This window comes from Cibotium barometz, chromosome 2 (genome assembly GCF_041138505.1).
Source record: "Cibotium barometz isolate CiBa-2024 chromosome 2, ASM4113850v1, whole genome shotgun sequence".
Classification (NCBI taxonomy): Eukaryota; Viridiplantae; Streptophyta; class Polypodiopsida; order Cyatheales; family Cibotiaceae; genus Cibotium; species Cibotium barometz.
This window is the reverse complement of record NC_141047.1, coordinates 12,095,682-12,239,860: the sequence shown is the minus strand read 5'-3', so window position 1 is coordinate 12,239,860 and position 144,179 is coordinate 12,095,682. Positions and strand designations below refer to the sequence as shown.

The window sequence follows — 144,179 nt, the reverse complement described above, 5'->3', positions numbered from 1 at the left end:
TCAACTGTACATAATCTTGAAGTCTGCACCAAGATTCAGCACACTCTTGAAATGTTGCCATATATATAGGCAGTGATGTGTGTGAACACACTTAGGACCACCGGGGCACTTTTTTCCTCTTTAGGAGGTTTTTTCCCCCGGCTTGTATATACGCCCATCATTCTAGGGCTAACTTATCTTTTGTACATTGACATAATCTAATACATTGTGTGTTGTGTGCATTCTTGCTTCATCTTCTCCAAGCTTTGTGTGCTTTCCTGCAACCCTAATTCCAACAATTGGTATCAGAGCAGGCATCGGCTCCCAGGGCTACGCCGCCAGTACCCTCCGACTCACGTTCTTCGATTGAGGTGAGCTTTCACGAGCGCTTGCAAGTCCCTATACTCTGCAACTAAGCGCATAGAGCTTAGCGTTCTCAGAATTTGCATCTAAGGTCGTTTCGGGCTCCGTTTTTGCATTTCAAGTTCTGCACAGGTGTTTTCGTCATTTTCTGCAGAAATTTCGACAGTGCAGTTTTCTGCAAAACAAGCATACGTATTCTATTGTGGACCGTGCTACATAGCACGAGTTGCTTTCTGTTCAATCTTTGCTTCATTACAGGTAGCTTTTGCATCAGTTTTAGTCAGTGACCATGGCTGATAACAACAATGATGTATTTCGCATGTTATCTGCTGATGACAAATTGGATGGAGACAGCAACTACCCACTTTGGGCATACATGATGCAACATGTTTTGGTTGCAAAAGGAGTGTGGAACATTGTGTAGGGTATGGATGTACGTCCAGGTTCTGTGGATGTAGGATCTGTTGAGGATGTTGCAGGTTCTAGCAGCTCTACTGTTGCTGCTGTTTTACCCACTGCTGAACAAGCTCGTTGGGATGGTAAAGATGCGCAGGCTCATGCCTTGATTGCACTTTCTGTCAAACATAACATCACCCCACATATTCGTTCAGCTAAAACAGCAAAACAGGCTTGGGATATTCTAGCTGGTTTGTATGCAGGTCGTAACGAGGCAAAAATCTCTTACCTACGTAAAGAGCTAGAATTGAAGATTATGCAGGAAGATGATGACATGAATGTTTTTCTTGCTGAGATTAAAGATCTCAAAGAACAGTTGATTTTTGCAGGTGAGATTATTCCTGATCATTCTCTTGTGCAGACTGTTCTTGATGCTTTACCTGAGACATATCAGACTTTTGCTTCCACGTGGAGACTTCTGAGTGAGGACAGACCTGATGCTGTCAAGTATGATACTTTAGTCAACAAGCTCTTGCAAGAAGCGCAGTCCAGGCAAAACAGGGCTAGGCAACGTGTAGTTGATCAGGCATTTATTGCTGCCCAGCAGAAAAGAAGTGGTAAGGCAGCCCCTTCCACTGTTTCTTCTCCTATTAATAGGTCTGCAACTTCTTCTCCTTCCACAGGTAGCAACAATAAGTCTGAGAAGGCTCTTGATAAAGGCAAGAAAAAGATCAGGTGTGTAACTATTGTAAGGCAAATGATCATGTCATTAAGAATTGCCCTAAGCTAAAGGCTAAAGAGGCAAAGAAGAAAGAGTCAAATGCAGCCACAATAGAGGCGGATGCTTCTACAAATGCAGATTCTGCAAATGTTGTGCAGGATACAGAATGGGCGTTTAGCGTGTATTGCCAGTATGACCCATCTGTACATGATGCATGTTTGGCAGTTTCTGTTGACTCTCATGTATGGTATTTTGACAGTGGTGCTACAAAGCACATTACCTCGCATCGGGATATGTTCACTTCTCTTGAGGCTGTCCCTAATGGGAATACTGTCACACGTGCCAATAATGCTTCTTACCCAGTGAAGGGCATTGGTAAAATTATGCTTACTACTGCAAATGGCAGTGCTTTCACACTTTCAGATGCTTTGTATGTGCCAGGGATAAAGAAGAATCTATTGTTTGTCTCTGCACTTGCTAGACTTGGACTTGTGGTCAAATTTGTGGATGACAGATGTACTGTTCATGATTTGACTTCTGGTGATACAATTATTGTATCTGGCACCTTGTTTCGTGGGCTGTATAGGCTCAATTCTTATGACAAGTGTGTGGAAGATTCAGCAAATGCAGTTTCTGATGAAAAGGCAGTTTCAGATGCAAAACTATGGCATGCTCGTTTTGGTCATCTGAACTTTGCTAGTTTGCTGCGTTTGCATAAATTTGATATGGTTGCTTCATTGCCCCCTCTTGAGGCACCATTGAAACATGTTTGTGAAGGCTGTATTTTGGGCAAAATGCAGCGTTCTACGTTTCCAAAGGATGGTTCTGTGCGGGCCACTCGCAAATTGCAACTTGTACATAGTGATGTATGTGGGCCTATGCAAACTCCGTCATTTGATAAACACTTGTACTTCGTGACTTTCATTGATGATTACTCAAGGCATGCATGGGTATATCCACTGAAGGCAAAGTCCGAAGTGTTTTTGTGCTTCAAATAGTTTATGCTTATGGTTGAAAATGTATCCAATTGTACTGTGGGCACCCTCCATTCTAATCGAGGGGGGGAGTACATGTCTAAAGAGTTTGATGCATTTCTGGCTAGTCGTGGGATAAAACACCAATGTACAGTGCCGTATACCCCTCAGCAAAATGGTGTTGCTGCTGAGAGGAAGAACAGGTCACTTATGGAGATGGCACGATGTATGGTTATTAAGAGCCAAGCTTTGCCACATACGTTTTGGCTTGAGGCTGTCATGTGTGCTGCATATGTACTCAATAGGTGTCCCACTAAGGCCTTGCAGTCTATTACTCCATACGAAGCTTGGCATGGCAGGAAGCCTTCTATTGGTCACTTGAGTGTCTTTGGTTGCTTGGCCTATGCTTTAGTGCCTGTGTAACAACGCAGAAAATTAGATGATAAGGCTGTCAAATGCATTTTTTGTTGGTTACAGTGCTGAGAGCAAGGGTTACAGACTGTATCATCCACAGTCAAAGCGTATCTTGATTAGTCGAGATGTTGTTTTTGTGGAAGATGCTGTGCAACCTTTGTTATCATGTACCAAAGAGACAGGTGTGAGCTCACGGGATGTATTTGATACATTGTTGCCTCTATTTACAGGTGGAAATTCAAATGTAAGTCCTAATGAGACAAATATTCAGCCTATGCAGATTTCAAACGACATCATAGATCAGCCTATTTCTGATGCAGATTTACAGGATGTAATTTATGAAGATAGGGCTGAAAATGAGCAGGCTAGAGGTATGCTTAAATGGCTAGTGCAAACCTTGCGTGATAGTAAAATTGATGCACCTATGTCTAGTCGTACTCGTTCAGGTTTTTAGCATGCCTCTTATGCATCAGATTGTTATGCTTTGGCTGTGTCTAGTATGTGTGAAGAGGAAGAACCTCTTTCATTTGATGAGGCACAAAAATCAAAAAATTGGTTGGCTGCAATGCAAAGTGAATATGATGCTATAATGAAGAATGGTACATGGTCTTTGTGTGATTTGCCTATTGGTAAAAAGGCCATTGGATGTAAGTGGGTTTTTAAGTTGAAACGAAAGCTAGATGGCAGTGTTGATCGCTATAAGGCTAGACTTGTTTTGCAAAGGGTTATGCTCAAGAAAAGGGCATTGATTTTGATGAGACCTTTGCTCCCACTTGTCGTATGACTACCATTCATAGCATTTGTGCATTGGCAGCTCATTATGGTTGGAATGTACATCAGTTGGACATAAAGACTGCGTTCTTGAATGGAGATTTGCATGAGGAGGTGTATGTATCGCAGCCTCGTGGTTTTGTTCAAAGAGGGCAGGAAAACAAAGTGTGCAGGTTGAAAAAGGCTTTATATGGTTTAAAGCAAGTTCCACGAGCTTGGTATGAAAAGATACATGCATATTTGACTGCACATGGTTTTCAGAATAGTCCAACAGAACGCACTTTGTATGCTAAACGTGTGGATGATGTACATCTAATCATTGCTCTCTATGTCGATGACATGCTGTTTTGCACACTTTCTTGAAACTGCACCAAATTTTTGCACAACAATCTGAAATCTACACAACAATACAGAAACTTTGCACAACAACCTTGATTTTCTGCACCACAATCTTCTTCTTGTTGCAATCTTTCTCCAAGAACTCAAAGTTTTGGCATTGTAAGATTCCTCCCTTGAGCTTTTGAGGAGTAAAGGTATAAGAACCTCCCCTTCTGCTCTTGAAATTATTCCTCTCTCTGAAATAGAAGAAAGATCTTGTTTTACCCTGTTTCGGCCTAGAGAGAGAAAATATCTAGAGAGAGAATCCAAAATTGAGATATTTTTAGATATAAAATTTTTTTTAGTATCTAAAATGGATTCCCCTAAAACAGAAGTTCAAAATGAACTTTCTAATGTGCATTTGGAATTAATTGAAAATGTGTATAAGAGACCTTAGCCTAAGGGTCTATATTTTCAAAAAAAATTGGATTATGGTCCAATTAAGGTTCCAATCGACCAATTGGATTAATCCAAGTGTTGGGATGAGATAAATCCAAAGAATAAAAGAAAATACCCAAAAATGAGTAGATGCTCACATAAGATGAAGAGTTGACTAAGTACAAGGTTTATTAGTTAAAAGTTATGAGATATTACTAAAATAATTTGAGATATTTTGGAATAATGATGCATTTTTGACACCTTGGTAAGGAAAGGGAGACTCTTGAGGTACGAGCCTCTTTCACATGTGTGAAAGGATTCTTAATTCAAAAAAATTGTGATATTTTATCTCTCCTCTGTCCTGGATCAAACCGAATCAAAAAGGGAGCCAAACTGGTCCAAATCTTGTCCAAATTGAGTCAAACTGAACCTGGAAAATTCTAGAACCCAGTTGGACTTGGTTAGTGGCCTCCCTCACCTATAAATAGACTCTCATTCCTTTGTATTTTTATATTGGAGCTATACTATACCAGTATTATATTAAAATAATCATATTTTCTATTATCCTTTAAATTTTCCTCTCTCTTGGGAGCTTGGAGCTCTCTCTCTCTCTACAATAACTCATGGAGTTCCTCTTCTCCTCTTGGTGGACCAATTGATTGGTCGGGGGCTTCACTACAATTACAGAATCAAGCCAAACTTGGAGGTAAAATAATTATTTTTGGTTTTTTTTTCAATTTATCTCAATGGCTTTCTTCTTCTCAATCCCTCTCAAGCTTGAGAAGCTTTCTAAATAATTGTTTTAATTCAAATCAAGCTTTCCCTTAAAGTCTTAATGCTTAATTAAGAGAAAGTTAATCTTTATGCTTATTTGTAATGCTTTCTTTAAGTAAATCTCTCTCTCTCTCTCTAAATGAATAGCCATCTTTATGGCTAAACCCCTTGAAAAAGGATGCTTCTCAATGATATTCTCTTAATTCAAAGCTAAACTCTAGGCTTGATAAGCTAGAGATTAAGAAAATGGTATTTTTTAATGATTTTGTGCTAACAAAATAATGGCTATTCTTTTAGTAGATTATTTATAAGTAGTTAAAAACTACTTTGATTGATTCTAAATGAGAAATAGATTATCCTATCAATTTTAGAAAAGAGAAAGAATGGAATTAGCTTAATCTAGTGAAATAATCATAATTAAGTTTATGATTATGGTTAAAATTATGATTTAAATTCATAGTTTGATTCTAAGCATAAAAGAGGAACTACTATCATATTTTCATTACAAGCTTTTATTCTTTAGAAAAAAATTGAGAATTATCGGTAATAGCAACAGCGAAGCTATGGTAATTTTTTTTAAAATAATACATATCTTATTTGTATGCATAATACTAAAAGAGGACTTCCTACCATATTCTAGGATTGGACATTCTATGCAAAAAGAATGATTTTTATCATATTCATGAGAAATATATTTTTTGTAATTATATGCATAATTAATTGATTATGAGAAAAGAGTAAATTTTGGTAAATTTATTTTTATACAAAAAGAGGAATTTCCATGATATTTGAGATCCAAGTAATTAAATGGTAAAAGAGAAATTTTTGGCAAATTTATTTTTATGCAAAAAGAGAAATTTCCATGATACTTGAGATCCAAGTTATTAAATGGTAAAAGAGAAATTTTGGCATAATTTAAATAATGAGTATTTATCAAAAGTAAAATTTTGAGTATTATTGGGAAATATGGGTAGAATTGATTTTTGTAAATCCCATGAATCTTTTATTCAAAAAGAATAATATTGAATATATCCTACTTAAGAAATTTGAGAAAGAATATGAAAGTATCCATCAAGAAAACTTGGATAATTCTTATTCAGAAAAAGAGAATCTAGAATCCCTGGAAGGATCGAGGATCCAATGAGTAAACTAAAGTTTAGAATTAGTTCTCATTAATAAAGCTTAAGGAAAAAAAATACAATATGTAAATGAATGTGATGGGATGTAAATGGATGCGATGTGATTAGATAAGATGTGAATGTGATAAGAGATGTGAATGTGATGTGATAAATGAATGGAATGCTTGATTATATTTTCGGGTACTATGAACTAGGAACTATTGAAAAGATCCCTGAGTGAAGAGGTGGTGAGCGTTCTGGTTACCAATGATGCCATAAGTACACCGATGAATGAATGATTGGAAATTAGAATTCAAGCTAGATATTTTGGAGGATTATGATCAGTGATACTATGATTTCATTAAAAGATTATTTTAAAGACAACTGAATCTGTGAAACATGCAATTTCATATTGGGTGTGGAAGTGGTATGACTATCTTGAAGTTTGCTTGAAACGCCGGCTATTAGTAGGGAGCCTAGGAAGAGAAAGATATCATCGAGTGGGAATGTATAGACTACCCATTTGGGTAGAAACATAAAAGTAAGCATGACCTATGGATAAGTATTGTCACATACTCATGTGTTCTCATGAATTCACTTGACATTCTAATGGATAATCGTATGGTTGTTGTTTCTTGTATGTGGTTGAAGCTTTTGAGAACATCTAACAAGACTTGGAGTAGATAAGGGATGCATGGGCCCATAGCCCTTGAGGGAAGAGGATGTGCAAGACCAAACTAACGAGGTCTTGTAGCCTCCACAAGAGAAAAGCTCTTAGTAGTAGTGAAGCAGAACACAAACCATGTGGAATCATCTAGGGGGTTGTGTGATGTCGAGTAGGAGAGGGTTGGATTTCCAACTTGTTGAGACTTCAAACAAAGATTCAATATAAAGAACATGACAGAGTGGTACTGCACTTCCCTGCCAAGCTATGTATGTGTAAATGTGATGCTAATAGGATGACTCAAGCCTTTGTGACTCTATTTTATAGATATGAGTCTTTTCACATATGTAGAGGTCATAATGGGAGATGTTTTGGATATCATTGACTAGCCTATGTCATGTTATGCATCTTATGTGTACCATGTCTTGAAATAATTCGTTTGATGAAGGCCCCAATGTAGGGGAGACTCTCGATGAGTGGATAGACTCCATGGAGGATTATTTTGCCACCAACGGCTACATATAATGAGAATAGCAAATCAATCATGGCTCGCCTAAAACTTTATAGTCCGATCGATAATTAGTGGAAGTCCACATGTTAAACCCAGCTTATTAAAGGAAAGTAATCTTACTTGGAATCAAATCAAGGCTATTCTTAAAGAGAAATACTACCATGTCAACTTCGAGTTAAAGAAGATGGATGCTTTTCTCAAATGTCAAAGAAGAGGTAGACCTTTGGATGTTTACCATTTGGAGTTTATGAAGCTTTCTAAGTATGCACCTCCCTTTACTAAGGCGGCGACTAAGGCAGTTTATTGCTAGCTTGGGATATCCACTTAATTCTGAAATTGAAGCTTTTTAACCGACCATCTCTGTTGTTGTGCGCTAGGCTAAGGCCCAAGAAGAAGCCATGCAAAGACAAGGTAGGCTTGTTGGGGAAAGTCAAGCCTCAAAGTCAATCTTACTCTTTGAATAGAAAGCATCCTCTTCCTCCTCCTAGAAGTAAGCAATCTGATGATGGCCACTAGATCAACATAATACAAAGCACTAAATTATAGAAAGAAGTGGAGAGTAAACAATATTACTACTTACAAAATTCATTACAAACCAATGGAATCTACCCACCAGTGTGCTCTAGGTAAGGAGCTTTGATGGAAATCTAGACAGACTTTGGACGGAGGATGTCTTGCTTACAAGAGTACTTAAACACAATGGACTTGATGATAAAGAAAGGCTACCAAACTAGTTTATATAATACCCAGGGTTGTCATGGACGTAGGAGGTTGGCCATGTTGACTAACCCACAACTTGGTCCAAAATGACCAACCAACAACATCATCTAACTAGGACTATATCAGACTACAACATCATCTAACTAGGACTATATCAAACTACAACATCATCTCATAAGGCCTTAGCACAACTCCCATGGCCATCTGAGACCGTCTAGACCCTCAAACAAGCCACACAACCTGAGAATAGTTTGTTGTGTAGCACTCACTAATGCAGTCACTTAGCCCCCATATAAGCATGCATTGTACTTGCCAAAGTGCCAAGTCTACATAAGCCATCTCCTAACCATCTGGCCACACTTGGCCACCATCAAGTGTCTAAACAAGGGAACCATCGGGTTCCTTGGTGCTCACCACCACAATGACTACTCTCATAAGGGGGGTTTTACAAAATAGTGCACATCTGTCACAAAAAAAAACATAGGGATGGAGCATTGAGCAAAATCTTTTCCAACCCCCCCCCCTCATCAATGTCCACTTGCGCTACTCTTCATTCCACATTGAGTCAATGAAGATGGTGCTCTAACAAATCGCTCTCGATAATGTTTGTGAAAATGTTTGCATAATTCTCTATTGATGGGTACAATAGACAAGCTTCACCTCTCCATCCATAATAAGCTCATGCACATAATGATACTTTATCTCAATGTGCTTCATGCAAGCATGAAACATTGGGTTCTTGGTGATCTCCATGCAATTCTGATTGTCACATAGCAACATTGTCACTCCCTTTTAAGCAACACCCAGACTACTTCACATAAAGCAAAGCATGTTGCTTTCTTGTACTCACACAGCCTCTATACCAGAAAGTGCCATTATAGGCTACTTCTTGCTGATCTAGGATGCAATTCCAGACCAAATAAGAAAACAATAACTAGAAATAGATTTCTTATTACTATCACAACGTCCTACCCAATCCAAGACACAAAATCACTTGGAATTTCTGGATTTGTAAGTGATGACATACCCAATGGTACATTTAATGTATTTTAACACCCGCACCCTTGCCTTCCAATGGTTCTTGAGGCCAATTTGAGAACTTGCTAAGGACACCAACTACAAAGCTAATGTCAGGCTGTGTATTGCACAAAAAGATCAAACTCCCTACCAACTTCTTGTACTCTTCATATTCACAAGGGGAGAAACATCACCTTCATATCAACCTCCATGGGTGTAACCACCATTGACTTGCACTCAGCCATGTCAAATGCCTTTAGAATTCCTCCTGCTTGCATACTTTTGCTGAGAAATGAAAATTCCATTAGACTCTTGCCAATCCTTAATCCCCAAACAGAAATGCATAAGACTAATGTCTCTATTATATCAAACTATGAACTTAATGTCTCTTGTGTCTAACTATCTGATCTTCTCTTCATGGTTCCTCATCTTGATGAGGTCATTTACATAAAGGACAATGATCATGTACATGCTCCCTGATCAGAGATACTATAAAAATTTGCATAGGATGGGCTTTTACCCCTCCAATTTTGGATCTACTAATGCTTTCCTCCAAGATGCTCGTGAACTATCATTATCTCAGGTCACATTGATAATGTGAGGGGAGACCTCTTTTGCTCCTCTATTCTCTTGGATCTATGAACACCTACTATTAGCTCTTTTATTATTGCCAGCACGGGATTTTTTTTACGAGCTTTCCTTGTTGCAAGCTTCCAAGAATATCTTGCAAGCTTTTGAATTTATAGTTTTTTTTCAAGACATTGTCACTAGGTCATGGTGGAGTTTATAATCGATTATTCTCTCTCCTCCCTTCTCTCTCTCTCTCTCTCTCTCTCTCTCTCTCTCTCTCTCTCTCTCTAAATCACATACCATAGTGCATATTGGATTGCAATAAATTGCAATAAAGATTTGTAATTTATTGCAATAAAGTGCATATTGGATTGCAATAAATTGCAATAAAGATTTGCATAGTGGGAGCTTCCATGTCTTTAATTATTCAAATTCCACACAACACAAAGCCTTGGCCAACCAAACGTGCTTAAAATGACGCCTAGGGCCCCTAAAAAGATATTGGCCCACAATATCTCATCCCCACCCAAGTCTATGTTGAGACTAGCTTGTGTCATCGCATAGACACAGACACACATACACCTGAGCCTACGCTAAGACTAGCTTGTGGCATCACACATAGACTCACATACACACATGTCACCATTATATATATATACACTTTTTCTACTAGCATAATTTCATGCTTTTGACATAAAAAATGGGTAGTATATTTCAAAAAGTTTCGTGATCTCAAATATTAAAGAAATGAGGTTTGAAAAGACCTTATATCTTTTTTCAAAAGAAAAGCTCAAACAATACACATACATATAAAAGTCATCATTATGTTACCAACTTTTTGTCAAGTACATAAATTCAAGTACATAAATTCAAAATTTTAACATCGTAAACGGACTCAGAAGGCCCAAATATGGTAAAAATAACTATAAACTTGGGTACCTTTCCATGAGTTCTATGAATTTCAAATATTGAAAAAACAAATCTGGGAAGCCCTCAAAAGCCAACGCATGCTTTTGAGGATTTCTTAGATTTTTTTTTCAATATTTGAAATTCATAAAACTCACCGAAAGGTACCCAAGTTCACAATTGTTTTTACCATATTTGGACCTTCTAAGTCCATTTATGATATCAAAAGTCTGAAATTGTGCACTTGAAAAAATGATTTTGTAAAAAACGTATGGGCTTCCTTTTTTTCAATACTAGAAATTCATAAAACTCCTCAAAAGATACCCAAGTTTACAATAATTTTTACCATATTTGGGCCTTTTGAGCCTATTTATGATAAAAGTCTGAAACTATATACTGGAAAAATAATTAGTAATATAATGATGACCTGCTACCAAGCGGATTCTTTTGAGTAGAGATGTTGTATTTGTGGAAGATGCAATTTAGCCCTTGCTTTCATGTAGAAAACAGCAAAATGTATGTTCACAAGACATATTCAACATCTCCTTCCATTGTCCAATTTAGGACACATTAAGATAGAGCATTTGGGTAATCCAAGGAATGCTGAAAATCAGCCCACACAGGTTACAAATAAGCATGTTTTTCAGCCCACAGATCAGCCTATTGATGAGGCAAATGTGGATGATGCAGTTGATGAGGAAAGAAGGGAAATTGTGGAGTCTAAGAGTATGTCAAAATGGTTGGTGCAAACACTACGTGACAACAAATTGGCCACTCCTTTGCGTAGCAAAACACGTGCAAGCTCTCATCATGCATCTCTTGTTGACACAAGTTATGCTCTTATTTTTCCAGTTTATGTGATGAAGAGGAACCCGTCTCCTTTGATGAAGTAAAGGAATCTGAAAATTGGATGAGTGGTAAAAAATGATTCGATACTCAAAAATGATACATGGGATTTGGTAGACTTGCCTCTTGGCAAGAAGGCCATTGGTACGAAATGGGTTTACAAGCTCAAATGTAAAGTGGCAGTGTTGAGCGATACAAAGCTAGGCTTGTTTGCAAAGGGTTATGCACAAGAGAAAGGCATTGACTATGGTGAAACCTTTGCACCCACATATCATATAACTACCATGTGGACTATCATTGCATAAAGGTTGGAATGTACGCCAATTAGATATCAAAATTGCTTTCTTGAATGGAGATTTGCATGAGGAGTTCTATGTATCTTAGTCTCATGGTTTTGTTTAGAAAAATTAAGAATCAAAAGTATGCAGATTCTCTTAAACATGCTCCGAGAGCATGGTATAAAAGGATACATGCATACTTGGTATAAAAGGATACATGCATACTTGGTTGCATAGGGTTTTTGCAACAACCCAACTAGAAGTACTCTCTACATTAAGGAGTCTAATGATGTTTTATTATTTATCATGTTATACGTTGATGACATGCTGCTCACAGGCCCTAATGATGATCATATTTTAGCTTTTATAGCTGATCTAGAGAAGTCTTTTAATATGTCAGATCTTGGATCATTGCACTATTACTTGGGCATTGAGTTTTGGCAACGTAATGATGGCAGTGTTATGCTACAGAGAAAATACATAGATGCATTGTTGAAGAGGTTCAATCTTGAAGACTGTAAACTTATGGCTACACCTATGGAGCTAGGTTTATGACTAAGTCTTGAAGATGCAAGTGACTCTTTTAATACTGGCTTGTATCAAGAAGCTATTAAATGCCTTATCTTTTTGTGTAACACAAGGCTTGACATTCAATATATGGTCTCAATATTGAGCATATTTATGCATAGCCCAGGAACAAAGCATTGGCAGTCTGTCAAACGGGTGTTCCGTTACCTAAAGGACACTATGCACTTTGGTTTATTTTATCCCAAGGGAGGTAAATCACAGTTGTATGCATTTACAGACTTAGACTAGGCTAGATGTTATGACACACAAGTATTCACAAGTGGTTTTTGCTTTTGCTTGGTGATTCATGTATATCATGGCTCAGCAACAAGAAGCAACCCACTGTGGCCACTTCTAGCTGTGAAGTTGAGTACATGGCAGCTTTTACACAGCGACAGTTGAGTGTGTTTGGCTCAAGTGCCTTATTGTGGATTTGGGTATTGATGAGTCCTTAGCCACTACCATCTTCACTGACAATCACAGCGCTATGGCAGTTACGAGTAAATCCAATTTTTCATGCTCGCACAAAGCACATTGAGGTGCACTATCATTATGTCAGGAAGAGATGCTCTGCAACAACAGGGAAAATTAGCTTGCCTTATGTGCCAACACATGACAACTTGGCAGATTTCTTCACGAAGGCGCTTCCACGAGAGAAGTTTGAAGCTTTTCATAAAGCTTTAAACTTACTTCCCTTTGGGGACTAATCTGGCTCCCTATATCACAGTCCAAAGAGCCTGGCACGTCTATGTACTTCTAGTGCCAACTCATCCCTTATTCACATCATCACTCCCAAGGGGATTTGTAGCTATATTTAGTAGTGGTATATGTGAACACACTAAGACCAGTCGGGACACTTTTTTCCTCTTTAGGAGGTTTTTTCTCCCTATGCTAGTATTCACCCATCTTGGGATATACTTATCTTCTTTGTACATTACACATTCATTATCTATCTATCATCTCATTGTGTGCTCTCTTGAGCTCCTCCAGTGTGTGTGTGCACGCGCATGCACGTGCGTGCATTCCGCAACCCTGTTTCCAACAGGGACATTGTTTACATGGAGTCCATGGAAGCTTGCATGAGCAAGACTTGAATTGACATTGAGTAAAAGATGATAAAAGTGATTATGTGTTATCTACAACTTGGCCTTATAATTGTCTTATGTAATTTAGCCACCATTTCACACTTATTAATGTCCTTGGCTTTCACATTGGGCCATGCCCAAGACCCATGGTCCATATAGTCCCACAGCACTACCAAACAAGGAGAAATATACATGGGGAGGATGTACTTCAAAGAGAAGTCATCAAAGGAAGAAAGCTAGAAAAAATAGAAAAAGACCTCAAACTGTCGGGTATCAATAGCCTCCAGCTATCAACAATCATGTAATGGCTGGCGAGGATTGGTGCAAAAGAAAGCATAATCATCTAGAGAAGGTTGTTGAAACATAATATGGTTACTAGCCTTCCAAATAATCAGTCTGTCCAGTATCTCATCTAGATTATGAAAGTGTCAAAGCCAACCATGCAAGATGGCGAAACTCTAAAAATCCAGAAGAGTTTTCCTCCTTTGAAGGATGGAAAACATCCTTGCAAATTACGAGTCAATTCTTACAAGAAAGTCATGGACTCCATGCAATGCCAAAGAAGATGCGGGACAAACTCTGCATATCATCCACATCTACAATATCTATCACTAGAGATATGTTGTTCTACCAAAAAAGTGGAAACTAGAAGTATTCCCACAAGGCATCTCCATAAGAATAGACATGGTTTAAGAGGTAGCTTACAAATTGAGATAATTTAGTCGAAGCCGTCGTTTCCACCATTTAGTATTCTTATGCATTTCCCATAAAGTATTAGCATGAGGTTGGATCCACCGAGGAAGGAAGCAACAATTTGTACACATTGCTTGGCTGAAAGTGCATCCAATCAAAAACCAACAAGTTGCCAATCATGAAGTCTGTCCTAATCATCCAAGGGTGGGATGGGTTTAAAAGGCCACAACAACATAGTAATAGTTTTCCACACTCTCATGTGATGCAGACCCAAGTTATGTTTCAGACAGGCTTGTGGGAAACTCAACACAAATCCCTCATCTATTACTACATTTGCCACAGTGTTAACCCCGATGGAGGCCAAAAAGCAGGCCTTTCATAGTTCCTATACTGCAAGTGGTTGAGGAAACACCAAAGACCAATGAATACTTTCCAATCGAAGAGAATTCCCAGTATAGTTCCTATACTGCAAGTGGTTGAGGAAACACCAAAGACCAATGAATACTTTCCAATCGAAGAGAATTCCCAGTAAGTGCATCTCTGCCATGCCACTGAATAGAAGACAAGGCTAATTTCTAATCACGAAGAAGGGAAAATGCATAAGGGCATCCAAGACTCAGGGAGTTCACCTAAAAATATGTAAGTGTAGCATGTGAGTTCATTAGGAGGTGTATATTAATTCAAAAAAGTTACAAAATTACATTTACAAGAGGAGTTTTTTAAACCAATTTTGGAGAAAAAAACCATAAGTTTATGAAGAAAAAAGGGTCATTTTATTCATAAAAGTATGTAAGTATAAGGGGTTTTAAAATAAAAAGTGAACCCCTCGAGATCCTATAATTTTTCTTTCAAATTTAGTAAGCACTGCTCCCAGTGAGAAATGTACCAATTGCCATAAGCTCTAGTCTTGACAGAAACACACATATCCTCAAGCATTATAGGTGAGAATCATGGTGGCCTTTTTTGCCAAGTCTTAGAGATGATAATGTCCACCATGCATTTAGGTGTGGAAACCAAAGATCATCTCTGAAGACGCCAGCAGGTATGGCATTCATTAGCAAGGGCCTCCTATCATTCTCTTCCTCCGCATTGACGCGCCATGTGGATGCTTCGACGGGGCACTAGGTATGCTGTTGAGAAAATTGCGCAGGTCATACGCCAGTGCTGTTGTGGCAACTGTAGGTTCAGAGGAGAGGGGATGCAACGAAGCTTTTCTGGGCACCATCCGCCGAGCGCTGACGCAGCAAGTCTGGGACTCTCACACAGAGGCTGAGGTTCGGCGATCCACCAGGCTTCTGGCCTCCTCCACGACCTCTGCAGAGCTCCTTACGGAGAAGCTTCTGGACCTCGATTGTGGCCAGAAACATATACCTAGGGTCCTCGCCTGGTTCGTGCAGCAGCATCACACGCAGAAAAGCTCGGCCCTGCTCCACTTTCTCACAGCCCTGAGCCGTCGCGGGAAGTTCTTGCAGTGCTGGGAACTTCTGGACGGCATCAGGGCTGCACAGAGCTGCCCGATCTCTTCCGAGGCTTTTGCAATCTTGGTGAAGAGCTATGGCGCAGCTGGCATGCCCCGCGAGGCCACGGAGGTCTTGCAGAAGATGCGGAGCTTCGGGTGTAAGCCTAATTATTTCGTGTACAACTCCATCATCGGAGTTCTGGCCAAGCACCAGGAACTTAACACAGCGCTCGCTGTGTACGACCAGATGCTGCGGGATGGCTGTTGCCCTAATCTGCAGACAGTCAACATTGTCATCAATGGCCTTTGCAAGACAAAGAAACTGCCTGATGCCTGGAACATACTGAACTCCAGATTACAGAATGGTGAGTCCCTTGATCTCATCTCTTTTAACACCCTCATAGGTGGCTATTGCAAGGCTGGCGAAGTAGAAGAGGCTCACAAGATTTTCTGCACCATGAAGGACAAAGGCTATAAACCGGATGTATTCACATACAACTTATTGATCCATGGTTATTGCAAAATATTTGACATTGAAACTGCCGAAGATCTCTCCAATGAAATGCGTGAAATGGGGCTCATCCCTGACACTACGACCTTCAATACACTGATGTTTGGCCTCTGCAGACGCAAGAGAGTGAAGGAAGCTCTCCAACTTATGCCTTCCATGAAAGTATTTGGTTGTTCTCCTGATATATATACCTACAATATACTCATTGATGGGCTTTCCAGATCACGTGACTTGCATCAAGCTGTTCTTCTCCTAGATAAATCGATCGAATCCGGGTGCACTCCTGATGTTTTCACATACAACATTCTTATCAATGGTTTTTGTAAGGAAGGGGATTTCGACGGTGCATATAGAATGTTTAGGAGGATGATCAAAAGTGGATGTGTGCCAGATCCTTTCACCTACTGTACACTGATCCATCCTCTTTGTTTATCGGGCAAAATGCAAGCAGCACTAAAGCTGTTTTATGAGATGATCCACAGAGGCTTGTCAGTTGATCATGTCTTATACAGTGCACTCATGGATGGCCTTTGCAGATCCGGGAAGGTTGCCGAAGCTTTGCAGATTCATCAGTGGATAGGTAAACTCCGCAATCCAGATGTGGAGACTTACAATGGACTCATGGCCAGCTTGTGCAAAGAACGAAAGCTAAGAAAGGCAGGAGTTCTTCTTGCAGAGATGGAGGCGGCAGGATGCGTTCCCAACAACTCGACTTACAATATTCTCATTTGTGGTCTGTGTCAAGCTGGCCACATTCCCAAAGCATACAAACTGTGGAAAATTATGAAGTCAAGAAATTTGGTTCTAGATGCGCCAACACATAATTTACTTGTTCGTGGTCTTTGTAGAAAGGATGAGGTGGATAAAGGTTTGAAACTTTTCCGGGAGATGGAAAAGCTAGATTATCGGCCAGATGGTGCTACTTTTGGTGTCCTTATTAACAGCCTTTGCCAGATTGGTAAAATGGGGGAGGCGGTAGAGCTATTTGGTGCCATGTCAGCAAAGGGCTATAAGCCTTCTGTTAGCTTGTACAATAATACCCTCGAAGGTCTTCATGATGCTGGCATCTTGGATGCTTCTAAGTATAATGACATATTGAAGGATATGGCTTCTAAAGGTTGTATTCCAGACTTGAATACCTACAATATCCTCATTGCTGGGCTTTGTCAAGCAGGTAGAATCAATGATGCTTACGAGCTTCTGGATCTAATGAAACGTAATGGCTGTGTTCCTGACAACATGACATTTACAACCTTGCTTTGTGGCCTGTGTGTCATCAACAGGGCAGACAAGGCTTATCAGATCTATAAGAAAATGCTATTAAAGAGAAGTCCACCTGGTGTTCATGTTTGTAAGTTCTTGACAGAGTGTCTTCAAAGACAAGGCAAAATGGCAGAAGCTAAAATGGTCTTAAGGTTCATAGCATCTTTAGAAGACACGATGAAATAACCCTTCTCATCAGGAGCAGATTTTTTTCCCCCTCCTGTGAAATGCCAAGGAGCTGAGAGTGGTAAAAGGAGCTGAGGTGTGCGAAGCTTTGCCTAGGGACGTCATCCAAATGTATTCTATCTCAAGATTAAAGTGTGCTACTTGGAGACCCAAATCCACCATGTTTGGACCATGCTGTTGGCTGTTTTGCAGCAAATGTATGGTTGTATTTTTGTTGCCTGCTGTGTTATCCAGACTCAATTGCAACATGTTTAGCAAGATAACACATTTTCATCGCCATTTCAGCATGCATCATTTTTCAGTATCTTTGATCAATTGATAAGGTTGTGCATGAACTCGTGATGGGAGGAAATTGAGAGAGTCTGTCAAGTCCTGGTGCCTGTGGTCCTTCATTTGAGAATATATATTGCAGAGCACGAGAATGAAGACCTACTCTCCAACTTCGTCTTGCCTCTTTTTAATTGACTTGGAAAAAAAGTGTCTCCAAGTTGCCCGGCACGAATTTCTAGACCGTGAAAGGCCCCCTTCCCGCAGCTCCCCACCCCTTTTGGCCCTGCGTGCACTCCTCCTCCCCTGCCCGCCTTTGTCTGTGCCATGTTTCAAGACCAAGAATAGCTCTTGCATTCCAAGAAAGGCAAGAAAGTGATTGGCAATGTCGCAAAGGTTCACCCTTCAAGAAGTGGATTCGTGTGCACGTGAGGTGGTGGGCTATATCAAAGATCACCACCAACACAACCAAGTGAATACATGACCAATCAAAGGGACTACTATGTAAACAAAAAACATGAGGGAAGTGTCCAAGGTCGGAAATAATGACAGTTCAAATGATGCTGTGTGGTCTCCTCAACAGCCAACATCTTGTTTAGAGCTTGCTCCTGATTTGGTTCTATTCATGTTCTTATCTATTGCCCCTTTAGGAAGCGGCTCTGGGATCAGCCCTTTACATGTCTGTCACATGACAATTTACTACTAATATTGATACTCCTGTATTTTTGGTAAATGGAATTGTAACTAGTTACAAAATGCTTGTCATGCTTGTTGGCCAAGTTTACCGCTAATATTGCTATTCCTATATTCTTGCTAAACTAGGGTGTTTGAGAGCTAAGATAGACATGGGAGACTCCGCATCCATAAGAATGGGCAGGAAAATCTCCCACTAGTTTCAATATTCTAGCATCTCATTGAGAATTCAGGGTGGGCATGCATTTTTGCCAAAGCTGTAAACACCCTGAGTTGTCACTCTTTAGTCTCTATAGATTTGTTTCTATCATGTGTCCATAGTGCAAATGCTAGGGATAACACATCTCTTCTTTGATTGTGCTTATGATGATTTAAACGTTTACCCTACATCCCTCAAGGCATTTGGGGTTTAACAGAGTCCATTTGTACATGAACTCCCAAAATACTTGCCTGCACATGGACAACTCCCAGTAGTTAATGCCGTAGTAGAAAGGCATGGTAGCAGAGCCCATTATTTGTACACACCCAAAAAAACTCCGAAAAACTCCCAATAGTAAATGCCATAGGAGAAGAGCATGGTATCACACCACCTAGTCATCGCTCCCTGAGACTAGACCAACATTGTATTTGCCTACACCCTTCATGGTTCCTAGAACCACTTAAAGGGAACCATAATTATGGGCAACCCAGTGGATGCTCGTCTCTAAATGTCAGCCCAATTTTAAATAAGCCAAGTGATAATAATTTATTCGGATCTGGGTCAAATTTGGAATGGTAGAGTCGAGGGAGGAGTCCATGCACCTTAAAGGGTGAGTCCTAATTCTAGGGTGGCTCGTTACACATGGGAGAGGGGTGTGTGTGTCCGAAGATAATGGCTCATAACGGTGCTCCGTGAGAGAACGGTGAGGATCGTCGGGCTAGCACTGGCGGCGGCGGTAGTCAAGGAAGGAGTCCATGCACCTTACAGGGTGAGTCCGAATTCTGCGGTGGCTCGCTGCATGTGGGAGAGGGGTGTGTGTGTGTCTGAAGATAATGGCTCATAACGGTTCTCCACGAGAGAACGGTGAGGATCGTCAAGCTAGTGCTATTGGCGGCGGCAGTGGCTATTTATTGTTATGAGGTGTTAACCACATATTGGTTTAACACATTCCTACGACAACTATGTCCGCACACTTATGAAATGGGCGCCATCACTATATTGTAAATCTCATCATTTGATGAGGGAAATGCCCTAAAGACACTCACAAGTATTGAGCTTCAAAGGACAGACAAGAGGATCCTGGTCAGTTGGCCAAACCATAGAGAAAAGCCTTGTAACTATGTTTTGGGCGCTCACTTCCGAGCGGCCTGGTGGAAAAAGCCTTAGAACTATAAAAGCCAATTTCTCTTGTTTGTAACTCATTCTCCTATTTGTGCAATAGAATTGGAGTGTTCTCTCTTGCAACTCTAATCTAGCATGTGTGGTGTGCTTAGGGTTAGGGTTTGGGAGTGATTAGTGCTAATCACTTGTTCTCTCTTGCTTCCCTCTTACTTCTCTCTTGGTTCTCTCTTGCTTCTTCTATCCCTCTTCCTTGAGTGATTAGGCTACCAACACGATCGTCGTCTTCCGCCACAGAGATCCCACACGATCTTCGTGAGAGAGGTTGCACCACCCATTGGATTAGAGCAACTGCCTCGGTGTGGCGAGTGCGGGAGGACGGTGATGACGAGCGGCTATGGTGGAGCTCTTGAGCCTAGCTCGGGCTCGATAGATTGGCAACTTTCCATGACACGTTAGGGTGAGCTTAACATGAGGAGTAAATCCATGAAATATATATTCCCATGTTTTCTATTATTTATGGATTGGAGTTAATCCATGGAATATATATTTCCACGTTTTTTACTTTTATGAATTCTCTTGGATAGGTTCAGATTGGGACGCATTTCTAAATCCAGACGACCCCGTAGGCTTACTTTACGCGTATGGGAGTGAATCCATACATGCGTGGGAGTATTAGTTTCATCATCTTATTGATATGAAGTTTCATATGGTTGCTTATTTTTAATCAATTAATTTATTAATTGATTGGCTTCGTTGATGCAAGTGCAGATCATTGGACCGGATAATGGAGGCAAGCTGGTGTTGGTCACGAATATCTTGAGATGATCGATTTTGAATGTCGATGAATAATATTTTGATTTTGTGACAATAAGTGCCATTAATTTATCTTGGGCGCTATTCATATTTATTAGCAATGTGTATATATTATTTGTGACATGTGAAAGCTCCCTTGTCCATATTTGATTTTCCAAGATATGTACACTCTTATATGGTTCAAGGTTCACATCTTTTTTTGAAGAAGTCTAGCTTACATGCTCAAGAAAGCTATTTTTAAAAGCAAGCTACTTTTGAAGCAAGTTATTCTTGAAGAAGTCGACATATTTGTAAAACACACTATTTTGAGCCCCAAAAACTATGCCAAGAAATATATTTAAGTACACTAAGAAGAAGTGTATGCTCCCTCTGGTAAATTGAACCCAATATTGTGTCTTGAGTATTTCTTTGTTCTATTGTTCTCAATATTTTATTTATTGCAATCACTATTTTGGGTTCATGTCAACCGCCCATAACAGTGATTGCAATTAATTGAACAATTAATTGAAAGCAGTGAAGAGCTAGTGGACAAAGAAGTGAAAGAGCTTAGCCAAAGGTAAAGTTTCAAATACAAGGCACAGAAAGACTATGGTTTACAAGAAAGGCATGTTTTTGTCCATTCGGTAACAAAAACCCACAAGGTGAAAAAAGTTCTTACAAGATGAAAAACCACTTGTCTAATTTGAAAACCACCTGCAAAAGCCACCCAAAATCTCAAAGGGGTTTTTATGTTGTCAATCCCTCTTCCAGATGGGTCACCACAAGTACATTTCTCCCAACCTAAGGCTTCAAAACCACTCTCATCATATTCTCTGGCTTCAATTCATCTTCTCCCCTCAACCAACGGTGCATGGCGGTGAAATTTATCTAAAGTTACTTCTTTATTTTCACCTACGGATGAAGTTTCGTTTATAAAGCTTTAAAGGCTTTATGACTGAAGCTTTTGAAAAAGCTATTAAAAGCTTTAATATTTCAAAGCTTATGAAACCTTTCATTTATAGCTTTTAAAACTCTTCAAATCCTCCTCTTTTTTGTAATCTCTGCTCTCAGTCCTCAAACAAAATCATGCAAAATTTTCCAGAATTCCTAAAATTATCTTTACTCTCCCATAGCTTATTTATTTACCGAAAATAACCTTTTTGAGCTTGAAATTTTTCCAAAAGTTCTTAGAAAATTACAGAAAAATTCTGGAAATTTTTCAAGAGTTTTTCCAGAGAAAAAGTCGAAAAATCTGTTATTGAATGTTTCAATCTCCATACAAAAGCGCTGGATGTGAGCACCAGGGCTTATATACTTTGTCGATTCATCAATCATTCTTCTATGAAGGATTTTTCCTCAAAGGAGCTCTTTATAAAAAGATCTATTATTATGATGCTCCTGAATGTTGCAACTATAGATACATTCGAACCAAACACTGCTGTTGCTGCTGCAATATTGCTCAACATAATATAAAAGAAATTTCTACTCAACTAGGTCTCACTTGGAAGCAACAGAAAATGGTGAATTGCCATTACAAAGTTTAGGTCTAATCTCCCAAATTCTTATTTGATTAAGTGGTTGGCAAAATTAACTTTCACCTATTCTACATTAATGAAAGGAAGAGTGCCATCATTTTCTATTACCAAGATTCAACCCTTAACCATACTAGGTCTTACCCATTAGGCAATCAAGGGTGTCTACACAAATCACCTTGAATGAATTTCCAAAAGTCTTCTTAATTCAATACATCACACACTCTGTCATGACAAACAAGCTTGAGGAATATATGTTCCCTTCATTGGTAATGATAAATCAAAACAGAGTTAGCACCTCACCCATTCAATCAAATATGCTACGTGAGTCTTGAGCCACACATTAGATTTCTGAATTCCACACGTGAATGACCAGGTTCTATGCAGCACATTTCCTTTGAGCTTCAACTTAGTTTCCTAAGTTAGTTGCTCCTTGGACTAGAGCAACCTAGATTTTGTGATCTTTGGAATTATCCCAAAACCAAATTAAATGCACCAATGGCTACAAAATTCCACAACCAAATAGTTGCAAGTGATTGCATTCTATAGGAATGTACACTTTAGTCGCTGTTCAATGCATCTATGCTAATCAGTAGCATAGCACCCACAAATAAAAACACAAAACAAGAGAGAGGGCTTGGAATGGCCTGCCTTTCTTCTCCTTCTAGGAAATCTTTGTTTGTGGTGAGTGCGCCGAGTAGTATTCTTGTTGCTTGGTGTGTAGAAGTAAATGTTGCAAAGCCCATTGAACCCTCATGTGCATGGGATGGGTGAGAGTGAGCGAGCTTGAGTTGATTGGAGAGATATGGAAGTAATGCCTACGGACTCAGAAACACATGGGACCATATGGATACAAAAGACATGAGGATGGCATGGTCAATAAGGTGCACATTGGACGGTCAGAGGGTATATATATATGTATGGGTTGATAATTACTCAATGCCATGCATGCCAGGGTTTCAAAATTTAGTGAAAGCTCTTCATCTTCTTCCCCGTGTTTAACGTTTGGGAGGTTTAAGGCTGGATCTAGCGTTAGTGTTTTGGGTCCTTACAATGTCAAAGATTTGTTATGTGATCAACCAAGATGAGCAATTGGTGCGTGAACTCACTAGTCCATACATCATGCCAACTCACGTATGACAAGGGTTGGATCAAGCCATAGGATCTCAAGAGAAATGGCAAGCCATAGATTCTTAATGGCAGAGAGCACAGCTAATGGTGCCTCGTATGGAAGCGACCGACGACAACCCATGTGAGCACAAGTCAAGGAGCACCGGACCCTGAATTAGAGCATTGAGTCAACATGCATCACATGATGGCACCTTTATGGCAGCTCCTTTCCAGGCCCACCACACTCGCATGTCTCCATTGTTCTGAACGCCAATCAACGCCAAGCCGCAGCTTCACCCAAGCCCTATGAGAGGCTATTGGACAGCACCACATACCAGACGCGCAAACTCCACGCTTCAACCCATTTTTTCTTAGGAGTATGGCCAACATCACTCACAAGAGCCCAACAGTCAATCCTGTGCTTGTACCCCTCCACCCCACATAACTAAGGCAATCCAGAGTGCCAAACATGCGCATGCATATACATTGCATACATGCGCATGGATAACCATGAGGAAAATCATTGAAGACTCATCACCCAGCTCCAGACCAATTAAGACAGATGATGCAACAGAGTAAGTTTCTGAAAAGTTTTCTCATATTGCGTTTTCCTACTAAGGTTAAATTAGTGAGTATTAAACACTTCTACTATTGTACTTCCATGCTCTGAAAATTGTTCATAGATTAAAAACATACCAGGTCTGATACGTCAAGCATGAGGGTTGTATTGATCCAACTACAAATCAGTATTACTAACCTCAGAAACACTCACTTCTTCAACGTTGTGCACAAAACAACAAAGCCTGAAGTTCTTACTATGAAGCACTCCTTGGAAAAAGTATCCCTTGCCCATGCAAGAAGAGCACACAAGGTTTTCTTGTTAGGTTGGTAGGAATAAACTGTTGCACAGTCTGGCTTCCCTTACGAGGGCAATACGACACAACTACAAGTAGTTCAGACCCACCTGGGCAGCCTAGACAGGCCAGCCAGCACCCAGGACAGCCCAGGAATGCAAATGACCATCACAGAAGCAGTCGACCAGCATCAGGGACAGTCAACCAGCACTCAGGAACTGTTGGGCAGCATCTGGGGCAGTCGGGCACTGGTCAGGTAACATAAATGACTGCGAACGCCATCTGTCACCAGTCGTGGGCAGGCCAACAGCGTGTCATTGGGAATAAATTGTTGAATTGCCTGATTTCACTACCAAGAAAAGAGTCATTACCAAAGCTAGTCACCAAACATAGCTCCCTGTACTGTAGCTGCAATTGGCTATTTCCCCAGCTGCACCATTGTCATTTTTCAAACTGCTAACTGAAGAACTGTGGTTTATTCAAAAGATCTTTTTACCATACCCTAGAAGAATTTGAAAACGAGCTTCAGAATCAGAATTCTGTAATGTCCTTGGTTTAAAAAAAACTAGAAACCACTTCAACTAGAACTCATTCATACAAGACACTGTCAAAGATATTCGTTTGGACTTCGAAGACAGCAGGGCAAAAAAACATCATTTTACATGTATGGGATTTTGCTGTCTTGAAGCCAGTGGTAATGTTGAAGAACAAAGTGTTGGCTGCCATAAACAAGTGGTCATTCTGAAGAGCAATGTGTTGGCTGCCATCAAGTTCACTTTCGATAATAGCATCTATTCCATAGCGAAAGTGCCTGCCACAAAATTTCAGTCTAGCGAAAATTGGAAAGTGAAGCCAGCAAGAAGGCTGCAACTCTTTCTTCCTTAAAACTGTTTGCCATGTGGAGGGCCTGGCCCATTTGACTACGCCACTTAGAATCGCTTTGCTCTCCAATCCATGAGTGCGTTCTCTTCCTCACTGTCATCATCACTGCCAGAATCCTCATCCATGGTGAGGTTGACATTCATGAAAGGTTTTCTAGCTGCCACTTTTGCTATTACTTCTGTAATCTCTGTTGCTTCTGATTTTTCCTGCTCCTTTTTACGTAGTTTCTCTACGCGATCTAAAAGTTCCCTGTGGCAAATCAACTATTCAATTCAAAACAACATTAAAGAGCTATCAAATAAATCATACTTGGCAAAAGTTCACAAGAAACGACAGACCTTTGTTGTAAAGTTTCTAGCTCCTCCCTGTCTTCAGCTGCATCAAACTGTAAAATGAAACAAATATAAAAAATCCAGCCTTGCACCAAAACTGCAGAACCAAACAACCACAAGTTGTTATACCTCCTCCTCTTCCAATCTCAAATCTACTTCTTGTATGTCATCACGAATCGACTTTTGAAACTCCTTCCACTCATCCCTGTTAAAGAACATGCAATAGCATTGCACAGCATGTAATCTTCTCATTCGCCTGGATTCTGAAATTGTACAACAAGATCCTAAACAAGTCTCTATGGGCAAACATCTTAGAAACACAACAATAAAGACAAAAGGCTCACTGAATATCGTATTTTGGAGGCTCTAGTCCTCGAGCTCTATAGTCGGCATCAACATTATCAAAAAAACCCTCAGGCAGTGAGCTGTGGGAATCCTTCCCAGCCACTGCACTGTCTTGTGCCGGTTGCAAAACCGGACCCTCAGCCTTGCTCATGATCTTCACAGGTTCAGAGGCTTTGACTGACTGTGCATGAGTTACAGCAAGCTTTTCTGTACTTCTATCAGCCACTTTCTTTTCTGCTGATGCAGGAGGCAGCTGATCATGTTTTACAATACCATCTGCAGCACAAAACCTTGCAAAGGTCAGCACGCCCCATTTTTAATGCAAAACCAAAAAAGCCAAGCCACAAAGCAGGCATGAAAGAAATGTAGCCATACTGATTTAATAAAACCAATGGCCTTATTTTTTTTTCTTGGTAAAAAGATCCTTCCATTAGTTAAGAAACAAACAGCCATAGGCTAAATGTACATGCTCAGAACCCTCCATAGGAACTAGGAAGGGCGGTTCCCTCCATGGCTGGCCGCTCTGCAAGGGATTTAACCTCATATGAGGGGGGACACCCGTGCACACACACACACACACACACACACACAGAGAGAGAGAGAGAGAGAGAGAGTAATATTAAACGTCTTCAAAAGACCCAGTGGGTCTATGAGACCAAAAGTGATACAAAAATGTCCATGTAATCTCATCATTGTACAAAAGAAAACAGAAAACTAGCGCTATGAGCTGGGAATGTCAAATCCGAGCCATATGATACAAAGGGGGACCATCATCATCATACAACCTATGGAGCTAGCACCCCGGTAGGGGGAGGGGGCCATCAAGGATATGGAGCATGGGGTTAGCCTGTCGAAGGCTCTGCAGATCTGCCAAGTGTGGGAAGGTGGCTCTGTGCCTCTCCGAGATCTCCAAAAGCTGGGGCTGATGTCTGTGTTTCTGGCGAGGTCCAGGGAGTCTGGGACATCCGGCTTGCTGTAGTGCCGTGGTCCGGTCTGGAGTCACACCAACGTGGGGTTTGGCGGGGGGTCGGGCACTCCAGAATGTGTGACTCAAAGAGGCTGTGGGTATGTCATCCATGGTGGCTGGTGGGGTGTCCTCTCGTGGTTGGAAGAGCTGAGTGATGGTCGCCCGGGGCCGGGGTGGATGTCTCCCATGGGATCTCGACTCCCTAATCAATGCGTCTCTGTTGCGATGAAGCTTTAGTGGGAAGAGGCCCAGGCACCATTGATTTGGGTAATCCATGATCCTGGATAAGGGTCCAAACCCCTCTTTGAAAAGAAAGTGGAACCTCCCTCGAATCTCATAATACACGGTGCACCTGCATATGAAGTGCTCCTCTAACTCGACCTCCTACTTGCACATAGTGCATATCCTCTCCTCACGAGGTATCTGCATGCCTCTCCCTGTCTCTATCCTTAGGCGGTGCAATGACACCCGCAACTAGCCCACTCCAATCGCATGGCATGTCAGATGTATATGTCAAGATATCTCGCCCTTAGTATGAAACCATCCTCTATAAGCATCATGAAAGTATCCATGTAGTATTGCCGTTTGTGTGAGAATGGCTCATGTATCGTGATCTAGGTATCCTTTATGTATATCTAATCACCTGGTTCCTATCATCCTAAGAGAGCCTGATGAATGGGGGGTCCGGGTCATATTGGATTGGGGTGAGGCAATCCATCTTGAGTCCCTGCCTCATGTCACGTGCACACCTAGAAGGTGTACACGTGACATGGCATATCATAGCATTCATAAGCATGTAGCAGATAGCATTCATGAGCATCAAGTATTATTCGGGGCATTTACAGTGTAACACGCGGAAGCTCTGGGAGTCTTCTTTCAGCCCTAAACACCACTTAGAACATGCTGATGCAAAAACGCAAACAGAAGGGAGAGTAGAGAGAGAGAGAGAGAGAGAGAGCTGGAAATTCAGTATATTCATATGGTACAAAAAGGTACCCTACATCTACAGCCATAGGCTGCCTTCTTCAAAAGGTGTAGTACACCAAAACAGTCCTAGTTCTTGACACACTCCATAAGGGAGAGAATGATCTACTCAATGAGCACCTACGCCTATTTATAGGCCCTCGGGCATAAGGAGAACTGGCCGACCAGCAGTCGGCCAGCTGACTGGACAAAATCTCATACAACTTGATGCGCCTTCAGCCGCCTCTCATCTGGTTCAGTCGACAGACCTTGCAGCAGCCGACAGTACCCTCCTTGCAGCCGACAAGATCCAAGTCCTTCTCCAAGTCCACACTAGCCAAAATAGCACTTTATGCTCCATCTTCTCATTCTTATCATCTTTTTTGGCTGCCCCTTCTGGACTAGCGTCAAGATATGTCCATGGCAATTCTTGCACATAACATCCCCCTCTGCTAAACTTGATGACGGGATTCCAACCTGTTTTTGGATGACTGTCATCATCCCATTCTTTTCCTGAAGCCCCTCTGTCATCCATCCATCTCTGGCAACCTTTTTCTCTGAAAACATGGCGCGGTCTCCAAAACCACTCTGACTCTGAATAAGATCTATGCATCTGTTCTTTCCAGTCCCCAATCCATTCTTGCCCTTACTCTGAACACTATCTTGGTCTTCATTCCTGAGAATATGAGTCTGGCACTCTCAAATCACCCCTTGGAGGATAATCCTCCCTTGGGACTGTTGCCCGAGAACCTATCTGGCTCACAGGACTGCCCTCCCCTCTGGCTTTGTGAAACACCACCAACAAACCTCCTGGGAGCTCTTCCCGATCTTCTGCTCCTTGCGTTGGGCTTCGTATCCATGCACTTTTCCTGTACCTTAGACCTGTACACCATCATATGGGACTGAAACAGTGTTTAGCTTTGCTAAGCCTGATGCTCTGATACCAATGTAACACGCGGAAGCTCTGGGAGTCTTCTTTCAACCCTAAACACCACTTAGAACATTGCTGATGCAAAAACGCAAACTGAAGGGAGAGTAGAGAGAGAGAGAGAGAGAGAGAGAGAGAGAGAGAGAGAGAGCTGGAAATTCAGTATATTCATATGGTACAAAAAGGTACCCTACATCTACAGCCATAGGCTGCCTTCTTGAAAAGGTGTAGTACACCAAAACAGTCCTAGTTCTTGACCCCCTCCATAAGGCAGAGAATGATCTACTTAATGAGCACCTACACCTATTTATAGGCCCTTGGGCATAAGGAGAACTGGCCGACCAGCAGTCGACTGGACAAAATCTCATACAACTTGATGCGCCTTCAGCCGCCTCTCATCTGGTTCAGTCGACAGACCTTGTAGCAGCCAACAGTACCCTCCTTGCAGCCGACAGGATCCAAGTCCACACTAGCCAAAACAGCACTTTATGCTCCAACTTCTCGTTCTTATCATCTTTTTCTGGCTGCCCCTTCTAGACTAGCGTCAGGATATGTCCATGGCAATTCTTGCACATGATATCCCCCTCTGCTAAACTTGATGACGGGATTCCAACCTGTTCTTCGATGACTGTCATCATCCCATTCTTTTCCCGATGTCCCTCTGTCATCCATCCATCTCTGGCAACCCTTTTCTCTGAAAAACCGGCCCGGTCTCCAAAACCACTTTGACTCTGAATAAGATCTATGCATCTGTTCCTTCCTTGGGACCGTTGCCCAAGAACCTATCTGGCTCACAGGACTGCCATCCCCTCTGGCTTTGTAGAACACCACCAACAAACCTCCTAGGAGCTCTTCCCGATCTTGTGTTCCTTGACTTGGGCTTCGTATCCGTGCACTTTTCCTGTACCTTGGACCTGTACACCATCATATGGGACTGAAACAGTGTTTAGCTTTGCTGAGCCTGATGCTTTTATACCAATGTAACACGCGGAAGCTCTCGGAGTTTTCTTTCAGCCCTAAACACCACTTAGAACATGCTGATGCAAAAACGCAAACAGAAGAGAGAGAGAGAGAGAGAGAGAGAGAGAGAGAGCTGGAAATTCAGTATATTCATATGGTACAAAAAGGTACCCTACATCTACAGCTATAGGCTGCCTTCTTGAAAAGGTGTAGTACACCAAAACAGTCCTAATTCTTGACCCACTCCATAAGGGAGAGAATGATCTACTCAATGAGCACCTACGCCTATTTATAGGCCCTTGGGCATAAGGAGAACTGGCCGACCAGTCAAGATTTGGCAATGGCAAAAACAGCCCATAAGAGAGACAAGGGAGCTGCGCTGCTGAAGTGACGACGTGCTGAAGGGAAATCTATGAAATGGCGAATACTGTGAGCTGCGCTGCTGAAGTGACGTGAACCTGCGCTGCTGCCCCCGCCTGCCCTCTGTTGCCTCTGCCTGTTTCTTTGCTGCTCCCGCCTGCCTCTACTGCCTTCGCCTGCCCTTCTGCTGCCTTCGCCTACCCAGCTTCTGCCCTTCGCTAGCCTTTCAGTCCCCGCCTGCTAAAACCGGCCTCTGATAGGAAACCAGAGTGCGGTAGGTGCAATCACCCGTCCACTTGTAGTCTAGATGAGAAACAAAACACAGATTGGGGCTAGAGTGCCCAAATCTGAAAACACAGCGACACCTGTTGGCCCCAAAGCTTGGCGCCTCTTGCGGTATTTCTTTATTCAATTAAAATAATATGTATGGCTGAGTACAACACAAAGACCAGCCAAGAGTTTACACCTGTAAGTCCAATCTGACGGCCCACAAATCCTTCTCAGCACAGAGGATCTATGCACACAGATCTGTGTCCTCAAGCAACACACTGTGCCTCCCTCTGATCAGCCAAGATCACAAAGCAGGCCAGCCATGGGCATACATCTGGCATAACTCAAGAGCATGATACATCTTCTCAGCTCAAACATACATGTGCTGTTCAATCTCTGTCTTAATCCCTTGTCATTCTGCCATACCCCTCCTCTCACAAGGAGCCAGATAACACATACCTGCAGCAGACATCAAGCAATAGAAAGAGAGATGGATGAACAGAAACAGAGCTTACCAAGTTCAGCTTGTGAAACAACACTGGAGGAAGCAACAGCACCAATCTGTGCCTGCAGGCACTTGAATCCACAACCCTGCTTCACACGTGTGCTTGCACTTGCCTGTATCTTCCTCCTGATGCTCACTCCTATGCTGTCCTTGAAAATACAGATCTGAAAATCAGCACAGTACCCGTCTGTACCGCCTCGGGATACGTGCCAGGCGTTGTACTTGCTCAAACAGTTGGCTGTCTTGATTCTGGTCGCCTGAATCTGAGAAAACAGGCCTGTCCAGCACCTGTCCAGCACCTGTTAACACCTCTGCAGCAACTGTACCTTCTGTACCTTGCTGCCCGTACACTGTACGGCAGCTGTACAAGGTGTACTTGCTGAAAAACAGTCTGTACAGCCTGTACAGGGCTTCTGCGCAGCCAAACCAGCAACAGTTCTGTGCGCCGCCAGCAACAGAGGAGAAAGAGAGAGACAGAGTGTGCCCAGTTATGGCCGTACAGTGCTGTACGGCTGGTTCCACTCAGAAAAACAGCAACCAGACTGGTCTTCAGCAGCCACCTCCTCCTTCTTGAGCTTTTCCACGCTAGTTCTCAAGCGCATGAAGGAAACTCCCCTTTTACTACACGATTCCCCAAAAAGGGAAGAGAGAGAGAGAAGAGAGAGAGAGAAGAGAGAGAAAAACTCCTCCCCAATTTAATCCCTAGGGCCCCAACTTAAATAAGTTCCTAGGGCCACTAAGGCCTAGGGGCAAACTTCAATAAACATTAAAACTTAATGTTTTTAGTTTCCCCCTTCACACCTAGGGATGTCCACACATCTTAAACACTGTCCGGGCACCCCCCATGTGAATCATAAAATATTCTGACCCTGCAACCACCATGCCCACACTTGTCCTGCTCCATTTTCACAGGGCCATGACATACCCCCCTCTTGAAAGATGGCAAGCGTCCTCGATTGCATTCTGGTGATGCATCAAAATATCCAAAGTGAAATATACAATATGGCAAGATCAGCGTCCCAATCTCTCTGAGCCATACACATGTATCATCATTCACTGCAAACCAATGGCATAGTAATAGTCCAAGTTGTATACCACTGTGAACCATACATATCCACAAAAATCTCCATGTGACTAGTACACATATATCATAGAAGTCCCATAAACAGATGTACTGTCAGCCTCAGTACCTTCGGATGAGATAAAATCTGCACCAAGCAACCTCTAGATGTCATCGGAGCCTGTCTGTATCAAGGGAGTGGAGGTGCTACCCCCCTCTTGAGCATCAGGTAATGCTCCAGACCCATGCTCTGCTGAACCTGAATGAGCCACAATAAGAGTCGGCTCTAACTCAAAGGCATCAAGATAAAGCTGCAAAACCTGAGGTGAATCTGTTAAGTCACCTTCCTCCATCCACTTCGCATCCATCGGTGAATAGTTCTTGAACTTCACAAGATAGCGACGGGAAACTTTACCTCGTACCTTCCTTTCTTTATGTGCCAGTATCTGCTCTGGAATCAGAACCTCATCAAGTTCCTCAACTTCCGGCTGAGCCTCATCTGATACATCCTCAGGCACATCCCCACGGAAAGGTCGAAGAAGACTCACGTGAAAAGCATTGTGAATCCTCCAGTGATCTGGTAACTTCAAACGATAGGTTACCTCACCAATCTTTTCCAAAACCTGAAAAGGCCCATAATATCGCATACTCAACTTAGGGAATAAGCGCTCTTTACCCTTCATCTTCTTGAGTCTAGCCTTTTCAAAGCTCAAAAGAACCCAATCACCCAATGCAAACTGTAAATCACGTCTGTGACGGTCTGCGGCTTTCTTTTGCTTCTGCTGAGTTTTCTGGAGGGCCAACTTAACTCTCCGATAAGCTTCATCCAAGCTCTCCACATACTGATCAGCCTCAAAGATCTTATCCTTTGTATGCAAAATGGGTGGTACCTTTTTCCCTCCTTCTACAATCTCAAAAGGCGCCTTGCCTGTCGAGCTATGTACAGTGTTGTTATATGCAAACTCCACCAAAGGAAGATACTTTTCCCATTGTTGCTTGTGCTCTGACACATAACACTTGAGAAGATCCAACACTGTAGAGTTAGCCTCTTCTGACTGACCATCTGTCTGTGGATGAAATGATGATGAAAACTTGAGAGTTGTACCCATGTTGTCAAACAACCCTCTCCAAAACAAACTCGTCATCCGTGGATCACGGTCACTAATGATAGACGTAGGCAAGCCATGATACTTGAAGATGTTCGCCATGAACAACTTCACCATATGATCCACTTTAATTGTCTTCCGCACGGGAATGAAATGTGCCTGCTTACTGAACCTGCATATGATAGTCCAGATGCCATCATTTCCCGTTTGTGTCCGTGGAAGATCAAATACAAAATCCATGGCAATGCTCTCCCAAGGTCTATCCGGAATAGGTAAAGGCTGTAATAACCCTGGTGTCTTCTGACGGTCAAACTTTACCTTCTGACATACGATGCATTGCCTCACAAAGGCATCAACATCTCTTCTCAAGGTTGGCCAATAAAAGAAAGTCTCCACTGCTTTGACCGTGGCGTCAATACCTCTATGACCTGCATACGGTGGAGCATGACTTTCAATCATAACCTTGAGTCGCAATGGCCTGGTAACACACAGTCTGCCATGCATCAATAAAAACCCATCTCTGAGAGTGTAATGCTCATGCCGCTGACCCTCAAACATCTGATCATACAACTTTTCAAAATCCTCATCATGGGCATACTGCTCTTTCATTTCATCAAGCTCATGATGATAAGCAAGTGAAACTGCAGAGACCTGTGGCTTGCGTGACAAAGCATCTGCCACTACATTCTTTTTGCCTTCCACATGCACAATCTGGAAGTGAAACATTGACAAAAAGTTTGCCCAACGCATATGCTTCTCTGAAAGCTTAGTCTGCGTGAGGAAATAACGCAAGGTCTGATGATCTGTCTGCACAGTGAAATCAGCCCCAAGCAAGTAGTGTTTCCATGTAGAAAGAGCGTGAATTACAGCCAACATCTCTTTCTCATACACCTGCATCTTGCAAAACTCTACTCTCATAGGCTATAACATGTCCCTCTTGCATGAGAACTGCACCAATGCTACTTCCACATGCATCACACTGGACAACAAAAGCCTTTCGGAGGTCCGGTAACACCAATACTGGGTCCGAAGTAAGCTTTTCTTTGAGCTTTTTGAATGCTGTAATTTCCCGATCAGCCCATCTAAACGGAGTTGCTTTCTTCGTCAAAGCATGAAGAGGTGAAGCAATTTCAGCAAAGTGCCGTATGTAACGCCTGTAATAGGAACACAATCCTAGAAAGCTGCGTACATCATGCACGGTCCTCAAAGTTGGCCAATTAGGTATTGCTTCCACCTTTGCTGGATCCATACGGACTCCATGACCAGACACAATATGCCCCAAGAAATGTATCTCCTGCAAGAAAAACTCACTCTTCTTGCCATTAACCACCAATCTATGGTTTCTGAGTTCTGCAAACACAATGGCCAAATGCCTTCTATGCTCTTCCTCATTTTGTGAATGCACAATCATATCATCAAAGAATGTGCCCACAAACTCTCTATGAGGCCTGAAAATCCTGTCCATCATTCTGTTAAATGTGGCAGGCGCATTCGTCAAACCAAAGGGCATAACCAAGAACTCATACAACCCAAATGTGGTTCGGAATGCTGTCTTATGTACATCCTCGGGTCTAATGCGTATCTGATGATACCCGCTTTTCAAGTCAATACGACTAAAAACTGTGGAGCCCTGTAAGCGGTCCAATATGTCATCGATCCGCGGTATGGGGAATCGATTCTTGATGGTATTCTTATTCAGCGCCCTGTAATCAATACACATGCGCCAAGAACCATCCTTCTTCTGCACTAAGAGCACAGGTGAGCAAAAGGGTGATGAGCTAGGCTGAATCAACCCCTTATTCAATAGCTCCTGCACCTGACTCATAATCTCTTCCTGTTGGGCTGCACTAACATGATAGCATGATCTTCTGGCCTCTCAGGAGGTAATTCTCCTGGCAATGACTCGGAAAAACAGTCTTGAAACCCACTTAAGAAATCAGCCCTGTCCTTATCTAACATTGACAAATTAGACTTAGACTCATCATCCTGTGCATCCTTTACATAAATCAAGTACGCGGAAAGATGCTTTTTCATTACTGATGAAATCGCCGAAGCGGATACAATAGGAACAGATTCCCCTTTGAGTTTTACATCCAATACATGCTCTTTCCCTCTATGAGTCAGAGTAATTTTCCTATTGAAAGTATCCACCACCGCATGTACCCTGTGGCACCATGGCATCCCCAACAAAACATCACAGCCATCCAAAGGCATGATGAAGAACTCCTCACTGTCCACATAACCCTGCAAATGAAGCCGAAGCTTCCCAATGATAGGAGTAACGGGTTCTCCATACCCTGGACAAGCCATATTAGCCTCATGTAACGGCCCCATCTCCTCTGCGCGAATCCCCAATCGGCCAGCCAAATCTGGTGAAATGAAGTTGGCTCTAGCACCTGTGTCAAAGAAGATCAAAGCATTCTGATCTCTCACTTTGCCCCATGCCCTGCACAACTCTGTAGCTTCACCACTTAGCTGCTCCCCCACAAGATCAGGAACTAAGCCTGTAGAAGGCTTTGGTTTCTTTGGCTTGGGCTCTCCTTTATTGTCAGGGTCCTTCTTGGACGTTCTCTTGGGACAATTGAATGACATATGCCCCTCTTCAGTACAGTAAAAACACTTTTGAGCATCTCTCAAAGCCTGTCTTTCCTCAGAAGTCCTTTTGGGCATTGGCAACTTCTTATACTTTGTCTCTGTAGACCCTTTAGCATCACGAGAAGCATGCCCAAATTTGTCAGCTTTCTTGCCCAATTTCTTACTGCCTTTAAACCCAGATGAACCACCTGTGAGTAACGCATTAGCTGTCATAGCATTTTCAATCATCTGTGACATGTTCGTTACTCTTGTCTTTATACAGTAATCTCGTACCTCCTTGGGCAGCCCACAACAATACTTCTCTACCTGCTCAGATAATGGCACGGCACGATAAGAAGTCACTGGGAGAAGAGCTTCCCAAAACTTCTTGTTATAATCCTCCAAACTATCACACTTTGAAGCATCCAGCTTGTGCCATGCTGTCATAACATCCACCTCAAATGTAGATGTGAGCCATACGGAAGAGAAAACCTGTTTGAATTGGACCCATGTAGTGGGTGCTATGCCCTGCAAAAGAAGAGTAGACCACCACTGCAAAGCATTGCCCTTGAGAAAAGTGGCAGCTTTCCTCACCTTAGAGGACTCTGTGTAATTCCCACCAGAAAAAGCAGCATCAAACTGCTGTAAAAAGGTAAGTGCCTTCAATTTATCCTTGGCCCCACTGAAAGTGTCAAACTTCACTGCAGCTCCCCCTTCCTTGTAATCCTTCGCCTTTCCCATAGGCGTTAGATTATCATATGGAAGTGGTTTCGTGAGATTGCTGCCCCCAACATTCATACCCATCATTGGGTGAACATTTCCCATTCCAACACCAGGCATACCATACATCCCAGCCATGTTTCCAAACATTCCATTATGCATACCTGGCTGCATGCCACCAAACATATTGCCTTGCATCCCAGGTTGCATGCTTCCAAACACATTTCCTTGCATACCGGACTGCATACCACCATACATATTCCCTTGCATGCCAGGCTGAAAATTGGCTCCAAAAGGCCCATACATACCCATGCCTCCCTGAGGATAACCCCCAGTCATGGATTGAAACACTGAGCCACCACCAAAGTACCCTGGATGCATGTTCTGCTGAGGAATAGGTGGCTGTCCATAGAAGGAACTCTGTGGGTTAGCACCAAAAGCATGCTGCATGTTCGGAAACTGTGCAGGAGATGGATCCTGTGGAGTGGTACCACTATGACCTTGAGAAAGATTCTTCGAACGAACCTTCTTCTTCTTTTTCTGGGGCTCTGTGCGAGGCTCTGAGCGAGATCTCAAAAATTCAGCAAATCTCTCACTCTGGGTGAGCTGCATAAAAGTATCCATAACACTAGCCAAGCGATCTTTGAACCGAGCATCATCATCCTCTTTACCATGCACATCTTCTGGCTGTGTTACATCCTCATAAGGCTCAACATCTGCAGCCTGTTCTCCTGCAAAAATATCCTCAGATACATCTCTTTCAGGAGAAGTCTCTTGCTCTTCTTCTTCATGATAGAAGTACTCTTCCTCTGTATCAGACATGATTGCTGAATTTTCAGCGATGGCTTTCTCCAAAACAACCACGAGCTCACCCCCTTCAGAAAGTTGATGATTGGTCCCGGCAACGGAACCTTGAAACCGGCCTCTGATAGGAAACCAGAGTGCGGTAGGTGCAATCACCCATCCACTTGTAGTCTAGATGAGAAACAAAACACAGATTGGGGCTAGAGTGCCCAAATCTGAAAACACAGCGACACCTGTTGGCCCCAAAGCTTGGCGCCCCTTGCGGTATTTCTTTATTCAATTAAAATAATATGTATGGTTGAGTACAACACAAAGACCAGCCAAGAGTTTACACCTGTAAGTCCAATCTGACGGCCCACAAATCCTTCTCAGCACAGAGGATCTATGCACACAGATCTGTGTCCTCAAGCAACACACTGTGCCTCCCTCTGATCAGCCAAGATCACAAAGCAGGCCAGCCATGGGCATACATCAGGCATAACTCAAGAGCATGATACATCTTCTCAACTCAAACATACATGTCCTGTTCAATCTCTGTCTTAATCCCTTGTCATTCTGCCATACCCCTCCTCTCACAAGGAGCCAGATAACACATACCTGCAGCAGACATCAAGCAATAGAAAGAGAGATGGATGAATAGAAACAGAGCTTACCAAGTTCAGCTCGTGAAACAACACTGGAGGAAGCAACAGCACCAATCTGTGCCTGCAGGCACTTGAATCCACAACCCTGCTTCACACGTGTGCTTGCACTTGCCTGTATCTTCCTCCTGATGCTCACTCCTATGCTGTCCTTGAAAATACAGATCTGAAAATCAGCACAGTACCCGTCTGTACCGCCTCGGGATACGTGCCAGGCGTTGTACTTGCTCAAACAGTTGGCTGTCTTGATTCTGGTCGCCTGAATTTGAGAAAACAGGCCTGTCCAGCACCTGTCCAGCACCTGTTAACACCTCTGCAGCAACTGTACCTTCTGTACCTTGCTGCCCGTACACTGTACGGCAGCTGTACAAGGTGTACTTGCTGAAAAACAGTCTGTACAGCCTGTACAGGGCTTCTGCGCAGCCAAACCAGCAACAGTTCTGTGCGCCGCCAGCAACAGAGGAGAAAGAGAGAGAGAGTGTGTGCCCAGTTCTGGCCGTACAGTGCTGTACGGCTGGTTCCACTCAGAAAAACAGCAACCAGACTGGTCTTCAGCAGCCGCCGCCTCCTTCTTGAGCTTTTCCACGCTAGTTCTCAAGCGCATGAAGGAAACTCCCCTTTTACTACACGATTCCCCAAAAAGGGAAGAGAGAGAGAGAAGAGAGAGAAAAACTCCTCCCCAATTTAATCCCTAGGGCCCCAACTTAAATAAGTTCCTAGGGCCACTAAGGCCTAGGGGCAAACTTCAATAAACATTAAAACTTAATGTTTTTAGTTTCCCCCTTCACACCTAGGGATGTCCACACATCTTAAACACTGTCCGGGCACCCCCCATGTGAATCATAAAATATTCTGACCCTGCAACCACCATGCCCACACTTGTCCTGCTCCATTTTCACAGGGCCATGACACCTGCCCTTCAGCTACCCCCGCTAGCCCCTCTGCTGCCCACCGCCTACCTTCGCCTGCCCCTTTTGCTGCCCCCGCCAGCCCCCCTTTTGCTGCCCCGCCTGCCCTTCAGCTGCCCCCGTCTGCCCTCGTCAGCCCCTCTGCTGCCCCCCGCCTGCCCCCTTTTGCTGCCCCGCCTCCCCCTTTGCTGCCCGCCCCCTGCCTTATTCAGTCCCCGCCTACCCCTCTGCTGGCCCCGCCTGCCCCTCTGCCCTTGCTTCCCCAACTGCTCCCCACCTTTGCCCCCCTTCCTCTGCTCCCGTTTTCCCAGTAGCTATTTTATCTAGATTCAAGTCGGCCGCCCACTTTTCTTGATTGGTCTTATGGCTTTTTCTGCCGCAGCGAATCTCTCATCACCCCCACTGGCCGGGAGAATCATCAATTTTTCACAAGACGAGCTCACCTCTCTTCAACATGACATTGACCTTGAGGTCCAGACTACCCTTGTTGCGAGAGTTTATGGTTCCCACCCTTCTCGTTCACAGGCCCGTGAATGGCTTCTAGCAGCTCTCCCTTCGGAGCTGATTGTGCACTTTCATGATATTCGTTTACTTGGTCGAGGCTTCTTCCAGGTGGACTTTCATTCTTCAGAAGCTACTTCTCAAGCTTTGGCTAGCAGCCCCTTTCCTCTTGGTCCTAGGAAGATTTTCTTCTTTCAGTACCAGGTGGGCTTTGATCCAGTGGTGGAGGATACCCCGGTCTCACTATGGTACCCTGCTCTTCCTCGGTCCTATTGGAAGCTTTTAGCTTCCATAGGGGCATCCTTTGGCCATGTTCTAGAGGTACCAATCCTCCCGAGCTCTCTCGCCTCAGCTTCCGCGGCCGTTACCGCCACTCTTGATGGTGTACCCCGGGTCCTTGTGCTTGTTCTCCTGATCCATCGATTATTGATGATCATGTTATGCTTCAGAGACTTGACGGATCTCATTTCCGCCAAAGGATGGAGATTGCAGGCAAACCTGACCAATGTCGGATTTGTCGTCGACAGGGTCACATTGCTAGAGATTGTCCCAGATCGAGGGGCCATGCTAGGAGGCGGCGTGGTCCTGCCCATCAAAGGCCTTTTGCAGATGCCGAGACTCCAGGTGCTCCTTTGCCACAGCAGCAGCAGACCACACAGCGTTGGGTTGTGGTTAGGGATGGCAGGCACCTCGGACCCCCGTAACTGCCCCTTCACCCACACTCCCTATGGAGCACCCTAACCCCTATGCAGCTCTTGCCTCACAGGATGTTGATCCTTTTTTGGAGGATGAGGCCTTGCAGGCACATGATCTGGATCCCTCACAGGAGGATGCTGCATTACAGTTACAGGATGATTGCGCCCTTGAGGATGATGTTGCACATTCGCATTGTCATGGTACTTCTCCAGTTCTGAGGACTAGCCCTGGCTTTTCCCCAGAGTGGGAGAGAGAGGTAAGGTTTACATCGTCAGATTTTCCCTCCCTTACCTATGCGAGACGTACTTCCGCCTCTAAAGGGGGTCCTTCGTCGACCACGAGATCTGGTCGTTCCTACTCTGAGTCTTTATGAGGATTGTCTCTTGGAACATTCAGGGTCTTGGGGGTTTTTTTCTGCATCAACGGAAACAAATTGTAAAAACCCAGCTTCATTGTGCAGTCACAAGTGGACCTATGGATATATTGCTCTTGCAAGAGAAGAGCATAAACTGGATGCTAGTCAGTGTGGGAGATCAGGCAAGCTTCTCTCGGGACACACCTTTTGGTCACCGGCTGTTGGTACCAAGGGTGGTGTTTGTATCTCTGTTTCAGCTTTGATCTTGCCTTGCATCATTGGACATGGTGTCATTTTGCCTACGAGAGCGCAGTGGATCCTTCTTATGCACGGTACTACACGCATTGGTATTCTCAACCTCTATGCTCCTAACCATAGAGGTGAGAGGATTGCCTTTTGGAAATCTCTCACTACATTGATGCCTCTTGCCGACCATAGGATTATTGGTGGGGATTTTAACATGGTTGAGATGCCAACAGATAAAAGAGGTGGACATGAGGGCTTGGTGCATCCTCTTGAAAGAGCGTCTTGGGAGAGGTTTATACTCTCCATTCATGGTAGAGATTGTTGGCATGAGGATGACATTTTGAGGAGTCCATCCACTCTTCTTTATTCATGGTCTAACAGGAGAAGAGATGTAGGATGTATCTATGCACGGTTAGACAGATTTTATGTGGATGATTGGGTGCTTGACACAGGTGGACACACTTTGATTGCTACAGGCACCTCCAAATCGGATCATTGCCCAGTGGTTTTATGTATTAGAGATCCGAATTGCCATGGATCAACACCCCATGTACGCATCCCTGATCGTTTGTTTTCAGATGCAGAACTATCGCGTCGTATGCTTGATATTTGGAGATCTCATGACTTCTTACAGGCCTCTCAAAGCCTGGCCTCTACTCTCTGTGATATTAGTGACTTTTATCACACGTGCCCTGTCTAAGAGGCAAGAGGCCTTGGACTTAGAAAGGGCTATTAGACGTAGATTGGCTGCCTTGTAGAAAGAGCACGAGAAACATCCTCATGCTCAATGGGTTGCAGATTCTTTATGTACTATTAGAGCAGAACTTCATCACTCTCTTGAGCAGCGCGCAGAGTATCGTTTCCATGCCCAAGAATCCTTTTGGACACAGATGGGTGGCAGATGTAACAAACATTTCTTTGCTTCTCACAGCCCATCTCATGCCAGAGATAGTGTCAGGTAGTTGCAAGATTCACATGGCACTCTTCACTTAGATCCTCTCATGGTTAGACAGATTGCCACCGATTTCTATTGCCAGCTTCTTAGTGCTGAGCCGCATTCTGATCTGAGACACAGGGCACAGAGGAAGGTTTGGAATGCATTGCCACATTTGATCACCGAGGAGATGTGTGCCGCTCTGGATGCCCCTTTTTCTATGCAGGAGTTCAGTCATGCTCTTCATGCCTTACCTCATGGTAAGTGTCCAGGGGAGGATGGCCTCTCCCCTGTTTTTTTCACTACTTTTTGGGATGAGATTGCGGCTGAGAAAACATCGGCTTTGCAAGAGATGTGGGACACAGGTTCTATGCCTTCTTCTCTCACTAAGGGGCTTATTTATCTTATTCCTAAGAGCGGGGATAAGACATTGATTGGCCAGTGGAGACCTATCACCTTACTTGGGACTGCCTATAAGATTCTTGCTAAGGCAGTGAGCATCAGATTGCAGCCAATTTTGCAGGATATTATTCATGATACCCAGAATGGATTCTTACACGGCAGGAGCATCTTTGATAACATTTTCTCGTTTTGGGAGGACGTCGAATGGGCTAAAGCGAGCAATCAGCCCTTAGCCATTCTGCTCTTGGATTTTGAGAAGGCCTATAATAGAGTGGATTCCCGCAGAGAGTTCTTGCTTGCGGTGATAGAGGAGAGCCGTTTCAGATTTCTCGCTCAGTACGACAGGGCTGCCCAGAGGCCATGAGCATCTTTCTCCGCTCCACTGCTGGTATTTCAGGATTGAGGTTGCCTCTTCGTAGTCATGAGGAGTTGGTTGACTCTGAGTTAGCTGATGACACAGCCCTGTTTTTGGAGGCTTCACATATATGCTTATGTTCCTTCCGGGTAGCGTCTCTCCATGAGAGCAAGAGAAGCATACCCTCACATCAGTCTGGCCTCTGCAGCTTGACTCATCGAGAGGACCGGTCCTGTAAAAGTGACTCCCAGGTACCCATACGTATGCAATCTCCACTGGGCTGCCCATGCAGGCGAAACTCAATTGAGATGTGAAAAGAGGGGATGTGTTGAAGACCATAACCTTGGTTTTCCCAAGGTTCTCTTGCTCTCATGAAGAGAAAGAAAGAAAGAAAGCTGTATTAACGTCTACTAGAGGCCGAACTCGACCTATGAGACAAATCAATGTACAACTGTCAATGTCTTCTGGATGTCCAACAAAAAAAAAGGACAAAATGAACATGAAATAAACTATGAAAGTACTGAGCTAGTGGGGGGGTGTGATGGATGAAGCACTACTGCTAGAGACTCAGTATGCAACCTATATGTGTAGGGTATACAAGAATGCAATGCAGATCTGTCTAGCTCCAACCAGTACCATAATGGGGGTGTAATATGTGATACATAGGCGATGGCAAGGCAAAAATACCTCGGAGCATGATCTCCGGGTGTGAGTGTAAGTGAGCTAGCCGCTCCTGGATATGGTGCTGATGTCGAGCCCGTATCTCATTGATCTCCCTCTGATGTAGTCTGGGAGTCTGGTAGCCTGGTGCTGTCCGTCTCCGTCTCCGTCTGGCTCAGAGGTCCGTAGCGCGCTAAAGTGTAACCCCCTCTTGTGTCAGGATAGGCACTGAGATAGATCTCTAGAAGAAATCAGTGAGCTGGAGCTGTCGTCCACCTCTCCCTATGGTATGAGTCCGTAGCAGTGTAAGTGAGCTAGCCGCTCCTAGATATGGTGCTGATGTCGAGCCCGTATCTCATTGATCTCCCTCTGATGTAGTCTGGGAGTCTGGTAGCCTGGTGCTCTCGGTCTCCGTCTCCGTCTCCGTCTGGCTCAGAGGTCCGCAGCACGCTGAAGTGTAACCCCCTCCTGTGTAAGGATAGGCACTGAGATAGATCTCTAGAAGAAATCAGTGAGCTGGAGCTGTCGTCCACCTCTCCCTGTGGTATGAGTCCGTAGCAGTCTCTCTGTGGCGCTGTGTCTCTAGCGAGAACTGGCCAAATCTGCGCTGGTCTGTGGACTCCATGATCTGGTGGAGTGAGGGATGTCCACTGAAGATGGTGGTGTATCTCTCTCTAATGACACTATATGCTGTGCATCTGCATACATAATGTTCCTCACTCTCAACCTCCTCCTGGCATAGTCTGCATATCCTCTCTGCTCTGGGGATCCGTGCTGCCCTACCTGCCTCAATCTCAAGCTGGTGTGACGACTCTGAGCTGGCCAATCACCACTCAGGCACTGTGAGGCATGTACACATCCAATGTATCCAGGTCTTTGTATGAATCCATCCACTGAGATACGCATAAACTGATCTCTGTAGTATAGCATCTTCGGCGGTAGAGGCTGACTTGGTGTAATCCAAGTCTCTTGAGTGTATCGCTGCCATAAATCCTGCCGAAGGACTTTGTTCCTCTCACTGTGAGAGAGCTGGATGTGTGGTGCATGTATATCATACTGGAAAGGTGGCAGGTGATCTATGTCAAGACCATGCTGAGTGAGCCACTGTATCATCTCTGAATACCATGATCTCCTATCGCCACTCTCTGCGAGCTGCCTGGACGCCTCAAAAGCTCTATGTGAGAGTCGATCTGATGGCATATCTCTAATCCTCTGTATGAAGCAGATCGTCTGGAAGAGGGCCTCTACTAGCATAGGAGGTGCAACAAACTCCGTCCGGACAATGCCATGTGGGACGGAGGGTTTGTTGCGGATCATCCGTGAGAGAGCATGAGAATCTGAGGCCTCTCTATCTGAGACCATGTGGAGGTGGCGAGCCCAGGTGCCCATATTGCTGCAACATACATCAAAGCAGGGGTGACTAGAAACAACCACCCCTTCGTGCGGGGCTCTTGGAAGTGTGTCTGGTGACACTGTCTCTCTACCATGGCCAGAGCTGCATACCCTCGTGTGAGTCTATCCCTGGCTACCTGTGCCATAGTAAATCTTCCTGGCGGAGTCGTAAATGTAATCCCCACGTACACATATGAGTCTACCACCTCTACCTATCCTCCTGCTAGTGTGAAGATGGCCTCTCGTCGAACCGGCCCTAAGGTGTGGAAAATCATGGCCTTGGTTTTCCCAAGGTTCACTGTAAGCCCCCTTTGTGTGCAGAAGTCATGGACTGCATGGAGATGGTGCTGTAGTCCCATCCGCGACTCAGAGACCAAAATAATATCATCTGCATATAGCATAAGGTGGACTGTGGTACCTGAGATGTCTACCCCGTCCCCACCACCATGACCAATGAAGTCAGCCACCTCATCGATGTATAGCCCAAATAGTGTAGGAGAGAGTGGGCATCCTTGCTTCACACCTATGGTGCTAGCAATAACATCACATAGCCCCCCGGGGCATCGTATGCGCCCGAAGACCTGCTCATATAAAGCATAGATGCCCCAAACCATCTCTGATAGGATCCCCAATGACTGTAGGCGCTAGAAGAGTCTCTCTCGTGGCACCGTGTCAAATGCTTTGCGGAAATCCACAAAGCAACAGTATAATCTCTTCTCCCGTGCCCTAGCCTGGTCAATCAGACATCTCAGAGTGAATATATGGTCAATAGTGGAGAAAGCTCGTCGGAATCCAGCCTGCCCTAGTGCTCGCAGTCCCTCCTCCTCTACATATGAGCTCAACTCTGCCTCGAGCACTGCGCCATAAAGTTTGGCCAATGTATGACCAATCATGATAGTCCTGTAGTTGCTGGGGTCTAGCATGTCTCCCGCTTTGTGGAGAGGCACGATGGTGTGCATAGTCCACTCAGCTGGTAGGCCCTCCACTAGTGCCCTATTAAAGAGGTGAGCAACAAAGGGTCCCAGTGTGTCAGCTGCATAAATAAGATGCTCACTCTGTATACCTGTGTGGTCAGCCGATCTCCCATGCTGTAACCGACGGATAGCTCTCTCTACCATCGAGGCAGTAAAGAAAGTAGAGGTGGTAGGGTGGGATTCCTGTGGCTGTGGTATGGGCGGCTGCTGAGGGATATGGTAGAGGCTCTTTGCATGTGTGTGCCATGTGTGTGGATCCTCAATCGGGGTACAAGGGCGAGGCTCTCTCATCTTGCGCCATGCAATGGCTGCATCTCTGCTCATGAGTAGGTGGTATATATCCCAGTACTGTGCCTCCTCATATGCACGCCTCTTACGATGAGTGAGGATCCTCATCTTTCGGCTCGCCTGTCTCTGTGTAATGGTCCCCAGTGCTCTCTGGGCACGGAGGTGTCTATATAGCTCTCTGCACTCATCATCTTACCACCGATTCTGGGGCATGCTCCCAGATCTATCTGTGTGTGCAATGTGTGTATGATGGGGGAAGCTATGGGTGGCGGCCGTATGTAGTAGAGATGACAGCTGGGTGGTAAGTGTGTCTAGAGGTGACAGGGGATCCATCTGGAATAGCCCGTCATATACATGATGCTCATATATGTCTGCCAAGTCATGGGTGAAGTAGAAAGTTGTATGTGATGCCTGTGTGGGCTGTGTGGGTGCTGGTGTGGAGCTCGCCAGTGACAGTAAGAGGTACACGTGATCCGCACCAATAGGACAGGGGGGGATGGTGAAAGATGTCATTGCCTGTGTGGTCTCCATGGACCCCATCATGTAGTCCACTGTGCTACCCCCCCTGATCGTGGAAAGCATGTCAGTGCTCCTGAATCCTGCCACTGTCTCATCCCGTTATAAATAATGAGATGGTGTCGCCCTCCCAGCTCAAGTAAGTGATGACCATATCTGGTGTTATCCGGCCCCATGTCCTCTGACACCCTACAAGCTCCCGTGTCCTCCACCTCTAGTGTGTGCATCACCTCGGGGTGCTCGAAATCATAAATGTCGCATTGTCGGCTCTGTGTCCGTGCATTGAAGTCCCCCATAAGGAGGACTTCCCCCAGGTTGGAGTAGTGTATGATCTCATCTGAAAGGGCTGCATATGGTGACTCTCCCAATGGCCCTGTGTCCTCCTCCCTGCCTCTACTCTCATCCTCTGCTGTCATGGCATATCTCGATCCTCTAGGAGAGAAGTAGCATAGAGCCATGTATAACACCCTGTCTGCTGAGAGCTGCAGTCTAATCCACATGTATCTAGCCTCCTGGTCACGTGCTACCACCTGTAGGCGCTCTTGTAGCTCTCGCTTGAAGAGTACCGCTATACCTCCAGATCCTCTCGATGTGCTCTGCCGTGTAGTCCCCCTGTATGTAAACTCCCACTGATAGCCCTCTACTTTGGGTAGCCCCCTCTCTGGGCTCTCGTGCGTCTCTGTAAGTAGTATGATGTCCCGTCTCTCCATGACCTCCTCCATCCTCCCAGGATGTGTCCAAAGTGCTCCATTGCAATTCCAAACTGCTATGTGTATCTGTGAATCTGGATCCTCCGTAGCCGATGTCCCATAGGCCGCCTGGTGCTAATCGGTGGCCTTGCCATCGATGATGACACGGCCATCGCGATAGAATGCTCTCTTGCCCTCTTTCTGGGCCTGTAGGACTCTCGGCATGCATGTTTTCCTGTGTTCTATCTGCATCCTTGTAAGGTTGTCATCCAAATAGATGGGATCTCCCTGTAATCCTCGTAGAATCACTCTCTTCCTCATGAAGGTGACCCTCTCCGTCTCTCCTGCAAACTATAGGATGAGGGCTCGCTTGCGTGTTGAGTCTTTCCCGGCTCTCCATGCTTTGGTGAAGGGGAGAGGGTCCTCTTCCCTGTAGCCGAGCTTCATGCATAGAAGCTGTCCATCTTTCTCGGGAGTGGAGTCGGGTGTCTCGGCTATACCTGTGACTCGAATGTTGAGGCGGCGGGCATGCCTCATCTTCTCCTCCTCAATGGTGGTGTGAATGATTTGGTGTTCTTCCCTTTGAGTCTCCTCCCTCACTTCTTTACGGATGTTCTTCTTCACCACCTCAATCCATCCTGACTGCTTGGCTTCGAGTTTTCCCTCCATGTCCTTTGTGATCTCCTTGGAGATCTCTTCTTTGATGGCTGTGAGAGTGTTGTCATTGATCTCCCCTTCTTCCTTCTCGGTGTTCTTGACGGCTACCAGTTCCATTTGCAATGCACTCACCTCCTCCTTGAGTGCTGTGTTCTCTTGTTCAAGGTTCGTGACCCGTGCTTCGAGGGCCATGATGTGCCGGTGTAGTTTGTTCTCCACCTCATTGAGATTGGAATCGGATGTCTTCTTGTTCTCCTTGATTAGTGCCTTCATTGCCGTCTCGAGGGCCTTGAGTTTCTCTTGGAGACTCGGGGCCATTCCTCGAGATTACTCTGCAGCCCTTCTTCCCACAGGCAGGGAGGAGAGAGAGAGAGAGAGAGTTATGTTGCTGCCTTGGGGGCCTGAGGAAGGGTGGGTGGGAAAAGGGAGGCGAGGCGTAGGGGCTAGCGGACACGCAATAGCGAACAACAGGCGGCGAATAGAGAGAGGGAAAGAGAGAGATGGCGAGGTGTGCTGGGCACAACAGTAGCGAGGCGAACAAAGTCTACGAACGGTAGTGAACAGCGGGCAGCGAAGAGAGAGAGAGAGAGAGAGAGAGAGAGAGAGAGAGGCAGCATGTAATGCCAAGTGATCTCACCATCCCCATCAAAGAAAAAGGGACCTGGGCACCATGAGTGCAAAAAAGCCTCTCATCGTCTATGCATGCAATCCGGATTCCGTACATCCCTATAGCTTCCCCCACTGGCCACAGAGGGTATGAATGATGTCGGTCCATATGGAGTGGATGGACTCAGCGGGATGCCCTCGATCACCTCGCTGCATCGGGTTTGCCATATACGCCGGTACTAATGATCTCTCATCTCAAACTATTCCCCGAAGACCAAGGCTCTACCGAGATGTCTGGAGTGGGAACAATATCAATCCTACAATAAGAGAATCGGAGAGCCTGTCCTTCTACTTCCTCCTCAATGAGAGAGCGGGGCCAAACTCAATCACTCAAGCTACTGCTCCTCACGTGATGGTACGCAGCGCAGACCGTATTGTTGTGTAGAGGCAAAGGATCCTCTCCCAAACCTATTGTGCGTTGGGGCAGTCTCAAAGGCAATGCCATTGCAACTGTGTAGGATGGTTGCAATGGCACACTCTACTAGTTAACCAAGTGTCGACACCGAGGTTGCGGTGGGCTAACTGCCAAAGGAAGAAAATAATCTTCCTTGGCCGACCGCCGTCCCACAAGCACTCCCAAAGATCTTCGAGGAAGCGGGAAGAGATGCCCTGGGAGGACCAATGAGCTATCGGGGTCACCGGCCCTGATGGCCTACTAGCTCTCTGAATCTAGCCTCATACAGAGAGAAGAAGAACTCAAAAATAGCTAAAACAAAACCTAGCTTGGCATACCATGTTTAACTACCCAACCATTATATATACCAGTGACCCCGGGCGTCCAATGTGTACCTTACCAGCCACACACCATACTCACACGCCTTGTGTGTCCCCGCCGGTACCCCCATGCTACACATCACTAGGTCTTTGGCCTTCAACCCTCACCCACGAACGTTACCCATTCACACTTATTAATATAAGCAATGATGTGCAATAGAATGCCACCATTGGTTTTCCCACGCATTACTGGCGTGTAAATCCCATGAATCAGTGTGTACACGTCCCACGTGTTGCCACACGTGAGGGTCATAACATTCTTTCCCCCTTTTAGGAATCATCGCCCTCGATGAGAAACTGAGGATAATGCTTACAAAATTGAAACTCCGTTTCCCAAGTTGCATCTATCAAGGGATGTCCTTTCCATTTTACAAGGAACTCCCGAAGAATACGATTTCGCAATCGTCTTTCTCTTCGTTCCAAGATCTGTTCTGGTCCATGATCTTCTTGATCAGGCTCCTGCAAAGCAATCATACCATCAACTAAATTATCACCGTCGTGAACATAACACTTTAATCGACTCACATGAAATACTTACTGGGTGCACAAGACAATGTAAGTCTAACTTATAAGCCACATCTCCGACTCGTTTCAAAATCGTCGATGGCCCACGATATCTAGGTGACAACTTAGTAGATTTACCCACACGAAGCATCTCAGTCCTCCGAGGAACAAGTAGAAACACCTTCTCCCCCTCTTTAAAAGAATGAGCTATCTACTTGGGATTATCATACTTAACCGCTCGATCCGTAGTGTGACAGATATAATCTCGAGCTCTAGCTAAATTGCATCTGAGACAATAATTCAGCTACACTGGGTGTCTTCTAAGGTAATCCAATTGTACCTGGCATCTATGGATTATACCCATAATTCAATTCAAATGGGTAAAAGTTTGTAGAGGAATGCTTGCATGAATTATATAAAAACTCTAGTAAAGACAAATACTTTTTCCAATCACTCTGACATTCCCCGACATAAGCTCTCAACATATCCTCCAAGACTTGGTTGACTGGCTCGCTCTGACCATCAATCTATGGATGATCACCGCTACTCATGTAGAGTTGAGTACCAAGTTTACTAAAAACATGTTGCCGAAAATTACCTGTAAACTGTGGATCTCTATCCAACACAATGGATTCTGGCAAGCCATGTAATCCCAATGCATTGGCAATAAATATGTCACGATTGGGACTTAATCTCTCTTAATTACCCTTAATTATCTCTAATTACTCTTAATCATTGAAAGGACACCAGTGAAGGGTCACAACCTGTCACATGGGTCATCATCAAAGGACACGTCTCTTCAAAGGGACACATCTATTCATCAAAGGACACATCTCTACGTCCAAAGGACATAACTATTCATTCAAGAGTCACACTCTTTCGTCAAGGATGTGCCGCTTCATTTGTACCTCTTCAGGCCCTATTTAACAAGGCCTTGTATCTCAATGCAAACACGCAGCTTTCCACTCTCTAATTGTCTTTAGTTCTTGTATTCAATCTTAGTCATGTCCCTTAGAGTATTAATAGACTAAGAAGTCCTCACAATGGTATCAGAGCAAACAAGCTCCAACCTGTAGGATGCCCACATCCCAAAAAAACCCTAACCCTAACCCTAAAAATCAAAAACCCTAAATCAGCAAATTAACCTAAGAATTAGGTATAGCAAGAGTTGTATGGAAGAGCAAGAGAGAATGCCCCATCCAATTTTGAATCCTTTGCCCAATTTTGCCTAATTAGTCATTTTTTTCCAATTTTTCTACACAAAAAAAAAAACGATGGGAAGCAGACTCACACCAGGGCTGCATCCATGTGCTAGCAAGCTGCCCCTTATCTCCCTGGTGGTTCTGATCGCATCTTCACCCACCTCTAGGCTGAATTGCTATCCAATCAGCGTGCACCACCTTTCCTTCGAAGAGACACGAGTGCTAGTGTTATATAAAAAAAAAACCAGCGTTTTACAGCTACACGGCTATAACTTTTAGCCTTACAATTTTAGGGGCTTATAATTAACCCCTTCACACACGTGACCCCAACCAGCCACCAGCCCACGAACGCTAGCCGACCAACGCATGCAACATAAAAAAAATCCCACCCGATGGAGGTGTGCCCACGTAACGATTCGGCATACAAGCTGCGCAGCATGCTTCCCTTCTCCAGTACCCGCTTCACCTTGTCTCTCACGGTGCTGCCCATCGACTACATGATGGTGGTTGCCCTTGCCTATGGGTCCTGCTCGGCAATGTTGCTCGATGTTGCTACTGGCTCATACAACTCAGCTGCCCCTATCCACACCACTTGTCTGTGACTACTCTCTCAAGCCCGCTCCTCAGGTCTGATCTTCCCATAGCAAAACAATTTTTTGAACATAGTCAAAAACCCACAAAACAAAGAAACAAAGATGTGGCATTTTTATACATCAGAAACCCGCCACTTCATTATTTTTTGGGCACAACATACTTCAAGGACAAATGTTACATTCTACGGGTTGAAGGCACCAACTTATATCTGCTGGACACACTTCACCGTCTTTCAATAATTTTTCTTACGGCGGTGGCTTATGGCCGAGGGCCCATACGAGTTCAGTTATATCCAAGACACACCCTCTCATGCACCTGTACCTGCTCCTCCTCTAGCCTATTTCCGTATCCAGATAGCCCACACCCACATCCCGTCCCAGGGAATACGACATGTGGATTTTCAGGGTGCATACCTCGCCACGAGACCTACCACATTACAGTTTCCTTTTGGAGCGGCACCCTTACCTTGGCCTCGCCATCCCAAAGGCATCTCTCATCTACCACGAGATCAGTATATACCCGGACCACGCTCCTTTGGTTTACAATGTCCGACCTGCAACACCAACATATACTCCTCGGACATCCACTCCTTCACCATCGACTGCCAGTCCCGGTCCCTTACTCTCTCCTCCTAGTTGTCCCCGTTACACCGGGTGGTCTATTCCTGCTCCCCCCTTGACAACCTCGCCCCGACCTTCCTCCATGGCACCCACTCGTTCTCGCGGCGATGGTTCTCACTAGGGCACAACAGCGCCAACAGGAGCTACAGCAAAGCAATCCAGTTCCATCCCTTACCATGGTGGATGAACCAATCATTGAAGACAAACCTGTTCTCACCCGATGGCAGCAAGAGATGCAAAACCAGATGGCAACTATGCAAAGTCAATTCCAGAAGACTTTGGAGACCCTCATGTCACAAATGCAGCAGATGCAGTCCCGACATTCTCAGCCTGCAAGTTCGACGGCTTCAATCAACGTACTAGTCCCAAACACAAACGTGGTTCCCCCAAAGGCAGAAGCCGATGACTTAAAAGTTATTTATCGCTTATTACAAGCTTCAAAAACTAAGAAATTGGACATTAAACCTCCTGAGCCCTTTTCCGACCAACGCAATTAAGTGTGCACTTGACCAAAATGGCTAAACAAGCTCCACTTGTACTTCAATTCTATGGACCTCACTGATGCAAGTAAGAGTCATGTCTCTGCTGAAAGACAATGCATTCTTATGGTGGCAACGGCGACTGTCTGATGGGAAGATCGTCAGCACGTGGGAAAAATTCAAGCGTATCATCCGTAGGCAGTTCATACCTACCAATGTGCATTTTCAAATCTCGCTTACGCCATTTGATCCAAACCGGATCATTGGCCTCTTATATCTCGCAGTTTACCAACTTGGTACTGGAGATTTCAACATTGTCACCAAAAGACAAGCTACATGCTTTTGTAAAGAGACTTACCCCTACGTTACACACGGACCTTCACAAATACGATGGAGTCAATCTAGCAACTACAATTCGCTATGCCGAACGCATAGCCGATGTCACATTCACACCTCGGGGATCTTCATCACAAGGTTGTCCAGGCTCTTCTAATCTCGACAATGGTAATAAATTTGTTCGTGATGGTTCCAAACCTTCGTTTAGCAGTTCTCAACCTCGACCCAATTCTCAACAGCAATCATTCAAGAAGCCTCGACAACGAGATGGGTCATCTTCAGACTGACCATGGCGCCAGTAGTCTTATCAACCACGAGGATCAAACCGTGGACAAGACTCTAGACGCGACCAATCCCGCAACCCAAAGCAGTCTTCCTCTACAGGCCAACAGAAGACAGACCTATGCACCATTTGTTCAGGAAACCACCGTTGGTTCAAGTGCCCTAAACGTCCCAGTAAACGGCATAACTCCAACGTGGAACCTTCCACCTTGAAAGACAAGTCTCAGGATCAGCCTTCAGATAATTCTAAAAGCAAACGTGTTATGGTCATCTCCTCGGCTTTCCTTCCACATTCACCAATATCACGATAAGATGGATTTTGAGGTTATGCCTTTATGCCGATACAATATGATCTTGGGTTAGCAATGGTTACATCAGTAGGATCCTCTCATCATCAGTTTCCGTAGCCACACTTTACACTTTATCAAAGATGGTATGGACATCGATCTCCAAGGTGTTCGCGATCAACCCTCCACACCAACCTTGTCCGCATTACAGGCGTAGTGGTGGGTTCGTAAGGCCGATTGTTCTTCAACACTCTTAATCTCCAAGGTGTTCGCGATCAACCCTCCACACCAACCTTGTCCACATTACAGGCGTAGCGGTGGGTTCGTAAGGCCGGTTGTTTTCTCTACAAAGGAGACGGTGCCTAACCAGAATTCCAAAGTGGCATATTTGGCTCAACCCTTCTTTTCTCCACATTTGGATTTGTTGCCTGCGGAACTACCTCTAGTTTTGCCTCCTCGACATCCAGTGGATCATCCGATTGATTTACTTCCTAGCAGTACACCACCAACTCGTGCTCCATATCCAGTCTCTTTTGCTGAATCCCAAGAAATTCAACGCCAGTTAACGGAACTCTTGGACAAAGGTCATATTCGTCCTGTAAGAGTCCTTTTGGTGCACTAGTTTGCTAGTAAGAAAGAAAGATAAGTCAATGCGACTTTGCATTGATTATCGTACTCTCAACAAACTGACCATCAATAATAAATATCCTCTTCCTCGGATTGATGAATTATTTGATCAGTTGCTTAATGCCAAAGTATTTTCCAATATTGATCTCAAGTCTGGATAACATTAGATCCATATTCGTGAAGGTAATGAGCACAAGACTACCTTTCACACAAAGTATGGACATTATGAGTATTTGGTCATGCCTTTCGGGTTAACCAATGCCCCGGCAACTTTTATGAGTCTCATGAATGACCTCTTTCGACCATTTCTAGACAAGTTCGTGATTATTTATCTAGACGATATTCTGGTATTTAGTGCTTCAATCGATAAGCACAAAAAGCATCTACATCAAGTTTTTTAGGTTTTGCGAGATAATGCACTTTTGTCAATCCAGAGAAAAGTGAATTTTTCAAGACATCACTGATGGCATTTTCATTGATCCTAAGAAGATACAAGTTATTCAAGATTGGCCGACACCGCAAAATATTCATAATGTCATATCATTCTTGGGTCTTGCCAATTTTTATCATTCAAAGGTCTTTTAAGTTTTCAAAAATTGCAACACCTTCGACAAAGGTTTTAAAGTCAGCCTCTTCCTTTCGATGGATGGATGATGCTTCTCAAGCCTTTGATAAGCTAAAGGTTGCTTTGACAACAACCCCAGTAATGGCAATTGTAGACCCCAATCTTCCTTTCTAAGTCATGACAGATGCTTTTGATATTGCAACTGGCGCAGTTCTCATGCAATAAGGCCATGCCATTGCCTTTGACAATCATAAACATTCAGCAATTCAAACCCGTTATCCAGTATACGATAAGGAATTCTTGGCAATTGTTCATGCTTATCAAGCTTGGAAACACTATCTTCTAGGAGCAGATTCTGTTGTTGAGACAGATCATCATTCCTTCAAGTATATCTTCACTCGACCAGTTATGAATGCACGACAAGGCAGATGGGTGGGCTGTTTTACAGCATAGTTCTAGAAGATATCAAGGATTTCTTTAGTCGGAACACTTACAGGTTGTGCCTGGCTTCTTCCCTGCTCCCTGGCTGCTAGATGATTTGGCAAAGTGCTACTTTGGGCCTGTTTGGGGCTGTTGAACAACAAGCAGGCAGTTTTTCAGTCAAGAAGATTGGAAGTATGTTGTCCCGGATGAGCCTGGAGAACTCATGTATGATTTGGTAGGGTCTACAGGTAGCCAGGAAGCTTGAAACATGGCTGGTTGTGCAAACAACTATGCAGATGGTCACGTAATCAAGAGAGCAATTGGTGCCTATTTTGCCCTCGTTGTTGACTGAGGGCTTGGTTTCTCTAGAAGGTAGTTGGTGACTACTTTGCCCTGGTTGGTGACCAATGGCCTGTTTTCTTTGCTGTATTTTCACTGATTTGGATAAATCTCGTACTGGTGGATCAGTGGATTTCTCAGGCACCTGCATCTTGTACAAGAGAATACTCTGTTGGTAATAAACAAGACAAGAGAGAGAGTAGAGAGAGCTTGTGGACAAGATCACCTTTTATATTAGCTTGAAGCTTTACAATGACAATTGGCCAGCAAGAGAATGTTGAACTTATGCAAGGGATTGGATGAGAAAGTGAGAAATGGGACGCCTCCTTAAATAGTGCATGAGTGAACTAGCCAACTACCTCTAGGGACAAGCCGACTGTCCACGACCCATAAATGAAGGAGAAAATGCATAAAATGCCCAATAAATCGTACAACCCAAATACACTGAGATGCATAAGTTCTAACACTCCCTCTGGGCGTCACGGCACGGCCCCGGGGGGCTGCGGGGGGCGTCGGCACGGCCCGGGGGGGCCCTCTAGCACCGCGAATACTGGAATAAATGGTACAACCCAAATACACTGAGATGCATAAATTCTAACACTCCCTCTGCAGCTCATAGTGTGCAAGAGTTTGAAGAAGATAAGCTGATGAAGATACCCATTGACCCTCTAGCACCGCGAATACTGGAATCACCTCAGAGGGAGCACCCACCAACCTATTTCCTCGAAACAAAATGCCACCATGAACAGCAAGGAACTTTGCTTGGCAACGAATTCCCACACAAGTGTGCAGTGAACTCCAAGAATAGATGATGAGCTATTGGACACACCGCGCCCATAATCCCCAACAGTGGACGGAAAACACACCACGTCCCAAAAGCCTCGAACAATGGACTCGGAATAGATCCAGTTCATAATCTCTGTTGTACCAAAGATAACCATGTCCAGCCAGATGTCTAATGCTTGGAACTCCGAATCACGGTCCCCATGCACCAGTAGGTGGAGCTGTAATCAGCCCCCTCTCCCGACCACAAGCCTCCTCTACCTCGAAGCACATGGGGGGGAACTACATGTGTACACCATCTGGGTCCTCCCGAGCCAGAAGCGCCCTAGGAGCCCTAGAGGTGGTACTAGAATCTGTATCACTGTCGTGTGTCGTGTCTTTGCCCTTTCTCTGAGATGAAGCCTTGCCCTTGGTCTTGTCCTTCTTCTTGGACAAACAATCTTTGGACAGATGTCCTCTTTTCCCGCAAGAGAAGCAGCGACTCCGACCTTTCTTCTAAACTGAGGAAAGTGCTTGGTCAAAACTGTTGACTAACACCTTCAACTTACCCTGTGAAACGAGAACGGACGACTCCTCCAAAAGTAGGGAGCTAAGATCATCAAAATCCAATTGAGTGGATGGGACTTGGCACCGCAAAGATCAAGAAATCACATCATAGTTTGGGGAAGCTTGGTGAGGATAAGTGCAGCCAACTGAGCAGAGGACAAAGCAGCACCCATAGCCAGTAATTGGTCATGGATAACCTTGGCCTTCATGAGGAATGAATGCATGGAACTGCCTTCAGGGAATAACAAGACTGGGAGAATCAGGATTCGAACGTGCATTCAATGCTTGTGCGGACCATCACAGAGGAGGTCTCACCGGCCGTGCAAACTCTCACTAGTGCTCATCAGGGTATGGAGTAGGTGATGCCATAATCTGAAGTACCTCGAAGATAACAAAGAACTCTCAAAGCTGCCTGCCAATGAGACCTTTGAGCGACTAATGAGAACTGGCTGAGGAACTCATAGCATAGGAGATGTCTGGACGGGTGTTGGCAAGGTAAAGCAATGAGCCAACAATCTGCCGGTACTTTGTGGAATCCACCAAGGGTGTATCATCCTCTTTGGATAACTTGGCATTGGGATCCATGGGATAAGAGAGGTGTACAATCTGACAATCCATAAAGTGAGAGCAGCTTCTTCACATGTTTCTGCTGAGAAATGAAGATACAATCATATTTCTACCAAACCTCCAACCCAAGAAAATAATGTAGAAGGCCAAGATCAAACATCTCAAATGTCTTTCAAAGCTTGGACTAAACCTATGTGACCAACCCAGTATGTGACCCAGAAAGAATGAGGTCATCAACATACAAAACAATGACACAAATATCTCCATCAGAAAGAAGCTCATAGAGATTGCTGTCAACATATGCCCTCTCAAAGCCAAGAGATAACAAGAAGGCATCAATCTTCTGATACCAAGCACAGGGTGCCTGTTTGAGACCATAAAGAGCCTTCTGCAAAAGATACACATGGGTGTCCTGTCCCTGAATCACAAAACCAAGAGGCTGCTCAACATAAACTTCCTCCTCTAAATCTACATTCAGAAAAGTAGATTTGACATCCATCTGGAACATGGGCCATTTGACATGTGCAGCCACAGCCAAAACAATCCTGACAATCCTGATGGTGGTATACCTAGCTGTAGAAGCAAATATCTCATCAAAGTCTTCACCTGCCTTCTAAGCATATCCTCGAGCAACAAGGCAGGCTTTGTACTTGTCCAAAGTACCATCTGCATGAAACTTGACTTTGAAAATCCATTTCACACCAATAACACGACGATGTAAAGGTCATGGCACCAAAGACCAAGTGCTATTCCTCTCAATAGAGGCCATCTCTACTTCCATGGCTTGCCGCCACCGCGGCTGTGAAAGAGCCTCCTCTAGACTCTCAAGCTCATCGATCTCCTAGAGAGAACTCATGAGACCATAATTCACTGTGATGAGATGTGGAAGCCCGAGATGAACGGCGAGGTCCAGGGGTGGTGGTAGAGGTCTGGTTATGGAGCTGTGCATCATTAAGACCAGAATCTCTAAAGAGTTGCTTAACCCACTGAGGTAGGCCAGCCTTCCTCTCAAAGCGTGAAGAAGAAGATCCAGCTGTAGTAGAGGACTCATCCGATGCTACTGGAAGTGGTGATAACCAAGGGTAGTCCCGGAGTCAAAGCAGGACTCGTAGAGGGATTGGGAGCTGCAGAAGCTGGTGCAATAGGAACGGGTGGCTGTAAAGTAGTAGCTAGCACCGGGGTTGCAACAAGGGAAGGAGGAGGAGGAGCTGGACGTCGAAGAGGTATAAGATCACTAGCATCTGTCGGGAAGGGATCATCCAGAAAGTCGGTAGATGCATCAGGTGAAGAGGAATCAATGCCAAACAAGCTCTCATCAAACCGAGCATCATGAGAAATGATGATGTCATCAACCTCCGGATCCCAAAAGCGGTACCCTTTGGATCTCAGACTGTAGCCTGTGAAGATCATCTTCTTTGACTTAGGTGCGAGTGTGGTCCTTTTCTTATCATAAGCAACACAACCGAAAACACGAAGATGAGAAACAAAAGGCTTGTGTCCTGTAAAAGCCACCTACGGAGTCATCCCCTCAACCGCTTTTGTGAGAGAGCAGTTAATGAGATAAACTCACGTAGCCACAGCTTCACCCCAGAAAGCAAGAGGGAGACTTGCATTATGCAACAAAGCACGAGCCATCTCTTTGACGGTCCAGTTCTTCTGTTCCGCAACTCCATTCTACTGAGGAGTTTAAGAAACTGGAGTCTGTCGGTGAATGCCCTTCGAGGAAGTCATCAAATGGTACAAACTCGCCACCATTATCAGTTCGGAGGAATGAAACTCTACCCCCATACTGATTTTCCACCATCACGATCCAAGTCTTGAAACTGGCAAAAGCATCTGACTTGCGAGCAAAAAAACATAACCAGACTTTGCAAGTGAAATCATCCACAAGAAGAAGAAAATATCGAGCCCCTCCAAAAGACTCAACCTCCATAGGTCCTACAAGATCTGCATATATAAGCTCCAGTCTTCGGGTTGCTCGAAGAGTGGCCTCCTCTGGAAATGCATCTCGATGATGCTTGCCCATCATGCAAGATGAGCAGATGTGTGAGAGAGACCTAAGCTGAGGTAGTCCACCGACAACCTGCTTAGAATGGAACTTTTGTTCAGCAATGGGTACATGACCGAAGCTAGAATGCCACAAAGAAGTATATGCCTCAGAAACCAAATCCAGCAAGGGGGAGAAAAGCTGATGAATATGGGAATCAGTGTGAGGGATTTGGGAAGAAAAATTGGTGATCTTGTAGAGACCCCCATCATGGACTCCATTGGCAACAACCAAGAGAGTCTTCCTGTCGATTACTTCGATGACCTCATCATCAAGTACACACCAAGTCCCTTCTGAGAAGCCTTGTATACTGAAAACATATTTTTGGAAATCCGTGGTACATGAAGAACATCATGTAAGGTGGCAGAGGAATCTAAAGAAACATTACCAACACCGATGACAAGTAGTGAAGAGTTGTCGCCAATGCGAACTGAAGAAGTGAGAGTCTGGTAGTCCTCCAAGATATGGACCTGATTGTTCATATGGACAGAAGCACCACTATCACCAACCCACATTCCACAGCTTCAGGTGTGTCACTAACCTCTTCAAGAGAAGTGATATCTGTGATCACGAGAAGTGAATCCTATGAAGAAGTGGATGAATCATGTATGCAACTTTGGCAAATCCCTCCTCTGAAATTTTGCCTATATCTTTGGTGTTGTCCTTGTCAGATGCTTTAGAAGCATCCTGGGCTTTATACTTGGCTTTGGCTGCTCGAGAATCATCATGACGAGCAAAGCAGTGAGCCTCAGTATGACTTGACCTGCCACAATAATCACATTCATTGCTTTTGTCCTTGGATTCCTTAAAATCCTATTTATCCTTGCCTTTGCCTTTGCTTTTGTTGTTGTTGTTGTTGTTGGAGTTCCCTTTTCCGCCTTTGCCTTTGCCCTTGCCCTTGTCTGAGGCAACAAAGGCAGACTCTGACTTGCCTTTTCCGCGAAGCATGCACTTGTCGTGGAGATAACTCACGACTTCCTCAAAAGGAGGGACAGGATCACGGAAATAAATATTCTCCTTGAAAGAATCAAAGGAAGCAGGAAACTTACCAAGACGTTTATGGATGGGATTGTTGATGGTGCTCCCATACTCCTCAAGCTGCAGCTTGATACGGGTGAACTCTCCAATCTTCTTAATCAAGTTATCTAACTCGTTGATTGTAAGCTTCTCCAAATCTCACTCCAATTTGGCAATCTTCACTATCAAAACTCTCCCATACCTCCTTTGGATCTCTGTCCACATCTGATGAGCATTACTTCGGGTAGAGACAAATTGTGCCTGTATAGATGGAGTCATGCAATGGATGATGATAAGATGAGCCCAAGCATCCAATATGCTTCTCAAAGCAGGGTTCCACCAAGTGAGGTGTGGAGATAGCCATCTGTGACATGCGAGGGATTGATTGTAGTAATCACAACCTTAGGCTAAGCTAAACTTCACTTAATGATGCTTAAGAGATAGACAATTAGTGTCAATGCAATGCAATGCAGCTATATTAGATGAATGGGTTACAATGAGATCTAAATAGATCTATGATGCTGTCCTAGATGAAGATCCTTCATGGGATGAGAGGGGTAGGCTGAATGCTGATGATGAGGACTATTCCTTGCTCCAATGCTGAGGTCCACCCTTCGATGCCAGATTCCCTCTATGTGGGAGGTAGGAATGATGAACTATGTGCTAAATATGCTGGCTAAACTACTATTCTGCTTCTCCCTTGCTCCATGGATAGGAAACGCTGAGGAGAGATGGGATATGCTGCTGAAATGATGGGATATGCACTTCTTATATGTGATGTTATGCTACTGGTCGAGCATATTACTGTTGTCGGTCAGCCTTCTATACCTAAATGCTTTAATTACCTGCTGTCAGCTGCCACAAAGACCTGGTCGGGTGCTGTCCATACCAGTCCGCTGCCTCTTCTATTGCTTAAATGCTTGACTTAAATGCTCTAGATGATGCTGATGCCTTGTGCTTTGATGTTGGTGCTGTAATCAGCCCCATACCATGGGGCAACTACTGTGAATGCTTCAATGACTGCTACAAATGCCTAGATAATTCTTGATGCTCATGAATGCTATCTGCTGAATTTTTATAAATGCCTAGATGATGCCATGTCACTTGTACACCGACTCGGCATGCAGGTGACATTCCCCTCTGCTAAACTATTGCTGGGTGGTACACCTGGCAACCTTTCGACTCCTCTGCTGATCCTTTTCCACTGAAACCACTGCCCCCTTCTGACTTCTTCTGCCGGGATTGAGGTCAACTGTAGGAGTTGAATCCTTTGAGCCAAAGACTTGTCTACTGCAAGAACTCAAAGGTAAATGCTGCCAAAACTGTTTGGAAATACCTGAGTCACCCTTGACCTGTCTGTGGAATCCTTTCACACACCATCTCCATCGTTTGTGAACCTCTGAACCTCCTGAGGCGATGTTGGAGCCACTTCCGTCTTCTTATGTGGAAGAGAACCCCCTGGTGCTAGTTGAAGCCCAAAACTCCATTTACTCCTTTGATGATGGATGTCATTCTTCCCCAAAAAACTCATAGGTAAAACATGTATGCCTTGCAGATGAGGGACTGACTGCTAGAATGACTACATGTTGATGCAAGCCCTCTAAGGGTGGCCTGCAAGATCTTGAGAATTGGATTTAACTGAGCGGAAGCGACTAACATGATGACTTGTTGAACGACTTTTGGAATGAAAATGATCTACCTTGTAACTCTCTGATACCAATGTGACATGCGAGGGATTGATTGTAGTAATCACAACCTTAGGCTAAGCTAAACTTCACTTACTGATGCTTAAGTGATAGACAATTAGTGTCAATGCAATGCAATGCAGCTATATTAGATGAATGGGTTACAATGAAATCTAAATAGATCTATGATGCTGTCCTAGATGAAGATCCTTCTCGGGATGAGAGGGGTAGGCTGAATGCTGATGATGAGGACTGTTCCTTGCTCCAATGCTGAGGTCCACCCTTCGATGCCGGCTTCCCTCTATGTAGGAGGTAGGAATGATGAACTATGTGCTGAATATGCTGGCTAAACTGCTGATCTGCTTCTCCCTTGCTCCATGGATAGGAAACGCTGAGGAGAGATGGGATATGCTGCTGAAATGATGATGCGCTTCTTATATATGATGTTATGCTGCTGGTCGGGCAGATTACTGCTGTCGGGCAGCCTTCTATGTCTTCACGGCTACCTAAATGCTTTAATTACCTGCTGTCGGCTACCACAAAGACTTGGTCGGATTCTGTCCATACCAGTCGGCTGCCTCTTCTATTGCTACTTGACTTAAATGCTCTAGATGATGCTGATGCCTTGTGCTCTGCTGTTGGTACTGTAATCAGCCCCATACCATGCTGCAACTACTGTGAATGCTTCAATGACTACTATAAATGCCTAGATAATTCTTGATGCTCATGAATGCTATCTGCTGAATGTTTATAAATGCCTTGATGCCATGTCACTTGTACACCGACTAGGTGTGCACGTGACACCATCCACACACCAGCTCCTTCCGGCAACAAGTGAGTGTAGAAAGACCAAGTTTGCTATAAGCTTCATGGAGTCACTGACTTGGGGAGGATTGTAGGATGGTATATCGGTAGGGGTGGGAGCAAGACCTGGATGAGAGAAACTCAGAGAGGAAAGATTGGGAATAGGAACCACTTGTGGAGCGGGAGCAGGGAATCCAGGCTGTGATGGTGCTGGAGAATGAACAGGAGAAGGAGTAGCAATAGAGAAACCTCTTGAGGCCATGTCCTCTAACAAGAAACCTTCTCTTAAGAAAGGGGCTGAAAAAATCAGCAAATCCTCCTCTCAGGTTGTGCACAGCAAGAAGAAAGAGAGGGAGGGTGGGAAGCTGAAAGGAGAGGAAGAAGAAAGATATCTCCAAGCTCAGCACCTAGAAGAGGGCTTCAGCATAAAAATTAGCAATCTTTGCTGAAAATTCAGAAATACAACAGTCCCAAGCATCAAATGAAGAAAACACAGCAATCTTTATGAAGCCTCTGCTCCAGAGAAAACGCAGCACCTTCTACGCTGAAATCTGTAGAAAACGCAGCAAACTGTCGAAGCCTCTGCTCCAAAACAGAAAACACAGCTCTCTTCTGCTCACAGGTCAGTGTTTTTTCTCTGATACCATGAAAGAAAGAGAAGCAAATAGAAAACACAGATGTAGGCCAAGGTACAAGACCTATAAATGCTGGAAACTGATGTTTATTGCTGAAAACTGAGCACGAGGGAAGCCCGTAGGTGTTGTACAATGGTAAGAAGCAGAAGCAGCTGCTAATGACCTCAACAAGATGTAAAAAGAATGAGATGAAATGGGGGAAAGGAGGGTCAGCCCTTATATACTCCCCTAGCGTGCTGGTTGGCCAGCTGTAGCAAGCCGACAGCAGACCAGTAGCATAAAATGCTTTAAAAATGCCTAAAAATGGGAAAAATGCTAAATAATATCTGCTAAAATATGCCAATGCAGGGTCTCATAAAATGACCAGTACAAGCATGAAAAGGTGATGTAGACCCTCTGGATATGATATAATCCAACAGATATCTCAGGAGGGGGAGGGGGGGGGCGGGGATGGGGATGGGGATGGGGGGGGGGGGGGTGGCTGGCCCAACTTCAGCTCTAGTGCTGTGTCATGTGCAAGATTATCTTTTGGTGCATCAGGATGTTTATGTTTATCATTCTTGTGACAGATGTATTGGTATATGCTCATGATGTGAAGGATGCTGAATGTATGCTATGTTTTGGCAATTAGTTTCTATATTCACACACCCACTTGTGACATTGGTATCAGAACAACAGTTTCTTTCTCTGTTTGAGAAAGGACGATTTTTGGGCATACAGAACAGATAATACGAGCACTCACCCTGAGCCTCTTGAGTAGGAGAGGGCACATGCCGAGGGATCTGTTGGAGCTGCTCATACTCCTCTTGAGCAGGAGAGGGCATATGCACAAGGGACTGTTGGTACTACACAAACAGATCCTCTCGATGTAAGGTCTAAGTTGGAGGCCCTGAGGTGTCAAGTTAGACGCTATCGTGATGAGACAACACAGTGGCGATCCTCATCATATTGTTCCACGCCAAGAGCATCCCATCATGCTGATTCCACTCGATCTAGGAGTACCGCTCGGGATAGTGCATAGTTGTCAAGTACGAAACAAAGGTATGAAAAAACGGTACTAGTACAGGACTTTTAAATTTTGAAAAATAAGTTCGATTGAGGTACGGTCCACTTTAAAAAACACTTGAGAAATAGATATTTGTACATTTTTGGCCATCTTGGCACCATACCCTCCTTTACTTTTTCAGTACCTGAAACAAATCATGGCACCATACTCTCCTTTACTTTTCATACTTTCAGAGACTCGGGGCCATACTTTCAGACTTGGCACCATACCCTCCTTTACTTTTCATACTTTCAGACTGGGGATCTCATGCTTTTCCTTTCTTGTGGAGTCCAGACCTCATTACCAAAGAGAGACAGGGAGGGAGAGGCTAGATAGTAGGCCCTAGAGAGCTTGAGAGAGAGATGGGGCCCAAGGGATGAGAGAGAGTGAGAGAGAGAGAGAGAGAGAGAGAGAGACTAGGTAGTAGATATAGAGAGCTTGAGAGAGGGGGGGTGGCGAATACCAAAAAAAAACGGCAAAAAAACGCCTTTTCTAATCGTACCATACCAGTCGGGTACGAACCAATACGAAACGCAACAACGAAACTGTCATGGATTTAAAGAACGTCCCAGACCTCATCCTATACGTCCGCCTCGTTTCGTATCGGTTTTTACGTCCATGTGGTGCGGTACGTGTCCCGCAGACAACTATGGGATAGTGGAAAGAGAGCTTGACATGAATCCCCTAACGCTAAAACTGATGAGCATGGCAGATCTCACTCAAAGAAGAAAGCTAAAGAGTTCAAGTCAGGGGGTAAGGACATCAAATTTGGAAATTTCTTTGCAAAGATGGAAATTATCAAAGCTCTTGCTTTTATTCGGCAATTCGAAATTGCTTTTTGCAATGAAGACTTCTTGGAGAAGTCTAAACTGAGGCTTGTGGGTATGCATCTAAAGGAAATAGCTAGTGATTGGTGGATGGCCAAAAGTCGCACATGGGCTGAATTTAAAACTCGGTTTTATGCTCAATTTCTACCACCAAACTTTGCTAAAAATGTGCATAAAGAATGGGATTGGCTAAAGTAAGAACATGGGAGTAAGTGCAGACTTACATGACTCCCTGACGAAGAGAAGAAAAGAAAGTTTGAGTCTGGATTGCATCCGATCATTCAAGAGAGTCTTGAGGTGTATCCGAATCAAACTCTTCAGCAATTAACACATTCGGCTACCGTAGCTAAAAAGTTACACATAAAACAGGACAAATCTAAGCCATTTTCAGATTCTTTCAAGGCTAAAAAGAGGGCTAGTTATGACCAAAAAAAGGGGCGGATAGCCCTTCAAAAGTGATCAAAAAGATGCCCAGGATACAAAGGAACGCTCATTCAAGAAGCCGTGGGGCAAACGTAATGATCATGGACTATCAAGACAGCAAAGGATGGAGTATGCACGTGATGGAAAAAGTGTTTTGGATGTGGTAGTAAAGATCACATATATCCTAGGTGCCCACGAAACCCAAAGAATGCAAATAGTGGTACAGAAAAGCTTGATGTAAATGTTGTCCTAGATGTACAGGGAAACACATGACATACTACAACTGAGAGACTCATATGTAAAGCATGGGGACAGTTAAAAGAGGACTTGCACTATTTCTTTTTGATGATGCATCCACGGACAATTTCATTTCTACGCATATGGCTGCCGCCACAAGGTTGGATTTATCAGATTATGGCACTCAAATGGATGCAAATGCAGCTTTTGAGGGTAAAAGAGTTAAAGTAATGCCAATTATTGGCATTACTTCGCATTCACAAACAAAGCTATCTTGATCATGAGAGGTTCATGGCACTCAAATGGATGCAAATGCAGCTTTTGAGGGTAAAAGAGTTAAAACTTCGCATTCACAAACAAAGCTATCTTGATCATGAGAGGTTCATGGTTTTTCCTCTCACAGGTTGTGACATTTTGTTAAGAATGCCTTCGCATGCTTGTATGGAGCAAAAGAAATCATATAAAACTAAGAAGATCAATTTTATGCATAGAGGTAGAGTGATTGTTGTAGATGTCGGTACTCCATGAAGTACCATACCTATTGTCAATCATGTACACGTCAGTAAGATAATAAAGAAATCAACTTATTCTTACTTGGTTTTTGTAAGAGAAAGTGCCGAGCATGAAAGAGTGAATGTTGATCAACTAACTCAAGAGCGAGTAGATTTCCTACATCACTGTAGTGACTGTTTTTGAGATGTGTTGCCTGGTGAGTTACACCTAAGCGTCTTGAAGATCACCGTATTGATGTGATACTCGACAGCACACACCCCAATTGGACTCCATACAGGGTAAGTGCTAGTCAGCAAGAAGAGATTATGGTGCAAGTAAATGACTTGCTTAAGAAAGAGTTGATACAAGAAAGATGGCACATATAGAATGTGCGTCGATTGTCATGCCCTTAACAAGGTAACGATGAAGAACGGGTTTCCCATTCCACACATTGATGACATTCTAGACAAGCTGGAAGGTGCAACTTGCTTTAGCCAAATTGATCTCAAGAGCGGCTACCATCAAATACGTGTGGCATCACAAGATGTACATAAAACTCCTTTTCATACGCAGTTTGGACTCTCTGAGTTTCTAGTAGTGCTATTTGGACTCACCAATGCACCGGCCACGTTTAATCGGATAATGGACGATTTTCAAAAAACACAAAAAATTTACAGGTACCTTCTTTGATGATATCATTGTGTTTTTCAAAGATGAAGAACAACACTGAGAGCACTTGGCTTTTGTGTTCGAAGAGCTCCGTAGTCACAAGCTCTAGTATCTACATTAATGGTAAAAAGAGTGAATTCTTTTTATCAGAAATCCACTATCTTGGTCACATTGTATCCAAGGAAGGGGTACGTATGGATCCGGCCAAATCGCAAGCAATGAAGGATTGGCCAGAGTTGCGGACGGTTCATGAAGTTTGAAGTTTTCTCTCATATTACCGTCAATTTATTAAGCATTTTGCTGAAATTGCTTCGCCATTACATGATCTGACCAAGAAAAAGGTTGTACTTCAGTGGAACGATGTACAAAAGAAGGCTTTTCATGGTTTAGAGCAAGCCATCGTGTCTAGACCGGTCTTGATTGTGCCAAATTTGCATAAACTATTCTCCGTTGAATGTGATGCATATGGAGATTGTATAGGTGCAGTATTAAACCAAGAAGGACATGTTGTAGCTTATGAAAGCCGCCGGTTGCAACATGTGGAACTCCACTTGCAGGTTTATGAGAAGAGTTTTTAGCAGTGATTCATACTCTTGTTGAAATTAGGGCATTGTGATGAGCTATGGTGGATCAAACACTAGAATCAACATCATTAATAAAGTGATTAGCAAATAATTAAGACGTAATTAGTGGGTAATTAACAAATAGATTAATGTAGGCATGGATACTCAAAAACCAGCAAATTCTCATTAGGGCTATGCCTCAATTTATAGAGTTTACATCAAGCATCAAATCCCACTGATTTCTCCATGATTCACTCCACCTCTTTTCCCTGATTCTCTCCACCTCTTCACTTTTCCCAGAATATCTCCTAGAATATCTCCACACTTCCTAAATCTTCTCATGCTACCCTTTATTCTCTCCCAGTAGATTCTTCTCACCTTTTCACAGGTTCTTTCACATTTACTCATTCTCTTTGACAGCCTCTAACCAAGGGCTTGTTCCCGCACACACCCTATTCACTTGTATTTTCAACACCTCCCCTCAAGTGAATACTCCTAGTACACCTAGACCCTATACCAAGTTTGCCTCCCCTTACTTGATAGTCCGCGACTAGTGTCTACACCTCCCCTCAAGTTATCTTAGCACACCTGGACCCTGTATCAAGTTTCTTTCTTACTTGACAGTCCACGACCAATGCCTCAAGTCCCTAAACTCCATAGTCCTTGACACTCTCTCCCTCTATGTGTCCAAGGCTACTATAAGTGCCCGCGACCTTGACTAAAGTGCTCACACATACATCTACCACGTGGCCTACATCATCGGTGGCTCAGAGGTGGTTTTACTTTGTTGGGGCAGGTTACATTGGGTTGTGGGGTCTCTCTCTCTCTCTCTCTCTCTCTCTCAGAAAAGATGATCCGACTCCACTTCCTTTGGAGCCTCCATGAAGTTTGCCGATGTCGTTCCTTCTCCACTGGGTTTGCTGTAGCAGTCTCTCGCCATGTGTCCTGGCTTTCCACATTTGTGGCAAGTGAAGGTCCTTCCTCCTACTCTGCCTCTTCCTCGTCCTCGTCCTTGAGAGAATCCTCCTCGAGTGAAGATTGCTTTTTCTTCTCCTGTTGTTGAGTCGAGCCATTTCTTCTCTTTGCCTCTGCTCTCTTGCTCTAGTAGAGCTGCTTCTATCTCGTGTAGCTTCAATTCAGGTACATTCTTTAGTGTTGCTACAATGTTTTCATATTCACCTTTGTCCACACTCTTCAGAAGCGCTGCTAGTGCCTCATCATCTTCTACCTTTTTGCCAATAGCAGCCAGCTGTTGCTTAATGCTTTTATATTTGTTCAAGTGTGTGATTAAAGGTTCACTTTCCTTCATGTCCAATTTGTAGAATTGCATTAACAGATTTATCTTTGAATTTTTTGCTTGTGTGCCAAATAATTTATTGAGTTCATCCCATGCATCTTTTGCCCATTGTATCCCTGTGATGTGATGAATGATTTCATCATTTAAACTGAGTGCAATAAGTCCCAATGCTTTTTCATTCCTACTCTTCCACTCATTTTCTCCTCTCTCTGGGCATTCATCTCTTCCCTCAACTAATCCCCACAGATTTTTCCTCATGAGCAAATACATGGTTTTTGTCTGCCATGTGTAAAATTGCTCCCCATTAAATTTGGCTATTTCCTGTGCTGTACTCATGGTGATGTGAAGGGGGTCTTACCTCTTGATCCAATTTCAAGATTCAAGGGCAGTGTCTACCCTTTTACAACTCAATCTGGTGAATTGCACCAAAATACAGTGATTAGCACTGATTAATCACTGATTAGCAAATTAATCCACTGTTTTGTGTGCAGAAAACAGAGTATGCGGGGAGTCCAGATCTGGTGCCTTAGACTTCAAATGGCACATTTACTCATTCTCTTTTACAGCCTCTAACCAAGGACTTGTTCCCGCACACACCTTATTCACTTGTATTTTCAACAGCTCTCACGATGTGGAAACATTATTTGTTGGGAGCTAAATTTACTATTAAGACCGATCATCAAAGTCTTTGGTACTTTCTTACGCAAACGAAGTTGTCTAAAAAGCATATGAGATGCACAAATTTCCTCTCTATGTTTCATTTTCAGATTTTACATACTCCTAGAAAGAAGAATGTAGTGGCTGATGCGCTTTCCCGAAGGCCTCAAGTTCATCCCATTATTATGGCCTATCATCAAGATCTTTCAAATATGCGTGATGCGTATCACACAGATGATGATTTTCAGCATATATGGGCTGATTTACAACAAGGTAAACCAGCCCCAAACTACTCCATACGTGATGGATATTTGATGATGCAAAATTACCTTTGCATGCATAAAAACTTAAGGCAAAAGGTGTAAGCAAGCCATACACCACCCTACGCAGGACATAAGAGGGATTCTTGCCACTACGCAGGCTCTAGAGAAGTACTACTTTTGGCCGCAGATGCGTAAAGCCATTGATGATTTTGTACGCCAATGTTTGGTTTGCCAGACGGTCAAATTTGACAGGCATAAGACTCCAGGGTTGCTTCAACTGTTGCTGATACCGAATCAGCCTTGGGAGAGTATTACCATGGATTTTATCATGGATCTTCCAAAATACCAGCAAGGAAATGATGCTATTTGGACTGTTGTGGACAGGTTCAGTAAACAGGCACATTTCATTCCAATACGGAAAACCATAAAGCCAGAGCCTATGGCGACGATCTTTTTGGCCCAAATTTTCAAGCATCATGGCATGCAAAAGACAATTGTGGGGGACCGTGATCCTCGCACCACTAGTCTCTTTGGCGCGCTCTATTTGATAATATGGGAAGCAAACTCAATTTCTCTTTTGCATATCATCCACAAAAGGACAACATAGTGAAATTGCAAATTCAACGGTGCTTGATTTGCTGAAATCTTATGTCTCTGACTGCCAGTCAGAGTAGGAGAAGTATCTACCACTTGTTGAGTTCACCTGCAACAATACGGTGCATACTTCTATAGGAAAGACACCCTTTGAAATAGTTTATGGCAAAGTTGTTTTGCCTCCTATCTTACGCACAAAGGATGAAATATTTGCAGCAGATGAGTATGTCAGGGATTTGGATACTGCCTCTTCACAGGTCAGGTCAGGTCAGGTCAGCCACACAGAGATCCCATGAAAAGCATAAGAAAGTTGCAGAAAAGCTTCGGAAGCAGTTGCAATTCAAGGAGGGTGATTGGGTTTTATTGAAATTCCAAAAAGCTCGCCTCCGTAAGAAGACAAGCAAAGAGGGAATGTATCCAAAGCTATCTTGCAAGTATTATGGACCATTTCAGGTCTTGGAAAAGATCAATGAGGTAGCTTTTCGATTGATGTTACCAAATCATTGGCAGATACATAATGCCTTTCATGTCAGTCTCTTGAAACCGTATATTGGTCTTGATCCGGTGGAACCAATAGTGGAGAACCAACCTAAGATTGATGAACTCGAAGAAATCCTCCTGCCTAAGCAAATTGTCTTTCACAAGGAACGAAAAGCGTCTCGTGGCATGCTTGTTCGCAGATATCTTGTTAAATTCAGAAACTACCCAGCACTTGATGCGAAGTGGGTTGATGAGGCTTATTTTAAGGAGTACTCGGATCTCCTTACTACATATATGGATGCTTTTCAATTGCAGACAACTGATTAGAAGCCGAGGGGGATGTCACAATCCTCCAAAGAGAGCTGTGACATGCAGAAGGATTTCCAAGATGATGTCTTGGAAGAATCCAGGAGCATGATGGATTTACTCATGGAAGGGTTGGTGACCCTAGTGAGTGTGTGAACTCATGGAAGGGTTGGTGACCCTAGTGAGTATCTGAACTCATGAAAGAGTTGGTGACTCTCTTCAGTGAGTATGTAAACTCATGGAAGGGTTGGTGACCCTAGTGAGTATCTGAACTCATGAAAGTTGGTGAATCTGTTCAGTGAGTATTTAAACTCATGGAAGGGTTGGTGACCCTACTGATTTATCTGAACTCATGAAAAGGGCAGTCGCTCTGGTGAGTACAGTAGTTGGATCCTACATGGGTGGTGTACCCATGGTCGCGACTATTTTGGTGTACAAGATGGCAAGTTGGGAGCTGTAATCCAAATCATTGCGCACAAGCATTTGCCTATGAAATGCACTTGCATGTATGACTTGTTTTGTTTGCATGGACATTGCCTGGTATTTTGCGTATGAATGTCCACGGGCATGGGGGACGCCTGGACACCCCATGGACACGTGTGCGCACACCTATTTGGGACTAAGGCGGTGATTTTATGTGCTTTGCAAGTGGTAAGTGTGCACGCTCAACCTTATTTAATTATTATTCCTTTGTCCACTAAAGTTTATGGTTGCAGCTTCAAACTCATTAAAGTTTGGACAGACAAACTTATAAGTTATAAGAGAGTTCACATCGTGCTGGACTTTATTAATGTATCGAGACTAGTTATACGCGATGGGCACCCGGGCACTGGGTCAAAATTCCACGAGTTGCTAAAAGAAGCTAGGGAGGTATTTTTAAAGCCCACAAGTTGCTTTTTGGGAGGTTGATGTGCTAAACAAGCCAAGGCGGCCAAAAAGAGCAAGTTGACTCCTTCAAGAAGGAGCATAGGGCTATTTGACAGCAGAGAGATGAGACATGAAGCTGGCCGATTGCTTCTATTGATGCCAGATGGCTGGTTGACTTCATAAACATATGCTGAAGACATGAAGCTGGCCGACTGCTTCTATTGATGCTTGACTTCATAAACATATGCTGAGGGGCTGGTTGACAGAGATTTCTCTCTTCTTGTATGGTGGTCGAGTTGCATACAGGCCCCAGGAAGTTAGTCGACTTGTATACTGGCTCTCTAGGACTAGTCGACATCTTCACCTGTTTCTCTACAGGCTGGCTGTGCTGTTTTACAGAAAATTCCGGAAGAAGTCAAGGATTTCTTGAGTCAAAACAGTTACAGGTTGTGCCTAGCTTCTTCCTTGCTCCCTGGCTGGCTGCTAGACGATTTGGCCAAAGTGCTATTTTGGACCTTTCTGGGGCTGTTGGACAACAAGCAGGCAATTTTTCAGTCAAGAAGACCGTAAGTATGTTGTCCCAGATGAGCCTGGAGAACTCATGTATGATTTGGTGGAACCTACGGATAGCCAAGAACATAGTCAAAAACGTTTTCATACGAAACGGAGGGGTTACATGCCTCAAAGTTTATATATAAGTTTATAGTATGTAAAAAATATGTTACAATATTAAACATGCATCATTTACACATTAAAACATGTTTTCAAGTTAAAACTAAAGAATCAAGGTAAAAAACACTTAGATCATACAGTTCCTAGGTGGACATGAATGAAACGCGTTTCATTCCTATGAAGCGTTTCGTTTCATTCAAACTGAATGAAACGCGTCTCATTGCAACTATGGCCAGGAAGCTTGAAACATGGCTAGTTGTGCGAACAACTATATGGATAGCCGTGTAATCAAGAGAGAAGTTGGTGACTGTTTTGCCCTAGTTGGAGACCGAGGGCTTGGTTTCTCTCAAGGGCAATTCGTGACTGCTTTGCCCTAGTTGGTGACCGAGGGCTTGTTTTCTTTGGAGAGCAGTTGGTAACTGCTTTGCCCTGGTTGGTGACCGAGGGCCTGTTTTCTTTGTTGTATTTTCATTGATTTCGATAAATCTGGTGCTAGCGGAGGAGTGGATCTCTCGGGCACCCGCACCTTGTACAAGAGAATACTCTGTTGGTAATAAAGATACCTCGCCGGGGGGGGGGGCGCTCAACTTCAGCCCCTAGTGCTATGTGATGTGCTATAGGGACACCAAATTGGCTCTAAACTGCCCATATATGACCTCTAACTTTGCCCTTAAGGCGGCTGTAAGGAATCTACGTGGCACTGGATTAAGGTGTGCACGTGACAAGTTTACAGGCAAGGGACGCCACCCATGAACCGTGCGCATGAATCTGTATTCTGACCTAGCTTGTGGGCTGTAGACAATACGTAGGTGTGCCTCTAAACTCTACGTTTCTTCATTCAAGAGTTATGGCTAAATTTTCTGTTTTGCAGGTCCACACCTCATTTAAGTGTGGGCGGACAAGTTATAAGTGACATTCGTTCACACTTTAATTAAAGTATGGGCGGACAGCTTATAAATCAGTTTGGGCACTCCAGTTGGTCAGGCAAATAAACAAGCACCCCAATTATTAATAGGTCTGGGAGGGCACCCTCCCACTTATGGGAGAGGTGTGGCCTATGATGAGGTGGACTAGTGGCCAGCCTTTATGAGTCTGCAAACCTCAAATCTCTCTCCCCTCTTGGAAGTGGGCGCCGACTTCTAGTGCGGGATTTTCAGCAAAACCAGTTCAAGAACTTGCGTTTTTGCTTGCTCTCTTGCCTCTCTAGCTCTTGGAACAGCCGGTTAATGAATCCCTCACTAGTGCCCAACCCTTGGAAGTCCTACACTACTATTTCATGGATATCTACATGCTGAAAATGCTTTGGAGCATTTCTATCGCCGACAATTTGATCAAAAGCTGATTTCTTCTCTCAAAATCAGAAAATTCAGCAGTAAGAGCTTTCACAAATTCTCTCTACCTACTCTACATTTGCATGCTTGACCATTAAGGTCTTCTATGGCTTGGCCTGGCACACACATGCTTTTGTATGGATGCCAATGGAGCATAGCTGTTTGTGGCAAGACAATGGGGATTAGGGAGTGAGGTTCTTTGCAACAAAAGCTGTGGAATCAACCTCTACTTTGACAAAACATGTTTGTAAATGTTTTAATTGCATGGATGTCATTCGAAATCTGGCATGTGATACCCATCGGGCTTGTATCTTGAGAAATCCTTGATAATACAAACATATTACAAGGGGGGTCGGCCCTTTCTGACACTAATGCAATGTCATTTAAATTTCAGCATTGCTATCTCATTTGGTTTTGTGCCATTCATCTTGTTTAATAGAATTAATAGTTTAAGTGTGTGACAAGATTGTGCTCAGCCCTATTTGGGGAAATTACATTGGTATCAGAACCTAGGACCTTCCTCCTTTCTCTGTGGAAGTCGATCCTATCTTGCATACACTAACTGTTAAAGCTTTTAAACACTATGGCAAGCATGTATACTCAAGAAGGCAAGCCCGTGGAGAACAGGTTGTCGAAGATGTACACCATGTATCTCATGCATTTCGTGGTGAATATGCACACGAGGGACAGTCGTCCCGTAGTAAAGGAAAAGACCGTGGTGAATGTGTAAATGAGGGACAGCCGTCCCACAGTAAAGCGAAGGTGCAAGACATTAATGAACTTGATGCTATGCATACTGAGATGGAAAATCTCCAAAGGCAGCTGCGTGAGAAAGATGCCCAATTGAAGGGCTTGCATGAAGATCCGGAAGTTAAGTATTGGATGCACAAAGGCACTCAGCTTTTGTGAGTGATGCATTGGAAATTGTTGCACTTGAATCAGGTGTCAAACCAAGAGAGATGGCACTCTCTTTTCTCATAGATCAAGGTGATGTGGTGGAGGGAAAAGAGAGTGAGCTTATGTTCAAAAGGCCACCTCATCCAAACCCTCTTAGAGCCGCTTCCGCAAAGCTGAAATGTGCAATTCAACAAGAGAGGGAAGATATGTCAGTAACCTCTCGCCATGCCTCTACTACTCATGGAATCCCATCTCACAGGCATGCTTCTTCACTTTTAGGTACTCAGGGCAAGGAACCGACTCATGTTTCGATTCCCACAAGGAAGGAATTGGACTGTTACATTCCTCATGGAGACAAAGGCAAAAGAAGAGCCAACATTGGTGAGGAGGATGTGCATCATAGCAAGAGGGCTAAAGAGTTCAAGGTAGGAGACAAATCTGTAAAATTTGAGAACTACCATGGCGAGTATGACTCTACCAAAGCTTTATCTTTCATCTCCTAGTTTGAGATTGCTTATGAGGGAGAGTTCACGAAGGGATCAAAGCTTAGACATGTTGGCATGTACATGAAGGGGACTGCAACACATTGGTGGTTGGCCGAGAAGCTTTCTGGCAACACCATTGCTACATGGGCTGAATTTAAAAGTAAATTTTATGCTCAGTTTCTGCCTCCCAATTTTGCGAAGAACAAACGCAAAAAGTGGGATTGGTTGGGCCAAAAAGAGGGGAATCAATCAGTTCTTATGTATCAAATTTTTGGAAAGTACTATTGGAAGTGGTTCCCTTTATGAAGATAGATGAAGAGGAAAAGAAGAGGATGTTTGAGTTGGGGTTGCAACCTATCTTCCAAAATGCACTTGAAATTTACCCCAATCAAACTCTTCAACAACTCATAAATTCAGCTTTAGCCTCCGAGCAACTCAATGACAAATGGGTGCAGTCAAAGATTGACCTAAGCATGGGAAAAGGGAAGGACAAAGCTGGTTTTAGCATGCAAAAAGGTGGACAGCCACCAAAAAGGGACTTTAAGGATGCCAAAAGTGCTTCAAAAGCTGAAAATGTATAGGAGAAGAAGCCTTGGAACAAGAGGAGCACTTATGGATTATCTCAGCAGCGAAGGGCACAATAGATGCGAGAGGACAAATGCTTTAAATGTGGTTGTAAAGACCACATATCGCATCAATGTACAAGCAAAGACAAGAAAGCAGATGGGCCTAAAATGCATGAGTATGGTGCCCGATGTACAAGGCAATACACGACATCCAAGCAAGGATAGAGTGGTAAGCAAAGCATAGGGGCAACTTAAAGATCAGCCTGCCTTATTCATGTTTGATGACTGCTCTACCGATAGCTTCATCTCCACTCAAATGGCTGACGCCTTGGGGATTGAAGAGGGAGACATGGGACCTAAAATTTATGAATGTTCAACTTTTGTTGCGAAGAATGTAAAGGTTACTCCTCTCATTGGAAAGCTGAGGATTCACATCCAAGCTTACCTCCACCATGAGAACTTCCTTATTGCACCTCCCAATGAATGCGATGTGTTGCTTGGCAAACCGTGGCATGCACGCCTTGAACCCCACAAGAACTACAAAACAAATAAACTCTCTTTCATGTATAAAGGCCGAGAGCATCTTATAGATGCAGGCGAATTGGGTGACACTATCCCCATTGTATCACATGTACAAATCAATAAAGCAATGAAAAAGAGTGTTTCTTTGTTCTTGGTTTTTGTATGTGATGATGTGGAACATAGCACTGTGCATGTAGATTCTCTTACTCATGATAGGCTGAATTTTCTAAGTGAGTATAGAGATTGTTTTGCCGATGCATTGCCAAGTGAAATGCCTCCTTTACAGCCAGGGGATCACCGTATTGAATTCGTGATTGGTAGTTCACCTCCTAATAGGCCGACATATCGTGTGAGTGCTTGGCAACAAGAGGAGATTAGGAAGCAAGTTGATGCACTCTTAGAGAAGGATTTAATGGACCAAGTTCCTCGCCATTTTGTTCACCCGTTCTTCTTATGCAAAAGAAGGATGGAACATTTTGCATTTACAAGCGTCTTTTTCGATGACATTTTGGTGTTTTCGAAAGATGAGCAACAACATAAGACACACTTGAAAGTGATCTTTGATGAATAAACACAAGCTCATGATTAATGGCAAAAAGAGTGAATTTTTCCTCTCGGAGATTCACTATCTTGGATACATAGTGTCAAAAGATGGCATGCGAATGGATCATGCAAAGATCCAAGCCATTAAGGATTGGCCGAAACTTAAATCCATACATAAAGTTCATATCTCGTTTTGCAATGATTGCATCACCATTGCATGAACTTACAAAGAAAAGGGCTATGTTTAAATAGTCAAAATCTGAAATTGATGCTTTTCTTAAGCTCAAGAGTGCCATTACATCGGAACCAGTTTTGGTGATTCCTGATTTGCAAAAGCCATTCAGTGTTGAGTGTGATGCATGTGGCAGTTGCATAGGAGTTGTCCTAAATCAAGAAGGACATGTCGTTGCCTATGAAAGCAGAAAATTGCATGATGCCGAGCTTTCTTTGGCATCTATGAGAAAGAGCTATTGGCTCTAATTCATGCTCTTACAGTATGGAAACACTGCGTATTGGAAGCTGAATTTACAGTCAAGACAAATCACCAAAGTTTGCAGCATTTTCGGACGCAAACTAAGCTTTCAAAGAAGCATATGAGGATGGCCAATTTCCTCTCTATGTTTCATTTTTAGATTTTGCACACCCCAAGAAAGAAGAATGTAGTGGCACATGCATTGTCACAAAAGCCGTATGTAACAACTATTTCGGTTGCCTCTCAACTTGTCTGCCATGCATGATTTATATCATACGAATGCTGATTTTGCCACTATTTGGGCTAATGTGATGGCTGGTCATGCACATGCCTCATATTGTTGGAAGGTCATGGCCTGGCCGTCTACATACCACATGCATAGTGCCAGGGATAATGAGATCATACATAAATAGTAGAAGACTAGGGCGGTTATCATCCCTCCACCAATTTTTGTGGCTTGGAAGGGATGAGTGGTGGAGGTTAAGCGCGCAGTGGCGTGAACACTATTGGGATGGGTGACCTCCTGGGAAGAGGGCATGTTGGGATGTTAACAGAGCTGGTCGACTTGCCAATTCCTCTCGGTGGAGCTGAACAAAGGCCGAATGCATGTACGACTAAGAAGGCTGCGTCGTGCTAGTATGCCCGGAGTAATCACTAGCAGGTGGGCATATACTGGAATAGCCGGGTGGCATCTCTATGAGCTGGCAGAAAATTCTACGTGTCCATTTCATGTTAGTTGTGTCGTTGATTCTTTATATATGTTTTTAGTCAAATTTATTATCCAGGTTCTATACTTTTTTAACTCTCTACATAACTAAAGTACGTATCCTTATCATACTATAGTCATACCATACGCCTATCATCTCATACCGCACCTACATATACTTGACCACCTTGTACGTGAATTATAAACTCGTAAGTCATTTATAAGTATACCTGAAGTACTCAACCACTATGGCCCAAGGGGGGAGCTCCAGCTCGTTCCCGTCGGTGTCCCAATGGCCTTATTATTATCCTGAATATGCATTCAAACTATTATGACCATAAACATAGCGTCTCACAAGCTAAATCTTATATGCCACAAGGAAGTTATAACTATGACATTTTAGAAATATACATGAAACTTTGACAGGCCACAAATATTATGTAGATAGCAATAACCCTTCATAGATTTAGAAATAATCATGCACAAGAAATTGTGCAATGTCACAAACACAGGCACATTCACTCACATACACCCATGCATGCACACTTACACACGAGCATTCTGAAACCTGCTGACCTGAAGTTGCACGCTTCGTCTCTGGTTGATCCCAAAAATCATCAGGAAGGGAAGACGAAATCCGAATCTTGGTCTTGCTTGCATCTATATTACTGGAATGATTGCTGCTGCCAGATGTAACATCTGTTCCTTTTGCTTGAGCCTTAAATTTATCTACAGCCTGTGAAGTACATCAGACCACACCAAGAATGACTTTTGCAAGAAGATGATTATTAGATATGAATGAAGTGAAAGAAAAGTGACACAACAAGGAGGAGAAAACCCTGGAGATCAAAGCTAGACCACATTTTTTAAGATAAAAACACCTGAAATTTCTGATTTTACTTTGATAAATTTAAAAATATTGGCTAAAGGATCTACCTCAAACACCTTGCTATATAGCCAGAAAAAGAAAGTAATTATGGAAAAGGAAGCAATGTTCACTTTTTGAACATTTCTCCACAATCACTGTAAGCTTGACAATAAAAAGTTGGCTGATCAATTGGCAGTTTTAATGGTGAAAGTTCAATTGCAGATTCACCATTGATGGAAAGTTATAGAGAAGCATGAAGAAATAGCATAGATGAGCATTAAGATTCATGCATGAATCATGGGAGCAAGAGACAGAATAAGTCCAAGGGTAACCAAAGGACACAGAGTGTGAGCATAGCCATTTCTCAATGCACACTCTGTTGAGGAAGTGCACTAGAAAGCAGCTACAGCTATTACAAAGAGGAGCTTTGAGCTGAAAATTATATTGCTACAAGCTGACTTCATTTTCTCATAAAACAGGCCAAGTCATGAAACTTTTCTGGTCCCCCCATCAGCTATTCAATCATGTTTGAACATAAGAGTTGTTCTTATAGAAGGTCGACTATGTTGACTTGGGAAACACTAAGATCTATAAAACATCTATGGAAATGTGACAACCCTAACCTTACAAGATGTCCCCATTGTGCAAATCAGCCATTTGTTAGCATCAGATCCAGTTGCAATAAGGAAAGGCAGCCATTTGTTAGCATCAGATCCAATTGCAATAAGGAAAGGCAGCCTTTGCCAGGGTCTAACTGACAAGATCCCAGCCAAACAGCAAAATTATTGCCGCCTCCTCACATAGAGAGATTCAGTGAAGTGTGAAAACTTTGATAGGACTCAGGTAAGGAATTAAGAATGGTGGTACCTAATTTCCTATTATTAACAACCTCACCTATATTCAAAAGATGTTCTACTGACAGCTATTTTTTTAGGTATGTTACCATGGTAAGGTGATCTGTGATGGAATCACCCTCATTCATGATCAAGTTGTCCAACTCCAAACATTAGGTACATGACTCCTGCTTCATTACGGGTTTGGAATATGGTCTCCAGGACCACCAAGGCAACCCTTGCAGAGCTGCAGGATCGGATATAAGGAACAATGGATTGCTTGATTGAAAGAGCAATCATGGCCATTGCTTTAGCATCAAGGGCATCCTACTGTCTTTGGTCTTCAGTGAGTCCAAGCGATGGTGCTGAAATGCCTCACACCACTTGTGCCACAATTTGAGCTCCCCTTGGTGCTATTGGGGAGGTGCCAGGAATTGGTACCGTAGGACGAGGCTCTTGCCTTGTAACAATCTCCCATAGCCCCCTGGCTATCAGCAGACTCTTCATCACTCATGAAGCTATGTAATCCATGATCCTAGATAAGGGTCCAAACCAAGAGACAATGGAACCTCCCTCGAATCTCATAATATGAAGTGCTCCTCTGGCACATAGTGCATATCCTCTCCTAATGAGGTATGTGCATGGCTCTCATTGTCTCTATCCTCAGACGGTGCGATGACACCCGCAACTGGCCCACTGCAATGCGCATGGCATGTGACATGTATATGTCAAGATATCTAGCCCTCAGTATGAAACCATCCTCTGTAAGCATCATGAAAGTATCCATGTAGTACTGTCGTTTGTGTGCGAGTGGCTCATGTGTTGTGATCCAGGCATCCTGTATGTATAGTCCCAATAAATCATATATGATCACCTAGTTCTTGTCATCCTGAGAGACCTGATGAATGGGGAGTCTGGGTCACATTGGAGTGGGGGGAGGCGATCCATCCTGAGTCCCTGCCTCGTGAACCAGGTGCATACTCGGCTATACCATGACTTGTGCCCATCTGCTGCTAGCTGCTGGGAGGACTGTAGGGCGAGCCTCGGGAGTTTCCAGAGGAGCATGGCACTGATCCTGTGAATGTATGTGACTGTCTGGGAGAGTGCCTCTACTACCATGGGTGCTGCAGCAAACTCTGCCAGGATAATATCATGTGGGACCGATGGTTTGCTGCGTATCATACAGGAGAGCATCATGACCTGAGGCCTCTCTATCCTCGGCCATTTGGCTGCTGTAAGATCAGGTGCCCAGAAGGGTGCTCCATACGAGAGAGAGAGAGAGAGAGAGAGAGAGAGAGAGAGAGAGAGAGAGAGAGAGAGATTTTTAACAAAATTGTTTATTGTTTATATTTTTCGTTCTTCCATTTGAACAATGTTCTCTACATATGCTGCTTTTGCATGTTCTCAGAGTAGGAATGTATTCTAAAGGAGCTTTCATTTGACCCCCCAACTCAAGGGAGGGAGGCTTGGCATGAGCCATAATCTTCTCCTACATGTAAGGACTGGTGTGCATTAACTTGCAGCTTGGTCTTCCTGCTGTGCTCACTTGACTAGTGAAGTACGTGTATAAATGTTTTGCAATGGGCTGCTGAGTGGATAAGAAGATGAAGACCATAGGTCCCCTCGAGAGGAAAGGACAAGCATGGTCTGCTAGTGGGTGTCTGGAAGGTAAACTGCCATGGAGACTGCAGCACCTGGTCCCAAAGGGGGATACTAGAGTCTCGTCCCACATGGAGATAAGAGTCGATTGGAACATCATCGTAGAAGATGCCCATGATGATGGTAAAGGTGAATGGAATCAATCCAAGAACTCGATCAGTCCAGTGAAAATAGCGTAATCCAATCTCTAGAAAGAATGTTAAGAGGAGATGTTTGCAATCAACCATGTTTAGGTTTTTCATTTTTAGAGTTAAGAGAGATTAATAGTTGCATCACAATTGCTGTGCACCATGGTCAGTGGTGGTACAACTTGGGAATCAAGAATGATGAATCAACAAAGAGATTTTTTTTTTTAATAATGACAATAATCACCAGTACATGCACCTAAACCAATCCCTAGAGATTACTTTTTCTCAGACCAATACTACCTTATGAACAAGATTTCCAAAATGTGTGAAGTCAGTCACGTATAATTTATTCCAAAGAACAATCTGCATCAAGACAAAAGATATCTTGATTTCTTACCTCCTTGTGTTGACGGGATGCCAAATGAGCTGGCCATAGTGATTCAGACTTAATTGCAACATTGCACACCTTGCAAACAGGCTGTCCCAATTCATTGTATCTGACAGCATTCAAAGGAGCACCATCAATAGCCAGACATGCTCTACCTTGTATATTAATCATGAGAACCACCATTACAAATTGTTTGAATATTAATGGAAGGTAGTCTCTAGGCTCTACAACAAAACAAGCCACCATGTTTTTCCACGTGTTCTTTTCAAAAAAAGGGGAAAAAATTCATGATATTACTTCAGCTATTTCAACTTTATGTTATCTTGTACAAGGATCATGTTCTTGTCAAAAGAAAACTTGTTGATCTATAATGATCTAAAATGCTTTTTCCACAAGTCCTGCAAGAACAGTAACCAAGCAAGTTCTGATTTCCTCCTCCAAGGTTTTGACTTCTATAAGTAGCATGTTATAGGAGAGATGAACAGCTATATCTCATAGCCCGTTGCAACAAAGCTCCAATAAAGGCTTGTATGCACTAATCAAGAGTTAAATACATACATGTTGGAACCTGTAGGTTAGGGTTAGCAGCCACAAGACTCACAGAAGAGCTCAAAACAAGTGAGAGAGTGAGGCACACAACTCGAGGATGATTTACCAAGTAGAATAAGTGGTACAAGGTACAAAGGATAAGTACACCCCAAATGATAAGTGTTAAGAAGGCGTTCACATAAGCAGGGAAAAAAACCTTCTAAAGAGGAAAAAAGTGCCCCAGCTAGTCCTAGAGTGTTCTCACACCACTGCCCATGACATACATGTCTACAAAACCCCCTGGAGTGATGTTGTGAACATGTACAGGGATCTGGAAGATCATTCCCTAAAAGACAATAAGCTTAGAGCTTTGCGGAAAGCTTCAAGCTTTTCACGAGGAAGAGCCTTTGTGAATAGATCTGCCACATTGTCATGTGTAGAGACATAAACCAAGTTGATCTCACCAACGTGGAGCCTCTCCCTGACATAACGATAATGCACCTCAATGTGCTTTGTACGAGCATGAAACACTAGGTTCCTCGCAATTGCCAATGTGCTCTAAGAGTCAGTGTAGATAGGAGTGGAGGACTACTATCCAACACTAATATCTGCCAAAAGGCATCTAACCCATACACACTCAATGGTAGTTGTAAATGCTGCCCTGTACTCAGCCTCACAATTAGATATGATGACAGCCGACTGTTTCTTGTTGAGCCATGATATGCATGAACCGCCACGAAAGAAACAAAACCCACTAGTGGACACGCTAGTGTCGTAACATCCTGCCCAATCCGAATTAGTGAAGACATGCAGCTGTGACTCAAACACACACCATAGTTACCAAGGAACTGGAACGGGGGAACGTTTTGACCCCTAGAAACGGGAACGTTTCAGGGGATGGGAGGAACAAGGGAACGGGGGAACGCCACATCATATCTTCACTTTTGAATTTTTTTTAAAAAATCAAAATACATTGAAATTATAGATATATATATATAATACCTAGATGAATCCAAGAACATGCCCAAATTCACCTTTTAGGAACATGCATGTTATATACTCACGGTAGTCAACCCACAAGACTATATAACTATCAACTCCATTATGCATAGTATGGACTAGATACTACGACATCCCCACTAACGTCTCATCAGTGCCCAATAGTGGGTGTAGAACTATGTATCAAGATATGCTCTCACACACGCACTCCACACACACACATAAGAGCATATATTCAGACAAAGCCCTTTGTATACTGAGTTTCTGTCAAACTTCCGGAGATGCAAGGCAGACTCAGCCATAATGAAGCCTAGCACTAAGGGAAATAGCAAATAGAAAGAATTAGTATAGCAAATAAGTAGTTGATAGGGAAAATGCACTACTAAAGATAGAAAGAATAACCACAATATCAACTGGCCGCAACTCAGACGAAAACTTCACAATGTGAAATCTGCATGTCCGCTAATACGGCTTAATTATGTACCTAGATGAATCCAGGAACATGCCCAAATTCACCTTTTAGGAACGTGCATGTTATATACTCATGGTAGTCAACCGACAAGACTATATAACTATCAACTCCATTATGCATAGTATGGACTAGATACTACGACATCCCCACTAACGTATGCCTCGGCCTACGTTAGTGGAGATGTAACTTTCAAGTTTCAAGTCCTGACTCGTAGGCCGAGGCCTTTGCGAAAATGAGATTACAAATTGCATCAATCATCAATGATCAATGTCAATTCATAGATGATCTACAATCAAGAGTGATGAGTCAAAGCTTAAAGCAAGAGGTTACAATGACAAACTGAATCAATGATACATGATAAATCAAAACTACATAGTACAATGATCAATCACGGGAATGATAGGTCTGCACATGTGGCATCGACAGAATCTGCATCAACTGCAACTCCCTCTGCTCTGTGACTACCTGAAACCGGCCTCTGGTAGAAACCAAAGTGCGGTAGACTAGCAGTCACCCTTCCACTTGTAGTCCAGATATAAAAACAAATTTGATTGGAGCTAGAGTGCCCCAAATCTGAAATGAAAACGACACCTGTTGGCCGCAAAGCTTGGCGCTCCTTTCGGTATTTCTTTATTCAAATTCAAAAAGATGTAAAGCTGAGTACAACAAAACCAGCCAGGGGATTACACTTGTATGTCCAATCTGGCAGCCCACAATACCTCTTAGCACAGAGGATTCACTCACAGATCTGTGTCCCACAATACCTCTTAGCACAGAGGATTCACTCACAGATCTGTGTCCCACAAAAGCAACACTCTGTGTTTCCCTCTGATCAGCCAAGACCATTCAGCAGGGCAGCCTTGAGCACACATCTGGCATATTCCAAGTATATGGTTCCACAATTCAGCATAAACATACATCCACTGTCCAATCTCTGTTTCCACCCTTTCAATCTGCCATACCCCTCCTCTCACAAGGGGCCAGATAGCACAACTCTGCAACAGACATAAGCCAATGGAAAGAAAGATAGATGGACAAGTTCAGAGCTTACCAAATCAGCACGTGGTTCTACACTCGTGAGGCCAATCGTACCAGTCTGTACATGCCTTCTTGCAACCACCTGTCTGATGCACCAAATAAGCTCTGATATAGCACTGCCTGCAACTGTCTATACATTCTCTACGCCTGCAGCTGCCGCCACCTGTACCTGCTGGACAGAATAGTTCTTGACACTCTGCACCCGTCCGTACAGGACCACAGCACCTGACTGAATCTGTCCGTACAGAACTATACGGACTGTGCTGCGCACGCCAGAGTCTGCCTGTTCGCCTACTGTACCCGACTGTACCAGCTGGTACAATTCCGTACCTGCAACCAGCCGCCTGTCAATAGTCGTACAGCCGCCTGTACCTGCTGTACGGTTCCCTGATGGCTTCACCTGTACCAGCCAATAGCAAAGCAACAGCCGCCTGACCTGTGCCGCTTGTACCTGCAGCAGAACCTGCAACAACCTACAGCAACCGTACTGTAACCTGTACTTGCAGCAGTCCGTACACCTGTACTTGCTGTCGTACAGCTCTGTACGGCCTGTCTAAACAGCTTCGTCTTCTCACATACAGAAGCAAAAACCAGTCGACCAGCCTTCCCCTCTTCTCCATGCTTGCAAACTTGCACGACTCCCAAAAAGCTAGAGAGAGAGAGATGAGAGAGGCGTGTACCTCCAAAAGTGGAGTGGCCTCTCTCCAAAATTATCCTAGGGCCCCAACTTTAATAAACATTAAAGTTCCCTAGGGGCATTAATGTTCTTGTTCCCCCCTTCACACCTGGAGATGTCCACACATCATTATCTCTGTCCGGGCACCCCAAATGTGAATCATTTAATATTTTTGCTCAGCAACCACCATGCCCACACTTGTGCTGTTCCATTTTCACAGGGTCATGACATACCCCCCTCTTGAAAAATGGCAAGCGTCCTCGATTGCATTCTGGTGATACAGCAAAATATTCAGAGTGAAATATACAATATGGCAAGATCAACGTCCCAATCTCTCTAAGCCATGCACATGTAACATCATTCACTGCAAACCAATGGCGTAGTAGTAGTCCAAGTTGTATACCACTGTGAACCATACACAACCACAACATCCAATGTGACTAGTACACATATATCATAGAAGTCCCATAAACAGATGTACTGTCAGCCATCAGTACCTTCGGGTGAGACAAAAATTGCACCAAGCGACCTCTAGATGTCATCTGAGCCTGTCTGTATCAAGGGAGTGGAGGTGCTACCCCCCTCTTGAGCATCAGGCAATGCTCCAGACCCATGCTCTGCTGAACCTGAATAAGCCAAAACAAGAGTCGGCTCCAACTCAAAGACATCGAGATAAAACTGCAAATCCTGAGTGCCAACTTAACTCTCCGATAAGCTTCATCCATATTCTCCACATACTGATCAGCCACAAAGATCTTATCCTTTGTGTGCAAAATGGGTGGTACCTTCTTCCCTCCTTCCACAATCTCAAAAGGTGCCTTGCCCGTCGAGGTATGGACAGTGTTGTTATAGGCAAACTCCACCAAAGGAAGATACTTTTCCCATTGTTGCTTGTGCTCTGACACATAACACTTAAGAAGATCTAACACTATAGAGTTAGCCTCTTCCGATTGACCATCTGTTTGTGGATGAAATGAAGATGAAAACTTGAGAGTTGTACCCATGTTGTCAAACAACCCTCTCCAGAACAAACTCGTCATCCGTGGATCACGGTCACTAATGATAGACGTAGGCAAGTCATGATACTTGAAGATGTTCGCCATGAACAACTTCACCATATGATCCACTTTGATCGTCTTACGCACGGGAATGAAATGAGCCTACTTACTGAACCTGCATATGATAGTCCAAATGCCATCATTGCCCGTTTGTGTCCGTGGAAGATCAAATATAAAATCCATGGCAATGCTCTCCCAAGGTCTATCTGGAATAGGTAAAGGCTGTAGTAACCCTGGTGTCTTTTGACGGTCAAACTTTACCTTCTGACATACGATACATTGCCTAACAAAGGCATCAGCATCTCTTCTCAAGGTTGGCCAATAAAAGAAAGTCTCCACTGCTTTTACCGTGGCGTCAATACCTCTATGACCTGCATACGGTGGAGCATGACTTTCAATCATAACCTTGAGTCGCAATGGCTTGGTAACACACAGTCTGCCATGCATCAATAAAAACCCATCTCTGAGCGTATAGTGCTCATGCCGCTGACCCTCAGACATCTGATCATACACCCTGCCAAAGTCCTCATCATGGGCATACTGCTCTTTCCTTTCATCAAGCTCATGATGATAAGCAAGTGAAACTGCTAAGACCTGTGGCTTGCGTGACAAAGCATCTGCCACTACATTCTTTTTGCCTTCCATATGCACAATCTGGAAGTGAAACATAGACAAAAAGTTTGCCCATCGCATATGCTTCTCTGAAAGCTTAGTTTGCGTGAGGAAATAACGCAAGGTCTGATGATCTGTCTGCACAGTCAAATCAGCCCCAAGCAAATAGTGTTTCCATGTAGAAAGAGCATGAATTACAGCCAACATCTCTTTCTCATAAACCTGTAAATGCTTCTCGGCATCTTGCAATATTCTACTCTCATAGGCTATCACATGTCCTTCCTGCATGAGATCTGCCCCAATGCTACTTCCACATGCATCACATTGGACAACAAAAGCTTTTCGGAGGTCCGGTAATACCAATACTGGATCCGAAGTAAGCTTTTCTTTAAGCTTTTTGAAGGCTGTGATTTCCTGATCAGCCCATCTAAACGGAGTTGCCTTCTTTGTTAAGGCATGAAGAGGCGAAGCAATTTCAGCAAAATACCGTATGTACCGCCTGTAATAGGAACACAATCCTAGAAAGCTGCGTACATCATGCACGGTCCTCAAATCTGGCCAATTAAGAATTGCTTCCACCTTCGCTGGATCCATACGGACTCCATGCTTAGACACAATATGCCCCAAGAAATGTATCTCGTGCAAAAAGAACTCACTCTTCTTGCCATTAATAACCAGCCTATGGTTCCTGAGTTCTGCAAACACAATGGCCAAATGCCTTCTATGCTCTTCCTCAGTTTGTGAATGCACAATCATATCATCAAAGAATGTGCCCACAAACGCTCTATGAGGCCTGAAAATCCTGTCCATCATTCTGTTAAATGTGGCAGGTGCATTTGTCAAACCAAAGGGCATAACCAAGAACTCATACAACCCAAACATGGTTCGAAATGCTGTCTTATGCACATCCTCGGGTCTAATACGTATCTGATGATACCCGCTTTTCAAGTCAATACGACTAAAGACTGTGGAGCCCTGTAAGCGGTCCAAAATGTCATCGATCCTCGGAATGGGGAATCGATTCTTGATGGTATTCTTGTTCAGCGCCCTGTAATCAATACACATGCGCCAAGAACCATCCTTCTTTTGCACTAAGAGTACAGGTGAGCAAAAGGGTGATGAGCTAGGCTGTATCAACCCTTTATTCAGAAGCTCCTGTACCTGACTCATAATTTCTTCTTGTTGGGCTGCACTAACACGATACGGCGGTCTATTTGGTGGAGTACTACCAAGAATTAGATCGATGGCATGATCTTTTGGCCTCTCCGGAGGAAGTTCCCCTGGCAATGACTCGAAAAAACAATCTTGGAATCCACATAAGAAATCAGTCTTGTCCTTATCTAACATAGACAAATTAGACTTAGACTCATCATCTTGTGCATCCTTTACATAAATCAAGTACGCGGAAAGATGTTTTTTCATTACTGATGAAATTGCCGAAGCTGATACAATAGGAACAGATTCTCCTTTTAACTTTACATCCAAAACATGTTCTTTCCCTCTATGAGTCAGAGTGATCTTCCTATTGTATGTGTCCACCACCGCATGTATTCTGTGGCACCATGGCATTCCCAACAAAACATCACATCCATCAAGTGGCATGATGAAAAACTCTTCGCTGTCCACATAACCCTGCAAATGAAGCCTGAGCTTCCCAATAATAGGAGTGACGGGTTCAGCATACCCTGGACAAGCCATGTTAGCCTCATATAACGGCCCCATCTCCTTTGCACGAATCCCCAATCGGCCAGCCAAATCCGGTGAAATAAAGTTGGCTCTAGCACCTGTGTCAAAGAATATCAAGGCATTTTGATCTCTCACTTTGCCCCATGCCCTGCACAACTCACACTCTTCACCACCTGGCTGTTCCCCAACAAGATCAGGAACTAACCCTGCAGAAGGTTTTGGTTTCTTTGACTTGGGCTCCCCTTTATTGTCAGAGTCCTTTTGGGACTTTCGCTTGGGACAATTAAAAGACATATGTCCCTCTTCTGTACAGTAAAAACATTTCCGAGCATCCCTCAAAGCCTCTCTCTACTCAAAAGTTCTCTTGGGCATTGGCAACTTCTTATACCGCGTCTCTGTAGACCCTTTTGCATCACCCGAAGCATGCCCTGACTTTTCAGATTTCTTGCTCGAGTTCTTACTGCCTTTAAATCCAGATGAGACTCCAGTAAGTAACGCATTAGCTGTCATAGCATTCTCTATCATCTGTGACATGTTTGTTACTCGAGTCTTTATGCAATAGTCACGCACTTCCTTGGGCAGCCCACAACAATACTTCTCTACCTCCTCAGACAAAGGCACTGCACGGTAAGAAGTAACTGGGAGTAAAGCTTCCCAAAACTTCTTGTTATAATCTTCAAGATTGTCACACTTTGATAAATCCAACTTGTGCCATGCTATCATTACATCCACCTCAAAAGTAGATGTGAGCCATACGGAAGAGAACACCTGTTTAAATTGTACCCAAGTAGATGGTGCTATGCCTTGCAAAAGAAGAGTAGACCACCACTGCAATGCATTGCCTTTGAGAAAAGTCGCAGCTTTTCTCACCTTTGAGGACTCCATGTAATTACCACCAGAAAAAGCAGCATCAAACTGCTCTAAGAAGGTAAGTGCTTTTAACTTATCTTTGGCCCCATTGAGTGTATCAAATTTCACAGCAGCTCCCCCTTCCTTATAATCCTTCGCCTTACCCATAGGCGTTAGATTATCGTAAGGAAGTGGCTTCACAAGTTTGCTACCCCCAGCATTCATGCCCATCATAGGGTCAACATTACCAATTCCCACACCTGGCATGCCATACATTCCAGCCATGTTTCCAAACATACGATTATGCATATCGGGCTGCATGCCCCCATACATATTTGCTTGCATTCCAGGTTGCATGCTCCCAAACATGTTTCCTTGCATTCCGGACTGCATACCACCATACATATTCCCCTGCATACCAGGCTGAAAATTAGCTCCAAAAGTCCCTGGCATACCCATGCCTCCCTGAGGATAACCCCCAGTCATAGATTGGAACACCGAGCCACCACCAAAATAACCTGGATGCATAGTCTGCTGAGGAATAGATGGCTGTCCAAAGAAGGAACTCTGAGAGTTAGCACCATAAGCATGCTGCATGTTCGGAAACTGTCCAAAAGATGGATCCTATGGGAAGGCACCACTATGACCCTGAGGAAGGTTCTTAGAACGCACCTTCTTCTTCTTCTTTTCAGGCTCTGTACGGGATCTCATAAATTCAGCAAACTTCTCACTTTGTGTGAGCTGCATAAACACATCCATAACACCAGCCAAACGATTTTTAAACTGAGCATCATCTTCCTCTTTACTAGGCACATCTTCTGGCTGTGTTACATCCTCATAATGCTCATCATCGGCAACCTGTTCTCCTGCAAGATTATCCTCAGATTCATTTCTTTCAGGAGAGGTCTCTTGCTCTTCCTCTTCATGATAAAAGTACTCGTCTTCTGTATCAGACATGTTGCTGAATTTTTCAACGATGACTTTCCTCGAGTCAACCACGAGCTCACCCCCTTAAGAAAGTTGATGATAGGTCCCGGGCAAACGGAACCTTGAAACCGGCCTCTGGTAGAAACCAAAGTGCGGTAGACTAGCAGTCACCCTTCCACTTGTAGTCCAGATATAAAAACAAATTTGATTGGAGCTGAAGTGCCCCAAATCTGAAATGAAAACGACACCTGTTGGCCGCAAAGCTTGGCGCCCCTTTCGGTATTTCTTTATTCAAATTCAAAAAGATGTAAAGCTGAGTACAACAAAACCAGCCAGGGGATTACACCTGTATGTCCAATCTGGCAGCCCACAATACCTCTTAGCACAGAGGATTCACTCACAGATCTGTGTCCCACAAAAGCAACACTCTGTGTTTCCCTCTGATCAGCCAAGACCATTCAGCAGGGCAGCCTTGAGCACACATCTGGCATATCCCAAGTACATGGTTCCACAATTCAACATAAACATACATCCACTGTCCAATCTCTGTTTCCACCCTTTCAATCTGCCATACCCCTCCTCTCACAAGGGGCCAGATAGCACAACTCTGCAACAGACATAAGCCAATGGAAAGAAAGATAGATGGACAAGTTCAGAGCTTACCAAATCAGCACGTGGTTCTGCACTCGTGAGGCCAATCGTACCAGTCTGTACATGCCTTCTTGCAACCACCTGTCTGATGCACCAAATAAGCTCTGATACAGCACTGCCTGCAACTGTCTATACAGTCTCTACGCCTGCAGCTGCCGCCACCTGTACCTGCTGGACAGTACAGTTCTTGACACTCTGCACCCGTCCGTACAGGACCACAGCACCTGACTGAATCTGTCCGTACAGAACTATACGGACTGTGCTGCGCACGCCAGAGTCTGCCTGTTCGCCTGCTGTACCCGACTGTACCAGCTGGTACAGTTCCGTACCTGCAACCAGCCGCCTGTCAAGAGTCGTACAGCCGCCTGTACCTGCTGTACGATTCCCTGATGGCTTCACCTGTACCAGCCAACAGCAAAGCAACAGCCGCCTGACCTGCGCCGCCTGTACCTGCCGGCCTGTCTAAACAACTTGGTCTTCTCACGTACAGCAGCAAAAACCAGTCGACCAGCCTTCCCCTCTTCTCCACGCTTGCAAACTTGCACGACTCCCAAAAAGCTAGAGAGAGAGAGATGAGAGAGGCGTGTAACTCCAAAAGTGGAGTGGCCTCTCTCCAAAATTGTCCTAGGGCCCCAACTTTAATAAACATTAAAGTTCCCTAGGGGCATTAATGTTCTTGTTCCCCCCTTCACACCTGGAGATGTCCACACATCATTATCTCTGTCCGGGCACCCCAAATGTGAATCATTTAATATTTTTGCTCAGCAACCACCATGCCCACACTTGTGCTGTTCCATTTTCACAGGGTCATGACACTACCAATTGAGTCATTGTCACTATGAGACCCGAAGCCAATGAAGGGAACTCCCCAGCAACCTTGTTAAGCAAATGTAAGTTTGCATTAATAAAGATTAGATCATTCGCCTTTGCTATGCCAAGGTGATTCCTCGTCTTTGACGCTATGTCACCAAATGAGCTCCACAAGCGCTCAAGGAGAGGAACTAGCCCTCCAGCTAAGAATACAAATGGCCAACCGCTACAACTCTGGGATGCAGCTCCATAATCCTCCCACCATAAAGCTCATCCAACTACAAACCTGTCTGCCAAGGCATCTGCATACGAAAAGAGGCCCATTTTATTCCTGTAGAAGCCCAATTGAGTTTTGATGGTTCTCCTCTAAGTCTGATCTAACACCAATCTTTGGAGAGTCTTCTCCCACTCTCTGGCCACCTCTCCATCAGCGGTCTCTTGCCCCTTGCCCTAAAACTTTGGATCCCATACAAATGCTACTGCCTGCAAATGTGACTATCCCACCGTGACTAGCATAGCTCCCTCAAGTCCTCAAACCTGTCAGCATCTTGCTCAATCTCCCTAATGTGCTCCACTATCTTATCCTGTCTCTCATACACCTTGCCAATGCAAGGGTCATCACCATCAACAAGTCTCATCATGCAAATGATAGGTGAGACAGTAGCAAGCACATGATGAACCTATTCCCACAAGCTCTCATCGAGTACAGTATGAGAGCAACCTGTAAGTCTTCTACAATGCCCTTGGATTGGTGGATTCTCAATCGACACACGGGCTTCCTTGTCCTTGCGTTGGGCAGTCATAATACTTGTTCTCAAGCATTGTACAACAGTTCTCCAAAGAAGTAATATAAGCAAATACTCCTACTTGCAGGGGTGGGGGGGGGGCTTCAGTGGGTATTTGGGACCCAATAATCTCACTAGTCATTGGTTCCTAGCTATTAGTCATGGACATCAAGGCTATGTTCACCACCACAGTGATTGACTTCACCTCCCACATGGAAATAGAGAGAGCTTCCCTACGTAAGGAGTTGGATGTGCGTTTACAAGCACTCGACACTAGGCCATATGTACAAGCAGCTACTCTTGATTTGACGTCTACATGTGATATGTAGCGGAAGCCTTTGTATTGGAAGGATCCTCAGTCCTGTCACACAAATGCTCACACCGTCTTCTGTATCCTGTGTTTCGTGAGTTTAGCAATCCACTTTAATACTTCAAACTTCAAAGAGATATGTAGACTGTACACCAGATTGGGTCCCGAATTACCCACTGAAGGGCCCCCTATATCCCGATAACGAGATAGTATTTGCTTTATTACTTTAGAGAGAATGATTGTGGACTGTAGATAAGCCAAACGCAAGATCTCGGAGGATCTAAAGCCTGGCTGAACTGTACACGGCTGTAGAAACACCTCAATGAACTGATCTTGAGCCTATGCACTCTTCCCAAGGGCATGAGGAAGGGCTGCACACCTGAGGCTGAGAAAAGAAGGCGGTGGACTGTTCTAAGCTATGTTAGAATGCTGTAAATGCTTATGAATGATAGAATACCTTTACCAGATGACTGGTGTATGCCTGGATGATGCACTGAATGCTGGATACTGATGTAGACTGATGAATCAAGGCTGAAACTGCTGGGAATCTGCAAACGCAGGTCTGTAGGGCTGTTGTAGGGCTGTAAACACACTCCTGTACGGCTGTAGATCTACAAATGCAGGACTGGAGGGGACTGAACAGCTGCTGGCCAAGGTAGATGCATAAACACAGATGTAAACTGCTGTCTTGGGCCTGTGGAGGTACTGTATGGCTGCTGGCTGAAGGGGTCTGATGGCTGCGCCTAGGGCTACTAGATGGGCTTCAAGAAGGGCTGCAAGAAGACACCAACTACCAAGGAGCAGGAGTTCAATCTAGGCTGAAGGCAAGGGTACTCCTAGGGCTGAGGAGGAAAGCTCTTAGCACACTGAAGACTGAATGATGAACTAAACCCTATGCAAGCCTATTTATACTAGATAGGGGCTGGTCAAGTTGGCTGGTCATTTATTTAATAAAGTTTATGTTTATAAATGACATTAAATGCTATATAAATACCATAAAATATGGGAAAAATACTAGATAAATCCTAGTAAATTCCCTAAGGCTTCTGAGATATTCTAAATGATGCACAGGCATATGAATGCATATTATGCAGGATGCAAAGTGCTTTCTGATGCAAACCCTAAGGCTTCTACTGACTCTACATGCATGAATGATTCTCTCCAAGTGGGTTAAGGGACTTGACTGACTGACTGACCCGCTAAGGCTGAGGAATGACCTACGTAGCTCGTGCCTGACTCATCCTGGACTGAGGATGCACAATGGGGTCACGGCGTACGACAAATATCATCCTACTAGGTTCTGATAATGTACAAATGTTGCACTGCTGATGATGAGCCAGTTTGTCACCATGCACTGAGTGCAGAGTGCATGTGACACTACACTAGCTCATCATTTGCAACAAGAGGATGATGCTTCTAAGCATGAGGTGGGGCAGCCAACTCCCTTCAAGGGAAGAACCATTAGCTTCTTGTGTACCACTCGTTGAGCGACCAAACAAGCATCGCTCCCAATCATTGAGCGGTCATTAGCTTCTTGCGTACCACTCATTGAGCAATCAGACAGTGCTCCTGCCAACCTCTAGCTGCCTCCCAAGCCACAGAAAAAATGGGAAAAATAGGGAAAAAATGCGAAGAGTGGGGAAAAATGATAAAACACCTCATAAGGGCGGGCACACCCACAACAAAGGCCCTCGTGTATAAAACTAGACGGGAGATGACTTCTAACACCCCCTCTCAGCTCCTGGCTGTGAAACCAACCACAGGGAGCTAGGGTGCCGCCTGAGCAAATCCTGAGAGAGCGACTTCGTGAAGAGGTCCACCGTACTGTCCTCCGTCGAACAGAACTCTAGCACGATGTCATCAGCAACGATCTGTTCACAAACAAAGTGCCTCTGGATGACCATGGGTTCCTCCAGTGGAAGCCCAAACCTGCAATGCAACCTCTGCATCCTCACCACCTCACAAGCAGCATCACAAGCAGCCCGGTACTCTGCCTCTGTCCGCGACAAGGCAAAAGATGACTGCCTCTTACTGCTCCGAAAAACTGCTCCTGGGCCTGAAGTAGATCTCCTCGTGTCCGGATCTCCTCCCCAAACTGAGTCACTCCAACCGTGGAGTCAGACTCCATCCAACAATCCCCCTCCTGTGTACAAGAGTCCATGATCCTTCGCATGCCACAGAAACCACAGGAAACACAATCCTGCCTCCCAAAGAGTCATCCGCAACCATGAGCTCAACTGCCTCATCAGGTAGCTCCCGTCCAATCTGGTGTCCATCAACCAGATCAATGAACCATCCTGCTTCTGAGTCAAAGAGGCATCACACTGCTAACAAGGATCAACACCTGTTACGGTGCAAAAACAAGTCCTGGAAACCTCCTAAAGACCACGCAAGGCCTTCTGAAACCTGTCAACCACCCCCTCTGAATCCGGAACCACAAAGCCTGGAGTATGCACCTCCTTCTGCAAGTAATCAACTGCCACCTGCCTGGCTTTCCGAAAGGTCCCCGTGGAAAGAACATCCTCATCTACTGGAGATTCGTTGTCCCGAACACGACGAGACATCAGAGCATAAGTGACCTGTTCAGTTTCCTCTAACTCACGAACACAAGAACTACCAATATCAGTACTGGAAAGTTCCTGCCAACTACTACCATCTACTGGTAAGCTATCCACCATCTGGTCCCGGAAAGCCTGTACCTGCAGCGTATCCACACTTAAGTGGCCATTACCAGACTGCCACTCATCACAAACCTGAGGACCTGGGAGAGAGAGTACTGAAAGCTTGTAAACTCCATTCTCCACTCCGCCTTCCCAAACCACCTGGCCTATTGTTTTGTCCCGGAGAGCAACAAAATGCTCATCAAACTCCACCCGTATGCCAGTCTTGCAAACCTGATGCACTGACAACAGATGAAAACCAAGTGCCGGAACATACAATACCTGGGAGGAATGCTTCCCCCCTCTGCCATCGGGAACTATCTCCATCCTGCCCTCACTGTGAACTGGGATAGTGGACGTATCCCCAGTAAGAATGTGACCAGAAAGCCTGTAGAGATCCTGTAAACCGGAACAGGAAGGAGTCATGTGCCTGGAAGCACCACTATCGAGAATCCACTCCCGAGTATCCGTTGCGGAGAGTCCTCCAATCTCCTCCCTGCTTGAAGAAAATGAAACATCGGTGTCCACCACCTCCAGGTGCACAAAAGCCGGAGTCTTCATTATTGCTGCTGAGGAATCTTCATCCTTCTCGGTCTTCCGCTTGAAACACTGTCTCCAATAGTGGCCTTTCTCGCCACAATCATTACAGGTCCTCTCTGCCTTTAGTTTCTCGCGGTCAGTAACGGACATCTTCTCAGAAGACTTCTCCGACGAAGCCTTCCCTTTGCCCGTGTTACGGCCTTTCGACCGTTGGCCAGTTAAGGCATCCGAACCTCCAGCCTGAGGAGGGTTCGTGAATCGTTCCTCCTGGTCCAGGACCATGGGCACAAGCTCCTCCCACGTGATGGTGCACTGGTAATCAAAGACGAGTGAAATGCTGAGTACAAAGAGGGCAAATGTGACAGCAACGTTATGGCCATGTCCTCTAACGATATCTCCTTCCCAGCCTGAAGAACTTCCTGCTGAAGAGCCTGCGGCTTGTTAATATGCTCCCGCATCGTTGACGACTTTGCAGGGTTCATAACCCGCATCTGTACTTCCAAGGAAATCCTCTTCATGGGCGATACCTTGTTGTAAAGAGAAGCCAAATGCTGCCATATACCTCTGGCCAGCGTCATATGCTTTACATGATTGATTACCTGCGGTGTGCAGTTGAGAAAGATAAACGAACGGACCCTAGCGTTGACACGATCCCACATCTGTGTCTGAGCCTCCCGGTCCTTCCGGATCGACGGTAACTCCCCTTCCTCTACTTCAGGCCGTGAAACACCAACAACGACGAAATCAGCGAGGTCGAAAGACTCCAGAACAGATTCCATCATAGCCTTCCATATGCCGTAGTTGCTCCCGTCCAACTGACGGTCCACTGGGAACGTGGGGAGTGTCGAGATCTTCACGTGTCTCTCGGCCATCTCAAACAAATCTGCCATTGCGGGGATGTACTCTGAATAGGGTGGGTGGGTGGGAACAAAGAACTAAAACCTGCAAGTGGCTGTCCAGCAAATCAGCCCGCCTTCCTCTTGCACCTTCTCTTCCCAATCAGCCCAAAACAGTCCACCAATCAGCAACACAGCAGTCCCCCTCTTGCTCACACAAATCCCAAGACCTATCTAGAGCCTAGGGCTCTGATACCATGTCAGAATACGCAACGGAGATGATGACCAAATCTGGGAACACTAGAGCAAAACGCATGCAGAAAAAAAATACAGCACGAGAGAGAGAGATGTAGGCGTGTAACTCTGCTCTGTATACACAAGAAAATCCTGGGTATGATACACAAATGGTATGGGGACTGGGGGCCTATTTATATGCCCCCATATAAGCAGTCGGCCTGCTGAAAAAGGCACTCCACGACTGCATCATCAGTCGGCCAGCAATAAAATGAGGCCCACGACTGCATACATCCAGTCATGGTGTCGGCTGCCACTCAACAAGTAGCCCACGACTGCATACATCCAGCAGTACAGAGGTCCATGACTGCTGTTGGGCAGTCGGCCAGTCACTTGTCAGCTGATGGGCCAGTCGGCTAGCCACTCAGTGCTCCTGCCAACCTCTGGCTGCCTCCCAAGCCACAAAAAAAATGGAAAAAATAGGGGAAAAATGCGGAGAGTGGGGAAAAATGATAAAACACCTCATAAGGGCGGGCACACCCACAACAAAGGCCCTGGTGTATAAAACTAGACAGGAGATGACTTCTAACAATAACAAAATATTGCTCATCTTTTGCCAAAGTTCTTGATTATGCTTTTCTAGCTTCAAGGCCTTGCTTTTTGGCCTTGGAGCTGCTTTTTGGAAAAGCGGCCTTTAGCTTTTTGGTTCAGCTCACTCTCCTCTTTCCAATGGTGACAGCCCCCTACCACAGTTTTAGTACGAAGGGTAGCCAAACACATTGCACAACCACAAGCTGCATAGAGGCATCAGAGAAGACATATGGCAGATATGCATCCATAGGACATGGATAGCCTTACCCTCGTGATGAGCTTATACCAGGAAGAGTTCTTTATTCTCAAAGGGGATGGTTTTATCCAGATGCCAAGATAGTTGAAAACTCACGTCTCATGCAATTTGAATCCAGCTAGCTATCTCTAAACACCCCTAAATCGAAGTTCACAACCCGAGGACCATAGGGAACCAAAAGGGAAATCAAAGACAGGTTCTGTGGATGCACAAAGGGATCAGCAAAGTAAGATTCGGCCGGGGGGAGGGGGGGGGGGGGGGCTACTTGTTGAGTGGCAGCCGACACCATGACTGCCCAGCTACCAACTTTCCTCCACTTGGCCATTTGTTATGGCCGCCTTGCCTGGCTATCAGCTGCCCATGAGATGCTGGAACTTGGCTAACGGTGTAAACTATTTATTTGAAATGTGGTACACATGCACTACCTCTCTTCTATGGGACTCTTCCACCATCTGCCTCTTCCAATTTTAAGCTCACGTGGGTGTCCTCCATACCCAGTGCCTCTGAAAAACTCATGTGCGCTGAGCCTGTAACATGCTATTGTGCAAACTGAATGCCCAATGAAGCGACACTTGTGCCCTTCAATTACAAAACATGGAGAGCATGGACTTCCATGCAACATTTGGTCGGTTCCTAGGCAAGAGCTAATTTGCTGTTTTAGATACCTTTCAGCAAATGTTTCTGTGATGGTTCTTGCAGGTAGCATTTATGTCCATCAGTTTTTGTGCAATCGCATGAGTCCATAACACTAGCAAATAAATCTAAAGAGAAAAAAAAGGGAGGATTTTTTGAAGAAACGTACAAGGGAAAAGAGGATTACCTTACGAGAGGAGAATCGATGCGCTTATCTCGCCTCTGTGCAGCCTCCTTCATACGAGACTTCAGAAAAGCTTTGTTCTTGGAATCCATCAGTGTAATGTTTGCACAACAACTGGTCGTTACAAAATAAAAACAATAGACCAAAATATGTTCCTTTCTCCCCCTCTCACTCTTCCCTTCTCTCTCTCTCTCTCTCTAGTGAGTAAAGGGTTTTGGTCCAGTGTTCACCGAGAATATTTTCTTCTCAAATCGAAAAAAAACTTGCAATTTTAAAGGTTTTTTAATCAAAATATAACTAAAATGCTTAAAATTTTATCAATTTTTAAAATTATAAAATTATTTTTTACATGTGAGATCGTGAATTTTGCAGGTGTGTTGTAAGGGTTTGCAGGTTTCCTGTGAACACTATTTTGGTCACTCACAAAAGCGAGGTGAGTCGACGTGAATTAATGTGGACCTTTTTTTCTCTCTCATCTTTCTAGATTTAGGGGTGTAAATTTTAACTTTTTTATTACATATTAACCATGTGGACAACCAAGGCACAAGGAGAGGAGAGGAAAAAGAAATCCTCGATTTCTAAAAAATAAGAGGAGAAAATCCCATCGATTTGACCCTTTGTATTTCGGCTTCCATTCCTGCGTTTTGCTTCTTAATGTCTTTTACATATACTGCAGCAACGCAGCCGGCGATCTCACCACCATGAACCACAATATATATATATATATATATATATATATATATATATATATATCTTTAAAAACCTTATCCTCCTATTATTATCCTAAGAGGTTGTTTACAACGGGGGCTCATACAAGGGCTTGTTCACATGGATAGTAGTGCATTATCTCTATGGGATGCACCAACATGGGCATCACCGACATCATGTGGATCAAAGTCTTTGACACCGACAAGGGCACTATCACTGTCAACAGGTGCGCCAGCATAAGCATCACCAATGGAATCTTCATCAATAAAATGTTTTCACCAAAAATTTGTAACCTTTGTAAGAGTGGCCAAAATGAGCACGCTAGTGTTTGTGTGTGTGAAAAATAAGTGTACAATAGTAAAAAAGTTGCAACCAAATGAGTATGCAAGCGTAGGTGTGCACAAGCAAAGCATAAGTGGTAACAAACATGAAGCCTACACCAAAGGCACAGTGAAGAAGACAACGCCAAATCAAGGACAAGAAGTTAAGTGTCAGTGTCAAATCCAAGAGCAAAAGACCATGAGCCAAAGCAATAGGAGCAAAGCGACATCATGCTACCCATCGCTACCCTAACCTAAATCAAATGATGTAAGCCACCAAATGAGTACACAAATTTATATGTTTAGAGCACACTTAACCACCTATGAGTAGCCGAAGAGCACCCAGGAAAATTGATGCAATTATAACACTCTTGACCACTTGAGAGTAGCTGGTTAAGTAAGCACCCAGGGGGGAAGACATCCTATATACAAGTCCAAATGTCAATCCACCTACATTAAGGGGGGGTGAAGTATTTGTAAACCTCGCATATATGAACACCTTGCAGTAGCCTAAGAAAATAGCACCAAGGGGGGGGTGTTGAGAAATGTGGTGCCATTGAGCACATGAGTTGGTAGGGAGTGAGTATGAGTAGTCCAAATGAAGTACAAGCCTAGCAAGCAGCCACATGCGCAAAGGTGGAATTATCCACATAAGCTAGCAAAGCTAATGATGTACTCATTGATATATAAAAGGGGACCATTTTTAAGCAATGAACATATCACTTGCACTCATCTCAAGTCTCTTTATGTATCCAAGCTAATTCATATTGGTGTCTAATTGTACTTGAGTGCATCTTAATCAGCACACTCATTATGAGTTTTTTTGATTTCTATCCACCTTAGATTAGTGTTGTCATTAGTGTAAGATTAGTTTATAATTAGATAGATATCTTGTCATTAGGAGAGCTTGATCCATGATTCTCAATAGTGGTGTAGGTGGAGATTGAGGTAATGGCCTGCGAGTGATAGTACGGTATGGTAGGTTGGTGGCATGGCATATGCTGGGTATTTCCCTTACCCTTGAAGCAAGTTGGGATACTGTGGAGGGTAGTCGTGTAAGGCTGGGTCATACTGTGGTATGTATGCTCCTCCCAATGTTAGGTCTTTGGAGCTCCCTACTCCCTGCTCTTTACCGTTAGTAGCCTAGGTTGTTTGTTGATGTGGCCTCTATGGTCATATTGAACCTAAACCCCCCTGCATTGCTTGTACTGGGGTCTAACGCTACAAAGCCAAAAGATACAGTGGGCCTCCAGGCTATTCTGAACACTCCCGAGTTCATGTTTTGAGAGCTAGCTAATCCAAATGCTACATCTATAACCGTTGTCATTGTGCGACCATTCTAATTAGAGAAAGGATTACTCCTTCCTCTACAAGGTTGGTTCTTCTCGTTCCCAAACCAGAGTGGTTAGCATTTAATTAGGAACGAAAGCCTCCATGCTTGGTATTTCTAGGCGGAAAAATCTCTCTACATAAGTGCATTGCACGGTACAAAAAACATGCCACACGTTCAGAGTAATGTTTAGCCAATGTGGTTAACACCTTTGGCAACCATTCCATGATGCATCTTATATGACCATAATGGGTAGTTGGTTCCCTCAAGCTTATCCTCAACGGAAAGCATCTGAAATACATCATCGCTTGCCATTTTAGCCTTCAAATAATCTCTGACACAGAATGCAAATATCCTAACTACATACATGCACTATCAATACCACACAGAAAGCAAATATCCTAACTACATATCAATACCCCACTAAATGCACTAGTAGATCACTGATAAGGAAACCTGCAAAGTGTATGAAAAATGGTAGAGTGTAGAAATGTTACTAGTAGGAATGTAGAAACTGATGATAATGTTGATGATGTTGATGAAGCTGTTGATAATGAGCTTGAAGATGCGATGTCAATGACGGTCCTGTTTGCACACCAAATGATGATGCAGTGTAGAAAACCCAAACTCGAACAAAACCAATTTGAACTAACACTCCCCCAAGATGTCTTCAAAAACCTTAGAGCATGTGAACAAGCCCTGAAACATCTTGAAATGCACAAAAACTTCTGTTTAACGTAGCATACTATAAGGTGTTAACATAGCATACTATAGGTGTTAACATAGCATACTATAGGTATACCTTCTTCACCTAAGAGGATAGCTCAATCTGAGACAATCAAACGAGTAGCTCAAGGAGAAGACGACAAGGGGGTGAGAGCCAAGAGAATTTGTTATGATACCAATTGTTGGAGTGGAGATCCAAGGAAGCAACACACACAAGCAAGGAAGAGATAGATAGAAGCACATTGATGAGAATGAGTGAAGTACAAGTAAAGTGATATACACACTCACTCATAAGACCGTACATACGCTCGAGGGAAAAAACCTCCTAAAGAGGGAAAAAACGTCCACACATCACTACCATATAAATGGCTACAATGGCCCCGTATCCTTTTTTCCTATTTGTAAAAATCATGTACCATGGCTTCAAGTTTGTCAACTACTAAGTATACTCAACATACAACTCCTCATACACACGTGGCATTTTAACTTGTTTATAATTACATGCTATGGGCTTACTTGAGATCATGTTAAAAGACTCTTTAAAGTCTACACAACAACAATACAATCCTTTTCCATCAAGCCTACTCCCCTCCACGAGTACTCTAAGAATTACGGAGCTGTTTAATAGTATTGTAAACTTGCTTTTGCCCGAAGACTCGTTTGTTGTTTCCATCTACCCATGTGCTACGTTTTTGTCATTCCATGCTATAAATGCCTCCTTTTATGGGTTGATCGTAATATATTTTTTCCTATTGTTAATGACCTCACTCACATGGCAAACAACCCTTCATAGTAAATCTTGTTAAAGCATGCAAACATACCTTTAGTTTATTGTCATTGACACAAACTTGACAAGTTCTCTTTGTGTACTCCTAGTAGAATACTAGGAGGCATGCTTATGAGTATCCTAGTTAGTGGTGGATGGACTTTTGAAATTTAATGACCTCATCTATTTCAATAGTGTCTCTCTTTATTGGCTACATTTTGGTGAGTTTTATGACCATGTCATCTTGTCATGTTTTTTGGAGATGTCATAAGTTAATGAAGTGAGGGGCATTTTCTCTTACAAAAAAAAACTAGGAAGCAAATTGCATGCATTTTACCTACACTAGTGTGCCAAATGACCATGGTATATAATTATCAATATACTCATGCATACTAGTGAGGCACTTTAATAGGACTCAAACCCACTCATTATATAGCTTCACAAGCATTATTACGAACCACTGGTGTATGTGTACCAATCAAGTCTTTTCTTTAAAAGAATGTTGAGACATGGTTTTTTTTTAATTTTGCAAGAGACATTATAATTAGGAACTTGTGGGAAGATAAAAGCAACTGTGTGTTCGTGAGTTACATTTTTTTAAAAGGGGAGCATTTGGGTTAGTCATATGTTGAGAGGTAGGCTTGTTCTTGGGAGCCATTGACTTTTAGTTTGTCTTCACAAAGAACTATACCAATTTTTATGAAATTAAATATAGCTATTCATTAATATAACTCATATTTATTATAATATCAAATAATTTTATACAAAGTGTAAAGTATTTCAATATAAATATAAGAATAATCATTTAATAATAACTTGGTTTTTATCGTGTTGTATGCACATTACGAAATAAAATTATCAGTCAAGGCAACTCGGCAACACATATTAAACAAGCAAGGAAAACACTCAAAAACATTTTTGAAGCAAGTGTCCACTATGTAGGGATTGTGTCACATGATATACAACTATGGTATAATTCAATACTAGGTGTGCTTTACTAAATAGGGGAAACTAGGTGTGCTTTACTAAATAAGGGAATGCCTCAGTCCCCTAAGATTTAAGGAGAGACCGCCATACCTTGTGTGTGGTCTTTTTTGTTTTGTTTTTTATTTAAAAAGTCATTGGTTAACATGTTGTGCAAGGAGGATCTCCTCTGGGCGCTGATGTCGTCTCCATTATAAGGCTTCACCGCTTGCTCTGTTGCTTGGTATTTGTTCAATGTTGTCTCAGTTTCATACACCTTCCTCTTGCTGTATGTAGAGGAGTCGCCGCTTTGGTTTTTAAGTTGGTGCTAACACGGTTACATTGGTGCTGTTTGTCTCTCTTTTGAGCAAAGGCTACAACCTCTTAGATTCTCTCTCTCGGTTTGATGTTGTATGTGCTTGCTCCCTTGTTGCTCTATAGTGGGAACCTCTATTGTTATGAAGCTCGTATAGGTAATGGCAGTGGTGTGCGCACTCTTGCAATTGGCTTCTCCATGCTATTGAGAGATGTAACTACAGGGCTATTGGGCTCCTTCTCAGGTTTCGTGGGTGACTTCCTCTCTCTTGTGCAAACTTAATGGCAACTTCCCTCGCTTACAAAGCCTGCAACACCTCTGCTCTTGCCATAGGCATGGCACCCTCGTGCTTTCTTTGCCCTTGGCTTTATAGGATTCACTCTCTTTGTGTGCTATAGACAAACCCTTGATGGTGGTCACTTTTCTTTCTCTTTGCAAGAGACACACAATTTGGTCACTTTTCTTTCTCTTTGCAAGAGACACACAATTTAAAAGACTGGGCAGGACACTGAAGTGTGAGAAGAAAATAATCCTAAATCCTAATAAATTTCCTAATTACCTCCTAGTATTGCAAATCAATTGCCAATGAATTGAACTAAACTTGAGAGCTAGACCTAGGCTCTCATACCATGTTGAGAATCATGGATCAAGATCTCCTAATGACAAGACATCTACTTAATCATAAACTAATATTACAATAATGACAATACTAATCAAAGGTGGATAGAAATGAAAAAAACTCATAAATGAGTGTGTGCTAATTAAGATGCACTCAAGTATAATTAGATGCCAAGATAAATTAGCTTGGATATATAAAGAGACTTGAGATAAGTGCAAGTGATATGTTCATTTTGCTTGAAAATGGTCCCCTTTTATATGGGTGAGTACATCATTAGCTTTGCTAGCTTATGTGGGGTGATTCCACCTTTTCTGATGTAGCTGCTTGCTAGGCTTGTACTTCATTTGGACTACTCGTACTCACTCCCTACCAACTCATGTGCTCAATGGCACTACATTTCTTAATAGCCATTTCCTGGCTGTTACACCAGCCACTAAAGATATCTATCTTGATGATAACATCCCAAATAGGGAGGGGGTAGTAATGGGGCTAGCAAATAGTAGTAGCAAATAGAAGCTACACCAAACCCTAGACATAAAAATACCAACAAACCTATGCAATGGGGATAGCAAACAGTAGCAGTAGCTGCATCAAACCCTAGACATCAAAATACTATCAAACCTATGTAAATCACAAAATTGATGCCCAAGTTCAATGGGACTGGAGATCCCATTACGCATTTGGAAGTGTCTGATCAGATGTGCATGACACGTGGTCAGCTTGATGACGTGGTAAGGGTCAGTGCCTTTGGCCTTACTATGGAGGGGAAGTGGGTCAATGGTTCCGATCACTGAAACTAGAATGCAACTTTGTGTCCCAGTCAGCAGTCCTGTTTTTGTTCACTGTGTTGACCAGAGTTCCCTTCAAGATTTTATTGGTGGATTCTGCTTGCCCATTTGCCTATGCAGGTAATAGACTGTTGACTTCTTATGTATGATCATATGTTGCCCTGTCAGCTTCTTAATCACTTCGTTGATGAAGTTGACACCGAAAGATTGCTTTCACAATTGGGTACACTAGGGCACCTGATGGAACCCAATCGATTAACTTTACTATGTCAAATAGTAAGAGAAAGAATCAAACAAAGACTACATCAATAAAGTGAGATACCTCCACTCTTGATGCTCTAAAAATGACCTTAACCTTATGCATGGACACCACCTCAGCAAGTTGAATGGTGAGCCAATACAGAGAGATGGCAGTTTAAGCATAAGCAGATCATGCACAAAGATTAGATGCTCAACACCGTAGCCTATGGCTGTGCTTTGCACAGAATTACACCTATCTCAAGATCAGGTACACTAATTGAATGCAAGCACATGAAGGCGTTATACTTTCCACAAGTATCACAAATCAGCACACTAGCTTGCATAAGCCTTGCGTAGGCATATCTCATTGTAGCAGTAATGATCGTTGTGATACACGACCAAACACAACATGATAAACACAATAGAACTATGATAATATCACAGAAGGTCTGCGAAAGAATTCACAACAACAAGAAATTCATAAAGCCACTTCATTATATTATGGAACTCTTTGCATGCAAGATTACAACTCGATGTGCCTTTAAAAAAGCTAACCAAGAAGCGGTGCTCCTACATGGGCAACTGCCACCTCCCCCATGATTACCGGACATTCTATCCACAATTAGAGGAATTCCTATTTCACTAAGCCAATTATTTCCACTAAGATGTTAAGGTATGATCACAAAGGATCACAAAGGCATAAAACTCCTAACACCCCCACTTGATCAAACAATGGAGTGTAGAATCACACAGTTTAGAGTAGACTTTCAGCACTGGCAAAATTAGCTTCAGGTTTGGATGAAGATTGAGCATCATCATGATTGAGCTCCTCGTCCGGCTTTTTCTTCCGGCAGTCTTTGATGACATGTCCAGGTCATTTGCTGTAGTAGCAAATGTGAGGCTTCTTCACAAAGAGGGCTTGCTCGCTTGCATGTTTACTTTCTTCATCTTTTGAAGAATCTACACTTGTCTCTCTCTTTCTCATTCTCCTTCCTTGAAGTGATCATGGTCTCTTCCAAGACAAGTGCGGTAATAGCATCAATGAGAGTTAAGTTGGATTGATTGGCTAGATAGGTAGGATACACACACCTCATGCACAATCATCCTAAACGGAGGGGTTAGGGTCAACATCATTACCAAGTAGTGTTGGGAGAAGTGGGGGCAACTATTACTTGACACCACTAGCCTATTAGTCAAGCATCGCTTGGCACTACCAGCTTATTAGTCAAGCATCACTTGACATTACCAGCTTATTAGTCAAGCATCACTTGACACTACTAGCCTATTAGTTAGCAGCTCTCTTTATGAGGCCACAATAAAACCCATGGGGCTATATATGAGAATCAAGACTTTTGGTCTAAGGTTCTGCCACTCTTTTGTGGTGATAAACTTTTCAAAGTAGTCCAACTCCAATGGCTGCGTCCTTGGTAAACCCTTTATGAGAGAGATCCAAATGGTCAATGATTGGGACATCGACCACATCCACATTAGGAAAATGAATGAAACCCTCAAAATAAACTTATGAGAGCATGCATCCTATGAGTGATGGACCTTTTGCTCAAGACCCAATAAACACTTGTAATAAAATGTTGGACAAGGAATGTGAGAGATTAGTTTATCTCACTTCCAGAGGTGGAAGACTCTAAAAATTGGAGCACATCCTTGCACTGATGGAAATTCTCCCACAAGATATGCCATAGTAGATGGCAAGGAAATTGCTTTGATATATGTGGTGATGAGTGCTGGAGCAATGTAACATGCGCTTGCTGCTAGAGTTTGAAGGCGATATCCAGGACCAATAGATGGTAGCTTGGAGCTCAAAATGATAAAAAAGAGAAGACCTATACCTCTTCCGCCGCTAGGGAGGAAATGAAAACCATTGGCTTTGATACATCGAGGCCATAGTCTCCCATGTAGACTTTTACCATCAGTGGGAAAAATAGCTAAATATTTTCAAAATTCCAATAAAGATAATGGCCATAGAGAGAGACAAATCTGCACGATAAAAAATGACTCTATAAAACTCTCTCGCTCTGCAAGAAGGGCAAAAACAAAAACCTTAGCAGAGGGTGAAAAAGAAGCTAAGCACATCCTGCAAGAGACTGATTGCATTGAAGACCTTAGATAGGTGCCTAAGTATTTAAAAACATATAATGTTGGCGATCACTTTGCACACTTTGAGAAGGTAAAGAGAACCCCTAAGACGAGAAGCTTGAAACATCCTATGATAGATTGGTGGTGGTTGAAATTAAAGTGGTCAACATAGAAGGACTTGACAAGGATCCCAAACCTATATACATTAGAAAAGACCTATCTCCAAAAGAAGAAAAAGACCTCATTGACCTACTCGAAAAATTCCAAGAATTCTTACTTGGAAATATATTAACATGAAGGGTGTACCTCCAAAGGTGGTCAAATACACTATTACTATTGTGGAAAAGCACGACCATCAAGGCACATAGCCTATCAAATAAATCCAAAATACTCCAAAATGGTCAAGGCTGAAATTAACAAACTCATCAAATCTTGATTCATTTACAAGGTAGAGCACACGGAATGTCTATCCCCAATAGGCATATAGTGCCTAAGAAAAATTAAAAGATCCTAGTTTGTGTTAACCTAAAAAAGGTTAATACAACCATGATAAAGGACCATTACTGGTTACCATTTAGAGAGCATGTGCTATGAATGAGTAGCAGTATGCAGGGAGGTCTTTGACTTCCTTGATGGGTTCTTGGACTATAACCAAGTGGAAATAGACCCGAGTAATCAACATAAAACTACATTTGCCACAAAATGGGGAACTTATGCATACATAGTTGTTAACACACAAGCTCAATTTACTCAGTCCTTTCAACAAAAAGAGCCTAATCTGTGAAGATCCAACCTACCCCTCAACTTCATCACCAACCCAAGGGTCACTGCTACAAATGCCATAGCTTATACAACCACTCAAAGAAAACCTCAAGGTTAAGCTCACAAATTTAGCTAAATAGGCTAATCAGTACCAAAACCCTCTTTTGGGGTGCTAACCAATAAACAACGTTCAAGTCCTCACCTAGGAGGACACAAAAAAAAGAGAGTCTCTAAGTGATTAGGACCATGGGCACACCTTTCACCCTTGTCCATGCACGGCACTTGTAATTCTCACTGGGCTCTGTTATTTGTGCACACATCACACAAAGCTTCACCATTGACAGCCGTTCAGGTACATCTTTGGATGGGGGGACCATGGAGGGTGCAAGCCTGGTCAATGGTATGACCCATCGCCTTGACCTTCTTGATAACCCCAGCTTCAACCAAATAACTGTTCTTCATGCCTCATTGATCCTACCTACAACTTCTTCTTATGCTACATCAACTTTGGACGCTAAAAGTTGATTGCAATATGCATATTGCAATCATGATAAAAAAGGTAGCTTCTACTTTCATACTCAAAAGCTGCTACCCCTCTGGATCTACGCCCCATCAACTACCACTCTCATCAAAGCAGGATCCTAGTCACATGAGCTACAATGATAGAAGAAGAAAAACCACCAAAATAGAAAGAGAGAACAATGAACACCAAAAGATCAACACCTAAGGGAGCCAAAATGCACATTAAGGTGTTTTGATGGAGATGCTACAGCTACATGTACATCACCATCGAAATACAACATCTCGAAGTGTAAGAGTGTAAGCAGTTTCCATGTGAGTTACCTCCTTGTCCCTCCTGAACCCCCTTGGCACTTCTTAATAACATTGATGTTTACTAACCCCTCAACACCACCACCTACCACTTGGATACTGGTCATTAAGTATTCCATGCTAGACTACTCATTTAAGTACTCTGATTCCTCCCATGAAGATGTGAAAGCCACAAAGGTGACAAAAAAGAAAACAACAAAAACAAAATAATGAATACTACTAGGCACATACAAGAAAGCAAAATTCATAAGACCCCATACGATTAGATGGATACTGAATCACTAGTACTCCACTACCTCATTTCCATCTTACTAACCCCCCCACCCCCTCTCATTTCGGGAGAGACAAGAGGACCAACCAAGTGCAACAATTCCCAGTGTGCCTCGACCACTTCTTCACCGATTAGAGGACGTGATCGACTTTCGGAAGGGGAGTATGTTAACCACATGTGGTTATGTTTCTATGACAACTATGTCTACACACTTATGTAACAGAAGTCCATACTATATTGTAAATCCTGTCATTTGATGAGGAAAATGCCCTATGTTAACCACATGTGGCTAACATGTTTCTATAAGACAACTATGTTTGCACACTTCTGTAAAATGGGCACCCATACTATATTGTAAATCCCATCATTTTATGAGAAAAATGCCCTAAAGATGCTCCCAAGTCTTGAGCTTCAAAGGACATAAAAGAGGATCTCAGCTAATTGGCCAAACCATAAAGAAAAGCCTTGTAACTATGTTTCGGGTGCCTTGGGTCACTTACTCTTGGGCGGTCTAGTGGGATAAGGCGTGGAACTATAAAAGCCAATTTCTCTTGTTTGTAACTCATTCTACCATTTATGAAATAGAATTGGAGTGCTCTCTCTCCCTCTCTCTTGAAACTCTAATCTAGCATGTGTGGTATGCTTAGGGTTAGGGTTTGGGTATGATTAGCGCTAATGGCTTGTTCTGTCATGCTTTCCTCTTACTTCTTCTCTCCCTCTTGCTTGAGTGATTAGGCTATCACCATGATTGACTTCCGCGAAGATCCCACACCATCTTCGTGAGAGTGGTTGCCCCACCCGAAGGATTAGGAACCACCTCTCGATGTGATGAGTGTGGGAGGATCATTGACGACAAGAAGTTATCCACACACAATGATAAGCAGCTATCCACACGTAATGGTGGAGCTCTTGAGCATGGCTCAAGCTCGGCGGATCAAAAACGAGTGCGGGAGGATCGCAATGACAAGTGGCTATCCACATGTGACAAAAAGCGGTTATACCACCTGTAGGATTAGGAACCACCTCGGTGTGACAACAATGAGTGCCAATAGCGACAAGTGGCTATCCACACGTGATGGTGCAGCTCTTGAGCACAGCTCAAGCTTGACGGATTAAAAACTTCCCACCACAAGTTTGGTTAGGTTAACAAGAGTTATGCCACTTGGTCTATCAACACCTTAGGCACTTTCTAAAGGCTTATATGCATAGCATACAAGGAGTGTCTTAGGGAGTTCCTTGAGGTTTTCATGGATGACTTTTCCATCAATTTCCAAATGAAAAGCACATATCTGGTACCTAGAAGGTACTTGAAAAATACAAATTCCTTAATCCACTTAAATACCAATTTTGTGTAAGGCATGGAGTAATACTAGGTCACATTGTTTTTGAACATGGTATCTCTACTGTGATGACAAGGTGAAGCTAATTCTTGAGCTTCCACTAGTAACTAGCTCACAAAACTTAACATTTAAAGAAAAAACAAATATTCCTTCATTCATCATCACGTTCTCTAATGATAGTCATAACTAAGCCACATCGCCACACAAGCATGCTAAAAAAAGGAATACTAGAACTAACCCAACTTAGAAACCAATACCAATCTACTCTATACCTAAACACACTCAAGAATATGTCTTCCGTTATGAACCTTAGTCTCTAGCATAATATCTCTTCATAGAACTAATCCCAAAACCATATTTTCTAACCCCATAACTAAGAATGCTAAGCAATCAGACTTCCTAGATATTATTAATTACGTCTCCCAATCACTATAACATATTGGCCAGATATACCGAAGCTAATCACCTGATGGTTTGGGCAGATAGTTTTTTGGGGATTAACTTTTTGGTGAAAGTTATGGGGCTTGGTATTAGAGTCGGTATCAGAATTAGTAATAGCCTCAGTATAAGAGTCGATAGCAGAGTCGGAATTAGCCTCGGTATAAGAGTCGGTATTTGGAGAAAAATTTGCATGTAGAAATTTGTGAAAAGTAGAATATAAGCTTGAAACTACAAAACTATTTGAGAATTACATTATTTAATCCTCTCGTTTATCATGTGCCAAGTCTGAATGTGCAAAAATGTCTATATAGATTAGCTTTCCACTCAATGACATTTCTTCATGATATTATCTGATTCATAGTCAACTTCAATTGAGGTGCCATGTATTGGAATTTCATTCGCTTCATTACCTTGTTCATTCTTAGCTTGCACTGCATCATTATGATCAAGTATGTCATTAGGACATATAACTTCGACATCCTTGTCATCGTTCTCTTCATTTTTGACATTGATCATTGATAGTGTCATACTTATTGTCGTAGTATCCATAGGGCCATGTATAAGCTCTTTGTCTTCATAAATTTGCTTGGAAAATGAGGAGTAACTTCAATAATGTACCACCACTTTTGGTCAACCGGATTTGGTTGAAAAATGACCTGATATTTAATTTTCCACCATACATATAAATTGTATGTATATATAAAATGTATGCAAGAATAACTAATTAGTTATTATAAATATATATATACCTATTATCAATGTTGTGGAAGAACAAAATGTATGACGTAGATTAGTCCATAATTTTGTGGAGTCAACTTCTACAAAAACTGATCTATCTCTACGGATAGTTGCACCTTGTCCTTTCATGATCACTTTAAACCATTGCACATCAAAGATGAACATGTAAAAGGTTGACTAAAATCTATTTTTAGAATATCTTGAATCAAGCCAAAATATTCTATATCTGATATACGGATGTTTGTGTCACTTGCACTTGTTTGGCTTTGTTGCTCAAACTTCGCCATCACTCCACAGTCAAATGTCGTACAATTTTTGTCTATCTGCTCCTCTCAAAAATGTCGTCCGTATGACCATAATGCTCTAAATGATAAATACTACAAAGTAACACACACCAACATGAGATAATAATCATCTTTATTTTTGTAAATAAAGAATGTAGTAATTATTTGCATCATGAAAGAGTCATACAACAAATACAAGTAATGTAGTAATGATCATCAATTGTATACATTTTCACTACATCCTCTACAGAACTCCCATTTGATGTTAGTGACTCTTTGACCCTCTTCTTGAGCCTTTGTTAAAGCATTGTCTAGCCATATTAGGCTCATGAAAGGAGGTAAATCCTCCAATTCCTCAGGGTACTTGATGTTTCGTTGTCTATTTTGTCTTCTAAAGGCTTGTCGTGCATTTCTTCGTTCCACCTTCGCATCTTCATACTTTTGAAGCCACTTTTCCATGGCAGGATGATTCAACATGCAAAACTTGTTGACCTTCTCTGCTAGTGTTGAATTCATTCTTCGGTCCTTTCCTTTACCTTGAGGGACCTCACCAACTATCTTCTCATTGTCCTTATTTGTCCACACAACAGAGACATATCCTCGTCCTTTCGACCGAGGAACTCAGAAATGTACCTTAGTGACTCTTGTATGAGCCACCCCTCAGCCATGGTCTTGCTCTTTGCTGCACAAAACCTTTGAGAGTTTTCATGAAGCTTTCCAAGAAAAACATCAAAACGGCTATGTACAGTACCTGCTATAGATATTTCGTCCACTACATATACTAGTAGATGCACTTGGATTGTTAGGATGCTTGTTAAAAAGTACTTCTCAAGAAGACAAACTGCTTCGATTGAGTTAAGCTTGGATTGTTTGATGGAAGAAATGGGAATCTCCTTCTATCAAATCCATCGAACAAGGGATGAAAACTTGTATATGGTTGAACAGAGGTCAAGAGTCGAGCAATCACGAATTGCCATCGGTAAAACAAACAACAAATTATTGTGTAAGATTTTTTTCACAAGCTCACATAAGAAAGTTATAATAATCAAATATGTAGAATATCATCAAAGAATTAGAATTTACCTGGAGAAATTTGTGCCAGTCATGTGATTTTAGACCACTGAGCTTGTCGTTCTTTGTAAATGCACCATGAAGGCAATGCATGTGTCTTATAGGAGTACGAAACGATGAAATAACCCCGTTCACTCTTTTCTATTCCTTTTTGGTAAGGATCCAAGGGACCTTAGGTAATTAAATCCTCTCATCTCCATGTACTCTTGCCCAATATCTTTCCATGATGTTGGCCTCCCTAAGGTCTTCACGTGCAAATCTACTATCCTTCGCCTTAATGAGATGATCCCATATTAGACTTTGTACATTTTTGAAGATGTGCATGGGATCTAAGAGGTGATTAATTAATAAATCGTCCCAATATGGGAGGTCATGAAGAATAGAAAGCCTTTTCATACCAAATGGCAAATATGTACCCCTACCCTCTAACTATAGTGCTTTCCAATCGCTTGCTTTTAGTGGCCTTGGTAGTCGTCCAAGTGATCCTTCTCTTAAGTCATGATCTAGTTGGAGAAAGATTTTATGTCCTTGATATATCATCTTCTTTAAGGCTTCTGATCTCCTTGCGTTCAGCATTGGTCCACCAAATAGGACAAGCATAATATCCACTAGTCATAAGAATCATTGAGAAAAATTCATTAGAACATACATTTGTATTAAGAAAACATATATTTCTATTAAGAAAACATACATTACCTGAGCACTCTCCATAGCCAGGAAAGTCATGCATTGTACACATTAAATTCCCTTAATGTGTGCCTGCTGATGTGTATTTTGAGGCTTGCTCATGTCATAAAATGGGATTCCATCCCATAAAACTTAAAGCTCATCCACAAGTGGTCGTAAGAACACATCCATATTCTTAGCCTTGTACTTGCCAAGGACCAACAAGGCCAATAGAAGATGTCTTTTTTTGATTGATAGCCAAGGAGGAATATTATAATTTACCAAAACTACTGGCCATGTACTCCAAGATGTATAGCACAACCCAAATGGATTCACTCCATCCATAGCAAGACCCAAATGGATTCACTCCATCCATAGCAAGACCCAAATGCAAATTATGTGGCTCTCTCTTGAATTCCTGCCATCAATCCTCTATATGATTCTAAGCAGCACAATCAGCGCAGGGATGCGTAATACACCATCTGCGGAATGATTATTTGAATGCCATGCCATTAGCTCAGAAATAGACTTGCACTTGAACATGTGTTGAATGCGAGGGATTATTGGAAAGTGTCTTAGTGTTTTCATTGGGGTAGTGGCTCCTTGTAGATCTTGTCAGTACCTATCTGAACCACACTTGGGACACTTGTCTAGTTTTGCATATTCATTTCGAAACAAGATGCAATCATTGGGACTAGATGCAATTGTCCATTTCTAAGATTCGTAAGATTTTTTTAGCCTCGTCTCTTGAAGATGGAATCTTATTTCTCTCTGGTAAAATAGTCTCCTTTAATAGCATATAAAGACATTGAACATCATGGTAAGAACACACCATTGTTTCAAATTACTTAGATAGGAGTACGGAATACATACCTGAACAATTTAGTAACACTTTTATCACTCTACCCATGAATGAATTGTAGATTCAATAATGCAAGGCAGGTTTTAAGCTTTGATATTTGGGATCCGTCATACAATGGAGTGCCGGCCTCTACTTTCAATGCTTCTTCATATTTGGGTAAGGTTGTCCACCGTGGTCTTCAAATAGAGCGTCGATCATTTCGTCCATTTCTGGCGCATTATGTGCATATTGCGGTTCTTCTTCTATGTTGGCATCTGCATCACTTCTTCCCTAGTTATCTTGTTGATCTAATATGTCAACATATTCAGGATGGGGTATATTTGTAGATGGTGTTGTTGTAATGTGCCTTCAAGTTGTAGGTCGTAAGATGTTGTACTCCATATCATTACTAGAGTCCTATAAAAGTAAAATTGAGTCTTAAGCACACACACACACGCACAATATAACATGAACATACACACACACACATAAAAGAGTCCTATCATCAAATCTGTAGAATATCATCAAAGAGTCGTATCAAAGAGTCCTATCAAAGAGTTGTAGGCTGTAAGATGTTATACTCCATATCATTACTAGAGTCCTATAAAAGTAAAATTGAGTCTTAAGCACACACATACGCATAGTATAACATGAACATACACACACGCATAAACACGAACACACACGCACAAACACACAAACACTCAAACACACAAACACATGTACATACACACATAACACACACACGTACATACACACACACGTAAACACACACACACACACACACACACACGTACATACACATGTAAACACACACACACACACACGTACATACACAAACATGTGTGCATAAACACACATAAACATGCACAAAAACACACATGTTTATGAAAAACTCATAGATGAGTTATGTTGCTCCACTATTTGATCTATAAGCGCTGTATCAAATCGTCTCCACCATGATCTTGAACGTCGCTCCCTTCTCACGATCCACTTGCATTCATTACAATGGCAAAGGATTCTTTGAGAAAGATAGGCATCACGCCCAACCCGACACTCTTTGCTAGATGATGAAGATGTGGGCATGATGAATTTGAAGAGTGAGTGTGAAAGGGCCAAAGGGAGAGAGAGAGAGAGAGAGAGAGAGAGAGAGAGAGAGAGAGAGAGAGAGAGAGAGAGAGAGAGATTTGATGTTCAAAGTGTGCATTTTCACTTGAAATGTCATGTCAATATGTACCATGACTTGTACCAAGTCGGCTAAATTATGTGAAATTGTCAGGCATCGGTATTAGGGTCGGTATCTGAGTTGGTATAAGAGTCGGTATTAGGGTCGATAATACTGACTCTAATACCGATGCCAGTACTAACTCTGCTTACAAACATTACCCGAGGCTGATTTCGACTCTGATACTGACTCTGAAAAATTTAAAAAAACCCGCGGTGGTATAACGTGTGTGGTATAGTGAGTTTTAGATTGTTTTGTGGCAAGCCACCCTTCTCCTCCCCCCCTCCCCCCTCTCTCTCTCTCCCCTCGCTTTCTCTTTGTCTTTCCCTCTCCTTCTCTCTCTCTCCAACCTTCTCTACCTTCATTTCTCTTTGCAGGTACTGATGTTTTTGGGCATATGTCCTTGTTTTTTTTTCGTTTTGCAGGTTTGGTGTTTTTTTTATACATTTCCACTCCCCAAAGGTAAGAATCAATCACTCTCTTTGCACTCTCATTCATCTCATTCTCTACCTTTCTCTCCACTCTAATGAAGGAAGCTTTGGTTTTGCTAATCTTTTTTTGTGTATGGTTTTGTGCAGGTTTTTGCTTTTTGCCACTTCCTCTCTTTCCACTCTCCAAAGGTAAGAGTCTCTCACTCTTTTTCTATTTTCCTTGGCATCTCACTCTTCTCTACCTCTCTCTCCACTCTAGTTATCTAGGATTTGGTTTTGCTAAGCTTTTTATGTGTATGGTTTTATAGGTTTTTGCTTCCTCTCTCTCTCCACTCTCCAAGGTATGCTCCAAACCCTCTCTCTTGCTCTTATTTTTTTTCAAGTTCCTTATTTTTTGGGCATAGCCATAGCCATAGCCATAGCCATAGATGCCCATGGCCTAAACATAGAGGCATGGCTTTATGTATGGAGTCATGACTATGGCCATGGGTATGCATGAATGCCCATGGCTCTATCCATGCATAGAGCCTAAGATGCATGCATGTCCATGGCTCTAGCCTAAGAATGGAGGAATGGATGCCCATGGCTCTATGCATGGATAGAGGCATTTGCATACACGATTACTCTCTCTATGCATGCATAGAGCCTAAGAATAGAGGCATGGATGCCCATGGCTCTATACATACATAGAGCCTAAGATGCATGCATGTCCATGGTTCTATGCATGCATAGAGTCTAAGAAAGCATGGATGCCCATGGCTCTATGCATGGATAGAGACATATGCATGCATAATTTCTCTATGCATGTATAGAGCCTAAGAATGGAGGCATGGATGCCCATGGCTCTATGCATGCATAGAGCCATGGATATCTTCTCATCCATTCTTAGACTCTATGTCCATAGGCATGCATGCATAGAGCCTAATCACACGTGTCTAAGCCACAAACATGCCTACTAATTGAAAAGATGCAGGGGAGAAGAGAGCTTGAGCTCTTGTAAGCACACACACACTCACAAAACCCTAAAAGAGAACACACAAGGTGAGAGGCTGAAAATCTTCTTCTTCTTCACACAACACTCAACACACCATATACAAAGATTAGAGTACACACATATGAAAAGGTACTCAACTAAATACATACTAGGGTTCTCTATAGTATGAACCCAACTAAATGAGCTGGCGATATAACTATGCTAGTCTCTAGAATAGCTATCACATAGCCTGTCATCCCACTGGCCGCATATCACCCATGATCTCACCAACCATGCCAATGGTGTAAGTGTGGGGCCTATCCCCCAGCAGGTGGGTTATCAGTGTCCATCGCCTCACTAGATGAGCTCGATATCAGTGTCCACCGCCTCACTAGATGAGCTCGATATCTTAACACTCCCCCTCGAGCTCAACTCCATCTCATGTACACCAAGCGAAGATGTGGTTCGAAGTACCTGAATCAACGTACCACACATCATCTTTATGTGCTACTTCAACATTTTCAGACATGGCATTAACGACATACTGCATAACAAACAACCTTTCATTATCCTCATTGTTTCTGCTCGAGGATGCATAGTTGTTTTGCTGCAATTTCCCATTTTGCATGTCAGCCTGCTTCTTATAACAATCTGCCTGCACATGTACAGGCTTACCACAATAAAAGCATCCACGTGTATCATTATACTGCCTTTGTCAATTTCCATGACCTCTTTGACTCCCCCTGCCTGTGAATTGGCCTCTTCCACCTGCATTTTGTTGTTGTTGTGAATTCTGGGACTGTTGTTGTTGCTGCTGCTGGCCATAATTCTGATTACCTGTTCGGCCACCTCCTTGGCTGCGTCCACGGCCTCCTCTACCTCATCCTCTTCCTGAACTTGTGTAGAAGGCCTGTTGCTCTGAATAGATACCAAATCTGTGAAATTGGGTGGAAAGACGGTCGTCTCCCTACGTATGCAGTATGGGCAAGTAGACTATGCTCCTAGCTCACCAATGGAATGATAAACACTCCTTTCATCGCTAGGGGATTCAACCCGGTTAGGTGCATGGAAGCTTATCCCTTTCGGGAGAGAATGCTATGAACACCACTACCTTGACATAGACTTTACACACACAAGCTCAATCTTGCCATAGCTCATTCACTCATCATCCCACTCATTCATGCATCCAATACAAGAAGAAGGCTAAGCTAATGCACACACAAGCTCACTCATAAGCACACAAGCTCAAAGCACACTTCATTCTCAAGCACTTACTTCCCTAGCATGCACACAAACCTTGAAGCTTAATGGAACTTGAAATAAACATGCATTCTCATTCACTACTCAAGCAATGCCTTGCCCATGGAAAAGCTACAAGCTATGGAGAAGCTTAAGCTTGAATCCACTACCACACAAAGCCTAATAGAGAATCCACAAGCATCAACAAAGAAGCATGCACACTAGAGAATAGAGATGAGAAGAGAGAAAAACATCATCTCATTGCATTGAATTAGAAGAGCATTGCTCATACAATAGTGTAGATGGGGAGAGAGAAGAGCTTGCACCTCTATGAACAAGAGGGAGAGCTAGTCTCAAGAAAGCTCAAGCATGAGTTCAGCCCAATGTGTATGTGAGCTCTCAAATGAGCCACTATTTATACTAAAACTCCTAAAACTCCCAAAACTTCCCATGTGGGATTATTCTCAAGCCCACTCCCACACTCATCTACAACTTAGAACTCTCTACAAGAGCCCTAAATAAGAATGTCACGTCTCTTGTTTTCTTGCTTCCATCTTTGTGTTGCATCCTTGCATTGATCCACTCGTCACGCAACATTCCCCCCTTCCTATTTTGCGCACGTCCTCGAGCGTGTAGATGCCAAGGAAGAGTAGCATCTCCAGTGTGTACCTGCAAGCAAAACGATAGGTGGTTTGTGTGTGTGTGTGTGTGTGTTTTTATTTTTTATTTTTTTAAAAGCAAAAGTACTGACAGACAATAACAAAACAAGCAATTTTACTGAATAAGACATGGCAATAAACGTCCAATTAGTTAGAGGAAGGTAACATTGAAGCAGTGTAGAGATTGAATAGGTTAGTTTAAGCCTTAATAATTATTACCTGTAGCTAACTAAAGTAAAGAATGTTTTATGCCAAATGTATTATTCTTTTCCTAGAAGGCAAAAGACAACAGTTAATCGAGGGACTATTAAGTGGTATACTGAGCCTATGCTAAGTCAAAGATGTCGGTTCAACACTAATAAATCTAACATAATTATGTAGTGGCAGACTTTTGATATTGCTTAGTGTTTTGGTTTAATATTTTAAGCACAACGGCGACCATCCTGGATTAGACAAGCATTTCTCTTGGTGCCTTTCTGTCCTTTTTTTAAATTTTTTTTAAAAAAAAATTTGGACAGGGCTCTCTTCAAGAGTATGTTTGCACACTTGCGGTATGGCTATTCCTTACTACACAAGGCATTGGTCTGGGAAAGGTATAGACCTCCCTCGCCTACCATGAATAACAAGGCAATAGGCCACAAACATATACACTTTTCTTTTATTTTTGTCATGCCAATTTTTGTTATGGAAGGTTTATTAGATTTGTCCCTAAGCAATGTCCTAGTAAGGGCAAGATATCCGTCAGATCCACTGACGGTCCTATGATTAATTTAGTCTCTTTGTCCTAGCTCTGGAACTCTACCTTTAGCACAAAACACTAATTACTTTGTATTGCTTAAACGGGTAAAAACAATTACGGTCAAACTTACACTATCAAGTCTAAAGCCACTAAAATGCTATCCCTACTCTAGACCAAAGGAGATGCATATTGCCATGCTTAGTAAGGTGAAATTTATAAACAATCAAGCAACAAGAAAAATACAGAAAACATTAAAGATTGGCATGAGTTCACCTGTTTCTGTTAAAGTGCTGGTTGGTGAAGAATTGTTTGCACTTGATTGTATGACTGTCAGTTGCGGTACTGAAGCGGAAGATGTAGTTTGGTGCTTGTATCTGTTTTATTTCGACAAAACAAACTAAAGAGAAAGAAAATTAAAAAGACAAAAAATAAGAAACATTGGTGCTAAACACCAGATTTGGCCGAGGGGAAAAACCCAATGGGAAAAAGTGCCCTGGCTTGTAGTTCTTATTAAGAGAGTACAAGTGCTAGTCTTGCACTGGGGGTGGATGTATGTCTGCATTCTCAGGTGGGTGGACATCAATAGCTTCAGGATGTAAAGATAACCCAGAACGTAATCCTACCCATGGAGAAGATGGCAAGGGAAGAAGTGCATCTTCACTAACATATGGTATGGGCACAGTAGGAAGGCTAAAGAGGCACCTATGGTTTTGAAACCGTTCTAAAGACTCACTCACATTGAGCCAAAATTGACATGTAGATTCATGGGGAAGAAGACCTGCAAAATGGGAGGGGTTAGCAAACGAAGGGTGTCCTCATGCCATGTTTGAGCTCTTTCCTCTTTCGGGAGTCTTTGTTGGTTGGGTCCACGTTGCGGCATCATAATTGCCCAGAGATTATGTTGTTGAGGTGTGACCCCCATGATCTGCTGCATCATACCAGTGCCATAGCAATAGAAGTATGTGTGACACTGCCAACATATATGGGAAGCATTCCCCAATACCATACAAGCACAGTCACGGCAGTGTGGAAACGGATGATGCTGGTAGTATAACTCCACAAATTGTCTTCCACAGCAATCCTCACCCACTGGGGCATAAAAATATCGGGAGTGCGTCTGAAAAGGTGCAATGCTATAGCCCCCTTGATGGTCAGGGTGAGTGCTATCTAGGTCCAAAGATAGACTGCATGTGTCTAGCCAAGTCTCCATTCAGTTATTCTACACAACACATAATGAAGTGTTAAGATTTTTTTATTTAATGCAAGTTGAACGAAGAATGCTAGTATGTACATGCATGACAGAAATAGAGCTAATAGATTCGATAGATGAATTGCCAAAAAGTAGCTTTTGTAGCATGATAGCTCTTTCAAGATGAGTTTGCTTTTGGATGTAACATTATGCAAATTGTTTGTGGGGTGTTGACATATGGCACAGGTTCCTTTTTGTTGGACTCTTTTTGGTACCCCTTTCAGAGTACGTGCAAGAGATTGAAGTTTAGTCGGAGGTGAGATTTTAGTGATAGGCATAGGAAATGCATTGGGACAAATAGGAGGAGGTGTGAATGGAGATGTTTGAACACTTCTGAGCTTTGGCAACCATATGGCAGCTGTGTTCTTGCCATCCCATTGGGCTTTCAAAATTTTCTTGGGTCTTCAGAGTGCCCAACTCTAACACCCATGCCTGTAGACTTATGGCTGGTAATGTAATTTGATTAGGGAAAGAATAAAATAACGACGACATTCCAAATAGTTGGAGTTGTAGGAAGAACACTCTTTCCTTGTTGATAGTCAGGGAGTCTACTTGTGTAGGAGCCTGATTGAAAGTTGTCGGCTTTGTAAGACAAACTTTGACATTGCTTGTGTTTTGAGGAATAGACTCTGAACTTGATTCGGTTGCAATATCCTCCTTCTGATGTGTTGCCTCTGAGATAGAAGTGAGTAAAGGTACCCACTTGCCTTTTTCTTCCCATGTCAGTTTGGAGTATCCCTTCCTGTTCGAGATCTTCTGATGATGTCCGATTGATGCGTCAGCTTGTGTTTCCACCTGGACTCTTTCAGGCTTGGTAAGGCGTGGTTTCCAGTATTGATTTGGTTTCTGTAAGTGAGGTGGTATTGACTGCTTTTGTTCTTGAGTAGATTCAAGAACATAATTATGTTTTGCTACAGTAGTCCCTGCATTCTTTTTTGGTAGCCACAAGGTAGTAGCACCCTCGTAGTAGCCTTGTGCTTGTAGAACCTTCTTTGGGATCCACCGTTGTTGAGTGGTCTTGTTGGAGGTGGAACTGTTGGTTTTGGTGAATCTCCTCTTTAGCTTTGTATTCCTTGGATGTTCCTTGGTAGCATTGGGTCTTGGCTTGCGAGCTGCTTTAGGTAACCAGATTTGAATTCTAAGTGCTTCCCCCCTTCCGTAGCCTTGTGCATATAAGAGAGATGTTGGCACATGCCATCCTTGAGTATTGTCATTGTCATTATTCACCCAAATCATTGGATCTTTTGAGGTTGTCTCTATCACAGTAGTGATGGTCTCCACCTTTTGAAAAGATGGGAGTGCCGAAGCACTTGATCCTGTAAGGTGAGTAGAATTTACCAACAAGGTGTATTGTCGTGAGTTCTAGTCCATACCGCATCTGGTGGTTCTAATCCATGATCTGCCTAAAACAACATCCACCACTGCTTGGCTCTTGTTAGCAACATAAAAAGTCACGTGCATAGATTGATCCTAAATGGACATATTAATACAGCACTTGCCTAGGGCTGGGGTTTCATCACCAGAGAAACTCTCGAAGTTCAATGATGCATTGGTGAGCAAAGGTTGGCCTAATGATGTCCACACTTCATAAGACAAAACATTGCATTTGGCTCCCGAATCTATAAGTGCAGACACTGCAAAGATTGCTCTTTGAGTAGGGATCCTTACTTCAATATGAAAGGGATCTACAAAGTCTTCATCATCATTCAAGTGGATGGCTATGATAGCTGCCTTGCGGCGCTCTCGTGCTAGTGCTACTCTAGCCTTAGCTTCTTCTTTTGCTTGACTTTGTAACAAAGCTTGAGCTTTTTTACGTGTGTGACTAGCATGTATGCGTATCAGCATATCATCTGTTAGAGGTTCTTCATAGCGCTTCAAGTGGCTACCATTGATGAAGTTAGTCATTGGCTCTCCATCTAAGGTTTCCAACCTTACTCCACCACTCGCACTAAGCTCGTTGATCACAAATGAACCAAGTCCTCGCATTTTTAGCTTGCGTTTTTGTTTCTTCAATGTGTAAAGCAACACTAGATCACCTCTCCTGAAGCGACCTTTCTTCACATGCGTATCATGCCAACGCTTTTGGCGTCGTTTTTCAGCATACATGCCAATGACTGCCAATAGCCTGTCTTCATCTAGCCTCTCCAATTCATCGATCCATGTAGAGAATTCATGATCCGTCCACTCAAGTTGTTTTGCAACTCGAAGTGTAGGTACAATAAATTCTATCGGAAGGATAGCGTCCAATCCAAAAACTAGATTGAAAAGTGTCGTGCCTATGGATGTTCTGTAAGCAATTCGATAAGCCCATAGAATTGAGTGAAGTTTCTGTTCCCAATCTGTTCTATGTCCCTCAACAATCTTTGTAAGCGCAGTGCAAAGAGTCTTGTCTGTGCTCTCAGCTTGACCATTTGCTTGCGGGTGATAAGGCGCTGACCTCTTATGGATGACCATAAAGTCTTCCAAAAGAAAGGTAATGACTTCATTGATAAAATGCACACCTTGGTCACTCACAATCTCAATAGGTAGACCGTAACACATGTTCGTATAAAAACTTTGCAGTGGTCCTAGCATTGTTTTTTACTGTGGCTTTTGCTTCTACCCACTTCGTAAGATAATCTGTGGCTACAATGATATACTCAGCATGTGTATGGCGTGCTGGTGGTTTAATCGGTCCCACAAAATCAATTCCCCATTTGGCAAAAGCTCTAATCCCCATAATTGGTCTTAATGGCATGTCCTCATACTTGGTAGGAGGTTTGGCTCTTTGACATTGATCACGTCGTTTGACATACTCTGTTGCATCATGAAAAAGCGTAGGCCACCATAGTCCTGACCATAGTATAAGTTTGGCAGTTGTTTCTCCACAGAAATGTCCACCCCCAACTCCTGAATGTGCATGAGTCAATACGCTAAGGTAGTCACTCTCAGGGGCACTGCTCGGTTTTATGGCTACCTCCACATCCTCCACCACAGACGTAGGGGCCTGTAAGGTACAGTATGCATGTATGATGGTTGGGGTCGCTAGGAAGGTCTGTAGTATTGCCCCATCTTTTTCAATACTATCTCGGCAATCTGATCTGGATTAACTAATGGCACACTAGAGTCAGAGCCCTTCCCAGAGCTACGTTTATCATCCGGATGACTATCTTGGTTTCCCATGCCAGTCATGTCAAAGTTGTCATCGTAATCCATGGCATCCATGCAACACTCATTGAAGATGACATGCTTCTTTGCGTACAAGTGAGTGTGAAGCGTCTTGTTTCGTAAGCCTTCCAGGAAGATAGAAATTAATCTTCCTTGGCTTGGCTTCTCATTGTCAGGGCATCGATTCATGTACTGCTTTAGCCTATTTACGCAATCTCGCACAGATTCTCGATCTTTTTGCTTAAAAGCGTAAATTTGAGCTACCGCATTGTGCTTAATTCCCATTTTTGAAAACGCAGCTATAAAGCTCTTTTCCAGCCCATCGAAAGATCGCTCTGCCTCTGGCTCTAAAGTCTGAAACCATGATAAAGACTTACTCTCTAGCGTCAAGCCAAATCCTTCGATTTGCGTATGCGTATCCGTGACTTGCTCCGCATGTATAGGTTGCTTAAATGGTCATATGGGTCACCGGATCCGTCATACTTCTTGACAAGCTTTTGTAGCGCAGATGGTCTCACTTTTCTAGAATATTCATCGTCATGTCTCCTATATGAGTCTCGGCCTCTAACTATAGGCTCTTCAAATGTCAGTTCTCTTGGTCTATGGGGTTCTCTTGGAGGTACATATCCACTTGCTCGTGGTCTTTCTTCTCCCCTAGATTCTCTAATAGCCCCGGGTCTCCTCGTAGGATCAATCGTTGGAAAGACTGGTCCTTTAGCAGTTGTTCGTATGGAAGGTGCTGGTCGAGCCACACTTGGGGTTCTAGCCCATGGTGGTGCTAGTGTTTCTCCTCGAAAGGCAGATTCATCTGGACGTGCCGTGTCTAAGGTAGACACCTCAGTGAAAAGGGGCCTTCCTTTCCATGTCATTTCCCTAACCTCTCGCCATTCAAGGGTTCTAAAGTCATTCCCCCATCTATCGTGAACACGCTTAGTGAAACCTTCTAGATGCTCTACAGTTATTGTATGCATGACTGGAAGCTCTAAGCTCGGGTGCTTAGTGGTTGCATAGTAGGTTTCTACCACATCCCTATACACCTCTTTAATTGGGTCGTCTTGATAGATTTTAACTACTGGAATTTCTTTTACTATGTCCCATGGGTTTTTCTTGGTCTCTTTTTCTTTTCCCGTTCTTTCTCTATCCTCCCAATTCCTGTCAGAATACAATTCTTCAAGTAAAGAAATGGGCGTACCAGGTCTGCGCGATGTTCCTGGCACATTTGGGTCCGATGGAAGCTCCTTCTTCTGCTTTGCTTATGCGCTAGGTTGAAGTACACCCAAAGCATCCACTTGTTCAAGATTTTTGGTGACCTCGTAGCGTACTCCATTTCTACCCATGTACATATCGTCTTGGTAGTTTACCCATGGTGTTGGTTCAAACGCAGAATGAATGTCTGCAATTTTAACAACAAACCGGCTCATTGGATCTTTGTAGATCTCACCGCCATGCGCGTTTGTATACAAGAAATGGAGTCTCATGTTGTCAATCAACTCCCCATCTGGGATTTCAAATGGATTAGCAGAATCTGCCATACCAATGGGTGGGTAAGGAAGGGGAGACCTTTGAGGTAGGCACCTCCTAACCAACCGTAGGTCATCTCCCTGGCAGCGGCGCCAATGGAAAGACGGTCGTCTCCCTATGTATGCAATATGGGCAAGTAGACTATGCTCCTAGCTCACCAATGGAATGATAAACACTCCTTTCATCGCTACGGGATTCAACCCGGTTAGGTGCATGGAAGCTTATCCCTTTCGGGAGAGAATGCTATGAACATCACTACCTTGACATAGACTTTACACACACAAGCTCAATCTTGCCATAGCTCATTCACTCATCATCCCACTCATTCATGCATCCAATACAAGAAGAAGGCTAAGCTAATGCACACACAAGCTCACTCATAAGCACATAAGCTCAAAGCACACTTTATTCTCAAGCACTTACTTCCCTAGCATGCACACAAACCTTGAAGCTTAATGGAACTTGAAATAAACATGCATTCTCATTCACTACTCAAGCAATGCCTTGCCCATGGAAAAGCTACAAGCTATGGAGAAGCTTAAGCTTGAATCCACTACCACACAAAGCCTAATAGAGAATCCACAAGTATCAACAAAGAAGCATGCACATGCTTCACCGGGAGTTTCTCGTACCCTACGTGGATGACCGTTTCTCCACATCCTACATGAACAAAAGAATGAGGGATTTCATGAGCCATTATCGATCCGAGGCTTGTGATGCTTATAGGGAGGGAAAAGGGAAGCCGGATTGGCTAGGCAAATAATAGTGGAAGATTATCAAGAAGGAGTTTAGACATGAGCCCGAAAAATGTAAGCAACAACTTGATGCGGGTGAAAGCACGCTTAGAGGCAGGCTCCTCTTTTCACCTTGGTAGTGGAAGTTGGGCAAGCTTTAACGACGAGGATTTCATAAGTATTTTCAACTTGTATGCTAAGTTTTGTTTTTAATGGCATAAAAACATGTATTAATATCTTTCTTTGTGTATATTGTAGTTTGAGTATATTAGGCATGAGGCCACTCCGTTGTGAGAGAGGGTATGGTAGGAGGAAAGGCATAAAGTGCCTCGTCACTGAGCTCCTCAATCGTGATGAGTAGGTACGTAGTCTCTTTCTCTATCTCCATCTCTTTACGATGTCGTCGATGTAGTCTCTTGTTCTTCCTCTCAAGTCTTAGCTTCATTTTGTTTTGTAGGAGGATATTCCCGGGCCCTTAGAAGTCGCTAAAATCATTTCTGATGAAGACAACCAAGAAGAAGATGTGGGGGAGCAAGGGCAAGATATGGGAGATTAGCAAGAGGAGGATGCTAGTGAGTGACGAGGAAGATTAGTGTTAGAGTCGGGCCATCTGTTTTATCACTATTTTGTATGCCCAAGGGCTTAAACACTTTCTTTTTTGTATCCCAAACTCAATGTAAATATTGATGATCAATATAATGCTTTTATGTTTGTCTCTCTAACTAGAGTAATTCTCTTGCTCACAACTCAACAATGAAATTATAATATAAAGTCTCAGGATAGCTCTACTCAAAATATAGCCTAAGTTTGGCATACTTCCTCAACATACCTAAATAATGCCTAAGCATAGAATGAAAATAATATTAGCTCCTAAGAAAGGTCAAGCTTTAGAACCCATCTAAATAGCAAAGTAGCATGGAATATGAATCAGTTATGATTTTTTTTTGGCACATTTGCATCACTCACATATACATTCTTATTCATTCTTTCACACATTGGCACAATTATTTTCTCAACTCACTCACTCTTCCCCTTACACTCATAGACTCTTTAACCATTCTAATGGTGGATAGCTTTTCAAAATGCATTGACATAAAAGAAAAATGTCCTTAAAATTAAGGTTCGAATACACTTGATCTCAATAAGTTAACTTTCTCTCCTTGTAGCCTGATTCTCTTCATATTCCCTCCTACTCATTCTAAACATCTGCCAAACAAAACAAACAACACTACCTCTACGTAGCGTTGTCCTAATCTATTTTTTTAAAATTTTGTTAACAAAAGAAAATCAACAATTTGAATAAATCTAACTACAAACCAAAACAACGGAAACTAACTAACACTTAGACTCTCCAAACCTAAATCATCTCGCTAACTCCACCTCATAAACTATAAACATAGAGCTCCATGCAGCAATATCATATGCTAGATCCTTAGACTCCTCATCCATCAAATATGTTTGGAAAATCTAAAGCATCAACTTGATCATGGCTCCACACAAAGGAAGAATACAACTCATCTCTCCACTGAACATGTTCACAAGTGACCAAAATATGGGAGGGCAAGGCAAGGGGACCAGAAGTAAGTTCATCAATATTGGTAATGCAGATAAACCTATATCACCTCTAATTTAGTCGCAATAATCCCTCAATCTACTCCAATATAAACAAACACTTGGCAACATGGTCTCCTAGGGAAACTATGAGCTAGATCATAAGATCTTGCCACCCTCCATTGTTCAGCTTACTTGTTGACTCGAGACCAAGTAGCCTCTACTGGTATTCTCCTCTATCATGGTAGAAAACACTATGGGAGTCATGTCTCCGTGGGGTCACTCCTACAATGGCCTTGACAAGGCCAGACCCATATCATCTAAAATAAGTCCTACACTGCTAACATAACAATGACACTGATCGGAGCATTGTCCTCTCATAAGCACGGCACGGACTCAAAGGATAAAACTATAGAAAAAATAGATCAACAAAAAGAACACCACAACAATTCTCACCACTGGATGTAAAATAATATCGTGAATCGGTCTAAAACCAAGGGATGGAAAAATGGCCTTGATGAAAAGTATCTGTATTGTCCTTGTCCAAACAGGGTGCACTCGTGTCGATCCACGTAAAGTTCATTGTGAAGATCTATCCATAACATGTCCAGAAATAAAAATTAAATAAGTTAAAACCCATCACTTCCTATACACAACTATAAGCCCAAATACCCTGGCTACTTCCAATAAAAACTCAGGCTACATAATGTTTCAATCTCAATCCATTAACCATAAAGGCTTCATTTTCCTTTTGTAAGTCTTGTATACTCAACGAACCATTATCAAATACATTTATTACCCCAAAAGGTCCTAACTATCTAACTTTCAACTTACCTAGAAACCTATAATAGTGGCTATCGTAAACAAGAACTAAATCTTTATCCTTAAATCTACGAATTTTAATATTACAATCATGCTAAGCTTTCCTACATTTCCACATAGCCTCTAAACTTTGAATTGCTAACAAATAGTTCCTCATCAAGCCTCACTAACATAAATAAATAGGCATTCAATGATGCACAATCACCTAATCGCATTGTTAATGCTACTTGTAATGTGGGAATTTCTTGTTCAATAGGGAATATGGCATCTACTCTATACACTAAATTAAATGGAGTATTTTGCGTAGTAACTTTATAAGCTATGCGATAAGCCCATAATGCTTCATATAATCTCTCATCCCAATCACATCTATTCTCTGTTTTGTTTTAGTTAAAATCACACATAAGATTATATTAGTAACTTTCACTTGACCATTCACTCTTCTTAGATATATATTACTCTGTAGATTTCCTATGTTTAATCTTATAAAGCTCTATTAATTTTGTGATTGTCTCATTTAGAAAATGAGGACCTCGATCACTTACTAACTCAAATGGGAATCCAAAACGTATAATTATATTCTCATAAAGAAACTTGGCCACATCCATTGCTTGATCTGTTTTTAGAGGTTTTGCATCTACCCACTTGGTCACGTAATTGGTACTAAAATATACCGATTGGATCTATATAGTGAGACAAAGGATTTATTGGTCCCACAAAATTAATCCCCCACTTTTCAAAAGGTTTTAATGTCAATATTGGTGTCAAAGGTGTAGTGAATTGTTTCGTTGGTCGGCCAACTCGTTGATGTTTATCACATTTTCGATAATAATGATAACTATCCTTATACAAGGTCGGCCCCACCAATATCATCCAAAGGAGGACCTTCCATGCTATTATCTCACTTGTAAATGTCCCCACTAGATTCGTCATGTAATTTAGCTTTTAGTATAATAGGGACCTCGTCTTCTCTTACACAATGACAATAAATTCCATCACAAGGAAAATATTTATAAAGGTATCCACCTAACAAACTATAAGACATTGATTGCAATAAATTCTTTTTCTTTTCCCTTTTATGTACCATAGTGGGTATTGAGTTGTGCTCAAGAAATTAGTAATGTCCACATACCACAAAACTTGTGTTTCGACTAAAAATAATTGAGCATTGGGAAGATCATCTTCTACCCCAATTTCTTGATCATTTGTCAATAATTTGGATTAATGATCCACTAACACATCTTTCTCGCTTTTGTTACTACTTGACAATCGAACTCTTTAAATAAGAGAATCCATCCAATCACGCGTTCAAGAGGTATTTCAAAGCCTCATGATCTACATAAAATATGATTTTTTTTCCCAGAAGATAGTGAGATAAAACTTCTCACAATTGAGAGGCATTCCTTTTCCATTGTTGTATCGCTACGTTCAACATCACCTAGATTTCTACTCGCATTATACTGAACCTACTGATCTCCTCCAATTGGACTACCTTTGGACTCTATGAGTATTTGGTGATGCCTTTTGGTCTCACCAATGCTCTGGCTCCCTTCAACCGAATGATGGAAAGAATATTTCGAGCACATAGAAAGTTTATAGAGCCACTTTCTTTGATGATATTATTGTACATTCAAAGAATGAAGAAGAGCATCAAAAGCACTTGGATATGGTATTCCAGGAATTGCGGAAGAACAAGTTGTATGTGAATCACAAGAAGAGTGAGATCTTTTTGTCAACGATTCACTACTTTGGCCATATAGTATCCAAGGAAAGGGTCAAGATGGATCCAAAAAAGGTCAAGGCTATTGTGGAATGGCCTAAGTTGACTAGTGTGCATGCAGTTTGAAGTTTCCTTTGCTTATGCTCTTATTACAAAAAAGTGGTTTACTGTGGTAGCAAGTCCACTTTGAACATGAATTGACAAAGAAAGCCATGGGATTTTGGTGGACCAAAGCTGAAAATTGAAGCACTTAAATTTTATGCTATCAAAGGACCAGTATTAATTATTCCAGATTTGTCGAAACCATTTGTGTTAGAATGTGATGCTTTAGGAGATTGCATTGGAGTAGTCTTGAACCAAGAAGGCCATGCCGTGGCCTATGAGAGTCGAAGACTTCAAGGAGCTGAGAAGACTGCACCCACTTACGAGAAAGAATTGATGGCTATCATACATGCTTTGAATATTTGTAAGCATTATCTTATGGGTGTTGAGTTTGTTATCAAGATAGATCATCAAAGTAGTAGATGCTCTATCTCGAAGACCCATGACCCATGCAGTTTCCATGGGATATCATTTTGACTTCACTATGATGAAAGATCTTTATGCTACAAATGAAGATTTCAAAGACGTTTGAGATAGCTTACAGAATGGAGATTTGGTGACTTCTTATGTCATTAAGGAAGGGTTTCTTATGATGCAAACCCGTTTATGTGTGACCAAGGATTTGAGACCCAAAGTAATGGAAGAATGGCCATGCCCACCTTATATGGGACATAGAGGTATCATGACAACAACTCAGGCTTTGGAAAGTTATTTCTTTTGGCCTAGTATGAGAAGGGATATTGAACAATATGTTCGAGAATGTTTGGTTTTCCAAAAGGTCAATTTTGATCGACAAAAACCCGTAGGATTATTACAACCTTTGCCAATTCCCAACATTCCATGGGAAAGTATTACTATGGACTTCATCTTTGGATTACCAAAGTTAGGATTTGGGAGTGATGGAATATGGACTATTATTGACAGGTTCAGTAAGCAAGCTTACTTCATTCCATTGAAGAAGACCATTCGTGTGCAGATCATATGGCAAGATTGTTTATTCAGCACATCTTCAAGCATTATGGATTACCCAAATCCATTGTAGGGGATAGAGATCCTTGGACTACTAGTTTCTTTTGGAGAGCACTTTTTGACAACATGGGGACAAAGATGATTTTTTTTTGGCTTATCATCCTCAAACAGATGGGCAAAGTGAGATTGCCAACCTCACTATATTGGATATGCTAAAGTGTTATGCTCTAGAAGCGAAGGATCAATGGGAGAAGGGTGGTTGCAAGATCAAGGTGCCCAGTTTTGTCCACTCATGCACCCTGTACAGTAAAAAAACAGGCATTTGTTTACCTTTAGTGGCTAATCTGTCCTAGTGAATGAAGGAATTTCGTTTCAAGTTCTTCTGTTGGAACATCATATTCAAAGTTGGAAATATATTTGCATAATTTGATTAAGCATTAGATAGTCAAAAGTCCTCATTTTCTTAGGTACAAAGTCAATGTATACACCCTGTCCCAAATTTGAACTGATTCCATAAAATGCTAATATCTTTTACATATAAACTCATATGAGATTCCCACTTTGTACCTTAGATCTTCACATAATATGGAGCTTAACTTGATTTTTTGAGAAAATTTTAAGATATTTGTCTATTTTCTTTAAATATTTCAATGTCTTTAAAGTGTTATAATATACGCCACTTTTTGTACCCACAATAGCTACCACTTAAAATCCTCAATCTTGTAGATCAAAAGAGTGGGTATATACTGAGACATTAGTAGAATGTGGTGGTTAGTAAAAATTGCAAATCCAATGGTTGGATTTTTAATGATCTCTTTTTCAAAATTCTTCCAGACTATCAGAAGGCCTGCAAATATTAATAATCTAATTAGTAAAATTGCATTTTTGATGTGAATCATCTAAAACCTATAGGGACTAGTGTACTTATAATGGTGCATCTATGGAAAAATAAATTGGATCACTCTAAGTATGGAAAGATCATTTGTTTATCATTTCATCATATTTTTGATTAATTTTGATTAATTAGACTGATTTATATTAATTTAAGTTATATTGGGTTAATTGAAGGGCAAGCATATTTTCTTTTACTTGCTTGATCTCATTTTAAGTACCTTGCCCCGAGAATTTGCTCTCCAAGCATTGTCTCAGTCCAGCATAAACTGGATAAAACTAGACACCCTGATCTTGCAACAACCCAGAAGTACTTGCCATTGATTGAGTTTTCCTATAACAACACTGTTCACTCTTCGACAGGCAAAGCTTCTTTTGAGATTATCTATGGCAAACCATTATTGTTGCCTATTTTGAAGACCAAGGAAGAGATCTTCCATGAACGAGTTCATTCGAGATTTGGATATGGCCTTTGCATAGGTTTGGAAGGCTATTGAGACATGTCAAGCCAAGAAAAAGAAAGCTGCAAACAAGCATAGAAGGAAGGTCACTTTTAAAGAAGGGGATTGGGTGTTATTGCAATTTGAAAAAGCAAGACTTAGAAAGTCAAAAGCAAAGCAGCTCAAGGAACCCAAGCTTGCCCCCAGGTATTATGGACCTTTTCAGGTTACCAAAAAGATCAATGATGTATGTTATCGTTTGGACCTTCCAGATCATTGGAGGATATATAATGCCTTCCATGTCAGTTTATTGAAGCCATATACAGGGCTACCCCCCTAGATCAGCCTATATTGGAGGATCCACTAGAAGTGGAAGAATAAGAAGAAATCTTACAACCGGAACAGATTGTATTCCATTTCTTGAGAAAAAGAGGAAGGACAATGGTAAGGAAATTTCTCTTGAAGTTTAAGAACTATTCGCCTATGGATGCCAAATAGATGCCAGAAGCGTACTTCAAGGATTATCCAGATATTCTTCGAGCATACGAGGAAGCAGTTGGTCCAGATGTATTTGAAGTACAGGCTTGATGTGTCTTGAGTTCAAGATAGATTTAAGAGGGAGGGATTGTAGCCCTAGCCCTCTTCATTGTATATATGTTTATACTAAAATGAAATTGAGCATTATTTTGCTTATGTAATGATTTTAATTTGACATGCTCTAGTATGAGTGGCAACGATGCTAGAAGGCCCAAGGAGCAACATTTGTATATGGGAGGCAAAGATGCCAGAAGACACATTGGACGGCAACACTGCCATATGAAATTGGACTTCACAGTTGGGCGGTCATTGCGACTAGATGGCCCAGATGACTATATTGGACTTCACAGTCGGGCGGTCATTTTGCGACCAGATGGCCCAAATGACTATATTGGATATCATAGTCGGTGGTCAATGTGACCAGATGGCCCAAATGACTATTTATGACTCTCGGGTGGTCCTAGAGACCAGATGACCTTGAGGGGAAGTTTGAGTAGTCCTAGTGACTAGATGGCTCAGCACAGTTTCGATGAAACAAGACAGGACAATCCATGAAAAGGAGGATCAATATTTGTGCATAAAGCTCTTTATTCCCAATCCAATCTTTTCACTAATAAAGGAGGAGGTGGCGGTTCTTCAAGTGGAAGCAACTCCCCTCCCAAAGAAGGCATCTGAAAGGAGGTGCTGATGGACGAGTTCAAACAATAGCCAATAGTTGGTGGTGGAGGAGTAAACAAGCAACCAACATATGATAGAAGATCCAGCAAACAGGAGGTAAAAACCCCGGCTCTGGAGCGGCGGAAGTTCAGGCGGCAAAAAATTAGCTCTAGGGTGGCAGCAACACCAGTGGGAAAGCGACACTGGGTGGCATCGATGCCAGCGGCGGGCAAGCGACAGCAGCGGCGGTAGGTGAGTGGCTATATACACCTGTTGGGCAGAACGCCGGCTGAAGGGGGGGTTAATCTTTATGGTACCTATTCTTCATAAGCTGTAATAGGGATTAGAAAAGAAATGTATACTCACCTTCTGTAAAAACTAGACACAAGCTGGTCAACAAACAAGTATGCATCATTCGCGTCTATTGGGTATTCCAGGTACTAGCCAGGTAATCTGGAACCCAGTGGACTATCGTATGTCATAAATCCAAGCATTGTCCACGCATTAAAAACAGCACACAAAGTCAAAAAAATTCAGACATGCATCAGAGAACATCAGTTGGATTCTTTGGAATTTGGTACTAGCCCGGTGTACGTGTCTTGTGGATCATCCTCGAGGTGAGCTCGGCATTAGTTATCTTGTGCCTTGACATCAACATTGGTCCAATTTCATCATCGACACCTTTCTTTGATATTGAATTCATTTGTTGTACTGGTCTTGGTTTGGAAAAGCCTGTGGGTTGTTGCTGAAATAAATTCCTGAAGAGGGGGCGGGGCCTGCTCCTCCCTGCTCAGCGTGGTGTAATGTGTGAATCCCCTATTCCCATATTTCTCTCTCTCCCCCCCCCTCTCTCTCTCTCTCTCTATCTTTATCTCTTGTCTCTATTACTACACGCTTTGTTGGGCTTACACCCACCATGAGACACATGGAGGTAGGACCTTTCATTGAGGATGTCATATGCCTGAACCAGATCTTGCAAAGGGACCACCGGGATACAACTCCTACTCAATATCGAGTACAGATGTATGTCGAGTACAAACTTAGATGTAGAGTTTGTAAGGATGCTTGACAATACCTTGGCCCCCATTTACAGAATGTCAACATTTTGCATGTATGGCCGTGGGCAACCAATGGGTTATGAGGCATAAGAAATGAACTCTACAAACTATTGAGGGTTAACTTAGCACTAGATAATCTTTACATTAAGTCTTCCTGTCATTTCAAGTATTATGTCTTCTGTACAATTTGAACATTTACAGCACTTCATTCATTGGTAATTCCTAAGGATACATTGATATCTTTTCAATTGAAGGCAAACATGTCGGACATAACACTAGTAAAAATAGTAAAAAACTCCTTCCAAGATAACAGATGATTTTTCCAATAGCTACACACATTCCTATATTTGTGCATGGCATTCGAAGCTTAACCGCCTTCACCCCATGAAGCTCCCAAGAGACATAACATGACATGACTCTTCAACTCATGACTCCTGACATCTCCGGTAAAGGTTTAAAACCTAATAATACTTAATACTATCCTGTAAAACCATAGGTTTTACACCTGGCAATCACGGTGGACACAAATTTTCTTAAAAGTTTACTAGTCTGAACCCACTTTAACAAGTCCACCTGATCTTTAACAAACTCAGATCCTTCCTCTGTATCTTTAGCAAGATCCTTCCTAGTATCTTTGTCTGATTCCTTTTCCAGTAAACTGATCTTGCATATCAGCAATCTCTTGAACCACCTTAGCCAACATTTCTGCATGTGGATCAAAAACAAGGCCTCTGGTTTGGACTGGTATTATGTCACCATCAGTAATCTTCAAGCTTTCCACTTCCAGATCATCTTGTTCTTCAACAACTTTGTTCAAACTTGCAAAACCAGAAACAAATTTAAAGGATATTTGGCTTTCTATTGACAGCCCTTCATCAAGCTCCTTGTACTCTTTGATGGAATCCAAGGGATTTTCCAAGTGGTCTGACATGGCAACTCCACCTAAAAGGGTTCTATATTAACAGGAGAATGAATTGACTGATATTTCAAGTTTTGCTTGCTATTTGGGCCTTGAGCATTTCAATTTTTGCACTATGCTCTCTATCTGCACAAAAGCTTCCCATGGCCTGGTCAGCACCTTGTGAATTCTGTCTTTTATGCCTGTCCAAATGAAATTGCCTGTATTCATCAGCTCCGATTTCATAAACTGCCAACTTTGCATTGCTCATGAACACACCATTAATGTCCACTTGCTCATCTTCAACCATAGATTTCAGCTGATCTTAGTCTTCAGTCTTGTGAGCTGATTAATCATTACTGGTCTGCAACTCTATATTCTATTTTGCTAGTTTCTCTAATTCAGTGCTATATGACACCTTGATTTCTGTTAGGCCAATCTGTAAGGATCATCTCTGTTTGTACCCTGGCTGTAGCTTTTTCTTGCCATTTTCTCAGGTCTTCTTCCAGCTTTTTCTGATCCTGCAGATGAGACTGCTCCTGAACATGTAGTTGAGCTTCTAACTCAGTAACCCTATCATTCTTGACATCCTTCTCTACCAACTGTCTTTCCAAGCTGAGCACTTTTCCTTCTAGCTCCCCATTCATGTCATCATCTTCCTGCATAATCTTCGATTCTAGCTCTTTAGACAGGTAAGAGATTTTTGCCTCGTTACGACCTGCATACAAACTAGCTAGAATATCCCAAGCTTGTTTTGTTGTTTTAGCTGAACGAATATGTGGAGTGATGTTACATTTGACAGAAAGTGCAATCAAGGCATGAGCTTGCACATCTTTACCATCCCAACGAGCTTGTTGATTGCAGATGGATAAAACAGCAGCAAAACAGTAGAGTTGCTAGAACCTGCAACATCCTCAACAGATCATACATCCACAGAACCTGGATGTACATCCATACCCTGCACAATGTTCCACACTCCTTTTGCAACCAAAACATGCTGCATCATGTATGCCCAAAGTGGGTAGTTGCTGTCTCCATCCAATTTGTCATCAGCAGACAACATGTGAAATACATCATTGCTGTTATCAGCCATGGCCACTGACTGAAACTGATACAAAAGCTACCTGTAATGGAGCAAAGACGGAATAGAAAACTACTTGTGCTATGTAGCATGGTCCACAATAGAATACAAATGCCTGTTTTGCAAAAAACTACACTGTCAAAATTTTTGCACAAAATGACGAAAACACCTGTTTTAATGCAAAAACGGAGCCCGAAATGACCTCAAATGCAATTTCTGAGAACGCAAAGCCCCGTGGGCTTACCTACAATGTATAGGGACTTGCAAGCGCTCATGAAAGCTCACCTCAATCGGAGAACGTGAGTCGGAGGGTGCTAGCGGCGTAGCCCTGGGAGCCGATGCCTGCTCTGATACCAATTGTTAGAATTAGGGTTGCAGGAAAGCACACAAAGCTTGGAGAAGAAGAAGCAAGAATGCACACAACACACAGTGTATTAGATTGTGTCAATGTACAAAAGATAAGTTAGCCCTAGAATGATGGGCGTATATACAAGCCAGGGGAAAAAACCTCCTCAAGAGGGAAAAAGTGCCCAAAATTGTGTCATCTTCGTATCCGGCCATTCGCAGGTCAGCAACAAATCCGCGAGCTTTTTTGTTAAGCCAATCCTCCTCCGCAGCAAAGAATGCTAATCTTCTCTCGTTGCTTGCGGCGGCCTGAGCTTCTTCTATAGCCTTCTTATCTGCCTCCGCCTTCCTAACTGCCTCGTCTTCTTCCGCCTTCTTGGCAGCCTCATCGTCCTGTGCTTTCTTTGCTGCCTCGTCCTCCTCCTGTGTTCTGACGATCTCTTCGGCTTCTTTTCTTGCTCTCTCAGCTGCCTCCATGTCCTCTGCTTCTTTCTGTAATCTCTCCGCTTCTTGGCGTTCTTGGGCTTCTTGGGCCTCTCGCTCAAGCCTCACACGCTCAGCTTCCAGATCAATTTGGGCTTGTGGGTAAATGTTTGGGATTTCAGTTCTATGTGCCACCGATAAGGGCCCAAGGTCTTTGAAAATGTCATCCTGCGTATTGGAGGGAGGATCATTTAGGGGCTCCATGTGCATGAGATATTAGTGCACGAGTGAGAGAGAGAGAGAGAGAGAGAGAGAGAGAGAGAGCGCGCGAGAGAGTCAAGGGGAGAGGAAGAGAGAGCTCACAAGTCAAGACTTTTAAAAATGACTATAAAACTCACTGATATTTATAGGGGGCCAAAATTACAAAAAAGTCAATTTACAATGAACGTGCCAAAAAGTGGCGAACAAGAATTATTGGGTGGGTAACCACACGCGGCCATTTCTTAGTCGACCACTGTGCCATTGCCTCGCTCTTTCACGTGCCATTGACGCATTGCACCCTTCTCTTTCACCTTGCACCTACCACCTTCATGATTTTGTGCCTTAAAGATAAATTTTCGGCTCGCTTTTGGGCCTTTCTCCTAGTAAGTGCACGGTAAAACCAATTGAACATTTCCTGAAACGCATTGCTGCGAACCTTGCCACCGCCATGACCCGTGTTCTTAAAATAGGCTGCCTTGGCTTGGTAATGTGATCGTTCCATGCCTTGGTTGCTCTAGAGTGCAAGAGACCCATATTCATCTAGAAAGAAGGAACTGTGCGCATAGAGAATATGCATGTAGTGTCGCCTCATTGCCTCGATAGGTTGTTACATCACAAATCTGCTTCCATAATTCAAAATGTGTATGGCTTTGAGCCTCACCATAGTTTGAGAGCAGGTGTCTTGCTTTTGCACCACCCATACATATCTTATTAGGGTTATCTTGGGTACTTGATGGCTTTTTGCGATCCTTAGAGAGGGTGACAGCACCTGCGTGAAGCCCCACGGATGATAAAACAACTTCAAGCTCTTGGATGCCCTGTTCTTGCCGTGACTCTGGCTCCATGTTCCAAGCATAATTGATGTGGAGCATCAACAATTTGTCCAAAATTCTAAGTCTTGCGTGCAAGGTACACACATGTACTCGCGATAGTGGAATTGAAAGAATAGGGTTCCAAGTAGCATCCTCCTCTGCACAAAATGGTGCCTTGCTTTGATTGCAGCTCATAATTCCATTGAGCCAGACGTGCATATCCTTCCCTTTTTGTAATTGATTTGAGCCCTTTGCACTTGCTTGCTTACGACCTTTCACCTTGGTTGCTTGTTTGGCCTTCCCCACTGCGACACTTGGCATCCTTGGATGACAACAAAAGATGCATGGAAACAAAGTGTTAGCACCGCTTTTAGTTCCCAACATGCATTTGAGGGTCTTGAGATCACCACCAAGGTGCCACTCTATTTCAAAGTGACCAGTGCCAGGCACATGCAAGACTTCACCATTTGATTGCCTGTGTATCACTCCTTGAATACCTGTACGGGTGAAGTACCACCTCAGACTGTCATGGTCCTCGTGCGGAAGGGTCCATGCCGCCTGCCACCATATGTTCTTCTCAGACTGCACTCCAAAGTAATCTTGCTTGCGTCGCTTTGTGTGCAAGTTATTCTCCGCATCACCTGTTTCATCTTCGCCGTCTAAGCTCTTTCGCTTCAATGCCCTGCTCATGAGTGTCAGACTTGTACGTTCCACCCTTTGGCCCTTTACAACCTGACATTCATCCAATTTGAGGACAAATATAGCCTTTCCATCCGTCTTCTCTAATGTCATATCATAAAACTGAATCATAGCTCGTTGAAGTGCCTCCACCTCGACGTAAACATTGTTAAACTTGTTGTAAGCAAAATCTTTTGAATTTGACATTGGCATGCTACCATCCACCCATCTGTAGCCGCCTAGCAAGTCGGCAATATTGTTGTTTGCTGACTTCCTTGCCATAACTATACTGTATGGTGTTGGAAGTATAGATCGTGTCATTCCTTTGCCTCGTAGACGTGCTGTGATGCAAGTATACAAAGCCCTGTATCCCTTATCACTGATACCTGCTGTGTCGCACACAGTGAGCATGTCAACGGGACTGACAATCTGCTCGAATTCCTTGAGAAAATACTTTTGAATCCTGTCACACAATGCACCATTTACTGGATTGGTTATCATATTGATTACTTTCTGCTCTGGAATAATGTGCTCAAGGATAGACTCCTCAGTATTGGAACAACCTAATATTGCTTTAGCACATTCCCTGGACATCACATAGTTCAGAGTCAATGACATAACTATATGAAAAAGGAATGTAATGCTAGTTTTGAAGCTGTGATTACCTTTTTTGACGCACATGTTGCTTGCGAGTCCCCCCATCTTTGGAAAGAAGACTCAGAGGCTTGCGCTTTCGCTGCCTTGCATTATATCCCACGGGGAGGTGAGTGAAACGATCGACACGTCGGCGAAGGTTCCGAGTTGAGTTTCGAAGACGGAGATAGTTCTCTATAGCTCGATCCCTGCTTTCCACACCTTCATCAAGCTTCATCTTCTGCTCTGCATCCTCCTTCTCTAGATCCTTGACTCGAGCCAGCATATGTTCCTTTGTGGCCATGAAAGTTGACGCACATTCTTCCTTTTCTGCCTTGCATAATTTTAGAAGCTTCCTGAGGTGATTTTGATTTGAGAGTTCCTGCAAGTACAAAGAATAGAGCCTCTAACAGTACCCTAAGAAACCATTATAACCATCACCTAAGAAGCGTACGACCTGCGTGATATTACGAAAAGGGGGAGGTGCACCAGTCTGTGGATCAAGGGGATAAATGCTTCCATCAGTCCAAAGATCAATGGCTTTTGCACCTTGAAGTCGTAGCACCTCAGCAGGAATACATCCCTTCGTTCGATTACTTCGCATTGTGGCATACTCCTCGTCTAAGTCCACGTGCAAGCGAAACTTTGATTGCTTGTTGGTGATGTCCCGTAGAGCCATTGTACCTAGCAAATGGAGATGGAGATGTAGATGGATACAGAGATGGAAATGTGGATGGTGATGGAGGAGATGAAGATGGAGATGGTGATGGAGATGGAGGTGGAGGAGATGCAGATGGATACAGAGATGGAAATGGAGGCCTTGAGGAGATAGATATGGAGAGCTTGCTAGTGATGGAGATGGAGAGCTTCAGCTTGCAAGGATGTGTAGATCTGTACCTTCACAGGAGGGGATGGTGAGCTCTTCCATGAGAGCTGGTGGAGAGGATGATAGATATGGAGAGCTTGCTAGTGATGGAGATGGAGAGCTTCAGCTTGCAAGGATGTGTAGATCTGTACCTTCACAAGAGGGGATGGTGAGCTCTTCCGTGAGAGCTGGTGGAGAGGATGATGGAGTAGGAGGTCCAGATCTGCAGGCCATGGCTCCTAGAGAGAGAAAAAGAAGCCCTTACCCAAGTAAAACACCCTAAATGCGTTTTAGAGAGAGAGTGTAGAGAGAGAGTGGGATCTGCAGCACCTCCAAAAAGGGAGGGAACAAAGTGACGAAAATTTTCAAACATTCTTTGTGAAAGGTACTTCACTACAAGACAAAAAGGCAGTTAGGTCCATATTCCTTCCCAAGGACAGAAGATCTAATGATTAGATTACCTTTTGGCCTATTTTCTTTTTTGTAGAAAAGGAAAAATGCATTTTCAGGCCTAGGCCACTAGCTTGGTCAAAGCTTGATTAGCATTTTAAGCATTTCACTAAGTGTCCAAATAAAAGGGCCCAAGAAGACCCCAAACAAGTCCTAATGATAGGTGCTGAGCCAAAGCCTGAGCTACCCCGACAACCTGCACAGCAGCAGCAGGTTATAGCTCACAAGCAATGGTCAGAAAGAGCATTCAAAGTGCTGCATTATTTGTGTATATGTATTTCAGATGCTATGCTCATACACATACAGGATGCTGAGAATCCCAAAGATGCATGGGATACTTTGGTAAAGATGTTTGATACAGATACGAGTGCTCGCAAGTCTCAGTTGCGATAGCAGATACATAATGTGAAGCGGAATAAAAGGAGCATCCATGATTATGTGCAAGAAATAAAGAAGTTTGCAAATGCATTGGCAACAATAAATGCCCCCATGCCTGATGATGATTTGGTGGATATTACCTTGCGTGGTCTTGGCAAGGAATATAAATCATTTGATACATCTATCTCAGTGAGGAGTACAGGTTTACCAGACTTTGATGAGTTGGTTTCACTCTTACTTGTTGAGGAAATCAAACTCAGTGATTCATTTTTGGATGCATCTACTAGCCATGATGATAATGGCAGAAATTAGGCTTTCTACTCGCAGAGAGGTTTTAGAGGTAGGGGGAGATTCACATCACGTGGACGTGGTGGTAATGGTCGTGGATGGCAGGACAGGTCATCACAACAGAATTTTCAGCCCACATATGGTGCTAGAGGTGGTCGTGGATATGCACCTCAGAGAGGCAGAGATAACCCCCGTGGTAGAGGACGTTGGCAAGGCCAACAAAATTCTATGCAAGATGTGGAATGCCATTACTGTGGCAAATATGGTCATATGGCGAGAGATTGTTTCCGCAAATAGAATGATTTGAGAGGGGGTAGAGCACAACGTGGTGTTCATTATTGTGGAAATTATGCACAACATGGTGGTGGAAATTATGCATCAAGCAGTAATGATGGCACTGCAAATCATTTGTTTGCCATGAAGCATGTTGTGGGATCGATGAGACAAATGCTGAGAATGATGATACTTGGTATATGGACTCTGGAGCATCAAACCATATGACGTGTCATGGTGAATGGTTTGAGCATATGAAGCCTATGGATGTGAAAGGCTATGTGGAAACAGGAGATGATACTTAGCATGCCAATACACATGTTGGAAGTGTACCATTGGTTATGCACAATGGTCAAACAAAATCTATGTCAGATGTATTGTACGTGCCTTCTATCACAAAGAGCTTGGCCTCAATTGGTCAAATGGTGGAACAGGGATTAAAGGTTCGTTTCAACGAGCATGGTTGCTTCGTTGAGGACTTCAAACATGGATGTAGAGTCATTGCTAAAGGCAAGAAAGAAGGCAGATTGTTTAAGCTGGATGCTGGAATTCCTGAGCTAAAATCAGCCATGTTCTCTAAAAGCAAGAATGTGGTACATGACATTGATATGTGGCATAAGAGGATTGGACATATCAATATACAAAGGTTAAAGAACATGCAGACAAGAGGCATTGTCAGTGGGCTGCCTAGATTCAAGTATGATGGGCATATGCATGTTTGTGAAGCCTGTCAGTTTGGAAAGCAGGCAAGGTTGCGGTTTCCTAGAGAAGGAAACATGAGTAGCAGGCCACTTGAGATAGTACACAATGATGTATGGGGTCCTGCACAAAACCCATCTATCAAAGGCAGTTTATACTATGTGACATTCATAGATGATTTCAGCAGGATGACATGGATATACTTTCTCAGAGAGAAGAGTGAAGTATTGGAAAAGTTTATGGATTTCAAAGCTGTTACAGAAAAGCAATATGGCTGTTGATTAAATGTTTGAGGACAGATGGATGGT

General features: G+C 43.1%; 2 protein-coding genes across 2 annotated transcripts; one reads left to right on the top strand and one right to left on the bottom strand.

Moving 5' to 3' along the window:
• Window positions 1–15,155: 15,155 nt before the first annotated feature.
• LOC147640649 (uncharacterized) lies at window positions 15,156–17,800 on the top strand. Its single transcript, XM_086813806.1, has one exon. It carries the CDS (start codon window positions 15,251–15,253, stop codon window positions 17,540–17,542), a length of 2,292 nt encoding a protein of 763 aa, XP_086669932.1. The 5' UTR covers window positions 15,156–15,250; the 3' UTR covers window positions 17,543–17,800.
• A 6,865-nt stretch (window positions 17,801–24,665) lies between these two features.
• On the bottom strand, window positions 24,666–99,235 carry LOC147640648 (zinc ion binding protein). The gene is made up of 7 exons (XM_086813795.1): window positions 99,012–99,235; window positions 81,683–81,782; window positions 78,374–78,533; window positions 25,670–25,946; window positions 25,455–25,530; window positions 25,332–25,378; window positions 24,666–25,242 (listed from the first exon to the last, which is right to left on the bottom strand). Exons 1-7 carry the CDS (start codon window positions 99,098–99,100, stop codon window positions 25,041–25,043), a joined length of 951 nt encoding a protein of 316 aa, XP_086669921.1. The 5' UTR covers window positions 99,101–99,235; the 3' UTR covers window positions 24,666–25,040.
• Window positions 99,236–144,179: the final 44,944 nt, after the last annotated feature.

Bases quoted from the DNA above. Each gene is read 5' to 3' on its own strand.
- LOC147640648 (XM_086813795.1), bottom strand. From the start codon at position 99,100: ATGGATTCCAAGAACAAAGCTTTTCTGAAGTCTCGTATGAAGGAGGCT. The intron at 81,783-99,011 runs GTAATCCTCTTT...GAATGCTGTCAG, and splicing joins ATCGATTCTCCTCTCGTAAG to ATACAATGAATTGGGACAGC. The intron at 25,947-78,373 runs GTCAGCAGGTTT...TTTGTGCTGCAG, and splicing joins GACGAAGCGTGCAACTTCAG to ATGGTATTGTAAAACATGAT.
- LOC147640649 (XM_086813806.1), top strand. From the start codon at position 15,251: ATGCTGTTGAGAAAATTGCGCAGGTCATACGCCAGTGCTGTTGTGGCA.